The 142,899-nt window shown below is 43.6% G+C and overlaps 2 protein-coding genes across 3 annotated transcripts; one reads left to right on the plus strand and one right to left on the minus strand.

Annotated features, from left to right (window-relative positions):
- Nucleotides 1–46,838: 46,838 nt before the first annotated feature.
- Nucleotides 46,839–56,004, minus strand: CISH (cytokine inducible SH2 containing protein). The gene is made up of 4 exons (XM_013951949.2): nt 55,911–56,004; nt 55,336–55,655; nt 50,459–50,685; nt 46,839–49,966 (listed from the first exon to the last, which is right to left on the minus strand). The coding sequence occupies exons 2-4, from the start codon at nt 55,380–55,382 to the stop codon at nt 49,464–49,466; spliced, it is 777 nt and encodes a 258-aa protein (XP_013807403.1). The 5' UTR covers nt 55,383–55,655; nt 55,911–56,004; the 3' UTR covers nt 46,839–49,463.
- Nucleotides 56,005–63,878: 7,874 nt separating this feature from the next.
- On the plus strand, nt 63,879–113,009 carry MAPKAPK3 (MAPK activated protein kinase 3). Of its 2 annotated transcripts, none has more exons than XM_067303276.1 (11): nt 63,879–63,923; nt 64,886–65,230; nt 97,550–97,689; nt 98,539–98,603; nt 100,730–100,809; nt 102,498–102,624; nt 104,114–104,189; nt 104,418–104,542; nt 106,584–106,669; nt 109,402–109,482; nt 110,993–113,009. In XM_067303276.1, exons 2-11 carry the CDS (start codon nt 65,006–65,008, stop codon nt 111,149–111,151), a joined length of 1,164 nt encoding a protein of 387 aa, XP_067159377.1. In that variant the 5' UTR covers nt 63,879–63,923; nt 64,886–65,005; the 3' UTR covers nt 111,152–113,009. The 2 variants fall into 2 exon arrangements, with proteins under 2 accessions (XP_067159377.1, XP_013807401.1); XM_013951947.2 differs by lacking the exon at nt 63,879–63,923 and adding an exon at nt 64,428–64,573.
- Nucleotides 113,010–142,899: the final 29,890 nt, after the last annotated feature.

A 142,899-nucleotide genomic window follows, 5' to 3' on the forward strand; every position in this document is an offset into this window, starting at 1 on the left:
ATGTCTGCAGGGTGTGGATTAAACAGGGAAACAAGGAAAGCTAAGCACCCGAGGGATGCAGACTTGCATCCCTTCTCATAGAAATGGGAAAAACTTCTCATATCTTTTTTGGACCTTGATCAACCTTCATAATAGCAGACAGCAGAGATGCTCTGCTGTCTCAGGAAGCTGTGTCATGTACAAAAGCCCTTGTGGTGGCCATAAATATACAGCATTTAGCGATGCCACAGTACTAAAGAGGCTATCTGTACCTGTCAGTGAACAGCATGGCTGTTCCTGTAAGCAGGAGGCCACAGCTTCTGAGCAGGAGGAGTCAGTTCTGCTCGTGAAACTGCCAAGTACAGTTTTTTCTCTTAGGATTTGGTCAGACCCAGCAGAGCCTGAATTCAGGGTAATGGAAAGGGAAAGTTGGGAGGTCTGGTTCCAAAACCAGCATGACTCCTTCTGCACAGCACATCAGCAGCTTCTCACCTTTGGGGTGGCAACAGTTCTTGGCTCCTACTGAGTTCCTGCAAGGTCAGGAGCCGCTGCCTTACCCAAGAGCAAGTGTTTCACTTTTTCCTCTTTGAGGAAGAACCAAGAAGAGAATGTCCTGGCTTTCAGGATGGGGCAGTGGCCCTTGTCCATCTTATACAGCAAATTGCAAAACAAGTCCCCAGTCGGGGGGTTTATGAGCTCTACAAAATGCAGAAGCAGGCTGTGAACAAGAAGCTGTTGCAAACGGGCTCAGCTGCCATGCGGAAAAGAGCAGGAAGGGGGTTAAAAATATTTTTTTAGCTGACAGGGCAAGTAGATCAAGCCCTTTGCCTCTGATCTTCAAGGGACAACAGAAGAAGTTTGGTGGAGACATAGACTAAGCCTAGGAACCTGAGAAATGCTGGATCATTCAGCAGAGGAATCTGGGCACTCAGAAATGAGAGTGTGCGAGTGAGATCCAGGTGGGATGTATCTTTCTCTCACTGTTGACTCTTGAAGACGCTCCTGTTCTGAGAATTTCAGTTAGGTGTCTGCGTTTAGCTGTAATGAATATGGGCAGCAAAGGCTGCCAGGGAATTGCTGTTCTGCTTATTGGTCTTGTGCCAAATTAGTAAAAAAGTCCAGCTGTGTTGGTTAGTGAATCAGTCTTTCCTGAAAGAAGACATTCCCAAAGAGAGAGATTAGCTACTTTTTGCTTTCTTTAAACTGGTTTCAATGATGTAAATGAAGCCAAAGTTGTGCACAGGCCTGGGCAGAGTCCTCTGCCGGCTGTGAGTTTCACTCAAGGTAGCTCACTTCTGTGCTTTGAGAGCACGGTGTGATCTGTGTAGTGTGTTGCACCCCAGGGTAGCAGCGTACGGCCTGCAGTGCTGGGAGCAGAAAAATGACTCTAGTCCTTCTTTTATGCCTTTTCTGTTCTGATGGCCCCAACAGGCACAGTGGACCTTGAGGTGCTGACCTAATAAAACACGATGCTAAGGCTGAGCTCTGGCTGGTGGAGTTGCTGAGACTGCTGCTAACATGATGCATGGTGGGTATGCAGCTCCTACCCCACAGCCTGCCCTCTGAGTTAGGGCTTCTAGAAGGGGACTCCTAGGAGGACCCTAAAAATAAGGGAATGTTAAGTAGGGAAAGAGTTGGGGTTGCCCAAGGCTCTCCAATTCCCTTATGCTGGTACGCCAGAGGAGTGGACTTTGGCTTTTGTCTCCTGCTTTCTTCTTTGTCTGTGTTTATAATGGCTTTAGTAAACATGTTTCCCTCAGAGTTTTTTCCCGTTAATATGATGACCAAGTAAAGAGATGTGGATAAAATGCAGCCGTTCCTTCCACAGTTCCGTCTCTGTGCACAGAAGAACTCAAGACAAGAATCAAGCATGACAGACCCCACAAATACTGGTGCCACAGTACGATTTCAGTTGAACAGCAGATATTGGTTGATTTGACTGGCTGAGGGGCAAGGGATTAGCTACAAGTGGTAAAAACCAATCTGATCAAAAGCTAATTGTGTTCCAAAAAAGCTTTAAGAGTTAATTTGTATTGTAATATATGTGATTGGAGAGAAAACTCTTTAGTTTTTAACAAATTCTGTGTGTGTACAGGTGTGAAATGAAAATGTAATGCTCATTTGAGGATGGAGTTTATATATTTAAGCTGTAATTGTCAAGCAGTTCTAGGTAGCTGATAAACAGTGGTGTAAATCTCATGAGCAAAAGTTAAGAAACCGTAGCTCTCAAGACTGCAGAGCCACACCTGAGCAGGACAGATCAGTGTGCGACAAGCTGAGAAAATGGCTCTTTTAGCTTTAGCCTGGCTTTTCAGGATTGGTTAGTGAGTAGTCCTTAAAGAATCTTTTTCTTCTTGGAAGTTATATGTTTCAAGTTAAAATACTTATTTCAGTTAATATTAAGTCATTTTAAATGAATGAAGGACTGCAGCTGTCTGCTGAAAGCTGAAAGTGCAGCTAGAGCAGAAGTAAACAACCACATCTCCTAGCTAAAGGCTATGTACTGGAGGCTCAATAAGCTCCCACTAAACCCACCTTTTCTCATAAAGGGCATTTTCTTCCCTGACTTCTCCTTCCTGAAAGTGTGGATAAATAGGAGACCATGCAGCACATCTCAAAGCTCATCGGATTCTGTTACTCAGAGAAAGAGACTGTCTCCAAAAAAAAAGAAGGGCAAAAGCTCTTCAGTTTCCTCAAAGAGGTTTTCCATTATAACAGCATAGATTACACCACCTCTTCATTGACTACTTGCATACAGCAAAACCTGAATTCCCTCTGCACAGAAAGGAACATAACAGAGCATCACAGCTTATTTAGTCAAGCTTCAAAAACCCTTCAGAGATGATTTGATGGCTTCTTTCCATGGAGTTGAAGTTAGTTGCCTTTCTCCTGGATGAACGGTTCAGGAGCTGATCTAGGAAAAGTTATCCACAAGGACTGTTTTTAACTCTGGACGACAGCACAGAATCCCCTGATTTCTGTCAGCAGTGTTTCATTGCTGGGGACCTCTATGGCCTATAACTAAGTCTTGATGGATGAGGGGAAAGGGAAGATGCTTTGCGACTCCACGTTGACTCTGAGCAAGGATGAAACTAGCCCTTCAAGTCTTATGGAGTGACTGCGCTGCAAGTAAGGCCAAAATTGTTCACATTCATATCATGGGCAACATGTCAGTCAGCTAACCTGACCCAAGCAGTGGTTGCTTGCTAAACCAAAGCTGTTTCCAGAGCCTCAGAGGTGAGGGTTATTGTTTTTTGTTAAGCCTTTGGGACAGATTTGCTTGTTTTGTGTCAGACAAGAGAGATTAAGTGAGAACCAAATGACTGACCGTTTCTCACGGTGTTTTTGTTGTGTAGATGAATGTTTCTGGTAGATAGGATTAACTCTGAGTGGAGTACTATTGCTTTTGTTCATATGTAGCTAGAAGAGCATATAGGTTTCTTCAAGGATGCTGGTGTTGTCCCAGATACCCAGCCCCAACTCACCTTTCTGCAAAGTATTGTATATTGAGCCATATACTGAAATCAGTCTGAAACTAAAGCCAGCACAAAATAAGAGCTGGTTATTAAGCAGTGCGTCATGGAGAGAATGTGTGGCAACAGTTTCTCAGAACTCGTATTGGCTTAAGTGGTATCAAAGAGGAATTCAGCCTGTGGTTGTAACCTGTGCCAGGGGTTTCCAGACTTGTGTTGCTCTAATGCACAGGCAGCGGCAGTAGCAACTGGGGGTATAAGAAGATATCAGTACTGGAGGCGAGGGCATATTACTAGATAGTGACCACTAGAAATGTGCTGTTTCATGGCACATGAAAAGATGTGTCTCTAGTTTCCTCTTTGCACCCTCTGGTCATGTCCTTTCCTAATCCTTAAGCTAGATCCACCTATCACATCCATCCCCAGTGGGGAGTCAGACTTTTCGTTTATTGCTTTAGTAAAAAACTCTTGAAAACCAGATCTATCAGAATGCTAGCAGATTGGCTCAGTTTTAAACAGTTCTCCATTTGTATAATATAGAATGGAGCCGAAAAGGTTCGGAAAGAAATGTGATTGTGTAGGTGGTCAATCTGTGATAATACATTCCTTAGTGACTTCATGCTGTTTCTGTAACTCAAAGGGATCTATCATTGAAAAAGTTTTAATGATTAAAGTTTTTATTTTATTTGATATTGTATTATTGCATAGATTGCATATGAGTGTAGCCTACCATTTGTAAACCACTTAAGGAAGCTACAAGATCATCAGGGAGGCTGTTCTCACTGCTTGTAGGCTGCTGTCCACACCCAAGACTATACACTGGTTTGGCCTTAAAGAATTTTGGTTAAATAGTGTCCTGGTCTATAGCAATACTTTCATTTTACAGATGGGAAAAGCCCATTTTCAAATGCAGCTGTTTACTCTGATACTTGTTCTATTCATATGTGCTGCTTCTTTTGCAGCCTAACTAATTGCAGATCTAGTGTGTCAGAACTCATCTGGACAAGGCCCTGAACAACATAATCTGACTTGTAGGTTAGCCCTGCTTGGAGCTAACTTGACAGACTAAATGAACCACAGAGGTCCCTTCCAACCTAAATTATAGTATTAATCTAACTGACATACTGAATTGCTGGGGTGCTGGTTATAGCACCCACTTCTTAGAGGCTGGTCGTGTAGTGAGAAGGCTGAGAGCCTTCTTCGAGCAGCTGACAACTGTATACCTTTACCTTTGAGTCTGAATCCTCTCCATGGTAGCTGTCAGGGAACAGACATGTTCTCTGCTCTTTGCTGTGTTCTTCAGGGTCTGTCTTTGGGAATTCTTATGCATGAACAACAAAATAGGTGAGAGAATGCTGGGGAAAACAGAAGAGTCAAAGTCCCAGCACAAGGCAGGCCTTCAAAAGAACCTTTTCCTTCCTTTTCCTTATTTCTGCCTAATGGATTTTTTTTTTTTTTTTTTTTTTGGTTTTTACTTTCCTTTGAAGTCTTGGACACTGTCAGATGTGGATAAGGAATTGGCTGGATCAGAGCACAGATCCCATTAGGCAATTTTTTTTTTAAGTTAGCCCGATTTTCATGGTTAGTTCTCAACACACCAAGCACCTAGACTTCTTTAAGATCAAACCACTAATTTGTCCAGTGAGATTACAAAAATAGTCTCTCTCTACCTCTTTCCACCCTTCTCCAAGACCAGAAAATATGGTTCTTTGATCATAATCATTTCATGCTCTGTCCTAGGAAGAACAAGATTTCTGGGAATAGCTTGTGCCTCTGAAAAGAATTGGCCTCGGGCAAGAGGTGTAGGCCATATCAGTTTGGGTGGGAACCAGAAGTGTTCCCACACTGAGATTTTGCGAAGACCCTGGTTCCTGGGCAGAGGGGTTGAGGGGCCTGACTTCAGCTTGCTGGAGGAATCTCACACAGTCAGGGCTGAGAGGTATTTTGTCCACTTTGGCTTTGCACAGGACAGTTCAGTGGAGGTGCCAGGAGGGAGCAGTTTGACCAAATACATAATCAAATGCTGAAAGCAACATTTTCTTTTTGGGCAGCAAGAGACATCTGGTTTTAGGAGCTAAACAGCTTTTCATTAAATTCAGTTGTTCACCTGACCCTTCTCCATTCTTATTTTTCTCCTCTGGATTCCATCTTGGAGCATTCTGCCCAAAAAGGGAGACCTAGTGGATCTTTCTGCCTCTTTCCCTGATCATCTTTTCCCTCCCCCTTCCTTTTGCCTTGTCTTGGACTCTCTCAGGGGTGGCAGGGGCTCATCCTCAGGGGCCAGGCTGCATTGTGATCAGTGCCATGCTCCTAAGAGGAATAAGGAGAGAGGCAGAAAAAGGCTGGGAATGTCCCCAGTTCCTATGGCAGGGGCACGTGGAGAAGGAGGAGGTAGGAAAGGTGGAAGACAGAGGAAGAGTCATTGTCTGAGGAATAAGGGATTGTGTGGTTTCATCTAGCAGCCAGAAATGAGAGTACATACCTAGGCTGACATAATGTGTGGGTGCCAGATGACTAGAAGGTAGCCAAAAGCGCACGAAGATGGCTCACAGTTGCTGAGAGAATCCCAGAACTCCCTACAGCAGAAGAATAAAATGCATACAATTTTGTGTGTCACAGGAGTAAAACTTGTCCTGCCTTTTTATTGCTTCCTCAGGAGGGTGTCTGAGAATGGCTTAAGCCTTCCTGTAATGGTAGGAGTTCAGTACTTAATGCTCTTACTTTGCCCCTCTCTGTTATTTTCCAGGCATAAAATTTTTACTTCCCGAAATGGGTGGTAGAAGAAAGGGAGCACTTTTTTTAGGGTGTAACTCCAAGCCCAGCATCCAGTCAAAGCTGAGGGAGGATCCTCTGCAAGCCAATGACAGCAGAAATGTTCTTGCTGACCAGCAGGGAGTGGGAATAGTTATATGTTAATACCTGCCCCCAGCTTGGCTCAGAGCAGCTGTTGTGCAGCTGGAGTGGGGGAATTTGCATCTAGAGGGGATAACTGCATGGTGGTTATGTAGATCAGCAGGTGCAAACTCTCAGAGTGGAGCAATTTATGTGCTGGGTGGCTTTCAAGTCACTGAATGGTGTTTCTGTAGGTGACGGCCCCAACACACCTGGATGCAAAGGATTTCAGAACTGGATTGGAAGCTGGCGGTAGCTGCATGACCGTGACCTCTTTAAAGATAACATGAACAAAATGGAAGACTTTCCCAACTAGTAACATATAATTTACCCAAGTTAAAGGACATTCTGAGCTAAACTGAGGAGTGCTTTATAGAAAAAAAAAGTGTTAAAGTTAGACATTCTTTAAGAACAGTGTATTATATGGCAAAGAACTGTGATCCCACCCTTGGGAAGGAGGCTAGCTCATAAACGCTGATCGTTGCTCAGTGGTGAAGACAGCGTTAGGAGCAAAAAAAATAAAGGTGATGTGCAAGGGGAGGGAGAATGGGTAGCAGTTAATACAAATTAGAAATGAAGTGCAGAAAGCTGGAAATAACAAGGAAATGTAAAATTATCCTTGGTTGCTATCTTCAAGGATGATGAGGAGTTTCAACATTCTGTTTGAAACAAAAAAGCATTGTATAGGGCCTCTTTCAAATGAAAATGGTATAATTGTTAACGATGATGAAAATAAGTAGAAGCTTTTAATAAGTATTTCTGGTCTGTCTTTGAATCATAGCAGAATAATATACTTGAATCATAGGAGGATAATGAAATAATTTCTAAATTATTAGACCACAGGGGAAAAAAGTATTATAAAACACTGACTAGAAATAAGCATTTTAGAAAGTGCATATTCAGATAGCTTGTAGCCAGGAGCCCCAGTGGAGCTGCTAAGAGGATAGGTGGTCTGTGGATGGCAACTTTTAATGCAGGGGAAATCTAGGACACTGGATTTTTGGCTGGGGTTCCAATATGCCAAAAGGGGAAGTGGATCATTCAAACAAAACCATAATGGGGAGAGTTTAGAGTGAAAGACTTCCGCCCCCAGTTCCTTCTTTCTCTGTGGGCTTAGTGACTAACCCTGGGGTAGATGATGCCCTTGTGTACCTATGTGATTTAAGGCCTCTTGTAACTCTTACAGGACAGAAGGACCTTCCTGCTTCTTTAGGAACAGCTGGTTCAAGTCCCTGAATTAAAAAAAAAAAAAAAAAGGTCAAAGAAGGTCACTGCCAAGGTGCTGCTGGTTTGGGAGGGAAGTGAGCTGGCCAAGATTCAAAGCCATCATCCCCCAGAGCAAAACCAGCTTTGGATTAACCGTCAGTCGGAGGCGGTAGCTTACTGGTCATTCTTAGATCTTTCTGTCCTCCAGTGAGTTGAACTCCTGGTTACTTATGAATTAATTTCCTTTGCGAGCGTCCTGAATGCTGATGCTGACGAGGGCAGCCTCTTTCGACAGGCCGGGAAGGGAGCGTGGAGTCCGTGTAGCATCTACCCTCTCCACGAAATGAAAGGTGTGCTCACTGCCATGCTTGCTGTGGCACTGTCCAGCTGCAGGACTTGGATGTGCTGTAGACTGCACACCTATGAGCTAAGTGACTTTTCCCACCTTTGTACCCCCTACAAGAGAGGAAGGTTTATAAACTGAGCTATAGGAAAGTCTTTCTACATGCTGATGACGTATCCATTGGGGCACTCACAGGGCTCTTATTGCTGAGGGCTCAAGGCCTGGATGAGATGCAAGAGCCCAAACTGCTCCTACGTAACAAATTGGAGCATAGAAGTGTGAGCTGGTGCCTAAGGAAGCTCTTCAAAGATACTGTGAAGACATGACTGATTGAGTGCCTCTTACAAGCCAATGCTTTTGAGCCGCTAGCTGCAAAAGCATATAGCAATAAGGAAAAGTCTGTTTAAAGGAAACCGCATGCCTTTGGGCAGAAAAAGCAGGCAAGGCCAAGGGTGAGGCATTAGACTAGTTAGTGTGCTGATTCTACCTTGAATTGTATAATAAAGATACTTTTATATAATATAGGCCTGTGTAGTTCCCTGCGTTCCCACCAACTTTGTCTCACAGCTTCTCCCTTGCCCTCCATTACAGCACTACTGTCCTCAGCCTGAATGGGTTCACCACAACAGCAGAGCTGGCAATCCCGCTTCTCTCTAATATTGCCTTGATAGAAGGATAACTTGGCTTTTCTCGAAATACTGGGGCCCAGAGCATGGTTCATTGAATTGCATTTGACGTGCATTTTTCAAATGTACTTACATTTCCAGTGAGCGTTGTGCAATTTGAGAGTAAATGCTTTCTTTGGATTTTCCTTCTAGCAAATGCTAGTATTTGTGACTATCAGAGAGGTTTTTGTGCTGTTAGGTTAACCTGGAGGTTAGGTCAGTCAGTTTTTGTACTCTAGGACTTTGTGCAGTTTGTACCTGATATTATTAGATGCTGTACACGAGTAAGACTCTCAGCCTAATCTTTTATTCCTGCTGTCAAGCTGATCTCTTTAATGATGATGTGAAAGCAGTATTAATTATTAGGCTAATGGAAGAAATGGAATTAGGAATGGAATCAGAAATGGAATCATTAATATTAATGGCAGTTTAATTACTACCATAATGTTCTGGAGAACTTCATTGAAAAAGATCTGCACCGCACAAGAAACGCGTTTCCTGATGTAGTTTTACATAATTCCTAATAACTGGAGCAAAGAGTGAAAGATTTTTAGACTCCACTTTAGATTCCATCCTTGCTTTTCCACTGCACAGTGAGGGCAGGGAGGGAGCTGACTGGGCCCTTCATGCTCAGCCATCTTGGCGCAGGGTAAGTTAAAGTCACAGTGGCTGCTTTAAATTTATGCTACTGCTGTCCGGTTCCCATATCCCATTCCTTGCCTTTATTTCTTACCTTCCTCACCTTCTCCCTCCCATAACAGCAGAGGATGGGAATGCAGTTTATGGATCCAGTGCAGGAGAACTCGTCATCTTCTTGCCTTGTCTGTCCTGCTCCCGCAGAGATCCCACATTACGCAGGGACAATTTGCCAGGATGAGTCACTAGCTTCTATGTGCGGGAAGTAAACTCAGACCTAAGACTTTTTGGGCAAAAGCTGTTTAGACGACGTTTCTAGGTGCATACTCTGTGCCTGCCAGGCCATCCTGTCTGTTCACTATACAGTGTAAATATAAGAGATGGGGAGGTACACCCGAAGTCTTCAAGGGTATTGCCAAAGCTAGAAAATACAGCACCAAAGGGTATTAAGAAGACCTTCCTCTGACTTAGCGCTACATCGATGGTCTGTGTGTGTCCTAAGCAGCACTGGGAGGCTTGTGGTGCTGATCCTGTAGAAATACATAACTACAAAGCTCCCTTTCATTCACTGTCCCCTGCAAGCTTTGACAGTTTCTAAAGTATTTCAACACTTCTTAAGCGTCTGAGTATATTTCAGCTTACAGAATGATGTTTTCTTTGTGTTATTCTTGCTGCAGTTCTTGGACTAGAATGAGGAGGGGGGATTTTCTTAATAGCAATATGAAAACTGGTGACAGAGAAAATGTTTTTAAATTAATTCTTCTATTCAGTCCCCCCCCCCCAACAAAAAATAGATTAAGAAGAAAAGGCCAGAAAATAGTGTTCTATTTTATCTTGTAAGATTTATTACTAGGGACTTTGAACAAGAGCAGTGCCACATGCCTTGGATTCCTCCCTTCTTTCCTCCATTTGTTATTAAGGGCTGCAGCACTGTGATCCTTGCCTATTTTATGTATGTTGCAGTTTGTACAGTGAATTTATCTTTTAGTCAATCCTTTCCATATCTGTTGCTGTTCAGCCAAGTCACTGACAGTAACAGACTGCTGTTTTTGCAGAGGTACCCCAGACCTGTCATCTTCATCTGTTCAGGACTGAGGGCCAAGGACGTTCTTATTAAACCGTGAATTACAGACCTTAAGAGTTGTCTCTACTCAGTAAGTCCTTGGATGTGAGCTGCGCATTCTGAAGTGTTTCATGCAATCCCTGGCCTCGGTCACTGTGAAGCCACATTTAATTTAAACAACGGTACATTCAGCTGACCAGAGAGTGTGTTTGCAGTTTAAACTCATGGTGGTTTCCTTCTGCCTCCATGGAGCTGATTACTACATATTCCTTTCTTTTAATTTGAGCCCTTTGCAGTTCCAGGAAAAGGTCCTTGATTAAGTACTGAGAAACCAGTCTATTTGCAGGTCTAATTTTGCTGCTTCAGTTACGTTACTGTATGCTAAATATAGGAAGGCACCAGGCAAATCCCAGTTCCTGGGCTGAACAGGGTGTTCAAGAGCACTGTTCAAATTTAAATTATGTAGCTTTGGCCTATGTTTAATTAGAGCTAATGAATCAATTTCTTACATGGTGTAAATCAGCACATCTACATTGATTTATAGGCAAGCAGCTGGATCATCACAGTCCCTTTTACACGGCTAAAAAAAAAACAAAAAAAAAACCAAAAAAACCCCCTAGTGCCCAACTGTTCACTTCATGTTTTCTAATGAAGGTAGCAAAGAGAAATGATGTGTCATGCTGGTGAAGTTTAGAAATCTGTGGGGGACAGCAGAGTGCTTCAATCTCTTAGCTGATGTTTGAACCTTGAAATCAGCAAGTGGAAAAAACGTTATACAACTTGAAAACCAGTCTTGTAGTTTGCTGCTGGTTCTGCTTTGCTTTCTGTTATTCCCTCTGATTTTTTTAGCCTTGAAATCCATGAAAGATGACAAGAAAGTCATCTTGTCTTCTAAACATGCATGTGCGGCCTTGGCGTTGCAGGAACTTTGCAGCATCCGGTGTAACCATGCAGGTTAACGCTCTCTTTTTTTTTTTTTTCAGCAGCCAAAAAAACCCCAAAGCCCCCAGCATTTTAAGCACGTGGAACGCTTGTAATAGGTGAGAGACTGATTGCACTGGAAACAGAAGTCTTATCTGCTGAGCAGCTACTGGATATCGCAGGGAACAGCTTCCCTTGCAACGCCCGCGTGGCAGCACGCCATGGCCCTGTCCTGGGGTGACCAGTTGTTAGTCGGAGATGCCTTGTGACCCGTTCATTCACGGGCCTAGGGGCCAAACTGTACAACAAGGGCGCCGGCTTGCTGGGTGCTAAATTGAGGCCTACCGACTCTGTTTGTATAGACTTTTATTTTTCAGCAGAGCCAGACTCGAACCTCTGTAAAAGATGGTGGGAATTCTCATCCATCCGAGCTGCTGGCTGCAAACTTCACAACAGGATTTCTGCCTCCAGTTGCAACTCACTGCTGCAGCCTTGTATTCCAAGTCCAGCTTATGGGGAAACATAAAACAGAGATGAACTCCTCTTTTCCTTTTCTGTGTGCCCGAAGCCTATCCTCACATTCTTTGCAGCTGGTTACTGCGCTAGTTCCCTGAATCTCATTCAGAGTGCTGCACCTACAAGCCAGATACTTGTCATCTCTTTAAAAGATGTTTGTTTCCACAGAAAAATAGCAATGAGGTTACTGTCTGCTCCCTTCACAGGCAGGCAGGCTGGGAGAAGTTCAAATATCCAATCATCTCTTGGAATTTGTATTGCATAAAGATAAAGTAGCCAAAAATAGTTTCCATGAACTGGATGGTTCTGCAGCTTTCTGTGTTTATCTACAGGAAAATGTTAAGAAGTACAGTAGGTCATGCACTAAACTGAGCAAAACCGTGGGGCATGTAGAAGCTCACCGAGACGAGCTTATTTATTTATTTGATTAACTTAACCTCTCTCTGTGTGAGCACTGCCTGCAGTTTCCTTGCATTGCTCTTGTGTTTATTTGATAAACAGAAAAAGCAACGCCGCTTCACCCTGAGGAATTACAGAGATGCTTGAGAGAGGCTTTTGGGGAGGGGAGGAGGGAGGGAGGAGAGTTTGCACAGCGCTGCCAGAGCCTTATTTTTTCCTGCCTTCCAAGAACAGGGCTGTGTTCCATCCCCTGCCGCCCCCTCAGCTGGTGCTGGGAAGAGCAGCTGAGTTTAGCTCACTGTTCCTGGAAGTCACCAAGACACCGAGCATTGAGAAACCAGCATGCTCTGGAGCAGGATCTGCCTGAATGGAAAAGATGAGCTGATCTTCATCCCTCGCATTCTCTAGCCTGGATTAACCCTCACTGCACCAAAAGGGACTGGGTTGCTCTTTGCTGTGATCTTTTTAAAAGGGACAAAGGCTTTATTCATCCGAGTCAGGTGTTTGGGAGCCAATCTGAAAGGCAGTATCACATCATGGGCAAAATGTATCCCTTATGTAACTCAGCTTCAACAGCTCTATGCCGGGGTCACCTTTTATTTTTTAAATCTTGCCTGGCAAAACTGAAGCACAAGCAGCTGTTCAGCCAGCCAGACTGCTCTGGTGGCCAGCCCTTCCCCAGGCTCTGTGCTTCGGTAAGGAAAGTGCCTTCTGGAGCAGAAGAGCTGGAGCAAGGGACCAGGCCAGTAAGAACTTCTCAACCTCCCCCAAATTCCCAGCTTCCCCAAAATCATCCCAGTTCAGTTATACTTTGAGAGGGTAATTACAGCGTGGTGCTATGTGGTGATGCACAGAACATTCAATAATGCTACTCCCTGCTTTTAGAGCCATATGAAGACTATGTATGACAGAGAGCAAATTCCAGTCAGTTAAAGAGAATTGCTTATATGGGGGTCTGCATCTGTGCTATGGATAATGAGGAGGACTTTGTAGTTTGTGAATCTTGCCATTTGGATTCTGTTTCTTGCTGCGTGATTAGGGGCCAAGTGCTGCTTTCCGGTGTCTCAGTTTTCCCAGTCTGTAGTATAGGACGTAGTGGTACTCTGCTTCACTTAGGGACTGTGAGGGTTTATTAATGCCTTTGGGGTCCCCAGGCACAGAGATATGTGGAAATAGCAACTATTACTGGGCCACTGGAAGCATACTGGCTTGTTTGCTTCTTTCTTTGAGCTGCCCAAAGCTGTAATTCCACAGCTGTGACTGTCACAGCCACCCCCTCCCTGGTCCCAAATTTCTCCGAGTCTGGGGGCTATGATGAATCTGATGAGATGCAGAAAACAGCTTAAGTTACCAGAATATAATAGCTGTGGGTATTTTTAATACTATTTCCATGGCTGCAATTAAGCAAAACAAGAGTTTTCTCTTTCCATGTTTCTGGCTTTCCTTATTCAGAAGACAGTCCCTTTCCTTTCCCTTTGTGCCTAAAATTGGTTTAAACATCACACTTGATGCAGCTTGTTAGCTTGATTTGCGTCAGCCTGGAGGCTTTACTTTGTCTGTCCGGCTCTGAGGAGGGTTGGCACCTGGTTCCAGCTCCTCAGTGCTTTCATGCAGGAAAATAAATAAACCCAAAGGGAAGGACAGCACAGGCATCTGGCAAAGCGGGCACACACAGAAGAAAGCACCGAATGGGGTAACCCGGGATGTCAAATCCACTGTTTCCAAGTTGGCATTGGTAGTTGTGTGTAATGAGATGACTGCAGATTTCTGTGCCTGCGTGGAGCTCATGGAAGTGACCGATTCTCTTGGCACTGGGATTTATAAGTTTGTGCTTTGCCCCATCCTATTGCTTGAAGGAATCTCCTGCTGTTCAAGTTTAAGGTTGAATATTCAGCAACCTGTAGAGCTGCCCATGCGAGGCAGAGAAGAGGCTGTGCTGTGGGAATCCTGTCCGAGAGTGTGGCCTCTTGGGAGGGGACAGTCCGGACAACCCGATCTTCCACCTCCCCTCGACCACCGCTGTGGAAACACTGTGGTTTGGTTGATTGCCTGGGTAAACAGGGGTGGGATGGTTTTTCCTCCTCAAGCCTGTATTCTGGGGAAGTGTAAATGCATGGTGCCAGAGGCTGCCTGCCATCTTTGGAGTGCGGCCATGCAAAGGTGCTGAAGGTGCTACCTCTGGTGGGTCTCTGAACACGCCACTCAGCCCATCTGTTGTGTGGGGGCTCATTTTGGTCTGGGCAAATTCTTGCTATGGAGTGGGAAGTCGCCAGAGCAGTGATGTTCATGCTACTGATGAGCCTGTAAAAGTTTCTTTGGTAAAACTGCTCAATTCTTGGAAGTGGCCTAGGCCAGACAAGCATCTTGAAAAACAGTAACCAGAAAAATCAACAGCCTTCCACCTGATGCTTTCCTTATTAGCACAGCTTTAAAGGAAAAAACCAGGGCCAGTGCAAAAGTGTGCAGGCATCCTGTGTGGTGAGGAGGTGTCAGCAGCTGAGTCAGGCTCGCAAAACATCATTTAAACAAAAACCCATGAGTACTGGCTCTGCTGGACACAGCTGCATGCTGTGCCCATAAGATGGAGGAATGGTTGCGGGGGGGAATCATAATTAACACCTGCTAAAAACATGACACCAGTGGTTTCTGCCCCTGCACCATGACCTCGCAGATAACCACCCACAGGAACAAGGTAGAGTTGTCCCATATTGCTGAGTAACAGACTGTGACCACATCTTGCTCCTCTGTAAAACAGAGAAGTGCAGCGTACAGTCTCACTGAGCCCACGATAACAATCACAAAATTTGGCAAAGCTTTCCAGCAAATTGGTATTCCAGCAGCTTTGCGTTTTCATGGGTGAGAAATAAGAATTTCCCTTGATTAGGGGATTTTAGGGTTTTGTAATACAAATGTTCCTCTTTAGTTAGGAGAAGTTCTGGGGGCAGTTGCCTGCTCCCCAGCATGCAGTTCCCATACAGAGCTCTTCTTCCCAGGCTCAGGAGCCCTGGGGTGTTAGGTCATACGAGCTGTGACATTTGTCCTAGAAATACCAGGCACGAAACTTAGAGTACTCGTTATTATTTCCATTACTGAAGCATTCAGCGTTTTGCGGTCTGGGATGCAATTAATGCATATACTGTCCAGCAGCCCACACCCAGAAAGCTCGCATTCAACATCAGTGAGGCAAGCAGGGGAAAAGGAACGTGAAACACAAGTAGTACACCGCGTGGTTTGTCCAAGGCCAGCCAGCAAGTCAGGGCAGCAATGAGATAGACTCCAGGTCTTCTGAGTCTCAGACAGCATCTTTGCTGACCCTCGGTTGAGTGTAAAAGTCTCCAAAACTGATGATTTGGTCATTTCTGGCTCTTGCCTCAAACAGAAATAGGATAACAAATCTGCAGTCAAAAGGCTGCATGTTTCCTGCTCAGTGGTATATTGTGCACACTTAGGACTCCATAACAGTGCTTGAAATACATCTTAGACATCCTGCTTCAAACGCACAGGCCCTCTGTGGCTGCAGCTAAATACTAATACAAAAGTTGCATGTACCTGAGTGTTTAAAACTGTAAAGCTCTCTTGGAAAGAATGTAATAGTCTCTTCTGAAAATGATACTTATTAAGAGTGAATTTCCTCTATAACCAGGCCTGGATTTCCCTAACTCATCCTATGAGCTTGATTGTTTAGTAGGGTTTGACACTGGTGCATTTGAAAAGAAAGAGAAGGTGCCTTTTATATCTAAATGACCAGCTTTGTAAGAGTAGCACCAGTGTGCTCCAAGTTTGCATTCACACCAGGCATGCCACCCATTGGGGCAGTGAGTCCTTCTTCTTAGTTCTTCCTTAGTTCATCTTAAATATCCAAAGTTTGTTGGCAAAAGAAATTTTGTAGGCATGGGTTTGTCTCTGGGAGAAGAGGGTGGGAGTTTGGAAGTTCAGTGAGCATCAAGCTCCTGGAGGTGCCTGGGAGCATTATTTGCGCTGTAGATGTTTCGAGAAGCCCTGCTCATGACCTGAGACCCTTTTGCTGTGCAAACGCACACAAAGTGCTGAGAACCAGCTGGCTCCCTGATGGGAAATCTTGTGCTTGCTTGTACTGCTAGCGCTTGCATTCATGGTAAGGAAACAAGGGCAATTCTGTATGGCTGAGAAAGAGCAATATTGTGTCATGTTCCGTCATCCTGTTTTTGGGCTGCAGATGTTATTCAGGAATGGCCTTTACACAGCTGAATAGGGACCTAGAAACGCAAGCTCTGGCTCTGGCGTGTACCAAGCATACAAAAGGGATGGCTGCCTCTTTTCCTCAGCACAGCACTTCTCCTCTGTTGCTGCTTGGCTCTCTCAAGCCCACAGGCATTTTGTTTTCGCTGTACCTTCCTCATCACTCCCAAGCCACTCTCCCTCCTCTTCTGCCTCTTCTCTCTTCCCTCCTTGCTTCTCTGTCAGGCTTCTTATCTGGCCTACATTTCTGGCTTCTTTCACTGTACCTCATTTCCCTGTCTCTCATTTCCCTCTCTCACCGAATGCCTTCTCACCGGTCCTGACCCCACAGACTGTCTCTTCCCCTTCTGTTGTCATCACGTTTGTCCTTCTCCTCCATCTCAAATTCTCTCTCTTAGATCCTGCCCTTTGCGTTATAGTCGTTTCCTTTGTGGCTTTCAAGCACTTATGTCCCTACGCTCTTGCTTCATGGAAGAAGAGCAAATAGACTAAACAAGAGGTTTCTGCCAGGTCTTTGCTGAGCTCTCAATAAATTCAGTGCTTCTGTAGCTACTCGTTCTTCTGACAGCCTAGGCAGGGAGCCCAGCATCCCTCCTCCCACGCAATGAGCTCACCGGGAGCTGTCACCGTTTATTCTAAGAAATCAGCTAATGTACAGTACTCAGCAGAGGCACCCCTCCCCTGGGAGGATCAGCAGAATTAGGATGTGCAGCAAGCTATCTCGGGGATTACACCATCTTATCACCTCCTCCAGGGCGCCGGAGCGTGAGGCGAGCACCCGGGGCTCTGAGTCACGCTTCCCCCTCTGACGGGGTGCAGGTTCCCTGACTCACTTCCTCTCAGGACTCACGCTCCCCTCTGTCTCTGCGCCCCCATCACGAGCAAAAGAAAAAGGGTGACAGAGCTGGAGGGGTAAAGGCAGCGGTGGTGCTTCGAGCAGGCTGCCCTCCTTGCCTCCCTTTGGGGGGAAAGCCAGAGCTTGCCCGGCGGCAGTACGCAAAGGACTGACTCGCTGCTCAGTGCCGGGACGGCGATAACAATGTTATTTGGCTCGCTGAGACTATTCGGACCTTTCAGCTATGTTTGTGTTTTTTAGGTAGGAAACACCCCTTCGTGCCACTACAAATGAAAGTAATCAGGCTTTTGTGAGAGGAGGTCTGTTCCTCGAGCAAGCGTCCTGTGTTGTTTGAGCGCAGCGTGGAAGAGGGAGAAGGGCTGGGAGGCAGGAGAGGCCAGAGTTGGTGCGGCACCGGATCCCTGCCCTGGGAGCCAGGCTGCTTGCTGAAGGTTGGACAACAGCCATGGTCCTGAGAAGTGGTTTTGCCTTGCTTCAGGCTCTTTAAGAACCTGGTGCTGGCCTAAACCAGCCGCCCCAGTAGGAGGATGCTCTGGGAGTCATTACCTCTCCGGATATTTATTGTTTTTCTCGGAGCCTCTGGCTCTGGATTCATAATTCTTTCTCATAATGAGGTAAAAATCTGTGGTTTTCTTCCCTGTTCTAGCCTGACACCCTTACTACTGGTGTTTCAGTCTATCAATTCGCTGAGACCTGCTGCCCAAGTCCAGAACACTTGGGATAAGCCTTGTGCCGCTCACTCCCCTGCTTTGACGGAGTGGGAGGGGAGTGCTAAGTTACCGGAATAGCCGTCTCTCCAATACCTGGAAATACTCTCTCTCTGCACCGCAGCCTGGTTTTAGGGAGGACTATGTGACATGAGCTAAGTCCAAGTTACCAGTGTCTTTGTATTGGAGAAGGAACCTGTACGAGGCCTAAGAGGTCCTGTTTATCTCAGCAGTGACTTGACTAAATTGGCAGGGCATGGAGAAACGCCAGAGCCCTGTTTGGTACAGCGCTGCCACCGCAGCAGCTCTAGAGCAGACTGTAGCAGCCGGCAGGCTTCGTGGTGTCTGCCCCCGGCTACAACCCGCTTGCGCTGGTAATATAAACGCAGTTAGTTAGTTTGTGCCTCCCTGCTGTAAGAGAACTAGCAAAAAAACCCACGCCTTTCCATTCTGTTTAGAATGACTTCCTGAGAAACACTAGAAGGAGCTTAAAAGAGGATAAATGTGACACCCAGTTCCCCTGTTTATGTGTGTGCTTATAGTTCGGCTGAAAGACACGAGAGGGAAATATAACTGTATGACGGGCTCCGCTCAGCACTCCTTCCTCCTGCCCAGGAAGTATGCTCTTGAATGAAGGTTTACTCATGCTAGTTAGTTAACAACTTGTCCTAAGTAGCTGGGATATAGTGCAGTTCTTTGAGAAGGTCTGGTTTCTCTGCAGGTCAGTAGGATGACCAGGCTCTGTTTAGATGCATTCTGCCACTTGCATTCTGCCTCACAAATTGCGCTTACAAGGAATGAGACATCTTGGCCTGGGATGAGCGTATAGTCTCCTGACAGCAGAGGTGACAGGAAGGTCTGTATTTTGCTAGCAGAAGCATATGCGGTTCTTCTGGTTAGCTACTAAGAGCCTAGCAATGCTGCATCCCAGCAGTGATGGCCCCCTGCCTTAGCCGGGAGGTAATAGTCCTGTTTTTTCACCCAGTTACAGATTTACAGACTCAGCAACAGTACTCATCCAAAAATCATGAAGTACTAGTTTGAGCATCTAGCAAGAAGAAAAGCTACCAAAGGTTCCCCCGCTTTGAACATTCAGAAGGAGAAAAAGGAGAGCCTGCAGCATACCTCTGTTAGGAGAACAGCAGTAAGAGCCTTGCACTCCACTATGGAGGGGGGGAGACAGCTTTGGGAGGCTCAGCAGCAGGGGGATAGCAGGGCCTCCATAGTGGCATACCCCAGCAAGAGTCAGGTACACTGCTGTCAAAAGGAGGGATGCCGGATGTGGTCACCTCTTAACTGAGCGTGTGAGAAAGCCGGCATCTCCGCTCGGAAATACGTAAGGGCTGGTTTCTGTGCCAGTTTTTAGGAGTATACATGACTGTGTTATTCCATTTCTTCTTGACATCTCTTCATTTATCTGCAATTTTGGCCTTTAAAGACAAAAGGTATAGATTATAATAGAGGAAGTTTTGAATTTATATTAGGAGTGGAATAATCTTACTGTGACTGCTCTTAAAGGGCCTCTTCAGCAGAGAACCCTGAACTAACACAGCTAGTTCTACTGCAGGCCCCTCTTCCCCCATGCTCCCCCAGCACGGTTTTATTTTGGGACTGGCCATCGGGTGGATTTGAAGGACAAGGAATGGCTTGTATGGCCCAAGTCGTCGGGACTAGCAGAGGACGGTCTTCTGTCAACTTTGGAAAACAACCAATTTGTCTCTAGCTGTTTCAGGGTCAGAGAGGTGGAAGGATTTTGTAGTACCACCTAGGCTTACTCTTCCTCCCCCTCTCTGCTGTCCCTGAGTACTATCCTGGAACACCTGGAAGTTTATCCCTCAGGTAAAATGGTCTCTGTGAGCATTCTCTCCTAATATATCTGACAGTTACAGAGGTAATTTTACACTCTGTCACATGCATATGGAAAGAGAAAGAGCGCTTGCTTGGCAGATCTTGCAGTCTAAATAATGCAAGATAAAACCACAGCAGATAACACACAGGGCACGAGTTGAAGGCAAGATTAGCAAAAGCACAATTTCGACATAAAACAATTTAGACATCTTGAACTACGTTTTCTTTCCACTGGAAAGGTTGAAATTACTAATGAGGGGAGAGGACTTTCCTTGGAGGCTTGCAGTGAGTTTGCAGATCTGGTCAGAGCAGAGCAATTCGCCCCAGCTGCTTCCATACCTCAGTCTGCTCAACCTGCAGAAGGGGAAAGTCTGTGCAGCAAACAAAAGGCAGCTTTGACGTCAAGACCCGGGACCGTTGCCCTGACACCGGGAGGTGGAGCGCAGAAAGGAATCTGCAGCTAATAGGCTCTGGACTGGAGTGCACTTTGGCAAAGGGACAGCTACTACTCCTTCTTTCCAGGAATAATATTGTTTATTTCTATCTCACTCTCTCTGGCTAAAGTTACCCTCCTCGGGTTTCACTTCACCTGTCCCTACCATAAAGTCATCAGAGCCCAGGCAAAATCTAACCCACGGACTCCTTGTTCCCCAAACCCTCTTCATCTAAGAGCTACCCTGCTTTTTTTTTTTTTTTTTTTGCTTCATTTCTTTGCTTTGATGAATTTGTGACTGCAGCTTGCTCTCATTTAAGCTTTTCCTGGGACAATGCAATAAACAGATACACGTATAGTTTGTTGTTTGTATGTGCCTGTGTGCATATGTGTAGCTGTTCAAGAGTGTATATTACATAGGTATATATGTATCATTCCTGTCTAGTAAGGAGGAATGGTGTGTGCCATCACGTATATGTATGTATACAGAATTCCCTCTGCTAACAGCATATGGAGATTTCTGGTTTTCACAAAAGGCTCTGGCCTATAGACAAGAGTTTTGTTCTGGGCGGTTTCAAAATGTTGCAACGCAGTGCAGCAACAACCTGAAGTTCAGGGATTTGTTACATGATTTGGCTGGCGCTGGCTTTGTAAAAAGGCACTATTTTTATATCAGTTTCAGGTTGCCAGCCTTTCTTGGGCGAACTTTGCTAGCTGTTGAGTCAAGGACCAAACCTGCAGTAAACTGTTCCATGTTTTCGGTTTTATTCGTGTTCCTAGCTCTGCAGTTCAGGACAGGGAATATCTGTTTCCCAGGCAGTTACTCCGCATGGTATTTTTGAATGCTGTGCAGCCTTTGAAAACGTAGGAGCTGAATCCCAGCCTCGGAGCAGGTGGCAAAGGCAGCTCGTATGCAGCTGTGTTTGGTTGCATATGAACCAGGAGGAGATGAAGGGGAAGGCCCAAACTGATGCTCATTTGTTGCCTCTTTGATCTCCTTTGTTAGTCTATGGCACAGAGAGATGGAGCGAATATGCAGGCCCTCCTTGCAGACTGATATTAATCCCTTATTGTGCGTATGCTCAGGTGAGACAATTTGGCTCTTCTGGTGCAGGGATTTCTCACATTTTCAGTGTGGGCCATGAAAAATGTCTGCTTAAAAAAATGTCTTCTGTATAACAGAAGAAATAACGGCCACCTTTTAGGAGTCCATAAAATAGTCAGCAAACTAAAAATATACTATGTTTAGTTTATTTTGATAGTTTATGTGAAGAGTTGCATTGAAGACTGCTTGATCTGCATCAGGGACTTGGTCAGAAATGGTTTTGTGAGGGAGGTTTTGTACATTCTTTGGTAGATTTTCAAAGTCTCCAACAGACGGTGCCAAGCTAGCTATGCTCTGGGGATGTCACATCTTCCTGCCCTTCAGCCTTATCCCCAGAGTCCAGAGTGAAACTTTGTATTACACTGGATGAACATCTCTCTCTTTTTTAAGTACACATATAGACTAGATTGATAGGAGTGTTATATCTGGCAAAGTAAGGGGATCTGGGCTCTGCTATGTATATGTTTAAAAGTCTAATTCCATCAGTTATTAATTTGTCTCTCTCCCACATGTTTTTGGAAATGTGATGAATGTTTCTTACAGTTCCTTCCTGAAGTTTTCTTGCTGTAGGAAATAACTAGTTCTCTCTTGTTTGGTTATTACAGATTGCTATTCTAACTTCTGTACAATCAAAGACCCAAGACCAGCTTTGGAGAGTTTTCCTGAGTAAATCAAATGTAAGTTTGTCTCCAGTTCCTGTGAGTTGGCATTCTGGATCATTTGTTCTTTAGGTTGTCTACAGGGAGCTACCTGTAAATAAGCATTCTCAACACACACATTCCCAATACTGCTACTCAGATGGCTGTAGATAGGGGCTTTTTCACCAGCTCTTATTTAACCCTTCTGACATTTAAGATCACAAAAGTCATTTTATCAGCCCATACAACATGAGTGAGAAGTACTGAAAACAGTAATATTTAGTAATAATAGTAAATAGTACTAAAATAGTAATAAATAGTAATATTGTAATCGATTTAGTGGACTTTCAGCTACAGTGTTCCCCAAACCTGTGTGAGCTACAAGATATTAATGGTTTAAGAGGTGACCTTATAGCTCTTTTTGGTTTCCATATTTTTTGAGTTAGATTCACCCCTTAAAATCTTGAATTTGTTTTTTCCATTCATGGCCAGTTACTCCAGATTCCCCCGGGTGAGATCTGAGTTGCTTTGCCATGTTGGGTGGCATTTTCTTCCTCCTCCTGCCCCAGAAAGTCCAGTGTTAAACTCATGGAGTTTATGCATGTCAAAAAAAGTTTAAACTGGGAGTTCAGCAGCTCCTCAAAATGGTAGATTTAAGAGGGATTGGATTTTTCTCCCTGATTCCTAATACAAGCCTGTTGCTCTTCTGACATGCACTTGAGGATCCACATGTTTCCAAGACTGGTTCAGAGCTATCTCCCCTTCTCCCTGTACACCCCTAATCTGAATTCTTCACTGTCTGTGTGTTGTAAGAGCTACTCTGTGTGTCATGCTACACAGAAGCCAGATCTGCAGAAGCAATAAAAAGCCCCTTTTTTAAAAATGAGTTTCTTTTTACAATCTCCTGAGCCTGGCAGAATAGCGATTCTGCTCTTCTTCTCTCTGATTTCCTGGAAGAGCCTGGCTACTGCCTAAAGTGACCACAGGGAAGAGGAAAGGAGGGACTGTCATGCAAAAAAGCTGAAGGCAGATGGGTGCTAACTGAAGAGAATGAGTTCTTGTATTTAATTTAATTTCCCCAGCTTTCCTAAGAAAGGGAGGAGAATAAATGCAGCTCTCCAACACTGCGCTGTTCCAGCTGCCTTCTGCCTTTCCAGAGAGGCACTAGCTCAACATTTCCATGTTGTCTTACAGCATCCTCATAGAGCAACAAAGAAGATGCTCCACTCTGGACCTACAGTATCTTAACACAGTAGATTATACCTTGGTTTCTCACTCCTTTTTTTACTGCATTTTTTTTATGGGATATATTATATTGTTGCTTGGAGACTTTGTCACCCCCTCTAAACCACACTGTCAGGGCAGAAGGGACTGTCCAGATGTTTTGGCAGCAGAGGAAGGCAAGGTGGGGCACTTGGAGACACAAGACAGGGCTTGAAAGATGAACACATCTTTCTGTTGGGTGTTTCTGATAAACTGATTGACAGTGAAGTAATTAGCACTGGCACACTGTCCTCATTAAGTATTGATGCAATTCACTTGGCTCAGGCTTTCAAGGTTTTCTGCCCAAGCCTTTGTCCTAGAAAACCCACTGGTGAACTGTAGATGGTTGCAGTAGAGGGGAACTGGTATGAGAAATCCCGTTGCTGCCCAGCGTTAGTAGTTATAGTTGGGAGATGGAGACATGCAAATGGAGAATTTCGGAGTGTTGATCAAGGCAAACCCTTTGAGAAATGGCTTTGCATTTTATGCTAACTGAGCAGAAATACTTCCTGGTGATGTGTAGAATTAAGTCCTGAGAGGTGATCCTGTGACACAGTTGGTTTGCTGGAAAAATACAGCTGTGACCTTAGTGGTGGCTGAAAAAGTTAACTGAAAAAATGGCCTGCATCTGTTTGGGTAAACTTTTAGTTTGTTCCATGGTCAAACGTCAAACTCTGAAGAAGAAAACCCAGAAGAAATGCTAGAAGGAATGGAGAAAAGCAAAAAGGGGAAACATGCTTTTTGGTTGTTTTTTGGATTTTTTTAGCTGGGCAGAGATATGAAGTTAGGAAAATGACTGACTTCATTTGCAGTGGCTGTTCATTTTAATTTAGAATGTGTTTATGCATTTATTTTGGGGCCCAAAGAGAACGGGCAAGGAATTTGGGGAAATAAAGATGGGGGAAGTCCCCTGTGAAAAACAGATGAGGTGGGAAGGGAATGTGTGATAAAAGAATTGAGAAGCTGAGGAAATCTGTGTAGTCTAGAAATGAATGAAAAGCTACTTTCTTAAAAAAAAGGAAAAAAGTGTGAATATAGGAAGTGAAAGGAAGAAAACAGCAATTGTAAAAAAGAAGAGAATGAGTGGAGTAAATTAATAAACCAGGGAAAAAGAAAGCAACAAAAGTGTGAATTAGTATGGTTTTTACATTTCGTTACGTATTTTATTGTATTCCCATGACACCAGCTAATGTCAGACAGGTTACTACTTTCTGTTCTTTACGTTGTGTGTAAATGTGCAGGAGCTTTTTTGAAAACTGATGGGTGTGCAGTGCAATTAGAGTCACTTTGACCTCAAAGAATAATAAACAGCGTCTTGCCATCCTTGGCAGTTCTCTGGAGCGCTGGTCAGCATGTGAGCAACTCCATCCCCTGTGCCTGGAGGAATTCTTCACTAGCTTTTCAGGAATTCAGGGGGTAGCTCTTAAAGCTGCTTGCAGACCTGCTCTTCTCTCCCTAAATGCTTGCTCTCTTATACTTACAGCATGCTGGGTATGGTGTAAGAGGTAGGTGTCGTACCCTGTAGCAGTAGCAAATGAGTTTAATCACCATCTTGAGAGAGAATTAGGTCTTATTTATAGTTCATGCAAGTAGGCCTAGATGGCGGCAGAAACTGTACGTCCAGAGTGAAGAAGAAAGGAAGGAATGTCTTGTTCAGACTGTTCTCCAAGAAAATATGCAGGCTCTGAGTGGAAGCTCTGCAGTCCGGTCCTATGCAAGATGAAGGCACAGTGCAATCAGAATTATGGAGAAGGAATTAAGGACAACCATTCCCCAGACTGAGCACGACTGTGCGTGCAAATTGGCAGCAGTGATAGTACACTCTGTATTAAGAATTCAGTACAGGAAGGAAGGGTTACATTTTTAGTTTGTGCATTTTGCGTCACCTGCGGGGAAGGGAGCCACATCTGTTTTGTATTCCTTTTATTTTGCTGCCAGGACTCAAAACTTCACTTTTTTGGCTAGCCAAATTGGAGCAAAGAGTGAGGATGAAAAATAGCTGGTTTTCTAAACAGAAAGAAAGAATGGTTCCTGGAGGGCTTCCTGCATCCTTCCTCTCTCATGTCAGTAAAACCATCTAACCTACCTTGCCTAAGTGAGAGCTAATTTAGCTGTAGTGTCTGTAACTTGTCGTAGTTATGAAAGCTGGATGCAGACATCAGAGTTATGAAAGGAGACAGACTCAGGGCTATATCTCCCCTTTAAATGGTGGTGAACCCAAAGAGAGAGCTATCTACTAACCCAGAGGGGCAAAGATAACAGTAAATCTGAATTTCTACTATTTAGATAGTTGCTACATGCTCGTTATAAAAATTTTATATTTACATCTCATATGCCATACATTAGTATGCAATATGTAGGTTATTACTAGGCTTATCATAGTAGAGCTGAGGGTGCCCAGCTGCTGTCTTCTGCAAAAAATTATCCTTAAAGCTCTTGCCCAGCTCATTGATACTGCTCTCCTGCTACTCCAAAAGGGATTGTCTGCTTAGATAATTTTGATCCAGTCTGAGGAGGTTAAGAATATGTGTTAATCTTTTCACTTATCAGCACTCTGGGAGAGTTTAGGATCTGTTGTATTGTAGCCTTAGTTTTAGAGATGATTAGTCAAGGAAGCTATTTGGAATTTAAGAGGAGCAGCTAAATTAGGAGGGAGTGAATATAATTCAGTATGTAGCTGAGATGAGGAAGAGCATCACCCTTCAGCCCCTGCCCAAGGCATTCAAAGGCTCAGGGAAACTGTTTGCAACTCATCACCTAGGGCAGTAGTTGTCAACACTTTCAACTTGAGTAACTCAAAACTTCCCATCAGAAAGTCCTTTTGACAGTAGACTTCCTCTACTTAGTCATCTTTCATGGATCTTAGCAGTAGTCCATGGAAACCCCCAGCTTCTGAGGACTGCAGGTTGAAAATCACTCATGTAAGACAGCTTGATGATGTCACAGGTGACGTCAATGTGTATTTTGTCCTGTCTTTTACTTCTTCCCTTTCTGTGTCAGGAAGGGGCTTGGACCTGCAGGAAGTAGGACTCTGGGTTCCAGTGCGGTTACTGTAGTCATTGTGTTGTTGGGTCAAAGCCAGCACAGGTTTGTTCGGAGACAGTGTTGGTGGGACTTCAGCAACAGCTCGTTGCTGCCTAGTGGGCATGTTCTGACCTCCAGAGATGTCTCAGGACTGTGGATTTTTGCCAGTCAATCTCCACTGGGTGGGGTGGGAGGGTTTACTTTGCAGTTGTTCCCCCTGGAAAAGTGAGAACTAGATGTGGGCCAGTGTCAGGCTCCCAGTCCTCTTGATTTCTGACCGTTTCTGTGGCCGCTGCAAACAGAGAAAGGAGAGTCACCAAATGGCAACAGAGTTCTAGGATGCGGAGGGAAGGACTGACTGCCTTTTGGACAGTGTGCATGCTCATGGCCTGTTCTTACAAACCACTGCACAGAGAGTGTAAGTACATGAAGTTCCAGCATGTTGAGGTTTCCAGATAAACTAAGCTGATATAAACCATGCCAGCGGGGTTTTTTTGGCTCCTGTGGAAAAGACAGTGTTGCACATGACTTGCTTACTGCTGCTTCTGCCAACCTATTTAAAGTAGTAGAGTAGCATATTAGCCCCAGGTATGTGATCCATAATAGACATAGTAACGAGCGTGACTGTAAAGGGTGTAGAATTCTTCTGCACAGAGCAGGGTGGATAAATCCCCATATCTGCCTGACTTGTCTGCGATCTATGGCTCAGTAGGATCAGCAGTGTGTCCTGGGAACATTGTAATGCTCTAGATCTTGATGTTTCCTTGGTTTTCCTCCTGCTTTGAATAAATCAAAAAGAAATAGAGGCTGTTGAGAGGGAGGCAGAGTGAGACTGAAAGCTTTCTCTCCCTGAAAAGCCCCCTTTCAATGTATTTAAACAACAGTAAATATTTTTCACTGCAACTGTTACACTTCGTTTAAGACCACAAAGGTGAAAGTCCATAGCAATCTTTCCGTGCTACCCAAATATGCTTCTTTGACCCTATGAAAACCAAATAAACACAGTGTATTGTGACCTCAGGGAGAGGCCAGGAAAAATTCTGTAAATGGAACAAGACCATCACCTTCCATTGCAGGGCACATGATTGAAGGAGAAAAGTGTGCTGTCAAAGCAGGGAGACCTGTTCAGTTTATTTACTCTCTTTCAGCTGCTTATTTTTGTTCACTGCCTTCTGTGTTTTTCTGGCTGTTATTTTCCAATCAGGTGCTCTGAAGGCTAGCTTCTGAAAACCCTCAGCCAAATGCTGTGCTGGGGAAAAGCTGGATTTTGGGCCAAATTCTTTCTCCATCACCTTGGCACGGTTTTCTTGAAGCGAGATTGAATGTGATTAGCTAAGAAAAGAGTTTGGCCCCAGACGTGCCTGGCTCACACTGTAGACATCTATTCCCTAGATGTAAGTTTTATAGCTAGATGTGTGATGCGATGTACATGCAGCTTCTCAGAGTGGAGCTAGAAGCCAGGGTGGCTCCATTTGAAGGCTTGAGAAAGGTGTGATGTAGAAAGCTGTTTTATAAAATGAGCATCTGTCAGAAACGTGATGACACAACTGCGCGAGCATGCAGCCTAAAGATCTAGCCGCTGTACCTTCCACTACGGGCACCTGGCAATGCAGCCCATTCCCAGTGTGGATTACCTGTGTAAGGCTCAGCTTGGTTTAAACCCCACAGTTTTGTGGTAGATTTCCCCCTTGGTGAGATTTGTTACCACTGATGTCTCCTGGTGTAACGCATGCTGATGCTTGGAAATTCATTTCTGTTTGATGCCTAGGCATTGCTGCCACCTCTTGCAGAGTCATTTTCAAATTCGAGAGCTGCAGTTACAGAAAGCAAACTCCAAGGTATGCTAGGAGCTGGGAGGCAGAGCCAAGCCTGGAGAGATGGAGGGGAGGAGAAGAGGGAGCAGCTGATACCAGCTGACAGACCAGACAGGCTGCAGCTGGGCTCAAGCCCTGGGTTCATGCACTCGCCAACAGTTAAAAATAAGGTAGAAATAATGCTTCTGGGATTCACATAAAAGAGGAGAGGGGAATGTCTGGAGTGCTGAAGCGTATGTGCAATGTTGTCTCTTTCCTGTCATCCTTCCTCCTTTGCCCCTCCTCTGCTTCTCGTCTCCCGCTGGTTTCGCCAGCTCTGGGGTGAGCAAAGGCTTGGCTGTTCTAGGAAGAGCTCAAGCTGGGTCAGCAGCCGCCAGTTCTGAGAATCACGGCCCTGGGCCCCAGGAGAAACTTCGGGGAAGTCTCTCTGCCATTCCAAGGATGGCAAAAGAGCTCGTCCAGTGACCTGGGGCTCCCCAGCGGCAAGGGGTAAAAGTTTGGAGGAATGCCACGGTCCTGGGAAGATTACCAGAGACAGAAGGGCCTGAAGATTTATGCCACACTCAGGACTGTACTACAGTAAGTTGTTTGGCTTCTTAGGGGAGAGAGGTGGAATTTGCTACACAGGAGATAACAGTAGTGACCACAGGAAATTAATAAAGGGATATGGAGTTAAAAGGTCAAAACTTCCTGCCATCAGTCATAATCTCCTTGGGAGGAGTTGGAGAGAGTGCCGGAACCTCAGACAAAGAGTTTTCTAGACCCTGAAACCTCCCATAACCTCATGACCTCAAATAAAAGAAGTAAGAGGAAGCAAGCTGAGGTTCAGCATGGCATGTGCTGCTGTCCCACACTATCTGCTTCCTGGTTGGTCCTGTTAATTGTTTGTCTGTTCCAGGTTCAGATCTACTGCACGTTCCCTCCTTTCAGAGCAGGAAATGATAGGAAATTTTCTCCCAAGCCCTACAAAGCTACTAAGGAAAATGCTCAGCGTGACACTGACAAATTAATGTTATTTTTGCTGCCCATTTCCAAGATAAAATTATTTCACATGCTGTTGGCAGCGTGGGAGGAGTGAATTTCTCACAGTGCTGGACTGTTTTAATACATCTTCTACATGCAGTTACTGAGTTGCTGTGGGTTGGCTTCATACTAGCAGAGATTTGAGAGAAGGAAATCTTGAAATTTGATACTGGCTTCCAAGATACTTTTATAAGTTACTGTAGCAACGTTACAGGCTTCTTCAGATAGTGCCTGCTTTTTCTATTTTGTGTGTTACAAGCTTGGAAAGGCCAGTTTCCCAGAAGAGGTGTTACAACCCCACTGCAAGTTGTTCAAAGAGGAGATGGGGATTGCTGGGTCACACTTTCTGGCCTCATCCTATGCCAGCCTAAACTGCTCCCTTAGGTCTTGACAACATCAGAGCCATGAATTTTATTGGGATGTTACCATTCCGCACATTATTTCAAGTCTAGTCGCTCTTTGAAAAGATGAAAAGTTCTATGAGCTTTGTCCAAACTGTGACCCTGAGTTTTGCTGCTGTCTTTTGATTTGAGCTGTTATTTACAACCCTGGTGTGCTGTGCTCCAGCTCACGAGAGAGCTGTGTTGTGGCGTTGTTTCTTTAATGTTATTTTTCCCTGGACATAGTAGCAGAATGTTTTTTTGCTCTTACATTAGTGACCTTCTAGGTATCAGTCAACCCCCAAAACCTCTTTCCTCCTATACTTTTATTGTGATTCTGCTTCTAGTGTTTGATCAAACTTTCTGATACTGCTTTTGTACCTTCTCCCTCTTATAACTTGATGTACTCTGTGAAGAAATGGTGCAGACCCCTGCCATGCAGGGTTACTTGAGAGGTAGGCAGCATGGGGTTGTGTGCCTGGTAGCCAAACCAGAACGTGGGAATCTGCTGGTGCTGCATGCAAGAGTGGTTCTGCAGCTGCTCCAAAAGGATCCTTCCTGCCCATGGAGTGGAAGAGATCCTTCATGTTTCTACTCACTTGGAGGTATCAAAAATCCTGAATTTGAGCCTGCCAGTGTGCGCTTTCCTTCAGCCTGCCTCCCCACATGTGCTATTTCCTCCCTGTTGTGCTTATATACCACAAGGATGAATGCTCAATAGAGACTTCTTGCCGCAGCTTCTTTATGTTCTCCTGGATCTTTGCTGCTGCATAGTTGGTGCATGCACTGATGAAAATAAGAGCATCTCTGTGATGCACGCTCCTAATGGACGTCTTTCAAAGATTGTCTGTAGACTGTGCAGTTGTTGATGAGTTGTCGCCAGATAAAGTAGTTAAAGGAGGAAGGCATCAGGCTGTCTGCCATCATAGAGGATGAGCGAGAGATAGATAGGATATTCTCAGAGACCCTACAGCTTCAAGAGCCCCAACCCCCAAAGGCAGTGGAGACACAGGCAGAGTCTGTGTCTTGCAGGACTGTAAGTGAAGAAGTCCGAAGAAGGTGAAGGCTGGAAGCTGGTGACTTCTCATACCAGGAGGAAGGCTCCTGCTCCTCTTGAAGGCTTGCAGCTAATGAACAGGTTCTTTGCCCTCAAAGCTGAGGAGGAGCTGGGCATGCTTTCAAGTGACACATCTGGGTCAACGGGCCCTGGGTAGGTGAGGGGAGAGCAGGGAATGTTGTCTACCTTGACTTGAGTAAGGCTTTTGACAGTGTCTCCCTTAACATCCTCATAGGAAGCTGAGGAAGTGCAAGCTAGTTGAGCAGACAGTGAGGTGGATTGAGAACTGGCTGAATGGCAGAGCTCAGAAGGTTGTGATCAGTGGTGCAAAGTCTAGCTGGAGGTGTATAGCTGGCAGTGTCCCCCAGGGATCAATACTGGGTCCAGTTCTGTCCAACTTCTTCATCAATGACCTGGATGAAGGGACAGAGTGCACCCTCAGCAAGTTTGCTGATGATACAGAAGTGGGAGGAGTGGCTGATACACCAGAGGACTGTGTTGCCATTCAGAGGGACCTCGTCAGGCTGGAGAAATGGGCAGAGAGGAACCTCATGAAGTTCAACAAAGGGAAGTGCAGGGTCCTGCCCCTGGGAGGAATAACCCCATGCACCAGTACAGGCTGGGGGTTGACTTGCTAGAAAGCAGCTGTGCGGAAGAGGGCTTGGGAGTCCTGGTGGCAACAAGCTGACCATGAGCCAGCAATGTGCCCTTGTGGCCAAGAAGGCCAACAGTCTCCTGGGGTGCATTAGGAAGAGTGTTGCCAGCAGGTCGAGGGAGGTGATCCTTCTCCTCTACTCAGCCTTGGTGAGGCTGCATCTGGGATGCTGGGTCCAGTTCTGGGTACCCCAATACAAGAGAGACATGGAGCTATTGGAGTGAGTCCAGCAAAAGGCTCCTAAAATGATTAAGAGACTGGAGCATCTCTCATATGAGGAAAGGCTGAGAGAGCTGGGCCTGTTCAGCCTGGAGAAGAGAAGACAGAAGGGGGGAATGTCATCAGTGTGTATAAATATCTGAAGGGGGGTGTAAAGAGGACAGGGCCAGACTCTTTTCAGTGATGTCCAGTGATAGGACGAGAGGCAATGGGCACAAACACAGTATGGTCCGTCTGAACATGAGGAAAAACTTTACTGTGAGGGTAACAGAGCACTGGCACGGGTTGCTCAGAGAGGTTGTGGAGTCTCCATCCTTGGAGATATTCAAAAGGCATCTGGACAGGGTCCTGGGCAGTGTGCTCTAGGTGACCCTGCTTAAGCAGGGGGGTTGGACTAGATGATCTCCAGAGGTCCCCTCCAACCTCAACCATTCTGTGATTCTGTGTTCATCTAGGCTCTTCCTTTCTCCTAACAAGTTCAGTTCCTTTTTAGTTATCCTTCTGTGGTTAGCCTCAGCAGACTGGGGGAGCAGTGTATTAGGGTTGTATACAAGTTCCCTATTTTAAGGGAGTTGTTTCCTGACCCCTTATGGTGTCTTCACTGTGCCTGAATGTAGCTAGAACAGCATAAGTAGCTTTTCCATTCTTGCCTCCATTTTTCCCTCCTTTTCCGTATGTTCTCCTTCTGCATGCAGGCACATTTTTAAAATAACACAGGACTCCTTCTTTGTGTTGTGACCTGTTGTTTTTCCTGCGGCAAAGAGACAGGGTGCAGCTGAGGGAAGCCAAGAAATTCTATACTGATTAGAAGAAAAAAAATCTATTGTTTCTCTCTCTTTCCATTGTTGTCACTGGTATAAATAGATGCACGTGTCACTAATCTTTGTTATATGCAACGTTAGCAGCTATTGCTTACATGGGTGGAACCCACAGGCATTTCAGATGTTACTTACTGCCAAGATATAGGTTTTTTTTAAAAGAAATGCTTCTTGCTGCCATTGCAGATTAGCAGTAGAGTAGTGGAGAGATCACGACAAACAAGATCTGCTTGTTTTTCTTATGGGAAATGGATGTCCTAAATGGGAAGAATTCTACCTCTCCCAGCCCCCCCTCCCAAAACACATGCATGTATTGCTATAATACTTCCTTTGTCCTGTCAAAGAAAGCCCCTCTCTTGCAGACATTACGTGTACTTATTTCCTGCCTGAGCAAGTTTCTGCGCAAGCTATGAGCAATGCCTGGGATTGAGAAACTGAGCATGGCTGCATCCTCTGCGAGTTGGACTTCGGCTAACTAAATTATGCCACACACTGTTTTGGCTACTGGAGTAAAGCAGCTTTTGCCCTTCCTCCCACTGGGTGTTCTCTGTGCCACATTGGCATGCCAAGCGTTGCAGTGTAAAGTCTTTCCTGCTGTGCTTTATAGAACCTGCAAACTGATGGCAATGGTGAGCACAGCAGGGAACTGGGAGCAGCTGGAGAGACATGGAAATATCTGTAGCATAATGCTTGAAAATTGTCTCTGTGGTGACCTGAGAAAGGTTCATTTTCCTAGGATTCCCCGTTGGTTAAGTCATAGGAAACGTCTCTCCAATCTGAAAGCTGAAGCCCACACAGTGCAGCATGGTGCTGCTGCGTGGAGCCTTTGCACCTTGGGAGTCCGCTATGGTGAGAACATCTGCACCAGGCTGTGCTTCTCTCTTCCTTCATCTGCCTGGGAAGAGCAGCCACATCTGCTCCCAGCCACAACCTGGGAGTTGACCATTTGTGGTGTTTCCTGCTCAGAAATATTAGGAATTCAGTAACACTTTTTCTGACTGCAACTGCTAGTGGAATTTAAATAGAACTCATTAATCCAGGAGTTACACCAGCCTGTGTGGGAAGTTACTCCCATAAGTAGGAGATATCAAGGAGACACTGAAGAAGATCTCTCAACCCATTGCTCTTTTTAGTTAATGGTTTAGTTAATTGTTCTTAGTTAATGGTTGTCTTCCTTTCAAGTTGTCCTTCTCCTTGTGCAGGATTGGAGATTGTTTGCTCATATGGGAGAGAAATGTGCACTTATAGTGAAAGAGCCCAAGATATTTATTGTTTAAAATAAATAAATAAATAAAGTGAAGAAAAGTGCTTGCATCCTGCCCAGCTTACGCTGTTGGATAACCCCTTTCACTTCCCTAAATTCCCTGTGAATACTTCCTCACTTCCAGTCCTGAACTGTAGTTTAGAAGTGTTGCCTGGTAATGAATGCCTGCCTTTGTTTTGTATGGTAGAGAGGTATGAAGTAATTCCTATATATCCTTCAGGGACTTGTTCTTCAGTATGTGGAATAAGGGTAAATTCTAGCCATGGTAAAATTACACCAGCGCTGAATTTGGCACACCTTCATATAAAGTCTTCAGAAAACATCAGCTGAAAATTCTGTAGAAGGCCAGTTGCTATAAATAACTGTGATATGTCTCTGTATTTCTGTTTATATTGCCATTGGAGTGAGAGCTATGGTGTATATGAGCTTTCAAAGCTTGTTTCCCATCTCCTCCGTCTTTACACACCTGGGATCTACCTTTTCTCTTGTCAAAGTCCAGAAACATGTTCATGCACCACAGCAAGCCATGTTGCAGAGATACTCAGGCTAGAGCTGGTCTGCGCTTCTGGGGCATGGCCACAGCAAGATCGGCTTGGGTGCCCATAGCCATACAGCTCTCCATGGGACCCCGGGCTCCCAAACTGGTGAGGACTCAGCCAGGCCTGCTGCCTGCTCAGTACCTTGCTGTTCAGCCACGTGTGTGCTCCCTTCTTGACGTATCATCATGCTCCCACCTCCTTGCCCTTCTCAATGGGCTTGCACCTATTTGGTGTTCTTCTTGGTCTGTTTTCCCCTATAAAGTCAGAATATAAGGTTGGGGAGGAAGCCTCCCAAGCATGTGCTTTCTTGTCAGGCAAAGCACTGAGGGATGGGTTTTGCTGTGCTGTTTATGCCCTGTGGGAGTAGGAGCTAAGGTGATCTGAGTCACCCTTGCCTCCTCCGAGTCCCAGGAGCTGGCCCAGCTCCCACAACCCAGCTCTAGCCACAAGGGGCTGACTGAGCTACTGCAATCTCCCTGGACACATCCAGGTATCTCTGTGGGGCCATGCACTGCCTTGCCCCGCAGCCAAACTTGCGGTGGGATCCTTGAAAGGCATCCTGAGAGCAACGCTTCGCAGCACCATGAGGGAGCCTCCTGTCTGGCAAAGCCGGAGGCTGCAGCATGTCTGTAGTCTTCTCTGCCTTTTTGCTCTTTATAAAGACTATAGATGGGATTGAAGGGATCATCTGGTATATCCTGATGGCCTCCCCTTGTGCTTTTTAGGTAACCAGAGTATAACTCTGTACACTGCAGTGCTCTGTGTCCTCATAATGCTGTTGATTAATTCCAGAATTTCAGTGCAGCTGGAGGATAGGTTGCTTTACATAATCGTGGCTAATGGGCTTGCATAGTGAGCAGCAGTTCCTGTCACGTGGTGAATTCTTTGAGTCACACGGAAAAGTGTAAGTAAAATTCCCCTATTACCACTTTTCTAGGTGTTCATCCCCAACCTTAGACACCCCTGTGACAAGGTGTGAGGTACAGGCTGAGCATTGGTCTTGATATCCTTTCCAGACACCAGAGAAAGTCCATCATCAACTTTGTCTGGTTCTCTGAACAACGTTTCCAGCAGACCTTGTGGTTAGCATCTTGTCCTCTGGGTTTTCTGTTTCACAGAATTTGCCTGTAGAGCAAAGGGATTTTTTTTTCTCTCTCTCTCTTTTTTTTTTTTTTTGTTTTGCTTTAATAAAGCACGTTCAATTAGCTGCCTTGGAAAAACCTCCCTCGGCCTGCTGATTGGGTGTCTGGCAGAGAAGGGACTGCTGTCAGCATGTCTGAGTTCCTGGAAGAGCTGAAGTGCAACGAAAATGACCCCAGGGAGCAATGGGCTTTCTGCAGAAACCCGACAGTCTGGGAGAGGGCTGGCTGAGAGGAGGTGGTTTTAATCGCTCAGTTAGTTTTCTTTCTGACAGCGAAATGGAGGGAATGAGAGTGCCACAGAAGCGTGGGAGTGGGGCGCCCCACAGGTGCCATCAGCATCATTTCTGGGGACCCAAAAACTCTGCAGATGACGTCTGCTGCATGTCCTATCTTATCCACACTATAGATTCTTACTTCTAGATCTTATTCCTGTTTGTGTGATGCTTTCCTTTGCCTGTCACTGTTTGACTTGCACTGTACTTCACTGCCCTCTCTGCTCTTAAAGAAACAGATCTTGAAATGCAAATATCATAGTTCCAATTTGGTCTTTTCCTTGACTCGTACTTCTGGATTGTTCTGCTGACAGGGCCACTTACCATCTTTTTTGGATCCTTGTCATCCCACAGATGTTCTGAATTTTACAGAGTTGCTTCAGGTGTGTTTCTTCCTTTATCTGAACCTTTTGCCTTTTGCCTAGTGTGTGAGGGCATTCACGGAAGAAGGGAAAAACATTGCTTCAGTCCTCTCAGTAGGGTCCGAAGGGAATTAACGTTAAATGAAAAATCTGCATATGGTCCAATCCGGAAATTTAACAGCACTGCCACGGAAAGATCTGGAAGCTGCTCTCCACCCCGGCTGGCTCGCCTCTCTATGGGTGCGAAGAGCAGCTTCCTCGGGGTGGGACAGTTGTGTGCAGCCGGCGATGCGAGTGAGCGGGGGGAGACACTCCTGCTTTGGCACTATCAAGCCGAAACCCCGGTCCTGGAAAACGCACGCACCTGCTTTGCGTGACTGAAATGAGAGAGCGTTGTCTAAGTCTATGGGCTCTGTTGGTGCTAAGATCTAAATTGTTTTCGTGCCTGCACAGGTGGGTCTTCCAAGTTTAAGGCAAAGAATGAGGTGTGCTGCTGTTGATGCTATGCTTGATCTGTGGATGGATTCTGCTGAGCCAGCAGCAAATAGCGCTCTGCTTCTTGGCTGGTGAAAAGTCAGAAACAGCCATGCTTTTGTTTCCTACCCTAGGATGCGTGGACAGCCCAGTAACATGAGTTTCCCTCACTGGCTCCTCCATTCCCACATCAAAGCCTTTTCTTGGGCTGTTTGCAGCATTGCTGCACGTACTGGGTGTGATTCCCCTTTCACACACACTTCCATAGCTTGAGTGACTAAACTGGGAGCTGCACCAATTTTACTTCAATATAAGAGACCAAATCTAGTCCAAAGTATTGTACATAGGTTACAAAATATGTGTGTGCCATAGGAAAGAGGGAAAAAATATTCTTCCGATCAGAGAAGGTCCACCACAGTTAAAAAATTCTCCTTCCAAGCCCTTTGGTCTGCTGCAACAAGCTTTGGAGACTCAAGAAATAAATGTATATGTAACAAAAGCACTTGACATTTAACAGCCCAGAGAAATCACACTAATCAATTATGTTGTATAAAAACAGCAGGAGGGAAGCATTCGTTTGTAGTTGGTTTCTTTCCAAGCAAATCATCTTAGTCATCTGCTGTTAAGCAAACACGTGGTGGACTAGGTGTTTGTCATAAGAAGGGTGCAGCTAGGCATAATTAATAACAGAATCCAACTTTCCATGAAAAGCTTATTAGCTGATGTGAGGAGTCAGACCTGCTCAGGTATTCTAATGTTGTCCTACTCCAGCTAAATCACTTCAGAATGAGTTTCCACACAGCAATTATGATTCATCGTATTCAGCGCTTAGCTACCTAGCAAACAGATGGGGAAAGATGGACTGTCTTTAACACTCAGGCAAGCAGAGTGCTTGTGTTTGTGAAGCAGCGATAAAAATACAGGGTGCAGGCAGTCACCTCCATATGCTCCATTTGAGAGGGAAAGGACCAGGGGAAGATCGCATGTAGTTAGGAGCCCAGGAGACAGCTTTATTTCCTGAGTTTAGAAAGCCAGGCTTGGAAATGTGGGGTTGTTTTTTCTCTGCATGGAGCTATGCAGTTGATTCCCTTAAGGAGAAAAGATTTAGTTAAGTCCCTTGTGCCTTCTTTTATTGTCCTCCCTTTCTAATGGGTTCATCTCATAGTTAAGTCCCTTGTGCCTTCTTTTATTGTCCTCCCTTTCTAATGGGTTCATCTCATCTCCAGCAGCGCTGGGCAGAAAGGTTGTGCCGCTTACAAATAGCTCTTGCTACGATTTGAGGCAGTGTGGCAGAAGGCGAGAAAGTCACCTTTGCACAGAAAAGTTTTGGGCCTGGCTTTCTTTCCTGTTAAGGTTGCTTATGTCGGTTTGATCTCAGTGGAGGCAATAAGGCAGAGACTCAGCCCCTTTGTGGACTGGTGGTAGTCATTTCTCCTGAATTGTTTTGGAGGTCGTTTTCAAATTGCCCTGTACGAGACACTTCAGGCTTCAGTAGAGCCACGCTAAATTTGGTGACGGGCTTTTTGCCCGTTGTTCATAAAGGGCATTGCTGTTGTGGTGGTTCCCAGCTGGATGCGTGGCCCAGAGCTGAACGTGAGGCTTTGTGCTGAGGCTCTGGATCAGAGCTTCTGCTGCAGGGTGTCCGGGGGACTTGAAGTCAGTTTTGCCTCTTGCGCTTCTCGCACTGGGGATCTTACCCTCGGGGTCTTACACGGTCTGTGTTTCATCCATCCACAGCCCACGTCCTATAAATGCATTGACCAGACATGAGGCGCTGATGTAGACCTGTGTCATCCATGGGGATAAAGGAATGTTTTAAACAGATGCTCTGTGCTTGGATTGTTCAAAGGGTTTTGAATAAAGTACAAAGGGTTTACTTTTATCTTAAGATGCCAATAAGAACTGCTGATAACTGGAATAACTGGTTTAAATGAGCACAGCTATGGTCTGTCTGTTTTGAATTTGATGAAGAAATGACCTACTTTCTGCAGGGAGAGCTGTCATTTTAAAGCAAATGTTAAATTGTTACTTAATAGCTGTGTAGGGTTTGAAGTACCTTTAGTATTCCTACTTTGTCCTCAGCTGCTGAATTTTGTAGCTGCTTTTATGTGGCTAAGGTCAAGCTGGTCACCACTGATAATTTTGTACTGCTGAGACATTTTCTGATTGTGTGGAAGCAGATCACCAGTATGGGGGGCAGAAAGGGGGGATGACGTGAGAACTGACCTCATCCAGGCACTTCTGTCAAGTGCCACGTAAGAGATGCACATTCAGTCCTTGTATCCTTGGCGCTTTAGTTCCTCTCTCCCCAGCAGATGCTTTAGAGGACTGTGGAGACAAGGCCCAAAGCCCCTCTATTTCTCTGCCTCAGAAGAACAAAAGAGGAAATTTTCCTTATCTAGTAGTTTTCCCAGTGTTCCCTGGATGTGCACACTGTTCAACTGGGAAAGATTACAGCTGCTTGGGAGCCTAAAAAAATAATGTACTTTTTTTTTTGGCTGGGTTTCATAGATGTAAATAATTTTTTTTCAATCTTTATCCAGAGGCTTTCCGTCCAGATTGCTAGCATCTTTGCCATTTTGCTATACTGACTCTATTGCTCTTTTTATAGGTTTTCTAGTACGCTTGTACCACCATCCCTTTCTTTGTTGCTGTTAGAAAGTAACAAGCCATGATTTTTTGGGGCTAGGTGGCAAGTTAAGAGGTCTGCGTCTCTTGAGTAAGACTTCTGAGCAACATGCTTGCTGTTGAGTTTTGTTGGGTTTTAACTGAGCCGGGTTAGATGAGATACCCCCCTTCATCTCAGCATAGGTACTGATCCCGGGATTCGGAAGCTGGGCCTGGAAGCTGTAGTCAAGCTAAGGAGAACCAATATGAACAATATTTCATCCCGCCCATGTGATTTCGGGAGTGTCTTCCACAGTCATGAGGTGGGCTCTTTCTTAGGCATTGGTTGACTTCCAACTGGCTTGAATGCCTTATTTACAGAGATGGAAAAGGCACTGTTGTTTTTTCATTTTCCTCTGGTTTGTACCATAATGTATAACTCTTGTTTGACTTCATCTCCCTTTACATCAAAAAAAAAATCTCTACAAGGGAAAAACTACATGAAAAGTCAGTGTTCCTGACATAATTTAAAATGCTTCCTTTCGTAGGTTTTAGTCACCAACTATATCTAAAGTGGCACTGCTGTACTGATTATATCGGACATAAGAAGGTTTGAGGACAAAAGTAAAGAAACAGTTTCCTTATCCTTTGGTTTCCTGAGATATCTTTGCTCTTTTGAAGTGCCCGTCTTAAAAAGCAAACATACCGGAACAGCAAGGCACAAGAAATATTTATATCTCTGTAGCTGGTCAAGGTAAACCCTACAGGGAGTGTTGACCTCAGTAGCTACGTCATCTGGTATTTGTTGGGCTGTTACGTGGGGTAGCTGGCTATCTAGAATCAACCAGCAGTATAAAAATACAACTCACCAGTGAAAAGAGCCTGTCTAGTTAACTCAGCATGTGTTCCTTCAGCATTTACACTTCTGCACTGCCTGAAAACCCTGTTGTCAGATGAGGAGTTACTCTTTAGTTTTGCGCTCACCAGGGTTTCATGACGTATGAATCTCTTAGCAGGGCATCAGTGGGCTGGGTGCCGACGGCCCACGCTGTGCTTATTGTCCTGTCCTTGTCTTTAAAGTGTAGTGTCTACGTAACTCACTTGTTCATAAAGCCTTGGGAACCCTCCCAGAGGGGCACTGACAAAAATCATGTAACGTGTTCCGTTTTCATTAACTAATTTATTTTGTCAATGATTTCAGAGACAGTTTGGAGAGCTTTCTGTTTCTGCTCCAATAAGAGTTAATGATGCTGGGAAAGGGCTAACTGTAGGATATATGCAGCATTTAGTGTGAGCCTTTAGGGCTCTCATTCCACCTAAGTAATAGGCTGAAGAAGGATGCTGGCTGCTGCCCATGTGCGAAGGACTCAGTCCTGCTGGATCTGTATGCTAGGGTATATTTCTGAAGGAGCACTAACAGGATGCAGGTATGACTCCCCAAGGGTTGATTTTTTGTTTCCAGGAGCAGAAGGGGGGAAGAGATGCAGGATAATTAAGAAACAGCCTCTTTGGCAGGTATCCCTTTCCCTTACCCTAACCGTAAGAGAATATTTCTTTTGGCTCACAGGAAGAGGAGTGTCCTTGGTTAAAGAAGTTCTTTGACAGGAGTATTGACCTTCAGTCAGCTAATTCCTCTAAGGACATCTGAGACAGAGATGGTGATGATTGTTTGGGTGATAATAGGCCAAAAAGAAAGTACAAACAAACCTCACAGTACACGCACAAATGCCTGCTTGTCGCCTCCTGCAAATAGCCTGTGCGATGCTGCCAGGCAGGAGAGAGCTGAGAGACGTAAAAAATGATAGCCTTCAGTTGCCTTCTTCAGGTGGCACGTCCAAACAGCAGGGATGTCCATGCTCCCGAGTGTGGAATGCAGACTGGCACTGCATGGGGAAATTCCCTTCTGACACCAGAGCCAAGCTGGCAGGTGATACGCAGCCTGGGGGCGCGCAAGGAAGGCAGACTGCAAGCTGTGTTAATGAACCAAGATGGGCAGCTGGAGGAATGGCCCGCGAGGTCTGGTTTATGTCATCTGAACGGTCTATGCCAAAAGTGAAAAGTGCAGCTATTCACTTTGTGACAGAATCAACAGCTTCTGCAACAAAGTGTTTCCCCGCTAATTTAATGACCAAATTCTTCCTCCCAGCTAGTTTTCGATATCCTGAGGCACTGCGGTTATTACGACATTTGCACGTTCCAGCTTGGAACCGCTGTTTGTGAATACCCCTGAGTCAGCAGCCTGACAGGTCATGCTAACCCTGCTCTTCACTCGTACGGATTTGATCAGCCAGCAAAGTTTATTGCATGCAGCTGAAAGCCTTCAATCTCTTCTATTCGTGGAAGGAAAAGAGTAATGTGCCATCCCCATATTGGCACCATATGGGGTCTGCTCAGCCCCCAGCTGCTTCAGCTCTTTCCAGCAGCCCTGCAGCGCTATATTGTATGTGTTCTCTGCAGAGCGTTGCCTGACCCTGCTCAGCCTTCACAGCACAGGCCTGGAGGGAAAGAAATTAGAGGGGTGAATTGCAGCAAATCTAAGAAGAATATAAGGAGTATTCCAAAACCAAAGGTACTCCCCATTCACTATATGACAGAGAAGCCAGGGAGATAGTTTCAAAAAGACTTGCACAGATTTTATGAAAAATTTCCTGTGAATAACGTGATTAGGTTATGCTTTAGGCTTTTCAGACTTATGTTTTAATCATAAAAAAACTTTTATTGCCATTTAACCATTTCAGACATGTGCCAACACACAGCATGTGCACTAACAAACGTGCTGCTTTAACTTATTTATAGGCTTGGAGGTAATGTTTTGAACTCTGCCTCTGCAAGGTTTGGCAATGAAGGCTATGACACTTGCATGATGGGAAGAATTGTTGCCAAGTTGGGTAACTTCTGACAAGTATAAACACAGCTCTGCTTTCTGTAAACTAGATTTCAAATCATATTGCTGTTCCTGATGAAGAGACAGTCCTGACATTTAAATATTCTGTCTTTCTGATTAGCTATTAAGCCTTCTCTGTGCTGGTTTGCGTTGAGTGAGCCTGTAAAGATCATAGAGCAAGGGAGCAGCAAACGCCATGGGATGGGATGGGATGGGATGGGATGGGATGGGTGCCCCAGGAGCTTTACCTGGGTCTGGCTGTCTCTCTGTCACAAATATAGCCCAGATTTGTTGTTTCTAAGAGTTGTCACCGCTGAAAGGTCTGTGTTAGCCAACGTGAAATGGGTTTGCTGAGATCAGCCCAGGTTTGCCTGCCCAGTTCTCCATGGACTCATGTTTACACCCCGAACTGGCATTGCAGATGTCCCAACTGGTGTATTTGTAGGCAAGTTCAGGAGAAGCCAGAACTTTGCTGTACAGTGCACAATGACCTTTCCTTTCTCTCGTAATGAAGACATGTCCAGGCTGGTATTTGTGTGTGCTGGTGGGGTAGTAAGCGAAGGAAAATTCTTCTTGTAATAAGCTGCACTTGAGTGTTACAGTTTCCTGTATAACACCTTTCTGTAATGCCATTCAAATCAAAATTATGCCAGGAATAAAATCATTGCCTGTAAAACCTGGAATATTAAATTGACCAAATTCAGTCCTGACGTAAGTGAATTCCCATTGCGCTCAATGGGAAATAAACCTGGATTTAGCCCATTTTGTTTTGCAGGTTTCACGGGCAGGGCTGATTTGGTAATAGCGGCACTTCTCCAACAGCTGTGACTGGAAAAGTTGCAGTGTATCTTCCAGATCAAGGCAATCACGTGATTCGGTTATGCAGACTACCAGGCTGGGCTCCAAGAAACCCAAGTCCTGGCTGAGCTCTGCCAGTGATTTTTGGTTGATCAGCTCATCCTTTGTCCTTCCATCTGACATATTTATATCATAAGTTTTGGGGAGATATCAAGTCTGTGATTATATGTTTGGAGAGTATCCAATGTCTCAGTAGCCAGTATTGTTTCAGTTTTTTCTTGTCACTGTAATTGAGTATGATACGGTAGATGTATTTCCTGCGTAGGTAGAATGCTCTGAAAATACCTGTGCTTATAAAAACTGATGTCACTTTTTGCACCATGAATTTGAGCTGTTGTGAAGCGCAGTTATACTGCAGTTAGGAAGTAGTGGGACTTCAGGAAAAAAAACTTGCCAGTAAGCACGGGGAAAGAGAAGCGAGGAGGTGGGAGTAGTTTCGGTTGCCAAAAGGAAAACCCTCTTCTGCAAATCTAGGTATGCCAAGGACTAGGAGCAGTTCTGCCTTAATGCCTTCCTCTGCTGGGGTAGGACTGCTCTCTCTGGTGTTGGTCTTGTCTCTATTTAAATTACCCAGATGAGAATGATTTTGTAGGAGTGCAAAAGCAGCCCTGCGTGGAGCTGACCTTTGGGTCCTCCAGCCCAGCTCCCGGCCATCCTGTTCCCAGCGGTGGCCACTACCAAATGATTTGAAGGAAAGTGCAAAGACTAAACCATCAATGATTTGCAATATAACTTCCTTTTGGTCAAGTCTCATCCTCCCCTTTAACAAATATTAGCAAAAGCTCTGAAGCGTTGTTATTTTCCCTCACCTTTCCCCACCCAAAACCCTTCTAAACAATTATGTTGGGATTAACTATGATGTTATTATGTAGAACCCAAATTGTATCTTCCTTAAAGGAATCTTTGTCATAGTTTCCTTTTGAAGAGTGTTGCCCAGGCTAATGGATGCAGCTATTAGAATGATTTTTCTTCTGTCTGGGCTACATTTTCCTTACCAGTAGCCTTTTCATCTGAATAATACAGCCTTTTTTCAATTTAAAATGAATTTAGCTTTGGCTAAAATTTTGCAATAGTGTGCTCGTATACACCCATCTACCTACGCGCTGCCGCTACTGAAATCTCTAATCTAATGTTATTCCTAGGCCCTGTTTGCCAATTTTCTTTCAACCTGTTTTTTGTTGTTGTTAGTTTTGATTTAAAGCAGAGGTGATGATGGGCATTTGATTTTTGCAGCATTGCGCCTGGTCCCAGAGGTGACCTTCTCCGCTTGCGCGGCATGTAGCCCAAGCCACGGGATTGCTGCGTTTCGCAGGATGCCTAAGAGGAAGATCAAAATGGGGTTCACCTGAGGCAGCATTAGCCTCCAGATAAGAGCATGCCTTCACGCATTCCTCTTCCCTGATGCTTTGGCACACGTGATTATTAAAAAAAGAAATGGGCAGGGCTGGGTGTGGGCAGAAAAGAGACATGTCTCAGAAGAAGTGAGTCTGAGTCTCAACGTGTTATCAAGGCACTTAGCGACGGCGGAGCCCTCTTTTTGGTATCCTGCCATTAGGCAAGACTGGTAGGACTGAGTGCCCTTGTACTCCCTATTATACAAGAAATGCTAGGTTGCTGCTAACAGGAACAGCCGAAAGGATGAACGTTTCTGCCCAAGGACAGGGCAGATCTTTTTAAATAATATCTCATTCCTACCTTTGGCTAATTTGTTTCATCAGGAGCTGCCTAGTCCAGTGGGATTTTTTGTTCCAGTTTCCCCTGTGAAGGATAGGTGGGGTTCACTGAAAATGAGATATAAATGTTGTTAAATTAGTGCTAGGCAGTGAGTGAGCTGAAAGATGTTATTTGGCATCCAGAGTTGCTTTGGCCCGTCTTTACAGGATATTCCTTTACCCCATGCTCCAGGCTGCCGATGAGCCAAGGAGAAGGTATTTCTGCAGTCCTTAGGGAGAGACAGGAGAAGACTGTGATAAATGGGCTTTGGACAGATTTGAACATGAGAACATGATTGGGCAGAGCAGAAGAGCCCTATGTACAGTGTCCAGTTAATTTTGATTTTTAATCTTAACTTCTTAGATAACGGGTGAGATTAACAATGGAATTTGGACTAGAAGTGCCATGTAACAGACTGATTGCTTGAAATATCTAGCCGTGTCTGTCGTAAGAGAATTAAATAAGCTGATCTGCTTCATTTCTTGCTGATTCATCTGGCCTGGGTAAGGGAAAGTTGTGCTCTCGAGAGGACCTGGGGCATGGGATTATGTGTTCTTTGGTTAATATTGCAGAAACTCTGAGAAAGGGATGAGATTTCAGTAAATGTGAGAGCAGACAGTGCACGCAAACAGGTTTTTCCCTTGCACATGTTGCTATTTCAGAGGGCTGATTCATGACGACGGAAAGGGAGACCATAGGATGCAGCACAGAGCACCCTGGGTCTGATGAACGGCAGGGCATTTCTGCTGTGGCAGTGAGCCACGTTCGCCTGGGTGCAGTCATGGACTGGCATTTCTATTCCTGATTCGATGGGTCTTCTTTTCAAGCTCGCAGTGCGGGCTCCGTGTGCCCATGTCTATCTGTAGGCAGAAACTGTGAAAAACGAGAGAATCTGATCAAACAGTCCTGCATGGGCTCGGCAAACCATACCGGTGTCGCAGGGCAAGGGCTTGCAGCTGCCCATCAGTGATTAGAAAGTTCTGCCTGCGTTTCCATGAACGCTCCTGCTGCTGGAGATGTGGAACTCAATGGGAAAAATCAGTTTGCTCTGCATGGCAGTTTGGCACAGGACTTCTGAGAACACCAACCTGTTGCCTTTAACAAAATGTGCGGAAGATGCAGGAGTGGGAGTCATTAAGGTAACAGCTGATGCTGTAAAGCCACATGTGACTGCTCTTACATATTGGCTTGACTCATGCCCATCGTTTCTACCTTTGGTCTGTGGAAAGGGATTGGGGGGAGGTTCAAGTAAAGTCAGTAAGCCCAGCTTATTGAAGAAATTACTTAACATTGTGTCAGAAATGCTACATCTTTCTCTTCTGTAATTCCCAGGGTTTTCAAAGCTCCCTTTTAAATGTGGGTGCAACTTCTCCTTCCTTTTTATTTTTCTGCTTCCTCTGATTATTATTTTTTCCTCCCCCTCTACCTCACTCTCGATATTTCCAGTAAAACCAGGAGGGACATGATTGTTTTTGTTTAACAACTTCAACTTGAGCAGAATATTCCATTGCCAGCGTTTCCTGGTCTGTGTGCAATGGAAATCTATCCATGGGCTCCTATTAATGAGGTTCTGCATGCCAACCCCAAGACCAGCATAGGACAGCACATGTTTTAGGAACACATTAAAGCAATATTTTGAACTTTGAAGCCAGCGGTTTCAAAAAGGGGGAATGATGGAGAGGAACTAATTGAGATCCGGATTCTGGGGAGGGGTTGGTTTTTTTCCCCGACCTCATTTTATTCTTCCCAGTAGTTGAGAGTGCGCCATGGCTTGCTCCGCTCAGGACCAGAGGGAGTGCGGCATGAACATCCCTCCTGGGAAATGACTGTGAAGGTGTCGCAGTGGAGTCACGTGCCAGTAGTAGGGTTCCTGCCGTGCGAAGCCCTGCTAGTTGATGCATTTCAGAGATGCAGGACAGATGGGGTGGTCCCTGTCTCCCTCTGACACCATGGAGCAGATACAGCTACCTGGTGGTTTGCCAGCCTGCTGTATCCACCACGTGAGGTCACGAGAAGGGGAAAGGGTGCTGGGCTAGACCATGAGCATGGGGAGAGAAAGGCCCAGCTGCAGCACAACTTGGGGAAAAAGCTGATGCTGTGAGTGTCGCATCCCAAGCATGGTCTGCGTTTTTTAGAACTTCTCTTTCAACATTACCATGAGCGGAGTTTTTCTTTGGGGCCAGCTTCGAGCCTGCTGTAAACAAGTTGCCAAACTTTCAGTTACGTTCCATCTCCTTTCCCCTAGATTCAAATGGTTTTCTATGGCCCACAGAAACAGTATAAAAATCATTCCTGTGTTTTTCTACATTGTTAAAAAACGTTCTTTAAGCTCTTGGTAACTTGGGACTTGGGGTCCACCACTGCTCTTCTGTGTGCAGTAAGAAACAGGCTCACGCTGATGATTTTGGTGTAAACTCTCCCAGTATCTGAAGGGCTTTTCTTTTTTTGAAATAATTTTGTGTCTTGTTTGGAAAGGTTGATTAAGAGTGTGCCCAGACTTCTTGGGGAGGATTTCTGTGAATAGCAAATGAATTAATCCATTTGGATTTCACCAAAGATTTTTACAGATGGCTTTAAAATATATTTAAAATGTTTATTTAAAATCCAAGTCAAATGATTTTAACAAACTGTCTCAAGATAGAAGAAACTGACTTTTTGGAGTAACTGTATTATTTATTCTTTGTATTGCAGTAGCACCTAGAGAACCCTATTGTGCTAGATGCGGTACAAACATACAACAGAGATGGTCCCTGCCCATGTGAGCTTACAGTCTTCAGCCTAGGCTCTGCATCATCCTGCTGCTGGATTACCCATGCGTTCATTCTCCTTACACACATCTGCCATCCTAGCCAAGCTCTCCTGGGGCAAGGAGTTCAAACCTGCAGGTTTGATTTCCTCATTACCCCCAACAGAGAAAAGATCACGTAGGAGGGAAGTTTCAGAAAGCTGAACAACTTGCCCTTTCCTGATGCACATTTCTCGAACTGACTGAGTCTTCACATGCTGTAGATACCAAGCCTGTGGCCAAGCCATGTGGGCTTCCTGAGATCACTGTTGCTCCTCAAAGAGCTGTGGTTTCCTTGTTCCCAGTGTCCTCAGGCAGACAGAGGTGTTTGGATAAAAGGAAGCCTTTTCAGTGGTTTTATTTTATATTCTTTTTTTAAAACAAAGTTTTGTTTTTGTTTAGCCTTTTAATTTTTCATTCTCATTCAATACCTTCCCACAGTTGCTGCCATATAGAGCAAGGGGAAAGGATATGGTAAAAAGCAAACATCACACATGCACGCCGTCAATCATCAAAGTATCAAAAACAAAGCTTGCAAGACCACAAACTTGTATAAATGTGAAAAAAAAAAAAAGGACACTGACTAAACACATCAGGTCATATTGTCCCTTTGGGTAGCTTTAACTTAGGGTGGAAGAAACTCCACCGCTTTTTGAGCTTGTCTCCTGCAGTCACTGTCCCATCCTTTTCCTCCTCCTCTCTCAGCTCTCAGGTACAGCTGAGATTTGTTTCCTCTAATTCACAGAGCCTTAAAGAGACAGTTCCAGGGAGGGATGAACTTAAGTTGGTTCATGCATGCTAAAGTTATGAGGTCTTAGGGGCAAGAGAAGAAGCCAAAGGATAATTTCCTTAGAGCTGTCTTGTTTCCATCTCTTAATGGCACGGACTGGCTCCTACAGGCTGGGGAGGTGATGGGATCACGTGAATGAAGAGGAAGGGGCAACCTCCCTGTCTACGCTTGCTTTTTTTTGGCAGATCCCATTTGCTCTGTCTTTTCTGTCCTCAAAAGAGCAAGGGAGCTCTGCTGTACTTGTTTGCAGTGGTGTGGAAGTAATGGGGTGTGAGAAACAAACCCACAGCAAAAATCTAATTGAAAATAACAAACATGTAAGCCTGAGAAAAGGAGAAGAGAGGTCTGGACCTTGGCAAAGAGAAAAAAGCTAAATTGTGATTCCCAGTGTGTGCTAGAACCTAGTTTTGGTTGAAGCCATATGGCTTGTGAATAGTACTGGTAGAAGCAGAGCAACTGGCAATTTGAAACTGTGTTAGCAGAGAGGAAGGACAGCTCTTTCTACTGAGGTGCTTATAATTTCTTATCCCCCCAGAAATAAATAAATAAATATCCTGAAGCTGTGTGTCACTGGTGCAGCTCAGCAGAGCTGTCTCTGAACCCCAGTCAAGGAGACACACCGTGCCTACCCTGCATCTCGCAAGGCAAGGGCAATGTCAGAGAACAGCACTTTGAAAACACAAGCCAAATACAAAGTACTCTCAGACCAAATCCCTCTGCCCACAAGTACAGTTGGTTTTCTGATTACTCGGTTGTAAAGGTTTTATTACAAAGTTCCTTCTGAGATGAGGAGGATGGAAAAAAATGGGATGAGTGCTCCGTGGCTCAAGCTCAATATTCAGAATCTCTGATTAGAGCTATCAAGGAAGAAGGGCTCCTTCCAAAAAGTCTCCTATCCACCACCTATGGCACAGCGTGCATCTCTGGGAGATATACAAGCTGCTACCAACGCACTTTGAGGTTACGATGCCCAGCCCCCGTATAGCTAAGGAAAAAAGAAAATATCCTATACACTATAGAGGTGGGCCCACATGCTGTCATCTGAGTCCCAACTACCCCAGAAGTCTGGGGGAGCTTGGATGTGGACTCTTGTGTGACTTGTTACAGGGACAGGTTCAAGCAAGTACTATCTGAATGAGGAACCAAATCCAAATTCCCACAGATTTTTGGCTGCCATTTGGCTGGGAGCCTTTATTCTATCTCTAATTCCACAAAAGAAAAAGAAACAAAAAACAGTAAAAGGTGCTTTTAAAATACCATGAGGAGAGAAACTGCCATGAAAATAAATAGCGAAAATAACAATGTTAACATTTCTGGTGTCACAGCAACTCTGAAATTCAAGTAGTGTGCACATGCCTATAGCACTTTCTCACAGCCACTATTGGCGCGGCCTGAGGTTCAGAGCTCAGATTGTGACCCACTGTTCACCAAAACAACCAGCTCCTCCCTGGTGCTGGAATGGATTTAGAGAGAAGGGGAGAGGAAAGATGGATGCAATCTCTGCTGATAATCAGGTCTTTACTGTGCCCACCTGATGCCATGCTTTAGCAGGACAAAAACACATCAAAGTTCTCTTATTTCTGTCCCTCTGACTGTCGTGACTGAGACATAATGGCCATGCCTCAGAGTTGGAAAGGGTATTGCTTCAGATAGTCACCCATCCGCCTGGGCAGAGGGAGCTGGTCCACTTCGGCTGTTGACTTGTTAATCTGTAGCCGGCACAGGTGTTGTAGACTGGGGATGTTGTCTTTGCGGCTGAGCGGCCGGATGAGTTTCAAGTGTACTGCAGCTGCTGCCATCTCTTTTTGCATGGGAGGTAGAGGAGATGGAGGTGGGTAAGGAGCCTCATTCTTGCTTTCCATTGTGCAGGACATGACATAATGCTGGATAAGACTGACCACATCTGGGAAGGCCAGGATGCGAGGTTTGGACAAGTAGTTTGAGTCTAGCCGGAACTTGCTGTCAGTGTATTCAATGCGCACATTGGTGGGACCTCGATTTGTCTTGACAGAGAGTGTGAACAGGTAGCTAGGGTGGGTGCTGTCCCGTACCAGAAAGGTGCCCTCAGGCATCTTTTGGAGATGCTGCTTGGCCTCGCTGGCAGTGATAGATCCCCAGTACCAACCTGGAAAAGCATCCCAGAAAGAACTTTTTAGGGAAAGAATGTATCAAGGAATTGGCAGCATATTTAGGGAAGTCTTGAAGCCCACTGAGTACAGGACCCGGGCTTTGTAAGACCTTCAAAAAAGAAGGCAATGTCAAGTTCTAAGGGTTTTCTACTTATGTTCATCATTGCTCTGCTGGACTTGGGATGGGAAAGCCTACTTTTGTAGCTATTGAAGTTTACAGAGAAAGAGGAGCCTTTTCTCATTTCTTTCTAATTCAGCTATAAAAGACAAAGCATTTGCATATGCTAGTATTAAGTTACTTCATAATGCAAGTGCTGAGTTTGTGGAGACTGAAATCCACATTGCATCGACAGCAATCAGCTGTGACTGTGCTAGAACTGGGTTCCTATCTGAAGTGGGATTTGGAGATTCTTGTTGGATCTGGATTGCAGAGTTGGCTCCCTGCAGCCTCCTGACCCACGACTTTGTGCTCAGGGGTAGAGCCTTACCAGATTCGCGCAGATAGGAGAAGGTTTTTGCAATGCAGAGAAGGTCTTCTTCGGGGTCTCGCATCTGAGGTGGGTTGCTGTCTGGAACAGGCACTGCAAAGGCAGGTGCAGACTCTTCCTGGAAGGCTGTTACTGGGAGAGGCTGCATGATCTGCTCGGACAAATCCACCGCAATGCCCCTGAGTGACAGCCTCCTGATCTTCTCGTCCGCCAGCAAAGGATGAGGTCTGAAACAAAGGGCATACTGTGCTATTTTTCCTTGCCCTGAAAGAGGTTGCAACATCTGTTCAGTGCATGCTACATCATGCTACAATGTTATGTTCTATAAGCAGACCCTTGATATAATTATATCTCAAATAGAGAGACAGGCAAGGGGGAAAAAATTACACAGCTAAAGATGAGTCTTCAGAAACAGGGAAAGACAAGTGGCCTTTTTCACCTTGGAAAAGATGGGCTATCTTGCAATTTAGCTCAATTGTAAGCCTGACCTCTTTAGATGTTGCCTTTCAACACGTAGTTTCAGAGGCAGTAAGGTTCATAATGACATTCCAGCTTTGCTTATGTCATTATGAAGTTGGAGTATTTCTTTTTCTGTCAGTGGGTTAGTCATTTACAGCAATATAATCAGGAGCAGAATCAGGAATAGCTTGGGTTTTGTCCTACCTGCGTTCTACTAAAGGTTGACTTGATCTTAAATATGCCTATTAGGGCTAAGGGTGAGCTGATCTTGTAGTAGAATAATGTGAATTCTTGTTTTAGCCAGCCCTCTGAAACCCTAGCATTCAAGGGCACAAAGGACATCTCAGAGCAACTGTAATCTAGTACTCGTAGTGGTAAGAAGCTCTGCCCATATAGGGCTGCTGTGAACATTATTCCCTCTGTGACCTAAAGAGAGCATTATTGTAGCCATTCAGCATCTAAATGCAAAGTTTCAGGTAGCCTGGGGCTCTTGGGGGCTGTGGGCACCCCTTCTCCATGGTACGGAGCTTCCTAAAGCAAGGCAGGGCTCCTATGGGAGGACGGATGTTGGGGGCAAGGAAAGTCTTCATTCCCAGGCAAGCTCCTGAGCAAAGACATAAGTCTCTGTTGTTTCTTCTAGGCTCTTTGCTTTCATATGCCCTGTACGTGGCATATGTGGCTGTGTCCTGTGTTATCTCCCCCACATCCACTTGCTTGCTTGAGATGTTCTTTCAGGCACTCAAAATAAGAGAATGAGTTTCCAGGGAAATACAACACAGTGCTCAACATGGGACTGTCTGATGGTCAAAGGACCAATTGGAGCTGATGGTGATTACAGGGGCAGCAGCCACCTCCTCCCACATCACTGAAGAGAAAAGCAAAAGGAGACTAAAGTCACAGGCATTTCCCTTCCAACCTGCCTCCTTCTCTGTGTTTTATATAAGCAGTGACACTTTATGGGCATATGTAAACGCGTTGCAAAGTGATCTTTGTCTTATCATAGCTGCACTCTATTCCCCTCAAACAGCTGAGTCACAGATATGGGATGGTGTGCCAGAAGAAGGGATTTTGGAGAAGAGTAGACTAGAGAGAACTTGAAAATGACTTCAGAATGATTTAAGAGCAAGAGACACAATCAGTTCCATGAATCTGCATTTCTAATAAAGCCATGCAGGTTTGGAGTAAGGTTTCTGTAAAGCCATTGGTAACTTTGAATCTACAAAAAGACACTTCTTGCCCATGTAATACAAGGCAAAACCCCACCATTCCACAGGTATTTAGAAAAGAACATTTTTTCTTTTTCTATACGTCAAATTGTTTATCAGAAGGAAGATATCTCTTTGGCAAGCATGGCATTTGATCCTCATTTATTAATTTCTATTTATGGCTGGAAAGCCAAACCTACTAAATCTGATTACTGGCCCTTATCTTCACCAGGCACCCGTGATTACTGGCTTTCACAGAGGAGTGGATCTGAATACACTCTTTTACATGGAGACTGCTGTTGGGAAGCTTTGAATTCTCTTTTAAGCCTCACCTGAGCTAAATTTGTAGGTGCTGAGGACTGTGTTTTTAAAGACATTTAGATGTCTACCTCCTCACATGACTGTCCGCACAAATCTCTAGCTGTCTGCCATGTTGGGGAAAGGAGATTCCCGATTCTCCATTTCTCTCCATTTTGAGCAAGCAGGACTATAAACCAGATCCTCCATTGTACCAAACCTAGTATAACAGTTTGTGCCATCCAAAAGGGGTGTTACACAAGACCGTTGACTGCTGAGGTGCAAATGACTGTGCCAGGTGTTAAATCCTTAAAATCAGTCCTGCACCATCTACTGCCCATTCTCTCCCCCTACAATTAATACTGTAGTCCAAATTCCAAATCTCTCTGAACTTTTTTTCTCCTGGAAAAAATTTATGGTCTACCCCTTGGGGAAAAATCTTGAACATAAAGAAATCTTTTTGTTCCTAGCATGGATTTTTTTTTTTAACCTGCTTTTGAGAGAAAATTTAAGAATTGTCTGGGACTGGAAAGGGATGGCAGAGAGACCAAAGCTACATGCTCCCATTTTAGGCAGAATGTTGTTAACTTCAAAGTCTGAATCACTTCACAATTCGTTCCTCCAAAAGACACATCAACTATTTGAATTTTTAAATATGTTTCTTATCTGGAGCCCCTGTGGGTCTCTGTGAAGCAGAACCTATGTGCTTGAGGAGCCGAGGTTTCCCACCATGCTCACTCACTCCCTGCTGCCCTGCGCTCTCTGCCACCTGGAGCCAAGGGGAGCCCAAACCCCATGCAGTTCTAGTGGAGGTTCTTCTACAGCACCCAGGGGAGACCATCCTTATACTCAAGTTATTTTCCTTCTTTACACCTGCCTCTGGGCCCCTCTCCCCACCCCCGCAAAAAGTCCTAGTGTAGCTGCAGTCCTTAAGGAACGTGGCGAAACAGGAGGGGGATTAACAATTCCTGTAGGCCAGGAGGTGACGGTGTCCTAAACAGCTTCATAAGCAGGTTGAAGAAAAAAGAGCAGCCGCTGTGACCAGAGAGCAGCTCCAAGCACAGGAAGGGGAGAAGGCAGGGGCTGACTACAACTTTTATGGAGATGAGGATGGTCAAAATGAAAGAACATAAGCAAGAGGGATACGAGGAGTTTGCTGGGCTAAGGGTGTGTTGAAAAGGGAGGTTGACATGCAAAAGTCAGCGCTTTAATAGGGGTGAAGTAAGTATTTGAAAATAATTAGAGGTCCTAAGAAAGTGGAGGAGACCTGTGGAGGGTCAGAACCGAACGGAATAATTTGTTAGTAGAACTGCTCTGATGAGGAAGAGAACAAACACAGAAAGTTGGGCATGTCTAGCTGGGAGGCTGCGTGGAGTCTTGAGAGAAACAGCAGCAGAATTTCCCAGTGCGCTGGCAATGAGTGTTTCAAAAAGCCTTGGAAAGCCAAGAAAGTTCAAGAGAGTAGATGTGTTTGGTATCATTTACACTAAATGATACTAGTTACACACTGATACACAGTTACTAAATGATATCCAGTTACTTTGCTGATAAGCCAAGCTCTGTAACACAGTCCAAGTAGTGCAATAAAAAGCATTCAGAGCTGCTCTCCCTCCCATCAGCCAAAACTCCCGTGGGAATTTGGCCTGACTGGGGGGGACAGTGTGGAGTGCAGGAGATATAAAATCCTGGGGGATAATGAAAACTGAGCAGTAAATGGTCATAAAGAAGATATTAGAGACAAATGTCTGCACATCTGGCTGCCTAACAGGTCTTAGTGGGTGCAGGGAGGCGGTAGCTCTGGTGCCTTAGTGCTGGAGGAAAACGGCAGATACGAGTCTCCCACAGCCTAAGTTGAAAACTGAATTTCCTTTGCTGTGGCTATAGGAACTGCCAGCACTAGACTGAAAACAAGAGCAAAAACGAACAAAGGAAAACCCACTTGAGTAGCTGGAAAGTATAGGTAAGCGCGAGCTCTGCTCATCTCTGGAACAGATTGGTGGGGGAAATGGTAAAAATCCCCGTGCTTTAGTCATTTAAAGCGGACAAGGCAAATGCAGCGCTTCTAAGGAAAATCCGCTGAGGGCGGGAGGGGTTGTTAATACTCGCATCATGGCTCAGACTGAAACTAATGGGAGATTACACTGCTACTTCCCAAACACGCAGCATGTGTAAAAACGCTGGATGTATTCCTGCAGTCCAGGTCTTTACACATGTTGATGACCCAGATGTGCTGAACTGACCATGCAGGCACTGAGTGCTCACACCACTACCAGAGAAGGGACTTGGATGTCTCTTTTACCGAAGAGATATTTCTGGGATGTAACTTCCGTAATAATAATAAATTTCTGTATCTGCACCCTATAGCTTGCTATTCTATAATATGCTGTGTATGGGTCTGTCTGTATATATGTGCATACATTTCATCTTACACATAAAAGCAACAGAGAAACAAGAACATGCATATAACCTAAATATTTACTTAAAAATAGCCAAAAACATTTGAACTCCGGGAAAGTTTTTTCCCTGCAAGTAGTTTGTTCCCACTGGGTCATCAGAGCACCCCTCCTGTCTCGGATTTGTATCCCTCCGTGGGGCACATACACGCCGCTGAACAACATGCCCCAAGTTTTGCCTTAGCTAATTTGCACTCCCCGAAGGACCTTGAGTACTGTGTAATTTCTCAGCTAGAGCAGGCATGGAAATCAGGAACATCTTACGCAGGATTTTGGCCGCAAAAATCCCCAAAGCAGCCATACAGGACTCGCAGGCAGAACTCAGCAATCCGCCAGCGCAAACAGCCCCGTTTCGTTACGCTTCGACGCGGCAACGCATGCTAAGCTGAGAAACGACCGCAGCGAAGCTCTGAATTGCAATTACCCAGCCAGGCTTTAAAAGAAGGCAGCATAGGAATCTTACCCCTGAACACACAGGATCATGTCACTCCTGGACCAAGGGAAAAGCATTAAGTCTTCCAGAAGGTGGGGAAATGGTTTCTCCTCTTTTCCTTTCTTTCTTGTCTCCTTTTTCCAGTCTCTACTTCCAGGCTCTGGTCAGGGGTTCACAGTAGGAGCAGGCCAGGGGGTCGCGGGCAGCTCCTGGCCCGCGGCACGCTGCCGTCGGACACGGAGGGAGCGCGGCAGACAGCCGGTCCGAGTGGGACCGCACCGGCTGGCTCGCAGCGTGGGCCAGGACAGCGGGCGCGCTCTCAGGGCTCGCAAATAGAATATGCTCTTGTTCTGCTTTCCAGAAAACAAAAAAAGTTAAAAAAAAATAGCCAGAGAAAAGGGAAACTACTTATACGTAAAAGAGGAACTAATCTTCCAGCAGAGCAATCTCTTAGAAAAAAATATTCAGAGCAGCCTGAAGTGATAATAAATAGCAATAAATAATATCCCCCCGAGTGCACGGGAGAGGAGAGCCGGGAGAGCAGCACCGTGCGCTTCCCCTGCCTCCAGAAGTAATGAAGCTCTGAGGGGGAAAAAAAAAACCACCTACTAAGTAATCTTTTGTTTGCCCCTTTTAATCTGTTCCAGGAAGTGAGGGATTCCTGGAATCGTATTGTAGTCACATCACTCTTCCGATATCAGCCACACACACCCACCCACTCCCCCCCCCCCCCAAAAAAAAAAAAAGACAAAAAAAAGGAAGTATAAATAGACGCGGCCCTAATGGCCGCCCCGCCGCCAGCCCGGCGCTCCGGGGGCCCCCCGCCCCCCAGGGCCGCCCGGGGGCCGCGGGGAGGCGCCGCCGCCGCCGCCGCAGCGCGCGCGCGGAACCGCCTCTGATCCATTTCCAAGAACTTTCCAGGAACGCGGCGCCGCCGCCGCCAATGGGCGCCGCCGCCGCATGCGCGCAGCGCCCCGCAGCGGCCCGGGCGGAGGTGCGGGCGGCGGCGGCGGCGCGGGGGGCGGTGGCCCGGCCCGCGCCCCGCCCACGGCCCCGCCCACGGCCCCGCCCACGGCCCGGCACCGGCCCGGCACCGGCTCCGGCACCGGCCCCGGCTCCGGCACCGCGGACTCTCCCCGCTGGAGCTTCCTTTTGCGCGAGGGGAGCTCTGTACACCTCCCGTGCCGTTGTTTGTTTTCGTTTATATTTAATTCTGTCTCTTTTTATTTATCGATTCTTATCTATATTTCATTCTGTTTTCATTCAATTTTTGCTTTCGTTTATTTTTACTTTCACTTTTTACTTTATTTATATTTACACTTTATTTATAGTTTCCCTTTATAGTTTTACTTCTGTTTATTTTAAAATTGATTTATGCTTTATTCATTTGTATTCTTTTTTTATTTCGTGGTTTGTAATGTCCCGCCCTTGTGGCGTCATGCTGTTCTCACCCAGCCCTCAGCGTCCTGCGGGCTCATCCTGGGCGCCGTGCATATCAGACTAAAGAGAGAATGTGAGAAGGGGATGTCTGTCACCTTGGTCTCCAGTAGGTTGGGTATTAAAAGATATTAGTGACCATTGCGGTGTTCAGGACCAAGTCGGATGGGGCCTGGGGAGGAAAGGAAGGAAGCTCATTACAGAGAAGGTTAGAGGATGGTCTTGTGAGTAGGACACCAGGCTGAGAGCATGTTCAGCTCCTGCCTCAGCCTTAACTGCCTGCTGGTTCCTTTAGCAGCTGGTTGGCCTTCTGCGTGCGTCCATTCCTTGTCTCTACTACATTGGGGACAGTGCAGGAACGAACACTGCTAGCAATGCTGAGTTCTTGAAGGAGCGAGGTGGTGAGGGCCGTCTAAGTACCTACAGGGATGGGGGTGCATGCATGCCCCCCTTGACCAGTTTGCTTCTGATCTTAATGCAGCCTTCAGCTCATGTGTCACCTGGATACCTGTAACTTCACAGGTGAGGCAAGGGGGTAGCAGGGGAAAGAGGAGTTTCAGTGCTCACCCTCTCCATGCCCATCAAGCACGACACGACCTTTCAAGGGCTTACCTTAGCAGTTCTGGTGCAGGGTTGCAGGGGCTCCGTGTGCCTGCATGTGCTCCTCCACATCTAAATTTAGCATTGGTTAAACCCTTATATTGGCAGTGTAGCAGCACAATGAACAGAGCTGGACTAGAGAATAGCAAGTGGCTGCTGTCTTCTTCAAATTGTAATTAACCTGTATATTCTTAAGGCATTTCATCTTTAACCTTGGGGGGGTGGACATCAAGATTATGGATGTCATGTGCCATAAGGCAGGAGTGCTGCAGCCAGGTGAGGACACCGAGAAGCTATTTTTATGTATTTTTCAGATTTAGAATTGGGCTCCATCTAGTGATCTTCTCTGGAAGAGTCTTTACAAACAGCTTCTGTGCTGTTAGTCAAGTAGCCATTTGTAGCCATGGAGTACAAAAGCAATGATAAGAACTATACAGCGGAACGTAATGTGTAAATGTGACTCATTTGGCAGCTCCGTATCTGCTCTGTGGAAGCATCATAGGTGTTAACCCCAGTACAGATACTCTGTATTACTCAGTACGTTACTCCCCTGACTATTGCACTCTGATGCAGTGATTTTCAACTTGCAATTATTAGATCTGTGCAGCTCTGTTGATTAGTCCAAAGGATCCATGGAAGATGACAAGTAAATCAAAGTAGTTAATGTGTATGTGAATCAATTAAAAGAGCTTTCACCGTCAATGGAAACTTCTTAGGGGCCTACATCGAAACATGTCCTAGCTAATGCCTGGGCTGTTTTATAGACAAAATATATTAGTGGTCAGTTTTAAATTGTGACTATTCAGCACTACTCCCTCACTCTCACTGAAAATTTTGCCTCTCATTAGCATTGCTAATGCTCATGGTAATGCCCAAAGTAGGGAACAGAACAGGGCACCTGATTTGCCAATGCCCCGGATCTCGTGTCCTTACCTGTCCACGGTCACTATAAATTGCTGCCATTCCAACAAATCAGGTGTTCACACAAAGTTTATACTGATATGACTCCCCAGGGTTAAACATTGCAGAATTAGGAGTTTGCAAAGGCAGTTACAAGCAATATTATTATATAAATGCTATAAATAATGTTATATAGATGGGATGAAATTGGTGAGCGATAGGATGTAGTTAACAAAGTCGTCAGAGAAAGCACACGATAAAGGCAGGGAGGTAAAAAATCCCGAAAGGGTGAACCGCAGGTAGTCCCTTAGGAAAGCTCACCAACACAACAGCACCATCTACTGATGCATGTGTGGCTGAGAAGGCGAGTGGCCTGGTTCCCCTTTTCACTGAGGTTAAGCCATGCTGCTTCAGCTGTATGGTTGGACATGTCCGTAATGCTGTAGAGTTGATGGAAATGAGAATGACATCCAAAATCATAGTTCTCGAGAGAGGTCTGTGTGACTGGGGACCAGATTTACCTTACGCTGTAAAGAAAGTTACACCTCAGGCTTCCGTGCATTCGTAACTTGTCATATTCATTGTCCCTAGGATAGCAGGCATGTGATGACCTAGATGATAACAGTGTGGCATCTGTTAGGAACTTCTCTGCTTGTATCAAATGGTGTGTTTCTTCAAAAACTGCATTCCCGAGTGACCTGGAAGGCCATCCTGGGACTGTCAGACAGTGTTGCCCTACCCATTGCTGCAGGATCTCTTCCAGTTAGAGACTATTGGGAAATTAACTTCTTGTGCTCCATTGCTGCATAAAATGAAGCATCATGTTGTGTAGGTGGATTGGCAGAGTTATGACGCTGTTGATTTATGATACTTTCAGGAAGAACTCCCTGTCTTTTTTTTTTTTTTTTTCCCTACTGAAATGGAAATGTCCAATGTATCTCCCTGACAGCCTCTGTAAATAAGCTGTGTCCTAGTGCTCTCACTGCACCAGAGAGCCCGGAACTCAGAGGACAGCAACCATTAGTGGAGGAGCAGGGATGGAGCCTCCCGAAAGCTTCTGAATGAGCAAGATGAGGTATCTCTAATAAGGTGTCTGAGTCCAGATTTATAAAAGCAACTGTCCTGCACTCTTTTGTATTTCCCTATGGAGGGACACACGTGCTCATGGGGAGGAAGCAATTTTGAGGAAGCAGCCCGGGGTAATTAGGACTCACACTCCAGACTGTATGAGACTGGTGATCTTGAGACTTCCCCTTCCTTCACTAGAAACTGGTTTATAGCTAGCATATGTAATTCTTCCTAGAAACCATGTTATAATCCCAGTGTAAGGCAGAGAATATTAAGAATAAAAGAGAAGTTGCTCTAGCTTGGTAAGCAGAAAGCCTCAGCTTAACGCCATTGCCTGCGAAAGAGCTAATATAAACCTGGCCTTTCCTCAGCAATGCAGAGAAAGGAGCCAGGCTGTTTTTTTCTTCCTTTTTTTCTTCTTTCTGATAAGTATGAGGCAGATACCGCCAGAGGAGAACTGGAAGACAGGGGAAAAACATGTATATAGTCTCTGTTTCAGCCTACTGTGTATGTGATAGACTAAACTAAAGCACCTAAAAGAAGCCTCTTTTCTCCTCCTGCTTCTCACGTTGTTCTGTAGAGCTGCCCTTTCCTTCTTTTAATATCACAGACACAGCAGTTCCTGGACAACTTCCTGAGAGATTTAATAACCACCCAATCAGACAAAGATGTGTCCTCACTTCAACTTTACAGTACAGAGTAATTTCTGTTTGGTGAAGTCTACATAATGCATCCCAGAATGTGGATTTCTCACAGGACCAAAAAAACAGTCACAGGAGGCAATGTTTCAGAAAAACACTTCACTGTATTTTCAGCTGATAGTGGTATTTTCTTCATTGTAATTGCTATTTATCTCCACAAGGTGTTGTTATCAAAGGACTAACTTCTGTACAAATCACTTTTGTGGATAACTAAATTCAGGTGACTGTAGATTTGGGTAAGTATTATTCCTCCAAAATATGCCCTCCCAAAAAGAAGACGATTCAATGACATCAGATTTCCTAGCTTTCCAGATGAGAGCAAACTGAGATGTTTCTTTTATTTTTGTTAAGAAATGAGATATTTGAAAGTCTGAAATGGCTTTGATCCCAGTTATTACTGTGACTGAATTGCCCTAGCAGAGCAAAAAGGCATGAAAAATCCCCAGTCTGAAGCCAAAATCAACCTCTTCTATTTAAACAGTAGTGCTGTCTCTTTGTAAACCAGATATCTGTGATATCCAAGACATGATGAAATCAGTGTAGGAACAGCATGTCCAAATTGCATGCTGGCTAAAATACTAAGCTTCACAGGGTTAATACATTAGTTTAGAGAAAGGGGACTGCTGCCCCAAAGCTTATTGCAAGATTGAGGCCTTACTGTTTTTTCCCCCTCTAAACTACTTTTCTGATGTGGGGCAAGGCAGGAATAGTTGAGCTGATAAATTCTATCTTAAAGGAAGCTGGTCTGTGTCGTTGCTGTTGGGCTTTTGGGGGTAAAACCAGGATTTAATATTTAATGTACAATTTAGAGATTTTTGTGAGGATGAAAGAACTTTTGCCATTGTGGGCTCATAGCCTGTAGTAGGACTGGTTTCTCAAAACTTCGTAAAGCAAACGGCAATAAATAAATAAAGCCGCCTTTTGGAATGAAAAGTGTCTCTCGGCACAAGAAGCTGCCGTGGGCCTGCCAACATTTCCTCCATCCATATCTCAAAAGGTGTCTAACGCAGCTCAACCTGCCAGAAGCGCAAAGAGGAGCTGCAGGATCCACAGTGTCGGTTTTTGATCATATGAAATGTAATTCCCAGGGATCTCTAAAACTGGCGTGTGAAAGCAGGCACAACAGCCGTCGTGGGAAATGCTTCCGCAGCCGGACGGAGGGACGATTGCAGACAAGGTGACAGCCCTGCGCCCGTGTGCCTTGTTGTCCTCAGCGGGGGTTAAATTGGTAACCCAGCTGGTAACTCCAAGATGTGACCGACCCAGCACGCATGTCCCTCCCTCAACGCTTGTCAGAGAAATGATTAAGCTTTAAGCAGCTTAAGAGAAGGCTATTGCACAAATTAATATTCTTGGCTCTGGACAAACTGGGTTTGGACTGGAAAGGCCGGGCTTTACGAATGCAGGAGCTTCAGAACAGGCGCCCCCACGCAGAGGTTTGCAGGTATCGTTGCTTCAGACACCCCACCGGCTGAGCCTAGCAGAGTCCTTTGGATACTGGAGCACCTAAAGGCTATTTCGGGACCTGCCGAGCGTGGTTAGAATAACATTGAATAAGCACTAACTGAGCAAAACTGGAACAAATGTCTGGGGGAAGTGATTAAAAGTTTAATACAAGAGCGTGGGGTACTTTAAGCTGTTACTTAATAGTATCAGATTGCCACATTGCTACTTCTGAAAACAGTCTGTGAAGGAGACAACTTGAGAAGACTTTCAGATATTGAGAAATACTGTCTTTGTCACTGGTTTTAAAGGTTTTCAGCACATGATGTTTGTGTTTTGCCTGGGGTAGAGATATGCTTTATACTCAGAAAACCTATCTAAGAAGAAAAATCAACACACAGAGCAAGAGAATAATTTGTTTTTTTGTGCTTTGGACTAAATCTGGCTGTGGTCACGCCAGTGTACAGTGAGGCTGTCTGATATGTGGGCTGGTGCGGGAAAGGCTTTTTAAAGTTTATGGTGGGTGAAATTAACAGCAGGGTGGTATAAGGCCTTATTAATCACGACTCACACCGAACTTTTAAGCTCTCTGCCCTGCTCAAATTTGTTTCTGGTCATTGGCAGCACAGTGAACTGAGCTAAGAACATATCCAGGCAATATCCAGTAGTGAACCAAGAAGTTTGGAATTTTCTGCAGCCTTTACTGTTTCCAAGAATAGAAATAAGGCATAAACTGCCTTCTTCTAGCTTTAATGTGCTAGCTGCTGTACCGACCGGCTGCTTTGGTCAGGTGTAGGCTTTCGGGTAAGAGTTACGCGGAAAGAGCAGAAGTCGGGCTGGGAATGGAAGCAAGAAATGGTGCGATAGATTCGATTTCTCAAATTATAAAATACAGAAAAGAGCTGAGGGGAGAATTTAGAGAGAAGCTTTCTAAAGGCTCTGGTCCCCTGAGACTGTGAGCTGGGAATAGGATGGTAGTTATGTGTTGCAAAGAGAAGGAAATTACCATCCAGGACAAATAAAACAGCAAATACATGCAGAAGCCTTGGGAAGGAAAATAAGAGCAAGCTGCTGACTACAGAAGAGTGTTATTGAAAATTTCCAGCCTGGGAGCTTACAGTAATATATAGGTTTCCCTGAGACTGCCACCGTGGGAGGCAGTATAAAGCCTAAAAAGGCTGGAAGCCAAACCTGAGGAAAAAAAAAAAGAAAAAAAGGGCTGGAATTAGCTGTGTTCCTCTGGGATCCGATAAGCCCAGAATGAGTGAAGTGAGTCAGAGGACCGGGCCCTTCGGTAGCTGATCTCTGTGAAAGCCCGGAAGGGAAACCTGGGGCAGAATAGCCGTGGGGCCACTTCGCACGGTGACATGCGGCAGACCTGCGCCTCCGGAGCTGAACTACTTTCCATCCCTTGGAGAGAGGCCTCATTAGCCCTTTTAATTATTTTCCCGACTGCTAGAACTGCAGATGCCATAATGTTACGTAAAATGACAAATGTATTTTTAACTCGTAAGGCAAGTGAACTTTCAGTTCTTTCCAGTGATACAAACGCAGCTACATTTCAGTGCGTGACTCATCTTCACATGTACGAAAAGCTCAGCATTTCACATCCGTATAACTGCGCTCTGGGCACCGGTGATGAGTGACAGTTGCTGTGGGAACCATCACTTTTAATACCCTGACTGAGCATTCAGCTGTGCAAGGAAATAGCGACTGCATATTTGGCAGAAAAAAAAGGGTTGCGTTTAATATCAGCGCCGAATATTTTGGTAACCAGGGCGCTAAAGAGCTGCGGCCCGCGCGGTACTGCTTCTGCGTGCTTTGCTTTGGGCTCTGAGTGCTTAAAGGCGGTTGATGGGAGCGGCTGTGTGAAGCCTTGCTCGGCCTTAACTCCGCGCGCGCGGGGAGGCGCCGGTGCGCGGGAGCTGCCGGTGCGCGGGAGCGCGGCGCCGCCGCGGGCTGGGCGCTAGGTGGCCCCCGGCGCCACGGCGGCTGCTTTGTGTCGGGAAGCTGCGCTGCCCCGCACCCGGGGGAGGGCTGCTGCCGGCGGGCTCGCAGCTGCGCCGCGTGGTCGGGGCGCCGCGGCTCGCCGCCGCCCGCCCGCCCCTCCCGCTCTGGCCGGCCCGTTTTCCCGGTGAAGGGGAAAAATACGACAGGTGCTTAAAAATTACCCCCCTCGGCGCTGAGCGCCTGCCCCGCCGCGTCCGGCCAAAGGCTGGTGCCCGCGCAGGCTGGGGGCGGCAGCGGCGCCAACCGCCGCGGCCCCCGGAGCCGGGCCGAGCCGGGGGGGGGGGGGGGGGGCGAGCGGCGGCGGCGGCGGCGGCGGCGGCCTCCCCTCGGCGGCCCCGCGGCGCGGGGAGGCGGCGCGCACCTGCCCAGGGCGCCGGGGCGGGCCCGAGCCGCGCCCCGCCCTCCGGGACGCCGCACCGGGAAGCCTCGGCTCGCGCCGCGCCGCGCCGCCACGGGCAGGTAACCGTCCCCCGGCGGGGCCGGCGGCCGGGCCCCCCGCCCCGCTCCGCTCCGCCCCGCCCCGCCCGGGCCCCCCGCCGCGGCCCCCGCGCGCCGCGAGCGCGCGCCTCGCCTCGCGCCGCCTCGGGGCTGTGCCGCGCGCCTCGCCTCGCCTCGCCTCGCCTCAGGGCTTCGCGGGGGCCGCGGGAGCCCCCCGCCCCCCCCCCCGAGCAACCCCCCCTCCCGGGGCTGCCGCCGTGGGGGCAGCGGCGGCGAGCGGGGCTGGCGCAGCCCGCCCGCGGCTCCCCGGGCGCGAGGGCGGCGCCGCCGCCTCGTGGCGGCGGGGAAGGCGCCGAGGGCGCTGAGGCCCTGGTTGTGGCCGGGGGCCGCCGCGGGGGCTGCTGCGGTGCCCCCGGCGGCCCTGCGCCCGCCCGCCTTAGCTGGCCCCCGTCAGCCCGCTGCCCGCTCCTGCTCGCTCCGCGGACGGCGGCCGTTCGGCAGCGGCGCCCCAGCGTGAGGCCCGGCTCCGCTTCGCCTGCCCGGCCGGCGCCCTCGCGAGCGACGCGCGGACGTTCACGGGCCTCTGGAGGACTTGGAGCCTCGGGACGGCGCGGGGGAGGACAGTTACGCGGATTTCTACGCAAAACAAGTTGTCGGCACGGATTTGTAAGGTCAAAGCAGAGACCACCACTTTATTTTGTTGTGCAGCGCTTAGCTGAGTAGGACTCTGGTCAAAGATTTGGCCTGTGCACTTACTACAGTAAAAATAATAATGTTTTATAACTGTTAACTGATAGATGTGTATATTGGAACCAGGGTAACTTTTATAAAGCTAAGTGATGTATACATTCCTGAGGTGAGCCTCCATTTTTAGTCTCTTTTAAGCCCGGCCATCTCCTTAAGAAAGGAAGGGAGAAAAGTGGTTAGGGGAGAGCACAGTTAATTCACGTAAACTGCTAATACTCACGTACATTTTTATTCAGGACTAAATGCCGAGCAAATGGACTTTTTGAAGTGCTTGGTTTGATCATCTAAGAGAAGGAGATCTTGCTGAGGATAACCCCCAGGTTGGATACCTCTCTAAGGCCGAACTCTTCCCTGATATGGAACAGAGTGGAGGTGACCAGGAATCCCAGCCAGAGAGTCACGCGGAGAGCAAGAGCAACCTAAAATCCTTGCCGGGGGGAGCTGCTCATGTCAAACTAGAGATAAAGAAACACGCGGTTACAGATGACTACAAACTCTCCAAACGGGTGCTAGGATTAGGAATTAACGGCAAAGTATTGGAGTGTTTCAGCAAGGAGACAGGGCAGAAATGTGCTTTAAAGGTATGTAGGCTTTTCTTCTTTCTATCCTTATTTATGTTTGGGAGACCAGAGTTCGCTTCTTAAATACCCTTAAAAACTGCTTGCTCTGTTGCTTAAATTTAACAAAGAGGGTTGCACGAAGGAGAACTTGAATCTGTGGTGACATTTGCTCTTGCTTGCAGTATTGTAGTGCAAACTTGAGTCTTTTCCAGAACGTTCTGTGTGAGTTTCAAGAAGAATCTATCAGTTGTGAAATTCTTGTGTTCATATTAAAAAACAAAAGCAAAAAAAAACAGAGAGGAGAGGCAGGGAGATGAGTGTCTAGGTCTGTTCTCTGAACAATTTTGCTAGGTTTTGAATGAAAATACTACGCAATACTTGGGAAGGAAACTATTTTAGATCTTGTGCAATGAAACAGGCCTAAACTGGGAAGTACTTAAATGTTTGTTAGTCATCTGACTTTCCCCTCTTTGAAGATTTATTGAAGGGCGTTATTGATTGCAGATGCAAACTTGACAGATGCAATTTATCATAAATATCTAACTTTGGAGGGAGGGTTTCTTTTGGCATTTTAACGGGCATTTTGAGTTGTTTACTGTCTTATTCTCTATTTTTGTGATCTGTTTCCAGGAGAGTACTGACATTATCTGTGTTTTCCCAGATAATATTGACAAATAAGATCAGTTGTTAACTAAAAACCAGTAGATATTTATGTTGATAAACATCACTTAAATAAACAGCGTGAAAAACATTCATTAGTGGATGTTAAGCTTACCTGCCTTTTGCTCTGCAATATTTGAACTTAAAAATTTCCCTGATGATTTTAGACCATATCAGTAGGGGAAAAAAGCAGCTCAAATGAGAACCAGGAGGGTTCTGTATTGTAAGTCTGAAAACAAGCTGAAGTAATAGTCAGGTGAGTTACTTAGGAATATTACCAAGCCCTTGCTGTAGTTATCTGATTAGCTTTCAGGTACTCTTCTGCTGCTTAAACCTTAAACTCTGCATATTTTTGGCAGATCTTCCGGTTGACCAATGACAGATTTGTTTTTCTGTCAAGGTCTGGACATGGTCTTACCTGTATCAAGCTAGAACTGCTCTCTCCAGCAAGGTTCTTGTACTTTGATACAGCAGACTGAAATACCTGGTATTTTGCAAAAGTTTGTCATGGGGAAACTGGAAGTTTGGGGAAGCAGATTGGGAGTACTGGGATTTTGTGCCTGCATAGGGGTGTGCCAGGCCATTTACAACTCTGAGCTGAGTCTATTAGTTGTATCCTTCTGTGAAAACAATGAGGAACAAGTGAGTTAATTCGAAGTGCTGTCAACACTGATTTCCATACTTGGCATACTGTGATGAAGGAAATCGTTAATACTGAAGCTCTTCCACTGTTTCTGAAGACTTCAGCAGGTTCAGTGTTGATTTATGTACCGTTCATATTGTAAAGGTTTTATCTGCAGTCATAAGGGCTGGAAGCTTTTTAAAATGTAAGTTACCACTCTAGAGCACAGTCCAATGGCAATGGATGTGCTTTAGAGAAAATTCTGTAGCTCTGGAATCAAATAGAAAATACATTCCTATGGATACTAGCACCTGTAAAATACAGTTTTAACTCAGTGCTGAGTTAAGGAGTTGGGGAGGAGGGATAAGAGAGCTAAAGTTGCTGTATCCTGACAAAACGTCCTGCCTCTGATGAAGAGGAGGAACCTATAGTAGATCCTCTAATATCAGCTTTAAAACTTCTGTTTAGCACGAATTGAGTTAACTGACTTTTTCAGAACTTTTAAAATGTATTAGGGGTGGAAAAAAACCCTTCCCAAACTGTAGTTTTGTCAGTGATAGGTAGTATATCACTGAAAGTGCATTAAATGTGTTTTCCCCTCTCTGCCTTCCCTCCCTCACTGCAGAATATGCACACCTGAGGAAACTACTGTTTTCTTCTGAAATGGCCAGAAATATTAAGATGTTTATGAGTTTTCTAGGGAGTTTAAATGGCAGATAATAGTTTTTCTTGCGTGTATGTATTTTTTGCCATTATGAGTTTAAGTGCAGAATAAAAAGTTAAATATGCAATTAAGTAAAACTGCCAGCAGCCCAGAGAGAATCTGCTATTCTCTCCAAAGATGGACTAATGAGAAGATTACCCAACAAGGAAGGATAAAAATTGTGTTAGGTTAATTGTAAAGAATAGAAAGATCATTTCCTAGCCCTTAAGATATTTGCAAGGATGAAAATGTTCCGAGGAAGTATTTCCATTGTTTCTTGAGAAACCTGAACCGTGCCATGCAAGTCTCTAACCATCTCCAGATGGGATTTAAGAGCAAACCATCCAAATAAAACAGTTATGGAAAAAACACGGGAAACTTGGAAAAATTGACTCAGAAACAGCTTCAGTTCACAGTTCTCTGTGTAGGGACAGTAGGCCCTGGCATTTCTGCCTTGCCATTGCTCACGCTTCCTAGGTGTGATGGGCTGGGGTTATCGTGCACATACAGGAATAGAAAGAGGAGGCTGATGAAACTGTTGCAGAAAGACCCTTGGTCTGACAGGTAAAGAGAAGAGAAATGTAAAGATCGAACTGTAAGTAGAAGGGGAAAAAAGGATTGCTGGGTGGATTTTTCTATAGGTTGCTTGTGCAATATACATTGATATCTCCATATATGTGTGGACAAGTACTTCAACTGTGAGCAGTATGCTCACTGTAATCTGCTCCTGGAAAAAGAAAAACACCGGTCCTGTTGTTGAAGGTAAAATGTAATAGTCTGTTCCCCTTTACACCAAATTTACTCATTAAAGCAGCTTCTGACTTGGCAGATGGCACTGCTTTCTGCCTGCCGGTTTTCTTTTATATGGGAACAAAGCCAACACAGCCAGGATCTGGATAGAAATTACTCAATGGAAGGAATTTTAACTGAGGTACTCATGAGGAAAGGGCTTGAACAGGCAGAAACATTCATCCTTAGAGCCATGTGTCAGTCAAGCACTGCATACTGTAACTGGGAGGTCCCCGCTGTCTCCTTTAGTTTATGCCCATAGTTGGAACTAGTTAGAATTTCACTAATCATTTTAGAGTGGGAAAACACAAGGCATCCTCTCAAAGATGCTGCAAGGGCTCTAGCAGTAGCTTTGGTTATTTTTCCAGAAGTGTTATGTGGCTTAGTTCACTCTGCTTGGCATTGTGATTTGCTACACATTTTAAAACGTGCTGTCAGCTTTGTTTCCGTTAGATTGAAATGCCACACGCACTGCTTTCCTAGTCCTGAAAATCTAATCTGGTTACTCACTTAGAAGCATAATGACATTTTGGCTGAACAGCCCTGTTTCCAGATAGTGAGAATGCATGGATTTAGAAGGGTGGAAGCGGAAACAAAATTGGTCTGTAGGACTGTGGCCTTCCATAAGGCAACTGTGTTTTGGTCTCTCTCTCCCTTTCAAATAGAAAACCTCAGCTCTCTTTCTGTGGTTGATCCAGAACTAGGTGTCAAGTGAAGTTGTAATTACTTTAGGCTGCCCCCTTCTGTTCGCTTTACCTTTTGGGGCTAAAATTTAACCTCCACTCTTTCAATGTTGTCAGCAGCCTGAATGTTATCTGCCGTTTTTCACACTCCACCCTCTTTTTAGGGAGAGAAGGAGACTGAAACAGCTGACTACCTGTGAGGATAAATGTGGACTCCTGCAACTTGCCTTCTTGTAAAAAGCCTACGGTTCCTTGCTTTCTTTACATTTTTCTTCCTTCATTACTCTTTCTTTCTTTTTTTGGTACAAATTCCTGTTAAATGACATCAAAATAATGTTTCAATGTATTTGATGGCCCACATTATTTTTGTGAAAGGTGGTAGAGAGGGTAGAGCCAGAGCTGGAATCAGGTAAGAAAAGAACAGAGAGCTTTCTGTTACTGGGGTATTGGGACTTTTCTGCATCTGCAGTTCCAAGATTTGGGTGGATGTTTCAGGCAGAGGATGTGAAAACAGTGTTATGTGTCCTTGACATACTTCTTGCCTTACATAAACAGATGTTGCTCTTTTCCAGGAGTAGAGAAGGGAAGGACAATTCAGACATAGCAGCAAAGCAAAGATTCTTGGAACTTCAGAAAAACAGAGTACATAGGTTTGTGAGTGTTTTGGTACTTTTGTTAAGAAAACTTTCCTGAATAACAGTCTAGCAGTCATAAAAGCGTGTCTTCCTAAGCACCTCTGCATACACACCGTATACTGTGGCTGCTTTCTGGTCATCAGAGGCTGAGGAAGTGTGAATGGACCTGCTAGTTCATGGTCCTGTACACTAGAATAAATTGTGAGTTAAGCTGTGACCTGCCTCGTGGAAAATGTCTTGTGCTGCTAAGTGCCAGCAATACAGCGTACATAGCTTGCTGATTTGAAGGCACTTCTTAAATACCCTGCTTTTTGCCTGAAATATGAAGATGATCAAGGAAAGGAATTCAGCAGATGAGGAAGCAATGCATACAGTGAAAGTGAAAGTTATTTTAGGCTGATGATTGATTGCAGAAGAGGAAACGTTAACAAGTTTTTTGGATGCTATAGATTGCATTTTTAGAAGAGAAAAAAATTATGCCAAATCAGGAATGAAACATTTCAACATTTTTAGAATAAGGAAGAATGTTGTACTAAGCTAGAAGTGTGGTGGGAATTGAGGGAAACCAAGTGTAATTGCCAGTTAGCTTTTGTGCAGGTTGAAGGAGTTCTCACTTTTACTTGAGTGATTATGTGTTTCAGGAGGAATTTAGCACTTTCAAGTGAAATATTCTGTAGTTCCCTTTTACCTACCATGTTTTGCAACCCTGCAACCTATTTATACTGGTTTATCTCATGCTACAGTAAATTCAGTGTCAGTAACACAGCTGAGTATGAGTAATAAGCTCCAGGAGCTCTGTGTTGGTAGATCAAAACCAGATACAGTGTAGAATGAATATGAGTTCAAAAAAGTTCCAGTTAAATGGTAGCCCCCAGTGTATGGAAGAGTACCTGGAGTATGGATAGCATGAGACTGGTTGTTCAGTCAGTCCTTTAGTGCCAATCTCAGTGAAGATTATGTAAAAATGCATAAAATAACATTCAGTCAGTTAAAAAGTGGGTCGTTTCTACTGCTACAAGCATTGTTTTTAAACCAATAAGTAAATCAAAAGACCTGAGTCCTTTAGTAATTTGTATCTATCTGGGCCAGAATGGCACCTTCCAGGGTGTCATTTGGACTGGTTAATTTAATCAAGGTGGATTTTATCTATTTACTTTCAAGATCTGATGCTCTTGACAGGTCTTCTCCTTATTTGAAATACATACGGCAAGTAAAAAAAAAAAAAAAAAAGATAGGTTTGGTTCAGAAGAATAAAACTGTGCATAGTAAATTCCTACTAGGTTCAATGGCAGTTCATTAGGCCTATAAAATGAAAACAGAAGGGCAAATGCCATAAAACCAGTGAGTCATCTCCAAAAACAAGCTACGCTGCTGCTACTTTGCACCTTCAGTGTTCTCTTCCAGTCTGCTAGCAAGCTGGCACAAGTTATAGCCTGATCTCTGTAGCAGCAAAGCTCAGGAAGATCAAGGTGTGTTCCCCTGCCTTCCCACAGATTCAAAGATTCAAGAGATTCAAAGAGTATTATAGGTATGTGTCTTATTTCAGCCCAGAGGAAGGTGCTTAAAGGGAGAGCATGTGTGCATGTAAGTCAGACATGACTAACCAGATGACACGCTCTTTGGAACAGAAGACCCTTCTCTTAATTTCTCCTTCCTCCCTTTGGAGTCTGAATCCTCCTGTTCCATTCAGCTGAAGTAAAACCTCACTAATTCATGCTCACTGGGAGTCTCAGTGCAGATAACTGGATTTTGCAAATCAGCTTTAGTGCAAGGGTACCATAAGCAAGAATTTTAAAGTTCATTTACTAGTCAAGTGTACTTCAGCTTCGTTTACTGACAGTAATACCATTTAGAGAGATGCCCAGACTGGAAAAACCTGATATCATCTTTTATGATTTGGGAAGAATCAAGGCCACACCTTAATGTCAAGGCTCACGTGCATCTTTCCCCCCCGCCCCGTAGTATATTATTCTCAATGTGTGATAGCAACCTGGTCTCATAAAAAGTGACTTCTCTGACAGCCTGCTGCCTGTCAAAACAGGAAAAAAAAAAGATTTTCTTCACGCTGTGTTAAATTGACGGGAAGAATAGAGAAGAAAGGTGTCACTAATACTGGAAACAAGAGCTAAGATGGGCCTGAGAAAACTTAATATATTGGTTTTTACATATAAAGATGATTTCATGTTAATCTCTTCACTGAATACAGTGATTTGGAAAAGATATATAATCATTGATTTATTCACATAATCACATGCAACACCTTGCATCCCCAAATGCTTTTGCAGTTACTATTTGCTTGACCGTGAAAAAGTTCCCATCTCTCATATGAGCATGTGTTTCCTCATTATGGAATTTTTCCACCTTAAATATCTCTCCAGAAGGTTAGCCTTTAGGATCAGGTATAATATTTGACTAGCAATAGTGTAGCTGCCTGCGTAGCTATCCTATTTCTTTTGGTACAGTAGAGTTTGTGGACGTGGCAATGTTCTCAAAAAGGAAAGTGGTAGAGATGTGGCCAGCGATGGAAGCAGAGAGTAGGTGACCTGTTTATTTAATTGGAAAACCGTGAGAACAACTTTCTGTTGCAACTGATGAAAGCTGGTGGTGCAGTCTTTTTGGATTAGAGCGTATAAATTGCCAGGATTGTAATACTTTACACAGACTTCCTAAGTATTTAAGATGATTCAAAGCTCCCTAAATGAGATTAAGCTATAACACTCCACCATTTTAATACCTCAAAAGTGAAGAGGGAGAGAATTCTTGCTCAGCATGCAGATCAGGCTTGGCCTCCTAGTTCCTGAATCTTTGCAATATGGCATTTTGCACTGAAGCTTTCATGACCTGTTTTAAGAGAAGAAGCAAATACCAAATTTGTAAAACTAATATTTTTGCCCCAAAAGTTTGTTTACTGACCTTTCTGAAAATAAACAAAACAAACCATCCTGAATGTGCCATCTTGAAGAGTAATTTCAGATGTTCTGGCTAAGGAACCAATCTTATTAAAGTTGCACTGTTCACAGATCTTAAGTCTTGCCAGTTCCAACTCTGGCTCTTCTCCATGGGCTTTTTCCCAGGATTATTTTTTCTTGAATCCTCTCTCTTACATATGCTTGTGTTCCAAGTAACAGGCCCTAAGGCAGCTCTTGGGATCTGAGTCAGCTAGGGTTGAGGACAGATTTATTATGCCCATTATAAGGGCAGAGCTTAGAAAACTTTTTTGTTTGTTTTTGGACAGTATTTCTAAATATATAAATACATATATATATATATAAACTGTTTGGAAGCAGCAGAGTGTGGAATGACTCATGCTCGGCATCCACTGAACTTTCTTGTGTGGTGAAATTTTGGCTGGTGCAAGTAGTTTGCCTGGGTGTGAATCAGCCGGGAGCCCTCAGGAAAGCACTTGGGTGGTGATTTGTCACCACAATTGGTTTCTATTACGCTGTGGGGTGGATTTGTTTTTTTTGTCTTCAAAGGAGAGCAGTTAAAAACTGGGTAGTAAGTGGCTGCCTCGCATACCTGTGTACTGAACTTCTGTACTGAACTCCTGAAGGTCTGTGTACTCTTGAGTATCTAACCTACCTCATATTTCAGGGCTGCGGAGTCCTTAAAATCCCATTTCCAGTGCCACAAGGCCTGGTGCCTGGTACTACCACAGCTGCCACGATGGTCTCCTCCCTTGCAGCTCTGAGGATGAGAAATATCACCCTTTGTTGGACTGTAAGCAAAAACAAGAATTCATTTTTTTTTCCCTTGTTGAGGATTCATTTCTCTCGGGGCTTTAGAAAGATTCCATTTTCCCCCATGTTGCTTTTAGTCAATGTGGCTTTGTCAGAAGCGGCCTGGTTTCCCCAGCAACGGAGTTGTTAACACCAAAGATGTCGTTGCTCCAAGGTAGGGAGGGGAGGGGAATGGGTCTCTGGCTCGGCCGCGGTAGCGGCCCTTGCTGCACCACGCTACAGTACAACATCTCCATTGTCGCCGTGAAGAGCGAAAACCTTTCAGTGTGCGTGTTCAACTCTTCCCTTTCCAATCAATTTACAGTCAAAATTTGACACTCGGGAGGGTGATGGAGCTTGATGTTTGCTTGATGCTTGGAAGCTTCCTGTTCTTTTAGGGCCCTTCTTCTCAAGGATACTGCTCTTGTCTTCTGCTTTTTAAAGAGTCTTTCTGGGAACAAAAAGAGTACTTGCACACACACAAAACCTGTAGCAATAAGCTTGTGGCTAAAGTGAGTAGCGCTTCTTTTTCGCTGGTGCTCAATGTCTGCTTAGGAATGATAACATGAAAAATGATCCATCTTTTTACCTTGCCCAGTAACACGAAGCCAGAAAAAAAGGTGCTCCAGTTAAGGGGCACTGGATTTTCTGAGGCACCCGTTTCTTAGGATGGGGGCTAAACATCTTTCTTGCTGCCCTTGGAAAACGCTGGTGTTAAAAATATTTTCCAATATACAGATAACCTGTGAAATTCCTTGCTTCAAGAAGGTAGTGACAGCGATGCTATGAAGGTTTTGAGTGAAAACAGCACTTTTCTGAGTATTGTGAAGGTGAAGAAAAAAATCGTAGTTTCAATACACTGTGTAAATTTGAAAGTGCTGCTCTAGACCCTGCTGTCACAGCTTGTGGTTACAAAAGTGTCAGGTAATCAGAACTTGAGCTTCAGAAGGCATCTTGTGCCTTGCCTGGTGCTGAGCACATTGGTGCTGCAGGTGTACAGGATTCAGCTGTGCAAGGAGAGAGCTGGGGCTCCGCCGTCTGCTTTGCAACCGGCTGTTACTCTGGGTTATCTAACTTACTTGCGTAATAGTTTCACTTAAGGGTGTGTCTCCCTGGAGAAGTTGTTCTTGTCTAAACTAGGGTGTAGATGTCAAGTGCAACAGACTTTTCACAATAGCTATTCACGTTCAAATCTTTTTTTTTTTAATTTTTTTTCCTGCGTGTGGTCAGGACAGGAGAGCGTTTCTATCAGGCTTGGCGCATGGAAGCGCACACAGTATAATGCTATTGAAAAAAAATTTTTTTTTCAGGCGCTTTCTGCTACTTATTTTCACCTTTAATAGAAATCACAGTAAAAAGCAACTGCTGAAGGCTGTTAATTCCTTTTAACCAGAAACTGAAACTTCAGAGAAATGGGAAGTTAATGTTCTAAACTGGCTCAAATATACGATGATATCACGTATTCATGTGCTGATATGGTTTAAATTCAATTTTTTGGATGCTTATTAATAACTTTTAAAGACTCAGCTTTATGGCTGCAACTTAGAATTGCAACCCACTTTCGGCAGCTGGTTGTATTATTACTGTTCATTTCTGTCATTTTCTGACAAGCCTCTTGCTCTGTATTGGAGTTTGTGGTGCACAAGGCAGTGTTACAAAGAGCCAAAGCCCTAGATACTGTGTCTTGTCTACTGGAATTAGTTGTTTTATCAGGTTTACCTGGTAAACCTGTTGAAGGATTAGTTGAGTTGGTTTTCTTGGATTCGGTAGACTGACCGAGTGACACTTCCCAGGCTTTCCAGCACCAGAGAACAGCAAAACGGTTGGACAAAGTGAGCATAGTGGATGAGGAAAGGTCAGTTAATTTAGAAAAAGTCTCGGGTTTGGTGGGTTGTTGTCAGGTGGAATTTTCCTGTAGTCTCTCAGCTCCGTACTAACTTTTCCCCGTTGCTGAGAAGCTATGATTAAAGGCCCTGCAAAGGCAGAGGAGTGTGAGAGCGATTTTCAGCCTGAGTCACGCTTCCGAAGCCCTGATGGCCGGGCATGTCTCTGTGCTGGCAGGTGAATGCGACTGTGTGTTTTACAGGACGACGGCTGTGGGGAGGGAGAAGGGTTCGAGCCTGGAGCCCGTGTAGAGCTGTTTCCTGCTTTGCAGGGGATTACTGGTAGATAACTGCATGACATTATTCCCTGCTTTAGATGCCCCAAAACATTAAATGCTTATTCTCTTTGGTTGAGATTAGCACTGTTAATGTATTATTAATATGAATTAAGGTTCTGGTTTATGGTTGCTTGTTATCACCCAAAGGTTCCTCACCTTCTCTGACAGACAGTATCTTTCAAAGCTCTCTAGTACCTCAGTTTTGTAAAAGGGATCAACATAGTAGAGCTCCCTCAGATTTAACTATCTAACTTGAAACAATTCAAAGGAGGCATGTTGCTTGTTTTTTTTAGTGTGGTGACCCTGCTGAAAGATCAGCCTGCATTTAATTGTCTTAAGATGTCTGTTCAAACCTGCAAATAACAGTTAACTTTAATCAAAAATAACAGTTAACTTTAATCAAGATCACTTATGTTTTTTACACCACACTTAATCTGAATCTGCAAGTTACTCATCTAATTTACTTGTACCTTTGCACTGTAGTAAATCTTTAGATTACTGTGCGCATTTTGTTGCATGATCATGCGGGAATCTGTGCTGGTGTTTCATATTTCAGCATGCAGCCATGTGAAATGACTGGTGTCCCTGCAACAAAATGGGGCATTTATTTTCCTTTTTGTTTCCTTTTTAAGAAGAGTTTTATTCATTTACGAGAAAGCTTTATACATTTAATTAAAGAATCCATTGCAGTTTCTGAGCAGTGGATTGGTCACTGGTTACTCCCGCTGAGACATTAGGAGCAGTGATCTCTTTTCCACTTCAGTGTGATGGATTACCGGTAGTTGCTTGTAGCTGACTGCTTTTTTTGCAGTGTGTATTTCTAGGGAGCCTGAAATCAGTGTAGGTATTGCCCGGACCTTGATATCCTCCTCCATGCTTGGGAGAACTTCATCAACAAATACTCATGATTTTGTTCTTTCGTTCAGTTTATTCCATGCTTTTTAACTTTGTTCTTCTGTGTAATCAGGGCAGAACTTGATTCCCTTCTCTTCCACCCCCACCCTTTCCCGTTGTTCATTCTCTGGAAGGATTGCGTTTTAACTGCTAAATGTCAGCAAATGTCAATTTTTCCTTCCACCCCAAAACTTCCATTACATTATTAAAAATTATATGAGGGAAAGTAAACTGTCAGACATCCCTCTTTGCAATTTCTCCTTTTTTTCTTCTCTCGTATAGTATTCAATAAATACAAACTGTCTTGTGAAGTATGATTAAATTTATCTGTGGTGAATCTTTTTTTCAAAGCATCAAATTTTGAATTTTCAGTATCTACTTTTTTATTTAATAATCGGGCATACTTTGAAGGAAAAAAGAAAGAAAGTAAAATTGCTTTAAAAAGAAGACATGTATTTGCAGTTGAACTTTTCCAGAGGCCAGGTAGAAGTGCCTTATCTCTCTGCTCTGCTTTTTCTTTACAATTTATATTCTTTCCAACCAGTTAGTTTTTAAAGATTGCTAAATTTTTCTTTTGCTATTTATGTAGGTATGTAAACTTTGGTGTGTGATTTGTGCATCTCCTGTTTTCTAAAATCATGGAGCTTGTTAGCTCAAAACAAAATACATCATTCTATCCTTTTTGCATGTTTGTATATATCTTTATTTGTGTGAGAGTACAAGAGAGCTAAAATATATACTATTTAGAAAAAAAGAGTACAAATAAACAATTACTGGGAACAGTAGCCCACTAGAAGCTAGCTAGTAACCACAAATATACAACTAATTCAAGCTTGTAGGATGAATAACTGAAACAAAAATGTTATATTCCTTTCTGCCTTTTTCCTGAAAAGTCTGTTGGAGTTTGGCTTGGGTTAGCATTTCAATTTTGGCCTTATATTTGTTTTCTCACTGGCTGTGAGTGATGGAAAAATAGAAGTCAGTAAGCAATGTCGTTTCCAGGAAATACTCAGACTTGTATGCATAACATATTATCAAGGATGTAGAAAAAATAGCCCTAAAATAGACAGCGTGCTATTTCTGCAGTTCAACATAACTGTTCACTATCTGGGTTTCTGATGACCTTACAGGAACCCAAGTTTCTGTGATTTAACATCAGCCCCATGAGGTGTATGCCCCAATTGAAACACTTGCTTTTTCTTGTATGTGCACACAGGATTTTAATTTATGTCTTAAAATTTGCCTAATGTGTGAGAGGGGGAAATTTTGGATGTATAAGGATTTTACTTAGCAGTATACCTACGTAAAGTTCAGTGTATTTTGTTTGTTTTAAGTCCTCCTCCTGGAGATTTGGAAGAGCTATGAGGAAGATTTACCCAGGATTTCTACTGTTTGGTTCACATGCTTTTTGCCTGCAGTTTTAAAGGCTTGGAGAGGGTTGGGAGAAGAGTCTTGAGTGCACGCTTCCTCCTGTATTACAGGCACACATATTGCATTGCTCTACGTGGCTGCCCACCTGCAAAGCTGCGCCGGGACAGCTAGCACAATCTCTACCCCGGAGTGATCCCTTGGAGGAACAGGCTTTGGAAACAAGGAAATAAACTGGGATGCGTGTATCGGTTCTTTAAGTGTACGTGCTCTCCTTTAATTTGAGTTTCCCTTTAGTCAGGTAAGTCTTTTGGGATGACACCTCTGTTGCCTCCCAAACATCTTCTCTGGTGAGGTGACCCAGATATATGGGGGGAGCAGGTAAGTTCAAGCCTCTCCCCGCGGGTGATAAGGCTGGAACGGGAGCCTTTTGACTTAAGGGCTCTAACCTGAAGTTGAGTACAGCTATCAAAAACTGCAGTCTCCTATAAACTGATGTTACAGCATCTTGTTCTCTGCTAGCAGTAATAATTTATACAATATCTGTAGCTAGCTGTCTGAAAACATGATCCAGGTGTTAGCACTGACTTGCAGGAAGCTTGGCTGCTCCAAGAGCAGCTTCCAAAGCTGCTTCTGCACAGGGTTGTACCTCAACCTGCTCTCCCCTTTTTTTGTTGTTGAATTGGGGTCTCCTTGCTGTAGCAAGACACCGAAGTATTAAAAAACTTAACTTGGAATTCACCAAATCCTCTAAGACTTCTTGAGCTTGGCTTTGTTTATTGAAAGTGTAATTTGTTAATTGCCCCCAAACAAAGGAAGCATGAAACAAACACCATTTAACTTAACCCATTTTGGTGTTAGCTTGAAATTGGAGAGTAGGAAGCAGCAAATTATTTATCCGTACGACAAATAAATAAGGCATGTAAATGGTCTAGCATTGCCCAGTGGATCTGAGGAAAATAAAAACAGCTAGTAAGTGTACCAGGATTGAAAGAAAACAGAGATAATGACCATTGCTGAAAGAGGAGAGCTGTCAGATAAATGAGTCTAATTACTGGTTTGATGATTTTCATTAATCTCAACCAAAATTAGTGCAGTAGAAAATGATTTTTTTTAAAAAATCAGTATAGGAGCACAATTTTGTATAAGATAGTGGTGAAATAAAGATAATTTCTAGTTTTGGTTATTGAAGTCAGTGGGCATTTAAAAGGTTCGAAATTGTTTTAGTCAAGCTTTTGGGTCTTTACTGTGCCCAGTCTTTCTAGAAGAATGAGGCTGAATTTGAACAGAGCAGATGCTAAAGTTACAGTAAAGCTGCTGAGGTTTGTGCTATGTCCTTGGTTCCTCTGTTTTTGTAAAGGACTTACAGGCAGAAGTAAAAGGTACAGAATAATATCAGAGCAAAGTAATATATATGATGTTCTGAAATCAGGAGAAAGACAACATGCATCTCTCCAGAAAGCAGGAGAGCTAGGCAGAAGTCAAATACTGAGAATGAAGCGGGCTGATACTTGTGTCCAGGATTATTTCTTTGGGGGGTTAATTAAAGCACAGCAGCACATCGGAAGCTAAAGAATTTTCTGTGCAGCTGCACTTGGAGACCCTCGGTTATATTTGGTGCATCAGGGTTCAGCTGATTCACTAGGATAGTGGTGGTGCTGGAACTACTTAAATGTGTGGATGTAAGTGCCATCTGCACCCTGCAAATTTCAGCGGCAAGCAGCAGAGATACCACGTATCAAGCAAGTCGGAGAAACATCAGCTGTCTGAATTGTTCCAAGAGTAGATCATTCTGGATAATGGGTGTTTGCAAGGCTGAGCAATGATGAAAGCTAAATATATATGGTGTGAGGCATCATCAGGAAAAAGTTTATCAGATAAAATACTGATTGCTTTCTGATGTCATCGGCTTCTTGGGCACTATTGGAGTTAATTGCAGAATGAAACAAAACTAAAAAAGCAGAGGCAAAGTCATTGTCCTTGTTCAGGCAAAATATGTATGAAGAGAGGAGTTTACCTCAGTAAAGACTTCAGGACTGTGACTAATGTGATAAGTCTTGTGCAAAAGGAAAAAAAATAGATGTCAGGAAGAATGATGGTATTGCGAGGTCAGTGCTGTGCATGGGCACCAGGGCACTCTGTGCCGCTAGAAAGATTCAGAACTGGGCTGGACAAAGCACTTGCAAGCTGTAGGCAGGGCTCGTAGCTCAGCTTGCTGGTAAGGTTGCCTTGATCTGCCTGGCCTCTCCTATTTTAAGACTCTGCCAGACTTGAGTGGTGATATTTCCTGTGCTGAGTATCTGCCTTGGGTAGAATATCTTTGCAAGAACTGTTTTGGTAGAAATCGTGCAGCCATTTCCAATAATAAGGCTAGAAGACAGATTTGTCTTGTCCACATATAATACAAATTAGACAAATTTCAAGTGGTTTGCCTATGATTTGGATTTGAATTTTATCAAGTGGTGAATTTTGCTTTAGGACTGTGTCTTGCGCTGTCACTGTCAAAATCATTCCAAATTCTGAAACTTTAACAGTCAGCAAAGATGGTCAGTTTTAACAGTTGGCTTTCCCCGAAATGCTGCCTGCCCTGAGCATGCCCCAGCGTACAACAGAGCGTGCCTTTTCCAGGGATTGAACCTTTGTGCTGCTGAAATCCATGCTGGCTCTGGGCACTCGTACCAAGAAGACAGGAACAATCTCCAGTCCGGCCTTTGATTCTCCCACTGAGCCCCAGCAGCACTGAGAACAGAGATCTGATGGGTGCCAGCACAGGAGAGACTGGATCTCGGGAGAAGCGAGAGGACAAGGGTAGGTGGTAGAGAAGGAGATTTGCTGAGGAGGCATTGCTGCAGGAACAGCCAGGACGGGCTGGAGGCAGAGGCTGGAGCAACAAGATGAAGGCTGAGGGGGAGTCAGGGCTGTGTTTGGATGAGGTGTCTGAACGGAGGGGCAGGATCAAGGAGCCTTGAGTGGGGGAATGTGGAGGGTGTGGAAAGAAGTAGCCGGATGCTGGCAATGGGGAGCAGAGAAACGTCGCAGGAACCAAGGAAGAACAGACTGAGTAAGGACTCTGGCACTAGTTTCAAGGGGTGGGACGAGAGCTCGTTGGGCAATGAGGTTCAGTAGGAGGGGAAAATGGGATTAAGAGAAGGAACCAGAGGTGGAGATGGGACCAGCAGGAGGGTTTGTTCTTGCAGGTGGTAAATGGGAAGCTGCCTAAGCATAGTGCTCACCCCTCCAGGCACAACTGGATCCCAGAACCTCCTAGTTGCCTGGTTTCTCTCCAGTCATCCTGTTTATCCATGGCTATTATATTCGGTGGTACTGTTAGCAGCTACTTTGCTAGCTAACTGCAGAGGTCTGCACAGTAGATGTGCAGGCTGCAGCCCTGCAGATAAATCATGGGGGAATCAATATGAGGATGCATAAAGGCATTTGATATTTTCAGGGTTGGTTTGCTGTTGCTAAAAAAAAAAAGCCCAAACCTAGACAATCTCTCTCACATACACACAAAACTCCTTGCTAAAATAGCAGTTTGGGGTTGTGAAACTGAGCACTCAGATGTGGTAAATGTGAGGATCCATGCTCCATATGTACTCTGGCCACCTTGCACTCTATATGTTCTCAGGACTTCACCTTTTTTAATGCACAGACAGAATAATTCGGTTATTAAATGATTGGTTTCAATAGCTAATTTCATCTTCGTTGTTAAGCAGGTGACCTAGGCTGCTTCACTTCAGATTATTCAAGACCTACTCTGAAAACAGATTTCTTCATTTTGTCCTGATTTTTATTGATGTTTTCATTATAATACCTAGATTACAGTAGTTTTCACAACATTACATTAAGAAGGTTTTATTGTCCCTATTTCACATGCAAGAAGCAGAGGCATAACCTTCTAAAAGTATCCACTGATTTTATCAAGCACCACTCAAAATATCTGGGATGAGGGTTTTTTTGTTGTTGTTGTGGGTTTTTGGGGTTTGTTTTTTGGTTTTCTTTCCTCCTCAGAATACTTAGTAGCAGACTACACTTTAACTCAAGGGGAGCTTTCCATCACCAAGCTCTTTTACAGTTGGGAGTGGCCAATGCTTTTGCAAGTGTGACTGCAGTTCAGGCTTGGCAAGAAATTACCTCTACCACCTTGCAAGGTGTAGATAATTAGTGACTTCTTTGATTCAGTTGACTTTCTGAGCTTTGCGTTAGACATCAGAAAGGGACAAAAGCAGAATCCAAATCTTGAGAGTAGTATTTGGTTGTGGTAACTGCAAGACCCTCCTTTTTCTTTTTACAATCTCTTGCCTCTCTTTCATTATGCTTTCCAGTTTCTATGTCAAATGAAGCGGAGGTGGGGGAGCCTGCCGAGAGCGGCTTCCTTCACTTAGCAGTCCTGACTTGTATTCAGGTCAGGTTCAGGTTGTACTCTGGATGTTGTAAGGATGGAGTTGAGGAGGGAGGAATAGAGTATAATAATGCTGTGTTTAATGCATGCGTACAAAGGGAGTGATATTCAGGTTACTCGGGCAGCCTTAATTCTGGAATCCCCTAGCTCTAGAATGTCTAAAATGACAATTTTAATCATATTTTGAAACTTATGTTTTGTTAAGTATCATAGAGGTGTCTTCTGTTGCTAGCAAGAACGAGATAGACTAGTGGTTCTTTTTCACTTTCAACATTTATTATATTTTTGTTGAGGGGATATTAAATAGTTCATAGAGAAAACAGTTTAGAGAAAAAAAGTGTGATGAAATTGTCAAGTTATTCTGTATATGGAAATCTTGTATTATCGACTACAGCCTCTGTCATCTCCTTACTGGAGTTCCTCAAACAACTTGTGCCGAAAGCACCCCGCACTGCAGTAAAACATGAGGAAAGTGGGATCCAGCGACCAGATTTGTCCGAAAGGAAAAAGGAGGTCTGACACAACTAGAAAAAGATTCCAGATCCCCTGACTACAGTCTCTTCATGGTGAGAGCATAACCTCTTGCCCGTGCCATAGCACGTCATGTAAGCAACGTTTGTGAATTCTTCTGTTGGAAAAATCCATGCAGTCACTTCCCAGGACCATAAGCAGCCTGTGACTTACAACCTGAGCAACATGTAAAGACTATACTGCACTCAATAAGCACTTCTCAGAGATTCAGCTGCCGGTAGGATTATTTTTACTTCTACCAGTAATCACTTCCAATAATGCGTCACTATTCTTCCTCTCTTTCAGTGAAGCCTTTTCAGTAAAGACTGCAAGCTGGGCCATGCCTTCCTTACTGCTAATTTTTTTGCCTTAGGAATATGCAGAGGAGGGGAGTCAGCTTTCCTTCCTTTTTCTTCACTTTGTTTTGCAAAAGATGCCTCATCTGCCCAGACTGGATCAGAACCTCAGGTTTTTGCATTTACAAGCAGCTTCTTTTGCAGATGTGCCTAGGTGTGTGTAATTGTTACAACAAACACTGCAAATGGTCCTGGTGAAAAATAAGCTGTATAGGCTGTGTTTTCCCTTTTAATTTTTAGTTTTGTGGCTTTGACAGCTGAGCTATGTCAAAGAATATTAATTTATCTGAAAAATCCAAACATATTGGAGTTTGAACAAAGTGAAAATTTATATTAGGGTATTGTGGAGGGATGGTTCTGACTGCGGTGTCAGATTTGACACCAAGACAGAGGAAGGGAAGACATGGGACTGTACGTGTGATCTCTGCTTTCTTCCATGGGTTAAATTGGTAGGACTACCATAGTGAGCTTCCATGCTAACTTTAACCAAATAGTAATAATTTACAAGAGGTCTGAGCTAAAGGTGCAATGAATAATAAATATGGATTGGATGCAATAGACTTTCGATAAGAAGCTAGTAGGAAATCCATGGCAGCAGTATTTATAGGTTAACAGTAGCATGGAGAACAGCAAAAGATGGGAAGAAGACTACAGCTATCAACTGGGTGTTCTGAATTTTGGGACAAGCAGCAGCAGACAAATATTTTCCAGAAGGTTTGCATAGTCACAGGAGATGATGCTGTCAAATGTGGCCTAGAAATCTGGACCAAGAAGTACTGCAAGAATCTACAACATCCTGTGGAGTATTTATAAATCTGTGATCTATAAATATTATAGTATCTGTACAGAATGGAACCTTAGCTCACATTTGAAGTGCCAGATCTTGGGATTTAAATATCTTTCTCCCTTCAATTTCTACCAGTCTTTTGTTGCTTTTGATTCTTCCTATTTCTGCATCCTCTGTTTCAGAATGTATCTGCCTGCATTTCTTTATGGCATCTATAGGCATGCATGTCTTGCATTAGCTTGGCCAAGGAGAAAAAATGACAAAACAAACTTTATAAAAATATCTAGAGAGAAATAAAAGATTTAGAAGGATTCCTCTCAAGGGGGAATCTAGTCTGCAGCATTACATTTTTCTAGCAAGGTATCTAAGACAACCGGGTGGGAATCTGCTAGAGAACTAAGCTGTTACATGTATTACAGAACAGCAGAGAACTGGTGGCCAAGGCCTGCAGGGCTGTCGGGAGGAACAGAGCTCAAAGCAGGTAGCCCTGACCAGCTTCCTACGAGATACAGCCTGTACCTGCTGCAGAAGTTGCAGTCAGCCCTTTTTTGGGCAGGCACAGAGGTGGGGTTAGAGATTGTGGCTAGATGTCCAAATTATTTTGTTTCTCTGCTTGTCTCTACATGGTGGGCAGAGCTTTGTTGCCCATTTCATTTGATGACAGTCTGGAATTGGTTTTGGTTGGTTTAGTTTTCCTAACTGATGGCCTAATTGCAATCTGAACCTATCTGCTTCAGGCTTGTAACTTGTGGGTGAGCCCTCATCTCTGTTTAGCTATACTGAACCTATTAATTAGGAAGCTTGCTTGCTTTTTATTTTTTGATGCTGTTGTGGTGTGGCCAGAATTGAGGTCATGAAAAAATATACACTTAGTTATATGAGTAAGAACCTAGACTTGGGTTATGTTTCTGCAGCCAAGGCTATTTCCAGTCTGTCTTTAAAAAATTACCAATTATAAAAGCCTCCTCTCTTCACATTTAGGAAAAACCCAGGATCTTTTGAAACTGCTCATGAAAAACAAGTGAGTAGCCATACCCATCTCAGTCTTTCCTGCACTGAGCATTCCTGCAACTGCTGCATTCCCGCATCTGAAAAATGCAGAGCTCTGTCCCTGTTTTGCTGATTTTTTTATTTTTTTTCTTCAGTTATGAAAACTGAAAGAGGCATGGCATGCTGCAGACTAGCCAAGAGTTCTCTCTGTAGGAGCTGTAAGGGTTCAGGTGGTCAAGTGGAAGACTCTGGTCTAATTCAGGCAGAGCAAGGATTTGAAAGTGGATTTCTGCATCCGGACTTCACAGGCAAATCACCTGCCTGTTATCTGCTATGCAAATGTGGGGTCTCTTGCTGGTTTTGAACAGTAATTCTATCCAGAACCCAAGAAACCTTTTCACTGAGCTGTTGTATATCTTCATGTGGAAACTTTTAGCTTTGACTGAAATGGTTTTAATTTTAATTTTGCAGCCAGAGATACAGCTACTGATGGAGGAGAATTGTGAATGCTGGCAGCAACCACATGCCCCTTCCCCCCACCCCCCCTCAAAATATCACAGCTTCTTAGGCCCTGGGAGCTTTAAGATTTAGTGCATTAAGGTTTGAAAAATGCCACCACACTCTGGAATACTTGATATCATCATTTGGTATTAAGAAGTGTTTTATAGTGATTGCATTTGCCCTAGTTGAGCTTGTACCATGTAGTTGTGTGACCCATCTGTATCACAGAATCACATATCGCTGTCTTGTTCTCTCACCAGATCTTCAGGGCTTCTCCTCCCCCAAAACAGAGCAATGGGAGCTAAGAAAGTGGCAGTGATAGGGATGCTGGGGTGCTCTTTGGAGCTGGTCTGTTGGTGGTTATAAGCAGCCCTTGTAATTTCCATTAGCAGCTGGGGTGGGGGGGGAGGGTGTCACAAGTGTGCCTGCGAATTTGAAAAAGTTATCCCACCCCTTCATCTTATGACACATGATTATCAAATGGTGACGACAAACCAAGAGATGTTTTCTAACAGTTTTCAAAGTGGCAGCTGTTTGGAAAAGTATTTTGTGGCCATATGTGAATAAATACACAGGCGTTTACACATGGAGGTTGACTGTTGAGTTGAACTTTTATGTGTGATTAACACATGTAAGTTGAAATTGCCCCTACCCAACAGGTCTTGGACAAGATCCTGCATTAGGTCTTACGGAGTGCTGTACAACGGCCAAAATCTCCAAGTCCCTTGCCTTTCCGGTCTCCGCTGGGCGATGTGTCTGCCTGACTGATAGGAAGAGCATCACGGCTGACTGCCTTCTCCCCTTGCCACTGCCTGCTGTGAAGTGTTGAATCAGATCTGCTGAGAGACTAGCAGCTGCACCACTCAGGCAATCTGTTTCTCTGTTAACATGGCTTTAGTGCGGGTATGTTTTCTTGATTCCCTGATGCGTCACGTCCAGGAGAACGATACTGGATGGCACGTTGCTTCTGTGAAATCGTCACTTCAAAAGTCATTAACACATTCATAGAGCAGCTGCGTCCCCACTACTAATGTTAGAATTGGACAGGTGACTTTTGGCCAGAAAGATCTTCTGAGTTTGTTTTCTCCCTCCCTCCTCCCCCTTGCCTCAAGCCCAGACTTCTCTCTTTCAGGCACACTGACTTGTGGAAATGAGCCAGCATTGCAGTGTGCCACAGGCAGATACGGCTGCAGGGAGAGGAGGGAAAGCACTGTGCCCTAAGAGAGGGAAATGGATATGTTTCCTAGCTCAGCTTGGAAGGACTGAAAGGGTTGAAATGCCTGGAATGATTTTTGCTCAGCAGTGCTTCTGCTATATCTCATTTTTCTGACTGCTGTGCAGTCCCCAGCATGATTTCACTTGAGTTGAGGCATCAAAACCTTAGGTTTTTCAAATGTTCTTGAAATCCTCCTCCTCCTCTTCCTTTTGCGTGCGTAGTCATGAAGCTGCCAACACAACACAGACGTGGAAAGGAAATCTATTTAAGAATGTGAAGGAAACGCTCTTGATTCTGGCAAAAAACCTCCATTTAAACTGCTCTGTCCTACCTTTGTAGTGGTGTCTGGCTGCTTTTCTATCATCTGGTTGCAGGGGATGTGAAACAGTTATGCTCTAACATCTGAGCAACTGGATCATGGATTTTGGGGAAGGAGACCTCTGCTCCTGTCTCTCAGTCCACCACATATCTTGATCTAGAGTAAATGCTCAGAGGTGGCTAGGTGGCTAAAAGCTGAAATAAAGTGAGCAGCAAAATCCAAAGATGTTCCCTGCCAGCCCTGTCTGAGACCTGATGTGGAGGGAGCATCCAAGGGTTCGGTGCTTGCCCAGGTATTGTGGGAGCCCTTGGCCAGCTGAGACCTGGGAAGGGGGAGCCCAACTCTGCAGAGGAATCCGCTGCTTCTCTCGGAGAGGTGCTTTCTAGGGAGCATTTTGGGGGCCTTCAGTCTTCCTGGGAGGGGTGATGTCCTGGATGAGCTGGGTCAATAGCTGAATGGATCTGGATGAAGAAGGGAAATCTTATGAATGAGCTGTGGCTCAGGAGGATTTTAGACTAGGAGGATGGGGCATTTATGTGGTATGGAGATCTTCCTCAAAGGCAGCATGCATGGTGTTCCTTGAAGGTTTCTGAAGGAAACTGGGAAGGACTGTTAGGCTGTGTATCAACTGGCAGCCCCTAATTGCATCCTAGGAAGTGCGTGTATGTTCCAAAGTCCCGGATATTAAAGAGCACTTTGTCAAGTAGTGAGCCCTGTAAGGCCTTAGTCGCTCCAGGAATGTGCGGTAAGGCTCAGGAGAAAATACAGTGGTTTAGTTTGCTAGATTCTGGTGCCGTTCTGGCAAAGCAGATCAGTAACCTTGGGTGGCTAAGTCAGTGCACTAAACAAAATGAATCAATGAGTTGCAACATAAATAACAGTTTCACTGCACTGGCACTTGCTTATGTTGTCTCCATCTGCCGAATCCCCCTCTCCCCCAGTTTATTTCCTTCCTTTGCTATGTATTAGTTCACTTGTCTTTAGAATATATATTTAGACAAAATGAGCACAAGGAGTCTTTGGAGAGGGGTTTACTCTCCTCTTTCTCTGAATGGCTTCCCTCTGCAATTCCAGCTGCTGCTGAATGCCGCCAGGTAGCGTTCCTTTCACAGTCGCACCACTCTCCATCATCTCTCCACTGTACAAAATAAGCAGTTCAGTGATCTTCTCACCTGATGTACACTAAACCATCAACCATTGAACTATTAACTGACTTAGAAGTAGATACAGACCTTTGCTTGAATATACTGGCAGCCTAGCTTGCACAACATGTACAGCAGAGATTTGAAGCAGTAGTCTTGCAGATGTCCTTGCTCAGGGTTTTAGAGTTTTGTTTTGTTTTTGAAGGCAAGTTCACACAGGTGACACCTTTCAGGAGCAAGTGTTCTGACACTGATCTGGATTAAGTCATTCTGGTTAAATTCCAGAGAATTGTGTGAAATCTCAGTCTCTTCTGTGCGGGACATGAGATATGGTTATTGCCTGTGCTGCTGATGTCTGGGGTTAGCAAGTCTCACCTTAATGGAAGCCTAAAAGAAGTAGGTGAAAACTGGAATGGGAGAAAAGTATTTTGAATTCTTTGTTTTTTTTCTGGGGTTTTGTGTTTGCGTGATTTAAGAGTGCTCAAAAAAAAAAAAAAGTGCAAAAGAGAAAGATGCTGCCTGACCTGGTAGGGGATGTGACAGCACAGTGCAGGTGCAGAGGGAGGTGGTGCAGCAGCACTCGAAGAGGGTGAGCAGCAGTATGTGGGAAAGACCTGGCCTGGGAAGGAGCATCGTCGAGTTTTCCATGCACGGATGACAATCCTAAATACATGTGGAAGGAGAGGGGAAGCCAGGCAAAAGGGAGTTTAAGTGTGCAGGTGGTGGTCTGAGGGGGTGGTATCTTCATTCAGAATTCTGCTGCCGAATAGCAGAGGCCACAGAGGAGAATATTGCTACAGTGGAGGGGAAAAGATTATTAAGATATTAACAGTCGAAAGGGACTGGGGTGTACAGAGCAGAGCAAAAAGACGGATGTGAGGAACGTGCCCACAGTGTGAATCCAAATGCACCCTGAAGAGCCTCTGTGTGTCGGGGAAGCATGTCAGATCCTTCCTGGGAGTTTTTGAGTGATTTAATCTTCGTGACTGTAGTCACACATGCAGGAAACAAAGCAATGCTGGGGGCAGCATGGCTTCCTTTTGGAGCTACTGTTATCCATAGTTAATGAGATTAGACATGTTGCTAACTTTTCCTTCCACCTCCACTTGTTCAGTATTTTCATATCACTTCTATGTTAATTTTGATACCATTGATTAGGAGGAAGAATAAGAGGAGGCATTAGATCTGGAGCTTCTTTTCTTTCTGGCTCATGGTTTCTCCCTCGTCCTGCTCCATCAAAGGTGTGCCGTGGTGGCTAATCGTGGCGCCGTTGTCCACTCGTCCATGCGTCTGTACAGAGAGGCTCTTCCTGGCTCTTAGCACCCAAGTGTTTGTTGTGAGCGTTAAGCCCTATGAATAACAGTTTTGGTTTTGTTCTTTCCCCCTTTTCCTGAGGAAAAACATGTGCGCAGTGCAATGGCTATTGCAATCAAAATAATTAGATACCTTTTTTTAAGTGTAAAACTGCATATATAATAAGAACATCATATTATTGATTTGTGTGTGTTTAGGAGTGGCTAAAATCAAACTTAGTTGAGGGTAGCTGTGAATACTGGGAAGTATGTCGGGGGAGTGACATCCTGGCAAACCCGTGTTCCATCCCATTTCACGATCATGAAACTGCCAGTATGTTTTTGGAGGTCTGGATTCATCAGATGCATCACAGTCACTGCTCAGGAGAAAGGCAAAGTCAAGGAAATGCAACTTTCACTTAAAAAGGAAGTAGTGATCTTTCATGTGCTTTGAAGTCTTAGACACCTGGAAGATCAAGATTACAGTCTTGAATTCGATTTAGTGCTCTATGAGGAGCTAAAATCAAAATAGAGGGAAAGTTTGATGGGTTCATGATCACTTGCCCTCCTGAAGAGATGCATTTTGTACAGATGGAGTTTTCTTAAACAGTAAAAGCTTCATGCAAAGCAGACTCTTATTACCCTTGACCAGCCAAGGGTTGAGCTATATGAATAACTGAGGCCTCTTGACCAGCCAGGGGTTGAGCTATATGAAATGACTGAGGCCAAGTCACCTGGATCCTTGTTATCAGAATTTATGAAGTGATAGCTGGCGGGAGTGAAGTTTTTTCATGAGTGTTTTTTTTTTTTTTTTCCTCTTCCAGGGCAAACCTTCTTTCACATACTAGAGTGAAACAGTAAAGTGAAAAGTGTTGTAATTTTAAGGTGGGATTTTAAACTTCCTTTTTCCCAACTTCCTTAATTTAGGAAGAGTAAAATGGTGGTAGGAACTATGGGTGATCTCACATTAATCACAGTCCCAAAATACTGGAAGTGTTTATGCAGTAGAAAGCTTTAGAAAATTTGGCAATATGCTGGTAACCTGAGTACGTAGTAGGCAGAAGAATGACGTTTGTCCGGCTGAACATGCTGTGCTTTAGGTGGCACAGTGTCAGGTGCCCTACGCTGTGTACATGCAGACGCTGAAGTTGGTCCTAGGAAGATGCTAATGAGTTTGGTGGTTCAGGATCTCGCCACGGAGCAAAGCTAGACGGAGTTTTCCCGAAGCCAAAGATCAGGCCCCCAATGTGACAGCATGAGCAAAAATTGTGCCGTTTCCCACAGGTGGAAGTTGTCATAAGGAGAAGGTTGAGAAGGGAGCTGATCCCTTGGCCTTCCTGTATTAACAGGCATTTCAGGGTGTTTTTATTTGGTAGTAGCATGTTAGTAGCCTATGGTGATTTATTTTTCTTCAATACAGGTACAATATTTAGAATAACATAGAAGCTGCCTGGTAGATTCTATATTTGAATTCTGTGTTTGTTCTCTGTATTTGAATAATACTGATGCTGGTTTATAGCCTGTCACAACTGAGTATAACTGGTATTTTAAGATGCCGATAAGAATTATTTTTCTAGCCACATTGCAGAGCAAGCACAGTGTTAAAACGCAAACTAATCTTATAGCTGTAGAAAAATGCACAGAATGCTTTTTATTTAAATCAATATATGCAGCACAGTATTGGAAGGTACAGTCATAATTTTGACACTGCAGTTCAAATAGATTAATATTATCAAAGTACTTATCAGGACAGTGGCTTTTTTTCATGTGCATTTTTTGCTCATTTTCATAATGAAACAGCATTTTCAGTGCGAAACTGATGCATTTCTTTTATGCGCCCCTTCTATGCTTGCTTCACATGTGCCAAAGGATAGCTTTGAAATACATACTGTCCTGCTGCTTTGCCGTTTCAGTTGTATTTGTCACCTCTCCCCTAACGTTTATGAACAAAGACAGGTGACCTTTGCAGAATGAGTGGCTGGATGCATGTGTAATTAGAGAATTAATAGTGGTATGTCTCATTTACCTCAATTTGTAGAGTCATATTATTGAGTGCCTCTTTGAACACCGTTACAATAAATAAAATTCAGAACTGCATCAAGGTCGTTTTTTTTGAGAGGCCTAGTTGGCTCACTGCAAGAGAGATGCTTGGAGCAAAATAATATTTATGCAGTGTGCACTCTCTGGGGACTGGGAACCAGCAGTGCTTGGAGAGCTCAGTTCTTCAACCTATTGGCTGCATGTCCAATGAGCAAACTCTCACATATGTCTCTGTTAACCTGTTCTTTTTTAATCCTTGTGCAGTTTATTCTTCTGTTTTCCCCTTAAAACGTGCATTTAAAAAATATTCGAAGCCTTGTGTGTCAGCAGGAGATCAGATTCGGGATGTGACGCCAACACCACGTGCAAGCAACTCTCTTCAAGTCTTCTTCTTTCTCACTCGTACTGGCAAGAAAGCCAAGATCTGTTGTAGCTTTTGCCATTTCGAAGGATGGGCTGAGTGGAGCCTGGAAGACTGGAGAGAAGAGGAGAGCAGAGAAGGGTCCCTCAGTGTGGAAAGCAAACCCCTGATACTCGGTTGGTCAAGTGAGAAGATTAGGATACTGCAGGCAGGAGCAGTGCAAATGGTGCTAATTGACTGTGCTCTGCGATTAATCTGGAGAACATCACCTTCAGGACTGGCCCTCTACCTGACCGCTGATGAAGATACCAGTTAGTACCAACTGTAGTAGCAGCTTGGGCAGTTCTGCAGGAACCAGGATGGCAGCTTGTTTCCATGAAGCCTCCAAGTGGATTTAATTTCTAATAACCTATGCTGGATTTGAGATAAAAGCAGAGAAGTGAGGTCTTCAGTGATGACCCACTGCCCATGCCTCCCCTGGTTTTACCCCTTGTCCACAGGCTGATGCTTAAGCACTAAACAATAGTAGCAGAAATGTTTTCTTATTTCTTTATTTAAAAAAAAATCCAATGCTTTCTTTGAGATTTGCATGTGTGGGCTTTGCTGCTGGCTGGGCTGCCATTGCAGGCAGACGCATGCTTCTTGCTGCAGCTTGACTGACTGGTAGCGCTGATGGCGTGAAGAAGAAAATCTTGACAATCTCAATTCCGTTTGAATTACAGCACAAAGGATGCCTTTATTCCTTACGAGTGAATAAAGGGAATCTGGAGTATGGGGACATCTGGAAACATATGAGACTCCTGGCATTTTAATTTTCAGAGAGGGTAAGAACAGCTGCTGTGAAGAATATGAGGAAATAATGCACTTTTTCTGCTTTTCCCACCTTTTAGGAGAAAGTTTGGTGCTTGTTAAAGTACATTTACTGATAAAGTCTTCTGTTTCCAGGAAAAAAGCAAATCAGATATTTTCTTCCTTCTCCATCTTTTGCTCCCTTGTTCTCTCTCCCCCTCCCCCCCAACCGCCCTTCGTTGGAGCTGTAAGTCAGTGAGCAAAACCAAATCTCGCTGATACGTGAGCATCCCAGGAGAGCTGTCTGTTGTCAAGGTCAAGGGGGTCCTCTTCGGGTGCTTGCAGGGTGATGGCACTATTTCTGTGCCTAAGAATATGCTTGCATCTCTTCTACGCTGTTCGGTTGCTAGTTTTCACAGTCTTTGCAACTACTTCTGCAAGGTTTTCTGCGCTAGCAAACCTTAGCGGCTGGTGGCTTAGACCTGTTACAACTTTGAAACTGGCCTTCACTGAAACCTGCATGTAGTTACCCTGTTCCAAGTCCTGGCACACTGAATCTGCTCCATTTTCCTTTTCTGATTGCGTGAGCGGTCCCACTTGCATGTTCACATTCGTTACGCATTAGGGCAGCGCGGTGTGGGTTAATAAAGGTAGTGGAAATAATCAGGATGTAATAAAAGACAAAATGTCCAAAGCCACAGTGATAGCTTTTTTTTTTTCATGTAGGGGAGGTAGAAGATGACAGAAAGGAACATTATACAAACCTCCTTTTGCCATCAACCCTCTTGAATAAAGAATGGCTGAAAGAGCTTTTCTGCAGCAAATGGTGTTTGTGTGCATCTGCTTGAATTGGGTTTCAAGGCTTATTTGGAGGATTCCGCATTTTTTATAACGGTTGCATACAAAGAGGAAAGAAAGTGAAAGAAGTTAGATGTTTACCCATCTCTGCCTGAGCAGAGACTTTCTTTACCCTACTAGAAAAATAAATAAAGCTGTTTTTAAATATATCGATATATCCATATTCCCCACCAGTGGGACTGAAAGTTTCTTCTGGTCCCATTTCTATTAATACTGGAGCTTTTCTGTGAAGAAAATGAACAATGTAGAGGTTATAAAACTGATCATCTATTGAAGAGGTGCCTAGATTCTGGATGCGAGTAGAAGATGCTTGCAAGGTCATGTACTACTTTTGCATGGCACATACAGCGGACGATAACGGAGCCTGCGACAGGTCTAATGCAAGGATCACAACTCGTTGGAATTATGAGAGATTGGGGAAAGTTAAAAATAAATAAAAAAGCAGATGTGAGGGCAAAGGCCTTGATCACCTGTGTAGTGGACGGATATCAGGTGCAATAGGAAAACCTCCTCTGTGGGATCTACTAGCGTGTATTAATGAGAAAGTTGCAAAGAACTCGGTGCTTCCTGTGCTCAGCCTATTTCATACTTGTGCCTGTGAATGTCTTCTCTCTCTGTTGTTGCAGTTTCAGAGAAGTCCAGAAAATCACTTGTTTCTCCCTGTAGTTCTGAGGAGGTTATTTCCTCTACAGATCAGACCACTAGGTGTGAGCATTCCTGCTGTTCTTCCTGCCTTCCACAATGCTAAATCAATGGAAAAGCAATTAGAAGAGATTGGGTAACTTTTTAGTCTCCATTTTTTTTACCCATCAGAAATCCGTCATGAGAAGAACCTTCACAGAACTATATATATTTTTTTGTAGGCTCTTGCTAACCTGAGACAGGCTATCACCCCAGAATTTAAGGAGTTAAGGCTCCCCTCCCTCTCCAGGTGCACAGGAGTAGTAGGGCATGCTGGGATGTCTGCCAGCATCTGCCCCACTGTTCCTCAGGACAAGGCTGAACACACTCTTTTCCTCTCCAGCTTTTTCAGATACTAAGAAAAGCCATGTGAACCAGTAGAGCTCTCATTTTCTTGCCTTCCATCAGCCTTTGGTTTTGGTGATCTTCCTGTGAATAACTGTTAGTACTTGCTTCATCTGCTTCTCTTCGGCAGTGGTTCAGAAATGCAGAGCTTCAGCAAAAATACTGTTTTCTGCTGCATGCCTCCTGCTCCAGCTGTGTTGCACATGCACGTCCCCTCCCTGTCGTGCTAAGGCTGCTGTGTGTTGGATCTATGCGATCCTGTAATAGGAGCCCAGTGTAGCCTCTCTTCGGGCTCAGGATGATGGCAGTAGGTCAGTTCATGTTTTTAGAAGTTTGTTATACTTAACCATAGCAGGTAGAATTTCGGTCTGTGTTTCTAAATCACAGCCTAAATTTTGTAGAAATTGGTGTCTTTAACCCCGCTTGGCTTTCGTTGCACAAGCGTCTGCATCTCTAAGTCCTCTTAAAAGCTACAGTTACGGCTTCCAATTTTAGGCTTAAATCAAAGATTCAATGTCTTTTTACGGCTCAGTGGGAGAAACTCAAAAGTTAAGAGTTGATTGATATATCAGATGTTGCTTGGTTTATATCACTTCTCTGTGTCTGATCTTTATTTTTGCATTTCCTTTTCTCTGCCTCTCCAGGTGTCATCTTGACATGAGTATAGTCAAGTTTGGCACTAGGGAGGATATGAAACTTGCTGGCAAGGAAGGAGAAAGAAGAGACTGCAGCATCCTTGTGTATCAAAATGCCATGTAAAAGCTGCGAGTGAGAGTTCAATTCTGTGAATGATTTTTATAAGCGCTCGGTACAGACATCAAAAATAACATCTCTGCACATTGTGCAAACACAAGATATACAGCTTCTAGTGCAGTTAACATTAGTAAGGATCATTGTTATGTCTGAGTAGTCGTGCAGGAAAGTTGCGAAGATTTTGAATGTCCTGCTCAAAAATGTCACTAATTCAGTAATATCCAAGCTGTAAACCCTGTAAAATTCTTCCAAATGGCCTGGTTAGTCCTGAGGGTGTTTGGGCTTTATTGTTGCACATGGAGTTTAATGAATAATGAGACCTTTAGGCAGCTGCCCAAACTCAGAAGGGCAGAGGGGAAAATGCTGCTAGACAGTCCTGCTGAGCTAGAACATAGTAGCAGTGAAGGAAAAAGAGCTGACTGCACTCATGGCTGAAAGAAGTAAATCAACTGAGCTTGGACTCCCTAATGGGCTTTTTGTCCAAACTGGAACCATCTCTTTTTTAGGAAATTATTTGTATTGAAAATCTGGCCATATGCAGGCTGGAGCAGGAAGGAAGAGGAGGATAGTTAGCTATCTAAAATGGGTGTGCTCGGGGTGCAGAACGACCGATGTGTGAGAATTAGATTGGTTGTGAGGGTACTAAGCTCCGCAGGAAAGATTGCTGTGTTCAGCGCCTTGCACCGCTGAAGATTTGGCATCATGCTGGAGCATCCTTGGAGTGGAGCTGAGGGAGCCTGAGGAGGCTCCTATCTTCTGTCCAGTGATGCCCTCGCTTTGCATAAAGTGGCTGTCATGTTATTGTGCCTGCTTTGCTGAAAGGGCAGCAAAAGAGTGTAAACTTTTTTTCCCAGTGATACAGGTTGTCTATATTGAAATCAATTAAAAAAAAAAATTGTGACTTCTTGTGACCTTTAAATCGTGTGTCTGCCTATATTCAAAGAGGGTTCTGCAACCAGCCCTCATGCACTGTTCCTTAGGAAGCTTGGCAATCGTGTGGAAAAGAAATCTCATTTTCCTGGGCTGATTCATAGGTCCCTAATGACAAGTTACATGTTAATACTTGTTTTCAGCAATTATCATGCAGTCGTGTTTTGACTAGGACCTGGTAGCAAACATGAGTGAGATGAGCTTCAGGCTAAGGCCTAATAGTGCAGCAGCGATGCTTGATGTTTTCCTGTTTGAAAACAGTTCCCTCACAGTTGTCGCTGTCGTTTTCTAAGGCTCTGGAAGAGATCGATGGTGATTGCTCTTTTCTTACTTTTCTTTTTTGCTGCATTTGATCATGCTTTATACAGTATCAGTTTTATTGCTTCTCCAGCATTACAATGATGATTACAATAGTGTATAAAGTATCAAACTTAGCTTCCAGCCTTATTGTGTGGGAACCATATACATGTGCAGTAAAGAGAGAGTCTCTGTCACAAAGTGTTAGTGGTGTCTAGATACATGAGACAGAAACTGGCAGGAGAAGAAAAAGCAGAATTTGGTGATGTGCCCATGTTGCACAAAAGTTAGTTGCAGTTCTTTAAATGGGGAGGGACATGTTTCTTGGCACAGAGTCCCAGGATCAGGAAAGTTAATCGCTAACCTGTGTTCTGAAGAGCTTAGCGCCTTAAAATAAACTGGCCTTGCATGTGATAGAGAAAGAAGTTCAAGCATCTAGATAGTGACCCTGATGGAGTCAGAAGTTTGCTTGATATTTGGAGTCAGTGTGAAAGTCCGTGTTGTTTTAAATCCCACTGAACTTTAAGGGTTTGCACTGCACCTTAACATCCCTACAGCAGTTGGGGTGGGGGGTTGTCCCTAGCAGAGGGAACTGAGTGAGAGCTTCCAGGCTAATAGATGCTTTTCTTAGGAAGTGGATTTCATGCAACCTCCTAGTGCTCTTAGCTGCTATCGCTTTAGCCCTTAGGTACACAAGTGTGCTTAGTTTTTGTGGTACATTGAATGCAGGTGACCTGACAGGGATCCTTAAGCAAAAGCTGGGAGGTAACTGAGGGCAACTGGTCATAAGAAAACACTGTTCTAGGAGGAAATCACCAGATAGAAATTAATTTTTACCCTGAAGACATGTTAAAATTCCCTAGCTTAGGGCAATTTTTCCTTGATCTGAGTGGTCGTGTCTTGAGACTGCAGCTCCTAACACATTTTTTCCGTCAAAAGGCAGATGGGATTTCTGCAGGGTGTTCAACTGCATGTTTGTGGCCCTTGCAGTCTATAAAGTGAAGGCAGAGGAGCAATGCTCTACCTTCCTTCTGAACTTTTCTTCCTCATTTGCAGTCATGCCATGATCACCTTTCCTACTTGCTGAATAAGCCCCTGCTCCATCTCTGCCTGGCAAGAGCCTGCACAGGTTCTGCATGAGGTTTCTAGTTTCCTTGCAAGAGTTCCCTTGACAGAGCACCTTCTGCTATTTTTTGTTGCAGTGCAAGTAGTGCAAACAAGTTAGGGAAAAACTGAAGAGTCCCTTTTGGGGTGAGTGAGATAGGTCTGTTGTAGCCTCGAAATGTCTCCTTGCTGCTGCTCAAGGTCCCTCCTACTCCAAGGGACCAGTTGCTGTTTCTGTATTCCTCAATCTAGGAAGCTGGGCAGTCTGGAGACTGTAAAAACCTTGTGATGGACTGGCATCCTTTAGCTGAAAAAAAGATCTAGAAGTAGCCCTTGCCACCATCTTTAAGCTCAAAGAGCAGTTGCACATAGGTACGGAATTAAAGCAGAATGATGCTGACCGATGGCATTGCTCTCTCCTGTTTCTTTACAGCTCCTGTATGACAACCCAAAAGCCCGTCAGGAAGTAGAATATCATTGGCGGGCATCAGGGTGTCCCCATATTGTGCATGTCCTGGACGTTTATGAGAACATACATCATGGGAAGAGATGCCTCCTCATTGTCATGGAATGGTATGGACCAGCAGCAGCCCCCTGCCAGGCATTGCTCTTTGAGGGAGTAGAGGGAGGAGGGGGATATGTTAGCTTAGATGTTAGATATGTGACCTCTCTCAGCAGCACAATTTTTGTTTGCACAGCAAACCTTTTGTTGTCTTTGCATAACTGGTAGGGAAATATGTAGATGCTCCAGCCAACTTGCATGATGGAGGAATGAGGAACCTTAACCATGAACAACTTTTCCTTGTACACCATGACAATTATGCTCCTGAAAGCTTCAACTGTAATTAATACAGTCTTGAGACATGTGTCTCTCAAATATGATGAACTTTTATTGTGGTTGGCTTCCAGCTTCAAATGCAAGTCCTACAATCGGACAGGATCTTTTTGCTACTATTTTGACTATAACTTTTCCTACTCTCTCTGTGATCCGTAATACCGCAGTTATGGTGTCTTATTCCTTGGAGACAAATTAATAATCCTTTTCAGGTTGTCTGTTTCCTTCTTTCTTTTTTCTTCATCTCCAACCCTTAGACAAAACAAGCTTACTGTCAGCCTCCCTGTGCCAGCATATTTGACCTCCCAGCTATGTGTGTCGTGTTCCTTGTGTCAGTGTATATAAAACCACAGGCATCAAAACTCCTTGATTTTGTTTGGTTTTGTATTTATTCCATATCAGAATGGCTTAGTGCATTGATTCAAATGGAGTATGGTGTTTAGGAAGCACTGGGATAGGAGGCAGGCTGTAATCTTTTCTAATCCATCCTTGCAATGGCTCTGTGCAATTAAACAGATGCACAGTCAAGTGTTAATTTGGTGTTTTCTGCTCATCTGGGTTTATTTTCTGTGTGTTCTTTGTTTCAGCATGGAGGGAGGAGAGCTGTTTAGCAGGATCCAGGAGAGAGGAGACCAAGCTTTCACAGAGAGAGGTGAAAAATCAAAGCCGCACATTAAAGTTTGTGAGACTGCTTCTTCCTTTCTCTGTTCCCTTGCTTAGTTCTCTTGCAGGATTTTTTCTTTGGTGGTGTTTTGCTTTGTAGTTTTGTTTTCTTTCGTTAATTTTCTATCTGACTCTCTATTAAACAATGACTTTTAAAGGTTCCCGAAGATGAGGAGTTACCAGAATTGGCGAAGTTCAAGCATAGTGTGGAAGGTTTAGAGGAAAGTTCCTCATACAAATCTGCTCAGTTGCTTCATTTCTGAACACAGCCTCTGCTGTTCTAGTCCCTGGTCTTCTGCCAGACCACCTCTAATGTTATGAGCACAGCCCTACTGTGATTTCTTTTCTGGCTGTCCCTCAAGCAGCATCACTGTGCAGAGCTATACTGTGAGGTGATGACTATAATAAGCAAATCACATCTGATGGCACATCTCTTATTCAAGGGTTTTGAAGCACTGCTTGAAAGGAAGTGTTATTAGCCACACTGTAAACAAGCCTGCTCATCTATAATAAGGAAGATGTGCGTTTTTAAGGGCCAGCTATAAGTCACTGACAGAGCATGCAATAGAGTAGCCTTGTCATTTTTATTGTCATTGCTATTTATTATTTTTAGAGTACTAAAGATGTGCTTGACTGTGGTTCCTCTTGCCCGTTCAGAACAGACAAGAGCTTATTTCTGTTTGGGGTAAAAATATTAATGTTCGTAATTGGCATCCTCACAAAATGATTAGAAGAGGAAAAATTTATACTTGAGCTTATAAATTACCATGACTGTTTTACAAGTGTGGTACAGAGGCCAAGTTTTTTTTGACTCTGTGTTTCCTGTCCTATGATGAACCCTTTAAGTGGCATGCGAGACTCTTGTGGGAAAATGGGCATTTTCAGCCACATTCTTTTGTTCCTCTCTTAAATACAAGACTCCAGACGGAAAATTGGTTCTGTGATAATTAGTGATCCTACTCTGATTAAAACATGGCTTTTCTGAATTAAATACCATTGTATAATATTCTAAATACTTATTCAGAAACCATTTGGGAGTTTAAAGACAAAAATACGCCTTCCTTTAGTTTCTGCGATAAATTAACCCTCTTCCCCTGGAATCCCTGGATTCGCTGACCATTTATACATTGTCCACGACTTCCCATTAGGAGCTAGAGTCCTTGGCCGGGGCCAGGAAGGAGGAGGTCATACAAGGCTTTAACTGAAGGAGATGAGTGTTTCTGCCTTCCTGTTGTCCCTGTGTGAGATTGCCTAACCTCAATCTCAAGCCTTGTGGAAAAAGGTTTCCAGGCTACAGTACAATAATTTCTGCTTTCTCTCTCACTACTGAGGTTTCTACCTGTGCAGAAAACAGAGAATCATGTTAAAGTTGCTAATTCTGTTTCCCTATCAATAAAGATGTAATATAATGTTCTCTTGGTGCTATGGAAGTGCCACTCCTTCCTGCTCTGAAACAGCTCCCCGTATAACTGCACTCTTCCAAACTTAAGAATACCACTCTTGCAAGGCAGCTCACCAACCACCAGAATTTGCTTCTGGGCTATATGTTAAATTTTAGAAACATGGTTACAAAGGCAGCAGTTTGGGCTTTGCAGAACAGAACGGTTCTTTTGATTTTGTTTCTCATTAGGAAAAATTTTAAAGGAAGTGAGGAACGAAGACGGGACCTATCCTAAAATTAAGATTTCATGATGTTGCTCTGTTTTTAGAAAATCTGCTAGACCCATTGCCTCTGAACTAGAAGCTGAAAATTAAACTTCTGTCCTGCACAACCAAGGACATGTCCACAGCCTTGCTTAGCTTGCTTAGCTACTCTGCTCTTGATGCTTTTTTGGTGAGCAAATTAAAGCACAAATTTACAAGCTCATAAAAATCAGGAGTCTGAACTGTTCTGTTACTGTGCCTCCTCAGGAGGAGGGCTGAGCAGCCGGGGAATTGGGGGGTATGGTTGCCTGCAAAACCAAAACACAGCTGTTAGGGCTAATTTTAGGTTTTCTAGCCTTGACGCTCGCCCTGTATTCAGCAAGCTGTTTGTAAGTCATGAGCATTCCCAAGCGTGTCCCTGAGTTACAGTGGGAATGTTAATGTGACCTTTCTCTAAAATTGTATTTATAGAGGCCTCTGAGATAATGAGAGACATCGGAACAGCCATCCAGTATCTTCATTCAATGAACATTGCCCATAGAGATGTCAAGGTGAGACCTGAAGGTGTGTGGGCAGGGAGGAAAGAGTCGAAGGTGGAAAAATGAATGGGTAACTGGTTTAAATAGAAATAGGAGTACAATCAGATGGTTAAAGTGTTCCTGTTCCTTTGCCAGTGTGAGAAGAGATCTGTTCACTCCCATCTAATCAAAGGTCAAAATATTCATGTGTGCGGTTGCATAGGGAATGTGGAAGAATCTAGGTGATAATCAGATGGTTAATTATGGAGATACTACCAATTTGAAATCCAGTTAATTAACACGCAAATAAGCTTGCCTGAAGTAAACTAATTCTAGGTGCTGTACCTCTATCTACAGACCTTGCCAGTTGTTAGTTTGCAGAATTATACTTGCCGAAAAAAAAGGAGGGAGGGGAGGGAAGACTTCAGAAATAGAAGAAACTCCATATATGGGAGGAATAACACCAATTCCATGCATCCAGTCCAAGTTAATAGTATTTGTAAATGTTTGGAAGAATAGGAAGATCTCAATTATTGCCACGTGGAACAGAGTGCTAGTATTAGCTAATGCTTGTCCCCAGATCTTTTGGGGGAGGTTTGACAGACTGTCGTATTAAATTTTATCTGTGGTCTGTAAAGCGCACAGCATGAACGAAGACAAGATAGCTGCTCCAAGTCATTTATAGCTTAGAGATACGGTGGTATGAGACAGAATATAACAAAGAGCAAGTCCCATAATGATAGACTGAAGCGCCTGATCGATTCCACAGCTTTGAGTTTGTGAAGTTTCTATGTATCCCTCTGTGTGTTCAGCTGCAGGGAGAACTGACACTGCTAGGTCTCACTGTGGGGTATGTTTTGGGGGCCTTTATGTAGGAGCTATGGCTTAACAGTTCAGAGACAAATCTGTTTACTTTTGCGGAGCTATGTTTGTACCACTGCCCAGCACCAGCATAGAAACTGAAATGCTTAGCCCCAAACGCCCACTCTGCACACTCAGTGAACTAACACAGAAATGATGCAAACTGCTTAGTAGAGCTTCAAGCCTGTTCTTTTTCCAGTCCTTCCTTCTTCATGTCCCTGAACACTAGCATGAAATAGGGCATGGCTTCCTTGTCCCTGAGAAACTGGAAAACAAGTCCAAACGATTGCAGATTTTGGGGGTGTCCAGTCATCCCTGTACTCTCTCCGTGCCACTTCTGGTTTTGGAGAGCCTTTACGAAGGAGTGTGGAGCAAGTGTGGAATTAGCTCAGGTTTCAGGAGACGGAGGAGGGGGGATGAGGTGGGACTGTTGGCTGTATTAGTTAATTTTTATGGAGTGGTGTCAGTTGCTCATAGAGGACTTGATTGATGACTCCTCTTGTCCTTCAGCTCAGTTACTTGAATGCCATACAGAGTGCTGTCAGATCAAGTGGTGTAGATCAGACAGAATAATCCTAGTAAGTACAGGGAACTAGAGGAAGGCTCCAGGAGGCTGGATTTGATACCCATTTGTCCCAACAGGAGTCTTGTGATTTACTCCCATAAATACCGTGTTGAAAAGGATCTTGATCCTTGCTCTGCTGAGAGGGAACTTTCTGCATGGTATGACAGGGATGTGAGGGAAAGAAGAAGACCCAGACGCAGGTGGTGGTCCACACAAGCAGGAATGATTTGGCCTTACAGCTCAATAGAAAGACCTCTCTTCATTGCCTTGTTTATGCTTTCTCTTGGTCTTTCAGCCTGAAAACTTGCTTTACACATCTAAAGAGAAGGATACCGTACTCAAACTCACAGACTTCGGCTTTGCCAAAGAAACCACAGTACAAAATGCACTTCAGACCCCCTGTTACACTCCTTATTATGTGGGTAAGTTATCCAAGGCACGTTTCTTCTGTGTCTGAGTCTGTTATCCCTGCCTTGTAGTGGGTCTGTGGGAATGGATTGCAAATCTCCTGTGCAGGTAACACAAGAAGGGACCCTGCAGAATTTTAAATGGAATTCAACCCAACCCAAACCTAGTCCGGTTCCAGTACAGTTGAGTCCTCCTGCTTTCTTCATTGGTTGCAGAGGAAATTGCCTTAACAGTGGACAAGAATTAGAAGCAAGGAAAGAGGACGTGTTGCTTCTGATTACACTGAAGTGATCCTGATGTTTCCTCTGTGGATGATGCAGTAAAAGCCCTAATTTGAACTCAGCTTCATAACATTTGGGTGTTTTCTTGCAAAACTTCCCTTAGCTTAACTAATGCAATAAAAGAGAGCAGGGAGAGTATTCCCCCAGCTGTAAAGCTTGTTAAAGCTGGCAAATGGAGGAATTGGCAATAAAAGACCGAAGTGACTTAAACACAGCTGAAATTTTGCCGCATTTTGTCCAAAGACAGAGAACTATGTAATGAGTGCCACATTACACTGTCCTTTGTGCACTCTAAGAATATATACCTTTTGGTCTTTGAGGTAATAGTCATTCACCATATGGTGTGACCGATGCTGTCAGCACTTGGAATTTATTTGGAAGAAAAAGGGCTTAATGTTTTATAAGAGCGAGTTGCCTTCTACTGCGTAGGTGATCTATTGCTTTTTGTAATGAAAGATACTTGGTAACAAACAGTTATATGTGTGATAGCAGTGTTGTTTCCCTGATGCTTCTTTCTCTGTGTTTTTTTTTTTTTTATGATAGAAATAGTGATGAAATTTTAAGGAATTTATGCATATATATTTTTATGCCTTTATATTCCTATATAAACAGGCTGACATTTCCCTTCTCAACACCTTTTTGTAAACCAGCATGATTGCTCATGTGCTTGGAGAATCATCTTCCTTACAAAGTCAACTCACTGCCAGTTCACCTGCCTCAGGAAAAAAAAAAAATCCCTTCTAAATGCATCTCTCTATAATTTTTTTACTTAGTGAAGAATACAGTGCTCCAGAGGGGCTGACTGTAGTTGCTGGAGCCAAACATACTCCACCTAGGTACTGTTCAAAATTTTTTCCCCAGCTCTAGTAGGTCCTTTCTGTTCTGATTTCTGGAACATATGCTCCTGTCACGTTTAGTGCTATGTCTCCCTGTACACATTTAGCTATAGCTCCTTCTGCTTTTCTGCAGTCTTAGTCCTCTCTTGAGCAGAGGGATACTAAGGTGAAGACTTGGGCATTTTGCCAGCTCCATTCCTCCTCTTTAAAGCTACATAGTTGTACTTAGGAACTTGTCATAGAAAATACTACCCAGTTCCAGCAATCAGCTGCATTTTGTAATGCCTTCGTTATCTGTTGTTTTAGTATGCTGCTGCTTCCAATGTGATGGAGATGAAAGGAAATATCTGGTACGCTGTTAACTTCTGTTTTTAACTCTTCCTCAGCTCCAGAAGTCCTTGGTCCTGAGAAGTATGATAAATCATGTGACATGTGGTCTTTGGGGGTCATCACGTATATTCTGTAAGTATTTGAAAAGAGGCCAGATGAACAGAAAAAGGAAAAATTCTCTATGCCTCCTTTCATGGCTGGAATAGTAACTCTTTTATTAAATTTACACTTATAATGAATTAGTCACTAGGATCGTGCAATGTGCAGAAAAGTATAAGCTTGTATGGGACTTCCTAAGAGATGAAAAGACTTTTCTACTTATAACATCTTTTTTTTTTTTTTTGTACACTTCTCTTATAGCCTGTGTGGGTTCCCTCCATTCTACTCAAACACTGGACAAGCCATTTCTCCAGGAATGAAGAGAAGAATTCGGATGGGGCAGTATGGATTTCCCAATCCAGAATGGGCTGAAGTATCAGAAGAAGGTACTGAAGGCTCAGTGTCTCTGATGAGTTTTTACATGGTGTGCTGCCATGGAGAAGGCTTACATAAGACTGTTTTTAAAAACCTGTCTTATTCTTTGTTTCCCTTTTTGAAATTTAAATTAATTTTTTGTAAGGTGATACAGAGATAGGCTGGGAATTCAAATATTAGCCAGCAACCTAAGTGCTACAGAAGGTAAATGGCTACTGAAAACTTTCTTTCAAATTGCAGCTAGTGCTAGTGAAAGACCCAAATTAAATCCTCTGCAAACAAGTCTTTAATCCCCTGAAAGGAGACTGCCAGGGCAGCTACAATGCAAGCTGAGTCGGAAGAAAGGCAAACTCTGTCTTCAGAACTTACTCAGTTTTTGCCTTTGTTGGTGATACAGCTAGCAAGGGGGTGGTAACTGTCAATGCTATGTTTTTGTGATGTGGAAACTTGCCAGCCAGCACTTAAATCAAGGTCAACAATTTATCCGTTTATTTTGTGCAAGTCATTGACAAAAAGTGCTGCTGTTCAGCTGTGACCTGAATGTATTCAAACCAGTGTCCTGAAAGTGGATGCTTCTGTTTCCCTGTTATTCTGATTGTATTATAAACTGGAGGTCTCACCTGACAATTATTTTATAAAGGTCAGCAATCCCAAGCATATCTTTTTTTCTAACAAGCCTAGATATTGCTAGAAGTGCGTTAACACCTCGTTATTGTCTGTTGTTGAGCAACAACAAATTATCATTGGATGATGCTGTGCTTTGTGGCATTGTAGCCCCTCATCGGATCTCATGGCTGGGTGTACAGCATAGACTACTGCACGTTAAGAAGAAAAATGCTCTATTAAGGGGTTTCTGACTTAATCTGTCTGCTTTGGGTCTCGTTCATATTACAGCAGTTACTAAAATGATAGAGGAGCGTTCACTTGCAAAATTTTTCGGGTTCCTTTATGTTTGCCTGAGTGAAGCTAGGTGCCCTCTACCTTTGAACCTGTTTAGGTTAGCTAGCTGTGTACACTGTTCTAGGCTGATCAGACAGCTTCTGTAGTCAGGCTTTTTTTGTCCTCCCTTGTTCTGTTCCATCCTGGTTTTCTTTTTCCCTCCCTAATCATTTCTTCATTGACTCATCTGTGGAGACTTCCACTAAATTCCCCAGCAACTTCCTGTAATCATCTTAAAGGGTTCTGTCCTTGGTTTCCTTTTGTTTCCTCCTACATTTTAGATTCTGGGTAATCTCTACTGTAAACCTCCTTTACAACCTATCTCATCAAACTAAAGTCTCAACCTGTACCTCTGACAGCTCCTTACAAGCCTGTAGTCATCTCACATTCAGTGTTGCTAAAACAAAACTCTTATTCAGAAGTTTTTCTAGGTCCCCCCAAGCAAGTTATGCTTAAGTCTTTCTGAATAACATCCCGTAGATGTAGTGTTTCCTGTCCGTCCACATAGCTGAAACTCTTGTCCAGACTCTCATCATCTCTTATCTCAGTTACTTAGTACTCATTTCTTTGGCTTTGGCAAATACGTGTTCACAGAAAGCTGCTGCAAAGCCTGTTTATGCAATCCGTTTCTTTGACTTTGTCATCCTTTTAGTGGCCTCTCTGTTGTCAAAGAGAAGTTTCTTGTCCTTGTTTTCAAGGCTTGTGCCAGTTTTTGTCTTCTGTCATTTCTCAAAACATCAGCTCGTGCATTCATTCTTGCCCATAATGTCAGGCTTGTTGCTGTCATTTGGACAGGCAGCTTTCTGTTGCTGTGTTTCTCTTAAGTTTTTGCTCTCAGAACAGTGGTCTTGTGATACAGGCAGTGTAGATAGAATCCCTAATCCTTTGTCTTTCCTTCCTACCTCTTTCCTTTTGGATGTTTTCATGTTCTGCCTCTTTAAACAATAATAACCTCCCACACTGTACATGGCTTCTTAACATGGGAACAGCAATAGGTAGGTGTTTTGAGTTCTGCAGAATTGTCTTTCTTCATTCATCAGGTCTTTGTGTTCTCAAGGTTATTTGGGAACACAGTAGTAGACTACAACATGCCATGTTGGTCCTGTTTTTCAGCCAAGCAGCTGATTCGCCATTTACTGAAGACTGACCCAACAGAGAGGATGACAGTCTCTCAGTTTATGAATCACCCTTGGATTAACGTGAGTTTCATATAGTTTTTTACAAGGGAGCAATATATTAATTCTTACATGCAGAACTTAGTGTGGCTGCACATAGCACAGCAGATTTCTGTTAATTTCTGATTTCTGTTTATAACATAATTAACTTATTATGCCCTCCACAAAGGGACACGTCTGCAAAACCAAAATTCTTCCTGGTGTTACCAGAGGGCACACAAAGAGAGACGCCCACAGTATCATCCTTGCAAGCAAAAGCCAAATATAACTGTACCTTCTCTGAGCAGGCAATCACTGTTGACTGCAGCACACACACGTGTTACTCCCTTTAGAAAAGTAAAAATAAACCACGCTTACTTCATCAATGTAGGATTTAAACAGAGCTATTATTAGTGGTCTCAGGCACCACTGTGCATAGCTGTGCTGTGTGAATACAGAGTCTCATGCTTAGTGGGTATTCTCAACTTTGGCAGAGTTCAGAAGCGCCTATGGAAGCAGCAAGGGTTTCGGCTTAGTGCCCTATGAGACATTGCCAGATAAGGTTGTCCAGAGTGTACGGTCCCAGTTCAAGTTTCATTCTGTGATTTGGTTTAGTTTTCTTTTCCTTACAAACTATTTTTGGAAAAAAAAAAACCCTATTTCATAATAGAACATTTATTATATCTAACAAGAGACAAGAATCCCAGGTATTATCGGGGTCAGTTGAGTGCAGGGAGTTTCGGGGTATCATCTCTGCTCTGCAGATGTCACTCAGAATAATAGCTTATATGTCTCACATACTTCTCACATTTGTGCCTAAAAGGAGGCCAGTCTTGTTTCTCGCTGCCCAAATAAACATCAGCCAGGAACGAAATCACTTGTACTGTAGAATGCCCTTTTCTCCTGTAGTGCTTCCTTTGTGCTGATCCTCAGAGGAAGGAGCAAAAACAGGGACATAACTAATAGTCAGCCTTTCTATAATATCTGTTGCTTGAGCACCTCAGAACCCTCAGAAACGCACTGAAATGTAGCTGTATAACATGCTGGTGAAACAGAGAGATATCTCCATTTAGAATCGTGGAAGCTGAAAATCTAAGTTTACAAAGAATCTCTAAAATTGGAACAGAACCCAGACAATTTCTCCAAGTGTTTTAAAACAAATAAAAATGTAATCGCTGATCAGAATGCATACCTACAGCGTAACTGTTTGAAGACCAAGAAGGAGGTGTTTCAAGAGTGAACAGGCGATGAATTTTACAGAACAAGTGCCTAATAGCTAAGGGAACTACCACCTACAGCCATACCTGTTACTTGAAATACACATATAACCAGTTAATAAGGAGATCAGAGACAGTCTATAGACTATGCTGCACTGAAGAGCCAAGCTAGCATACTGTAACTGGAAGAATGCTCTAGGAGCGGCAGATTTTTTTCTTTTGAACCTACTATTCCCATGAGGCATAGGGAGGGCAAGGGAAAGACCAATATGGTAATGTTTGTGTTCTTCCTTTTCTTTTCCCAAAGTAAGTGAGAAGGTGAATGGGGAGATGCCTCTCACAAGCAGCAGAGGAGGGTCTTTGAGTTTCTCCTCCTTTTCTTTCCTTTTTCTTTTTTTAATTGAGTGGATGGCAAAAGTATTGTGGCATATGCAAAATTTTTCATTTGAGGTGGAGCACATAATCCTTTAGTCAGCTTGGAAGTAAGATTCATTCAACAAGAAGTAGCTGACAGCAAGCAGGAGGGCAGCCTCAATGCTTGCTCAGGGGCACTACAAAAGCCAGTCCATGCTGCTGTTTTCCGTTTTCCTCTTCCCACCTGTACTTTTCCAGAGGATACAGGAGCCATGGTTTCTGCTTCTCCTTCTGTAACCACTGCAGAACTTGATACAGTGGTACTGTGAGCTCAGTGGAGGATAAGCACTGCTTCACATACAGTGCTTAATTTACAGTGGCGTATACAGGTATCTCCTTAGACTTTGTTCACTTGCAGCTGCCTCTGGTATGGAATGCCACCGCACGAGACAGCAAATTTGGATAGAAAGCATAAGGAAGATAGAATATCCAAATGAAATTATGGTTTCGGTTATGGACTGGGAAAAAAAAAATATTATTCTTGCTGAATTCAGCTAAGGAGCTGTGCTTTGGCCTTTAGAAATCATACCTTATTCTAATTAAAAATCTCTACAGGTCTTTCGTGATAGGTGAGCATAGATCTCAATTTTATGTCTAAGGTAGAAAAGCACCTCGAGCAATGAGTTGTCTTCTGAACTGTGCCAGGATACTGAATTCTTACTCTAAATAATAGTGTAATTTCCCCTTTTTGGCACATTTATGATCTCATGAAATGGTAATGTCAGATAATGTGTGTGTAGAAGAATATTTCTCCTAGTACAAATGCTAGAAGAAAAAGGTCAAATTAACAATTTTAAAATGGTGATTAACGAGTAATGAAATCGTTAAAAATACAAAATGGACGTAAAAATATATACAACATGGAGTTATTGGTTGGACTGGAAGGGAACAGAGTAAAGGAACTCAGCACTCCCTCCTTTTGTTCTTTACAGATGCTTTTGTTGTGTAGGGCCTATAGTCCTTTTCTACCTCATACAGGATAGCTCTATGTATTAGCTTGTGGGGTGCTTGAAAGCATGAATAATGGGGGCCAGTGAAGGACTTGAGATAAGTTTTATGCCCACCATGCACCTGGAAGAGCAAGCAGTCACTTCCTAAGGGTGTTTTCGCAGAACACTTCTTTTCGTGTTTTATCCTTTTCCTCAGAGATCCATGGCAGTGCCACCAACTCCTCTTCATACTGCCCGGGTACTGCAAGAGGATAAAGACCACTGGGATGAAGTTAAGGTGAGTCAGTCACAGTTCAAGTTTCTTGAAGTCAAGTCCAATGAGACAGCAGAGGGGCTGACTCTCTTTGGATGCTTATTCCCTTGGAGATTATGGCTATTTTAAGTGCAAGCATGTTAAACAAAGGAAGCTTCAGTCCTGGTTGGGACAGTAGTGTGTATGATAACCGTATATAAAGAATGCTGTCTGAGCCTCTTTCGACAGCCTTACAGCTATGCAGAATATCAACAAATAAAATGGTTATGATTAAAGGTATTAATGATGCTACCTGATGAACCACTGTATAATAACCATGTAAGAGAAGGGGCAGTGTGAGGGAGTTTGAAGACTATCGTGCTAAAGTGAAGGATCTGATGAAAGTGTAGGGGGACAGAGTGGGAGGGCTAGGCTGCATCCGGCTTTTCTAATCTGTTCTTGTAAAAGAACATTAAACAACCTTAGCTTTGTCTTGCTGTGACAGTTGCGGGAGGAAAAAAAAAGGGGAAAAAATGTATCTGTCTTTCCCTTAATCTAGCCAGATGCCTCACCTACTGTTCGTACTGATGACAGTTGAATGCTTCCTGCGAAGTGAAATTATAGGGCAGACTAAAAGTCATTTGCAAGCCTTAACTCTTTCCTGCTGGCCTTTATCAGGTTGGCATGTTTTTCATAATTAATTCTGAATTTTCTGCACTTATAATGCTTGGCATGTTCATAATTGCAACTTTCCTGTAATGTATTCTACTGATTACTGATTTCATTTAAATTACTGATGTGTAGTGTCAGCTGTTAAACAGTGTTATGGCAAAAAAAAAAAAAAAAAGGGACCTGGACAACATTTGCCTCTCAAGTCAAAGGGATCATAAAGATATTTTAACTTCGCCTTCTTCATTTCAATGTTTCTGAGCACTTTTTGTGTTTGTGCTTTGTATAGGTTCCAAAGATACTCCCTTGGGCCATTGGCATTCCAATAATATTTAATCTTTATTTCCTTTCCTGGACTAATCTTTTAGAGTATCTACATTCTTAGACATTCAGTTAAGCAGATTTTTGCTCCTAACCTTACTGAAAGTTTAAGATTTGCCTGCATTTGATCGTTAATTCAAAGTAAGGAGGAGTGTGAATTTGAAGCGCATACTTTTAAATAACTTTGTGGGGACTCTTTATTCTAGTTCCTGCTAACCTACTTTGGTAACCGAGCAAGGGAAGCAGCACCGACTGCTCTAAGAAGCCCAGATTCAGTAGCAGCCCGGAAGAAATGCCAGGCACAGGGACACGGTGGAATTTAGGCCAGCCGAGTGTGGTCCTGAGCGCTCACATGTGACATGCTGTGTGAATAGCCCTTCCTGAATGAGTCTGTGAGTAGAACGAAGCCTTTAGTCATAGTCCAGTGCAGCAGAAAAGGCTCAGCTATTTCTGGTTGTAGCGTAACAGAGGGTTGCATTCTGTACGTTCATCTCTTGGCAGTAATATGGAGCGGCTGTGTTGTCTGTGCCTCGGGGTTTTCAATAAGTTGCTTTCTTGGTTTCAGGAGGAGATGACCAGTGCTTTGGCTACCATGAGGGTGGACTATGATCAGGTGAAAATTAAAGACTTGAAAACATCCAACAACCGCCTCCTGAACAAACGCCGGAAGAAGCAAAAGCAGGCAGGCACCTCTTCTGCAGCCCCAGGGTGCAATAACCAATGAGAAGAGAAGCCAAGGACCTGTGGGTGGAGGGTAAAAGTTAAAAGGAGCAATTTAAAATGAGTACGATCAATTCAGTCCATACAACAAAGGCCGTGGCACTGAGACAGTGAAGAAGCTATCCTGCAAAAAGGGGACAGTGTGAAAGATTACGTTTTTATGACTTGAATCAGGGCTTTGCTTTTAAAGGCTAATTTATATGACATGATTCTGTTGCATATCGCTAGGGAAGATACAGCAATACCAGAAATGTTTATGTTTTGGCTTTAACTGTATTGGAGGAATGGAAAGAACAGGAGGCAGTCTCGGCTTATTAATGCACTGAGGCTTTAACAGCCATCTACAAGAGTGACTTCTGTGACCATTTTAAGCTTGGGAGTGGAAAAAATGCCTAGTGTTCTGCTAGGACGGTCTTAGGAGTTCAGACGTGAGCACCGAGTAAGGAGGAAGGATATGTGATTGCTCTTTACAAAAATAGCACAGGTACAGCTCTACTTTGGATGCATCTGGTTAGCATTTCATGCTAGAATTGGTAAGAATAGTCAATAGTTCCAAACTTATCTCCTGTAGTTACAGAATATCACCTAAACAGTGAACAACTGTTATTGCTGCTGTAGGGAAAAAAATCCGTGCATTTGCATTTTCATAAAGTCTTCATGTAGTCTTATGTGAAGAACTGGTTGGTCATAGTTTCTCATTTAATAACTTGTTCATTTTCTAAACTGTAACCATGATGTTATATCTATGCCACTGTCAGATCCCTCCCTTGTAACATTTTTAATTTAAACAGTACTTCATGTGAAGAGTTTTAATTAGGATTTAATTAGTCAGAAGTACCCTGCGGAGAATATTGCTGTTCCTCTTGGATCCACAACCTTTAGGGCATGCAACTGGACATGCAATTGTATACTAGAGCCTGCTCTTGAAGAGAGACCTCTGAAGTTCAGGAAGAAATGGCAAGTGCATGTCCTGTGAATGGGCCCCGCTGTCTGGCAGCATCCCTTCTGGTAATTACCTCCAGATCCTATGCCTGAAGTGTGCTGCTCGTAGCAAATTTTGGCGGGTGGGGTGTTTGTTTCTTGAGGGGCGGCAGGTGGGGGTTACTATTTTATTTGCAGTGTTTTGACAGTGTTTCTGGATCCAAAGAATTCTGCCATCTAATGGGAGATTGCCTGCAAGGATATCCATTTTTTGCTCTTATAATTCAAACATCTGTTTTACAGTATCCTGGCCACGGTTTGCTAACTTGTTTTACTCCGTGATCAAAATATTTCCTCTTGCTGTGTGGTTTTGTTTTGTTTTGTTTTTTTTTAACTGAGGTGAAGCAAATATTTGCTTCACCTGTTGTGAGAGTTTGGGATGAAAATTAAGTGCTTCCAGTGATGCAGATAAAAACTTCTTTGTGGTAGGCACAGGGAGAGCTGATGGATTAATAGGCTCAGAAGAATGTTTAAAAGGAAAACAAGGCTGCGGAAAGGATCCAAATCTTCTAATCTGACTGGAGACTCTGAAAGCCACATTGAGCTTGTTACTTCCACCAGAGATCTACTTGAGGCTTTGGACCTTGTCTGGTCCCATCTTCAAAGCACTGGAGAAGACCTCCATTCTTCTTTATAAACTAGTCCTAGGATTTTATAAACCGATTTTAATAAATCATGTTCCAGCATTCCTTCCTCCTGTCATCCCTGTTGAGGTTGAGATGTTGCAGAGTTGTATTGCTTTGCAAGGTACATATGTGTTTAAGGTGATGGGGAAGAGGAGAAGGAAAGTTTTTAATGATGTTTACGCTCAAAGGCTACCCAATTTTGACTTTTAAGTTCTCAAGGGTTTGTTTATAAATCTCAATCTCTGCAAAGATAAATTTTAAAATTATTTCATGTTTATCTATCTAGATATATCTGTTATTATAGTATCGGTATATAGTGATTTTTTTTATCGTGTTATTCCTCTGAGCTATGCAAATATTGCTCACCAGCTGTAAATAATACAACAAACAGAGAGCAGTGCCTTGTCCAGGCTGCAGTGATAGGGATTAGAACTAGATCCAAGTCCCAGTCCCTTTATCCAAATTTTAGAGGGCGATACATAAATCATTCCTGCATTCCCATCTCTGTGCCTCATCGGGGTGATATATGCAGCTGTTGTAACCCCAGTTTTCTTTCCTGTCTTCAGTTGGCCTCCCATCAGCCAGAGTTTGAGCAGGAGCTGTGTTTCCCATGACCCCAAAGCTGGTGCCTTCTCGCTTGTCAAAGCGGGGGGCTTTGAGGCCTGGATTGTTTTTCTTGGAGAACTGCAAAGCCCGCCTGGGCCTCATTCGTTGCTGGGGGGTCCAGCTTTTACTGCGCTGCAGCTGGAAGCTGGAGTGATGGAGCCATGCATGTAGGCACCACACCTGCGGGTCTCGGCCCCCGTATGGGAGAACACTCCCGTCGCATTAAATCCGGACTAACGTTTTTGCGTTCTGCCCCACAGCGACTGCATCGACGGATACTGCAAAGTGCCGGGGGAACCCGAGGAGGGCGGCGAAATGCAGGGCCTGGAAGAGCGGGCAAGCGTCATTCGCCGGAAGGGTTTGTGCTGCGTTGGCAGAAGGAAGGCGGCAGCTCCTGGGGAGCTGGGGGGTGGCGCGGAGCCCTCCGTCTCCGCTCTCCTGTTGCCGCCTGTCTGGGGCGCAAACCGCCTGCGACACGGCCGTCTTCCCTAACGTGACGGGAGCAGGGTGCGAGGGCCCTGATCCACTTGCCTCAGCCCCAGTTACAAGAAGCCTATGTATATATATAGATAATTTATATATATAAATATATTTTTATATATATTTATATTTTTAATATGTATTTTTTAATATATATTTTTAATATACATCTATATCCATGTATATCGCTGTACACCCGCAGCCGCGCCCAGGGGCGTGTGCGCGCCCGCGCCGCCTCTCCGCGGGTGCGGCGCCACCTGCCGGCCGCGGCGCCGCGTTGCGCCCGCCGGCGGCTGCGGGGCGCCGGGGCCCGGCCGGCCGCGGCCTCCGGAGCTTTCCCGGCTGCAGCAGGGTCGGGGGGGGAGGGAAGCGCGGGGTTTTCCCCAGAGCTTGGGAAACGTCGGTGGGGGGCATCGCATCAAACTGACGCCTCTGGGCTCTTGAGGCTCGTGGCGCTTCGGTCTTCGTGCGGACCCTGCAGGGAGCGGCGCCGATGGCGAGCGGCGCCCCGCGGGTGCTCGCGGTGACTCTGCGGGCAGTTCGGTGAAAGATGCGTCTTTGTGGCTGCCAGCTCCGTCTCGCGAAGTGCCCGCCGTCTAGCCGCGTTCACACGAGCTATAAAGAGCCCTGGTGTGTTAATGGCGGTATTTGGGTCTTGCCTCTTCTCCCAGCCGTTGCAGATCTCCCCTGTAGTATAATAGTTTCTTTAGAACCTGCTGCTCAGAGTCCAAATTTATGGCCTGCTCTTAAAAAGGAGAGGCTATTATAAAACTGATTATTCGTTTGCATATTCATCAGCCATATAGAGGAGGTAAAGAGCTGGGAAGAGAGAGGCAAAATGAATGGTCAATAGAGAAGGCTTCAAGGAAAACGTGGATTAAAAGGTCTATTTATTTTTATAGCAGGAGCTGCAAAAGGGCTGTGCGCAATTCCCCGCCCCCCTTCCTTTTCGTAACGATTGCTTATGGGCTGCTGCCTTCCCTTGCGTTTCTCTCCGCTGTGCTCCTTTCGCACGCGTGCTTTCTCATGCCCAAGCGAGCGTGTGCACCAGCACAGCTGAAATTCCTCCCTCGCTTTTCCATTTCACGTGCTGCGCGTTGACTTCCCTCTAGGACTGCGTGCACCGTACGACGAACCTTTTGTGCTGTGGTGCGATTCAAAGCTAACGTTAATGGTACGCTGTTGGTCTCCTTTTGCGTTTTCTGTTGGTCAAAACCCAGTGCGCAGGCTTGGGATTGCTTTTCTCTCTTGCCATTTCACTTCCTAGGGTCTGGAGGCCCAGTTAAATAACAGCTTGTGACTTGTCTGACACGAGGGATAACAAGAATGCTGCAGACTCGGTTTGATCTAATTTCTTGCCCTCTTTTCCGTTCAGCCTTTGTTTGGTCCCTGTTTAGGCAAAGGCACTTTTGAGAAAAGGAAGATGTAGTGAGGAGGAGTGAACAGAAGCCTTTAAATATTTGCATGTAATCATAAGTATAGGTAACGCTCTAAACCTGCGTTAATGCTAGGGAGGAGGTGTTAATCTGTGCTCAAGTGCTTTGATACGTTTGCGTCCTCAGTCTGGGGGTGCAGCTGACCATGGGAAGTTCACACCTGCGTGCTCCAGCTGGTTCACCAGTGCCCTCGCGCTCAGCCAGCAAACCACAGGCAGAAGTGAAACGGAATGAAGTTACGTGCTGAAGAAATACCAGGATCATCTTTCGCCTGGGTGCCAGTATTGCCCCATATTGCCCCTCTTCACCTGGCCGTTCTCAATAGTGCAGCTGGCATAGCTGAGAACGAACAGAGTTCATTCCCTTGCAGATAATCAAAGTAGGAAAAAGAAGGAGCAAACTTATAAGACAGTGGGTGCATGCTGTAAAAGACAAAAATATTGTTTAAAAATTCTTGCGAGCTGACAAGCAATATGAGATGCATTTTACTTGAGGTATTTACTTAAACGCATCTCACCTCTGGAAAACTGTGGTTAGAGCAGTCCTAGGTTTAAAAAAAAAAAACTGCTGAAGAAACATTTCCCTGAAAGCTTTATACCATCTAAGAAAACTCTTTGAGTACTAACTGCAGTTTGAAAATAGGAACTTTCTTTAGTCTGAGAGGTTAGAAGAAATTAATGGGGCAAAGGGAGTAGAAAATGGAAATGGTATGTCATACTGAAAAATAAGATAGGAAATGTCTACTGTTGTATTACACTCCAATTGATTTTTTTACTGCAGGTGCTACCTCTGTACTGACCTAGCAGGACAGAGTCAGCTTTTTATTAGAGCCTTATTTACCATGGGAAGAGGAAGATGTTCCTGCACCCTAGGGAAATGTGGAAGCTCAGCAAAGATCAACCCTGTGACTCTAGGTGAATACCTATGTTGATAAATCCGTGAGTGATGCCTAGTATTAACTTCTTTTTCAAAATTGCCAACCTGGTGCATCTAGCAGGTGCCAGGATCTCAGAGGTCTGCTCGAAGTGCGTGAAGGCACAGAGGCCTTGTTGTCAGTGGGTTTCCCCAGAGTACTTGGGAGTGCAAAGAGAGGCAATTGCTGAAGCGTCCTGAATCATTTTTACCTTCCAGGAGCAGAAAGAGACAGAGTGCAGCTTTCAGAACAGCTGAAGGTGACATGAAGGACCAAACTATTTTGTCTGAGGACAGGTGGTACTTTAAAGTAGTGTAAAGGTATCTTGACCTTGCTTCAGTTCAGCTGCTAAATCTGATAATAGCCCTACTTTAGCTGCATGGGGCTACAGGGTCCAAATTACCTGTAAAGTCTCTGCTGCTTGGACAGCACACAGTTTTCCACTCTTAGCCTCTAGAATGTACTTACTCGGTTCATGGTTGCAGACCCTTTAGGATTCTTGATCCTGGGGCTGCAGTGAAGCGAAATAATTCAAAAAAGGAGGAGTTGCACCATTTTCTCCATGTTAAGCTTCTAAAATTATTTTTGTTGAATTTTACTGCATTCAAGTTAATTACAGGTATTGCCAGTGTTGCAACTGCTTCTTATCACACCCTCTTTTTTCATTAACAAGGAGCATAAGTGCTTTTTCTTTTTTGAGAGGGGGGGTGGGAGGAGGGTTTTTTTTTGTCTTAGGAGTTTTATTCAGATTTTTGAAATTAAAGAGCATGGTTATTTTGCCTAATATTATTCTTCTGAAACTTCCAGGCTAATCCATTTGGGAAACTTGGAAGAATGTTCTCAAGAGACATTTCTTATTGCTTAGCTACTGAAACACCTGCTAAAGCCGAGCTCTTTAAAAAACTGAAAATTATTTAAATGTGAAAAAGAGTGGGCTGATCTGGAAAAGAAACTTCTCAAAAGACTAAAATTAGAATGGAATGTGTTAGCAGAGAAATACTGGTGGGGGAGGAGGATTCAGGTTGTTAAAATAAAAATGCTACTGCTTGGGTAATGATCAAGGAAGTTCTGGTTAGGATATTAGCTGCTGTTCCAACCCAGAGCAATTTTCTGAATTCAGAAATAATTAAGTTTCCCTAAAGATGGATATACAACACATACTCCTCTTTTTTTTTTTTTTTCCCTGAGGTAATCTAAAGTAAGGCTGGGTTTGATGTTTATAAATGAGACTTTTGAATAAATGCTGTTAGTATACTAAATAAATGGCTCTCTGGTAAGAGCAGCTAATAACTGAACAAATATATTTTGCTGATTAAGTTCTGCTCTCTCATAGTCGTCTGAATGATCTCCCTTTTTGCTTGCGAAAGGGAGGTACTTGAAAAGATGAGGCTAACTTTTTTGCTTTCAGAGATTTTGCATTTCTGTCTTGCAGTTCATCACTGTGCATGACTTTTGTCTTGCATAAAAACCTAAGTAGTTGTCTCAAGGCTATCATGTTCCATGATGCAAACTCCTCTTCTGTTTTGGCTCAGTTGCAGTTGCACCACCTCTTTTCTCTCTTCTGAACCTCTTGTAGTAGTTTAAAGTATTGGAAGATCTTCAAGGAATCCCACTACCTGGCAGGAAACAAGAATCCACATTGTATGTAATATGGTAAGGAGGAAAGACATAAGCAGTGGGGAATAGTAGGAAAAATGTCCCTGTGCCATGAAAAACTGTAATCCTGCTACACCATGACTCTCGCACCGTTTGAAGCAATACAAAACCCTCACAAAGAAATTAACCTAGTTAGAACGCATTGTTTTCTGCCCATTTGAGAACGGGTTGTGGGTATACTTCAACGTTTATAGGTGCCTCCTTTGGAGGTAACCCAACAATTTGCTGGTCTTCCTTCAGAGCCACAGAAGTCCCCTTCATGATGGTGTGGCACGCAGCTCTGCTGTGCTCCCATGCCATGGAGAATTCCTCCAGAGGTTGAAGCGCTTCCTCCATCGTGGTGCTGTGGCAAATGCGTGGGTGAAAGTAGTGCCATCAGCCCTTCCAGCTCCTACATGGGCTATTTTAAACTGGGGGGGGGGGGGGGGTCAGCTTTATTCAGAATAAACATGTTTCAATTTCTTAGGAAAATCTCATATTTTAAAATCCCATTTCCCATGGGATTGTAACTTTTTTCAGTCAGCTCTGTCGATTACCATTCTAGTGTCCTGGGTCATAAAATTGTTATTCCAAAATCTCTTGATGTTGCTCGTACATTCTCCCATTGATGAGTAGCTGCTTACAGCAGAAATACTTTATTTCCTCCTCCTGGCTTTTACGTCTGTGTGCGGAATGCTTCATTTTACGACAAAGAGTAAAATGAGATGGACTAGTGGTCTGCCTTTTAGCTCCTATGGTTCCCTTTTCCTTCTTAATTTCCTTAGTCTGTTGTATTTTACGCTGCTTGGGAATTCATGGGTACTTTTTGTGGAATTACTTCACTGCGGTATTTCACTTTTTTTCTCTAAACATTAAAAAAAAAAGTCCTATAGAAGCTTTTTGCTATAGCATATTTAGAATCTGAGGAGTAGGAAGGAATTGAATTTCCTGATTTAAAGTGACTCAGCTAGGTCTACCTCCTTATTACATAACAGATTGTCTGCATCCAGCTGTAACCCGGGCTGGCACTCGATAGAGCCATCAAATGTGTTTTAGATGAATTTGTCATTCTTGCACAAAGTCATTTTCTAAGCTGTTTCTCGAGGAACAATAGTTAACAATCATTAACTCTAGAAGCACATAACCGTCATAAGGCATCTGGTACTATCACTTCAGACCTCCTTCATGTCAGGTTATCACAATTATATGCTTGGCTGACAGGAATCCTGTGATAATAAGAGATTCCTTTAGTTTGTTAATGTTGTTTGCTTTCATAGCATATGTACAGTCATCCTCCCCCAGCCTTCTTTCCATAATTTCAATTTAACATAAAGTGTTGCTTATTTTCTATATGAAATCTAAGTAGTGGTGGTGGTGGTGTTCTCTACTAAGCAAACTAATTTAAAAGCATTTTTTTAAGCTTGGAACTTTTCTGTGTAGTATTCCTGAAATCATGTATTCCCTTTGAGGTAGATTTTGTTCCCGACATCAGAAAAGTATTTCCACTGAAGACTTAAAAAGGAAGTTGATGTTTGTGTACCATGTATGATTAAATATGTTGAACTAATAATGTGGAAGAATCTAATTAGTCTTACCCAGGCAGCTGGAAATCTTGAGCTTGCTTGATTAGAATTAACTACTCCATACATGAAAGGAGAAATTTAATTTAAATTTCTATTAATCAAAAATATCATTCTGCCAATGTGTTTTGTTTTTTTTTTTAACAGCACACTAGTCTTCTTTGTTTGCATGTCAAAGATTTCTGTGCTGAGACTGATTTTGTGTGCTTACATCTTTAAGGCTATGTGTCCTAAAATTAAGTATACATGAAAGTATTTCAAGGGTTGTGGCCCAAATACTTTCGATTTAGAAATACAAATTGAATGTGTGTACGCATATATAGAGATATATTCTATACTGAAACCTCACTGCCTTTAAATGTTGCGCTGTTTCATGTCTTTCTGTTATTTCTTTCCCCTCAGCCACTGGACATTGTTCAGCCCAAAGAAGGGCAGGAGAGGAGCAGTGGGGAAGAGATTTCGCTAAAACTGCCTTATTCTACACATGCGAGTGAGGCAGGGCAAGTCAGCTAAAAGGACGTAGAGACAGTTGTCCTTACGTATTGCTCAGTACCTGTACTTCAGCTCTATAGAAGATTAAAGCTTTGCGGGAAGCTGCCTGGCAGATCGTGCCCCATCATCCTCTCCCTGAGAGCTGCCCCAGTCCTAGCAGGCGTAAGTTGGAGGAGAGAAGGTGTTAGCACAGAATGAAAAGCCCCCCTGTGATATTAATGGTGAGTAGGAGTGAGCAGTATGTCTGCTGTGAGGCTGGACCTGTCATACTTACGGCATCTGGATGCAAGAACGTGCTCCTGCAGCCTGGCTTCCTGAGACAACCCTCCCCACGTACAGCCTGTGGAGCCTGAGACAGATGAGGGGGGAAAAGACCATCTTTGATGGAATGATGCTTAGCACTCAGCTGACTGCTTATAACTGGGATTCTGGAGCAAACTGCGGGGTTTGCATTTTTCCTGAAGAACAGAGAGTTGTACAGAGAGAGCCTTACAGAGAGGTAGGGAAAGGCTGTTTGATTTGCTGAGCCCTAGCTTTGTGCTGATTTGTGTGGCGCAAGCTATCGAGGAGTCTTGCAGAATATTAACTCTTGATCTGAAATGCTGCCAGCCACAGAGATGCCCACTTGTTCGTTGTCAGGGCTTTGAACAGGCTTGGAGACTGTCCTCCTGTCTCCGTAAGTTCTGAAAAGTCCAGGTGACACGGACCTGTGTGTTGTGACAGTGTCTTAGAGCAGTGATGTCCAGTCTTTCTGCCAGCCTAGACAGCATGGGCGATATGGCCTCATACTGAAGGTCACAGGGATGTATACAGCAGTTTCTACAACAGATGTTTGGACGTATTCTAGGTGGGCATCTCCATTGGTGTAATGACTGGCAAGGACAAAATTCCTTATGTGACCAGTTGTCCCATAAGTGGATATGCACCACTTACATGATGGAGACATGTACAGGCTGCTGTCCCATTATATGGTGGGAGCACACTGAGAAGAACGAAGGGAAGAAATCAGGGAATGGCCAAATGTTGCTTTAAATGTTCTGTTGGACTGTAGTTTGGTAAGCTCAGGGGCTGAACATCAGCCATCTTCAGTAAAGAAATCCATAGATTCTTTTTGAAAGTGGATCGGAGAGGAAAGTGTTCAAGTATGTGCTAAAGTGCAGAAATATAATTGTTAGATTAAGTTCAAAAATTTCAGCATGTATAGCAACAAAGGAGAAAGTATATGAGGAGCACAAGCATACTTGCCATCACACGTTGTTTTAAAAATTATTCATAGTATACTGAATGTTACTTAGAGGGCTTTCTCTGTGCGTTACATGGTGGTTTTATGAAGAAACCGTGCAATATTCTTTCCTGTGAGTTGACAGGGAATTATTAAACACCTTAGGGTGTTTCACATAAGAGTCCTGAGGTTTAACTCTGTAGAATGCTTTCAGAAGAGGCAAGAAAAGATTGAGGTATCCCCTGTGAGTCAGAAAAGAATTGGGTTGAAGCATGGGCTGCACAGAGCATTGGTTCATCTGTATCTGTTTCTGCACCAGTGTCAGACTTAGCAGCTGTAGGGCTGCAAGAGTGAGTGGAACCCAGGTTTCCATAATGGCAAAAATTAGACTTTGAATTCCTTTAATTCCTCCATTGGAGGGCAAACGCAGGCTACAGCAATCTGTTCCTCATTTAGTCCTTCCTCCTCTGTTTTGATTTTTGTCACTACATATAGGACCACTCTGCCAGCTGTAGAATTTATAAAGGGAGACTAGGACATTTCAGACCGTATTTGTGATAAATGAGCAGCCCAATCTGTGCAGACACAGTGAACTCCAAAACTTGAGCGGGTGCTGAGTTCCAGCACCGTGCGTGTAATGGAGTTTTGACCTTGCGCGGCTGGAGCCGGACCCTGTGTCCGGCATCAGAACTCCGTTTGGGATTTCTCCTATTCATTGTTTGTTTGTTTATTTTTAATAGGAAAGGTGCAGTCCTGTAAAAGACTCCTGTGCTCTCCTTTTCGACTTGCTCCCGCTGTTTTCCTGGACTGTCATCTTTGCAGGGTGGCTGGGCGGGAGCATCGAGAGACCATCCTCTGACGCTGGAGTGTATTCACAGGCAGAGCCAGGCAGCAGCTATTGACAAAGGGAGATAATGTCCCTTTGAATGTCCCCAATTAGGATAATTCTGGTTTTTTAGCTGTTCATTCATTAGCAGAGAAGTAAATAGTGCAGACAGAAGGTTGTGAAGCAGCGTGTTTATTCACTTGTTTTCTAGCCTTCTCTCTGGATTAATGAAATGACTCACAGGCAGTAATAACATGTTGCGGGGTGGTGGGGGGGAGATCAAACCAAAACTGTAGGTGGGATGTGTGAGGCTAAATCTTTTTGTCAGGACACCCACATCTCCCCTACCTACATCTGTGACTTGATTCTTTTTATTAAATGTAAAGGATGGATCTTATGTGAAGACAGCCAAAACCCCCAGGGCAAAAGGATCAAATGACATCTAGTAAGTGCAAGTTGCTTGAGATCCATGTGAAAGAAAAGGAAAGCTGATGAGAGTGTAGGACTATGCAGTTGCTCCTGAATGACTCTGTGCAAAATTACTTAGAAGTATTTTCGTACTTTCTCTCTTACCTTGACAAAGAGGAGGAACGGAGTGCCTCAGGTAGGTGAGTACTGCCTGTTGTGTCTCTGCCTCTGTACACCTCCAAACACGCTCTCTGTGAATTCTCTAAAATGCCCGTTCCATACCACTGCTCAGACCCTTGCCAGTCCTACAAAATGCTCAAGGTCGAATAGCGAGACTATTGTTATTTCAAAGATGTTCAAGTGTTTATTGACCTTTGAGAATCTGGAGCTGAAAGACTTGGAAAGGTTGCATGAGGAATTTCAGGCAGAGAGGGAAACTGAATCCAAAACTACAATATCACAGTTGCACTTTCAATGCTGGACCGTTGTTGCTCTCTACAATCACACCTCTCAATGAACACTCAGGGCCATCTTTTTGAAGATTGTATATCTGCTTTTGAATCGCATACTAATACAAAGGTACTACATTTTCATAATAAAATCTATGTGAGTGATGGAGCACATCACTCCCATTTAGCTGAACGGCAGGATTTTTCAGCAGGGTTCAACAAACGGAAAGCAGGACAAGAGAGGAGTAATTAGGAAATCCTGATAGGAGTTAATTATAACATATACTACCACGGGAGTCTGATGTCAAAAAAAACCTGAGAAGTACCTATGTGATGTGTTCAGGTACAGAAAATACTACTGAGCATTTGCATGAAATTGTGAAACAAAAATTACTTCTAACTGCATTATCTAAAGGGAAATAATATGTATAATGCAGTTGTGCAGATCTCTCTGAATATGACTGTTTCTCCATGAGAGTACATATCACACTAAAACCTAAAACCAAGAGCCAGCTCCTCCTCTTACAACTGCTTAATTCATAAATTCTTTAAAAATTGGTATTTATCCAAGATGTTCTGATATTTATTGTTACTTTATTAAAGATTGTTGTTATTGGTGGTTTCTGGATTATGTTTCATTTTGAGAGAAGCCAGTGCATCTGTGATGGAGCTTTAAGCTGTACAAGGCAAAAAATTGGGATGAAGCTGGAGAAGGAAGAGAAGCTTGTCAAAACCTATAGAGAAGAAGTGAGGATGATTAATCAGACAAATGGAGATAGAGAGCAGGTGTGCAGAGGGAATAGTCTGATGGCGCAAAAAGGCAGTGGAATGAAAATGGATGTCAGAAGAGGTGAGTCTGAGTTTTGCTTTGTTTCTTAAATGATAAACTGCAGCAAGAAAAGTTTTCTCTCTCAGCCTGGTCTTTGATTAAAAAAAAAATAGCCTTATAAACATGAATCAAAGCAGGAAGATTTTAATTTTTTTTTAATAGTAGTGTGTTTGTTTAATATAAATAAATTGATTCAATGTTGACCCTGTAAACAGTGGAAAATGAAGCCCCCTCACAAGCCTATAGATTCCGGTAAATGATTACAATATTTAACATGAAATAACTTCTAAAATAAGAGTAAAAAAGGAAATATTTTAGAGATGCTAAACAGGAAAGGGAAAGGGAAATGTAGGGCAAGGGCAAAACCAATGTTCCCTGATGTGTTTGTAAACAAAGCATTGCAGTATTTAGGTCAGTACAGGAAGGCAAAATGTACGGTATATAAACCAAAGTCACACTGAGTAGTTAAGCTTCATATCCAAGCAGACAGTCAGATCAAGATCAATCCTCTCCTTTCTCTGTGCAGTGCAGGAGTGTCACCTACTTCTCCAGGGAGCAAGAACATTGCTGGCAACCCTGGAGACCATCAGAAATGGAAGTTCATTCAGTGCTTGTGCAGCTGATATCACTTACTGTTGACAGAGAGGGAAAATGCTCTTTGATTCCCTAATTGGTTACTTATAGTTCCTATGCAGAGCTGCTAAGGAGCCTGTTGCTGTACTAAGGCTTTTCAGGTCCTGTCTATACTTTTTCTCTTCTCCAAACAGTACTGAAGTATTTTCCTCCCTGTGCTGCTTTGTTGCTCCCTGGAGGCCAGAAGACTGGGAAGGGATGAGAACCTGCAGAAGGTTTGCAGAGCAGATCAAAGACGTTGGCTTTCTTAGATGATCGAAAGGAAAAGTTTGGAGAGGTAATTTGGAATGAATAAAAGGAAACACGGAGGAGGGGAACTTGAGGAATCCAAAGGCCGCATTCCTAGAGCTTTGCAATGGGCTCATCTCAGATGATAACACACCTAAGCTGATCGTTGCGGTTAGGCTAACAAGACTAACATGATTGCCTGCTTCTTTTCTTGTGACTGGTCCTTCTTCTGGCCAAACTGAGTGGGAAATGCTCACTGTAGTGATGCAACATCAGTACAGCTGAAGAAATCAGTTCCTGCCAAAGGAATATAGTTCTTTAGAAGTAACTGTCTGAAGTATCATCTCAGTCTACTTAGCGCAAGTAGAAACACAGAGATGCAAGGACTGTGCCCTCTTGAGACTGCAGGGTACAGATAGGTGAATTCAGATTACTGATTCAGATCATTTCTCCCTTTCATTTGATTGAAGTCATGCCTTCACCATAAACCTTTAGCTGACCCTAAATAAAGAACAGTGTCTATTTTGAGCCAAGTGAATGTCAGTGTCTAGTAACTGATATTTAGTAGTGTGATTTATCATTGCCACAGGGATATTAGCAGGGGTTTAAGATGGTCTGTAGGTGTCCCCATCCTTGGATATAATACAAATATTTTGTTTATCTGTAAAAGATACTTGACTTACCAGTTCATCAGAATTTTCCACTAATTAGAAGCCAGCCTTTTGTCTGAGAAATCCCATGCTACGTCCTAGGTATCTGCTATGTAGAAAAGAAAGTTAACAGAACTCTTCTATTTCAGCTGCAGAGGAAGCAAACTACCAAAATGGTTGCAGCAGTGCTCCATCATTTCTCCAGAAATATTTTTTAACCATTTCTTCCTTTTGTTTTGAAGTTAGTTATAGAAAATGCTAGCAGCTGAACAAATTAATATGTATGCAAACATAGCGAGGCAGACTGTCTTTACTATCTCCCCTCTGTCCCTGTGGATCTCAGCCATGATGCATGTTGAGGACCAGGTTCACCAACAAAAAGGAATCAGGTGCGACGGGATCACACACAGGATATTTGCAGCAGTTTGCCTTCCCTCGAAGTTCAGTGAGAGTTCTGCATAGAGACAGCAAAAGGTAAAATCATTGCTTCTTGGGGTTAAAGTAGGCTGCCAAAACAGTTTTTTTCAAGGCCATCGCTGTTCTTGAACTCTGTGCTGCTTCTCCTCTGCAAATAGTGGAATTTTGTACTCTTTATTAGCTAGGAACCAGCTATACAATAAATGTCTAATCATGATCTTAAAACTGTACTAATGAACGTTCAAAAGACCCTAAAAACTAATCTCAGACTGGTGTTTATTCCTGGGGTTCTTTGGCAGCTTTTTTAATAATTGGCCTATGCATGCTGTGCCGCCAGATGCATTTCCATCCAAAGGGTTTCATCATTCCCCTGTAATGTGAAAGTCCAGGAACATTTTTCTATATTTAAAAAAAAAAAAAAAGAAAAAAATCCTTGTGAATTTAGTACTTGTGAAAGAAGCAGATTTGAAGGCTTTAGAGAGAAGTCCTTGGCTTAGCTATGAAACAGACCTGTTGTAAACAGCTTCTCTCAGCCTACATCAGCCCTACAAGAGATTTTCATAATTCCCTTAGAAATTCCTTGTAGATGTAAGAAGGCGGTGTGAACTCCGCACCCGACCTCGGTGTCTGTAGTGACGTTACAGCAAGGTGCTAACTGTGGTGGTGGCATTAGTGATACAAGACCTGCATCTTGCAGTGGGATCACAGCTATAGGAGTTCGGGTCACCTCGTCTTGCACCGCAGGTGGCTGCTGAGGTGCTCGTATTCTGAATAACTTTTTTCCCTTATTCATAGATAAACCTATGTACAGAGTTTGCAGTCCAGTTTCATAAAAAAGTTAGTTTTAGCTTTTAGATTAGCTCTTTTATGTTCGCTTTTATTATCAGTACCTGGAGACCTGTTACATTGTATGGAGATTTGTCTGGATAATTATTCATGGTTTACCCGTAGGAGATGCCCAAAAACCAAACCAAAACAAAACATAAAATGCATAAAGTCTCCATGTAGATGCTGGTGGGTCTTGTTTCTTCTTCATTCCCCAGGGAAAGATGTAAATTCCTTGTTACTGATCCAGTAAGTTAATAGTGCAAATGTTTAAAGCAGTCATGAATCATTAATATGCATTAACAGGAACTCACAGAACAATCAGAATAATAAATTCATGAGAAAAATGACTTCCACAGAGAAATCTGTTGTCTGTCTCTCTTCATACAATGTATTTACCCTAATCCAAGGTGAATTTCTTTTCATCCTTTAGTGATATAAAAATTCAGAGTCATCTTTCATCTGCTTACTAGTGGAAAAAAGTATTTCCAGAATACTACAGGGCTGATGTGCTCCGTGGGGGCCCCGTTGTGCATGGTGCAATGTACTCATAGCCCACCATGGGTGCTCTTACATGGCTTCATTTATTTTATGAAGCCTTTTTATTTTTAGCGTAAGTTTATGCTCTGCTGCAGGGTCCCAAAGTTTCATAGAAATGCAAATGGAAGGAAATTGCTACCATAAATCAATCTTAAAAGAAAGAGATTGCAGAAGTAGGACAAGGTACTGTCTTCAGATGTTAGGAGGGGAAAAAAAGGAGCGGGAGAAGGGGGTTGTTTGAGTTAATCCTTGCTTCTGATTCCTGTGCAAGGTGTTGATATTTTAGAGTACAGTTATATTCAAGCTTGAGGATTGCTTTTTTATGATTTTATTTATTGTGTTTTTCATTTCATTTTGTTTTCTCTGTTTCATTTGTATTAAAGCGAAGTTTACTGATGAAAGAAATACTTTAAAGTTAGTTCTTATATCAGCCCTAAAAAAATACCTGAGTCTTTCCTGGATCCATTGTTGTGGCTGATTAAAATGGCTTTTCTTCTTTGGCCTGCGAAGAGACGGGAGTTCTGTTTTACAGACGATGCAGTGATGACAAGCTGAGTATAAAACATCCCAGGATGTGCAGAGGGGAAAAAAAGGTAACTTTTAGGGCCTTCATGAATTTGAAAATTAGTTGTAAAACACAGCAAAAACTTAATTTGGGGACCCCCTTCCTGAGAATTAAGTAAGCCTCATTCTTTTAGCTTAATCCTCTCTCAAAAGAGATTAAATCCTCCTGGAATAAGTGTGTGTAGGAATAGTTGTTCTGTTTAAAATTCATACGGTATTTTAATCTGATTTAACTTGCCAGATAGACAACCAATAATCTCCCCCCTTATCTCAAATAATTCTATATGTGGATAACACTGTAGGATAAAGTAAATAAGGTTAGTTTCTGATGTGCCTGGTTTTATTTGAGGATCAGAACAATTCCTTTGAAAATACAGGGCTCTAGCACCTTTCTGTGCTAGCTTTCTACTTCTCCCCCACCAGCAGTGTTAAAAGGAGATGATCTGTGGTTCCTCTTCTACCCCTCTTTCAGTGATTATTTAGAGCTAGCGGAGATGATAATCTGGGAGATTCAGCCTGATAGTGATCCCTTCTTGAATCTGTGGCTCTTGAAAATGAATTGGGATTATGAAAATAAACCTTTCTCATGAGTAAAGAAGGCCAAATGGGAGGTTTGCAGGCTGCCTACTCGCTACCTTTTGGTCACTTTTTGTAGGTAGTTTTGGCTGAAAGGATTTTGCTGTTGCATTTTTCTGAATATATTTTATTTGGCTTTTCTGTTATTGCTGCACCATCACTCCAATTGTCTGAAGGTCTTTTCCATGTTATTCTAATTACTCTCCTGAGTTTCTCTTCTCTTGCTCTTCTTCTCTCCTCCGTTGGTGTATCGTGGTCTCACCTTTATTGATAAGCACTTTGTGGCTTCAGAGTACTTTGAGGAACAGCAAGTTGTTCATAGAGTTCCTACGAGGCAAGTCATAAACCAATGGGGAAAATTAAATTAGAGGAATGAAGTGGCGTGCCTCAGGGGAGAGTTGGTGTGCAGACCAGGGTGGGAAATCTATTCCTGACCTCCCGTTTTGTGATTTGGGCGGCACTTGCATCTTTTCTTTCCTGCCTTCTCATCCTTAGGGTTCTGACCTGTGTTCTTGTCTTTCTTCCTCCCATTTAAATGCCTTTTTATTCACCAAGCAGCCCCCCTGACCAGGACCTTTGCCTTGGAGCTTGGTCTCGGTGGCAACGTTCCATTAAAATCAGTGGAAAATATGCTAGAGCTGGAAAAGCATAAAACACAGCAATCACACAGCTGCTGTTCTTAACAGGCTGACGATTCTTCCCTGAAGCTTTGCGTAATGACGACGTTGCCCTTAGAAAGAGGACTTCTTCTGCAGAACTGCCAGTTTTCCTGTCCATGCCATGGAGGACTCTCAGAAACAGGCTCCTAAGGACTAAAAACCTGATTAGACTGCAGTTTAAGTTCAGTCACGTGTCCAGTGGCAAATCTTCAGCACTTATTCTGCACCATGTAGAGGTTTTACAGTCAGTTTTTGGTTTTTATTTTTTTCCAAACTTCCATAGGTAACATTTTTACTTAAAAGTTAGTGATTCTGTTACCTGTTGAAATCAGTTGGTGTAGGTATCTGCTCATCCTTTCTTTCCCACAAGAAATTAGGATAATGGATAAAGAGGTCCCCTCTGGTGTAATTTTCTCTTGAAACCAAAAGAGTTTTTTGAATCCTGTGAGGGAAAGTAAGGTTTTCAGAATTCATTTATTCATGTTGGTTTTAATATAATTTCACAAATCTAAAAATATAGGCGCCTCATGAAATGTAGCTTCTCTGAAGTAATTTCTGGAAAATAGTATAAGCTATCTAAAATAGCTTAATAAAAAGAGAAAAAAATTCAAGTATGGCTGAACTTGGTTTATCTGTGTTTCTTCTACGTATTGGCACTGAATTCTGTCCCCATCAGTCTGCGAGGGGAGAGAAACCTTCCTAATGCATTTCATGGTCCAAATTCCGTGTTATTAGCTGAAGTCCATATGGCAGGGAGAAGCTATTAAGTACCACGTATTCCATCTCCCTTCTCTAAGGCAAAAAACCCCCCCCCAAAAATGGTGCATCCGTATAGCGCTAGGCAGCTAGCAGCAATGAGTCTCAGCTCGTGCTCCGCTGAGAGCGGACAGAGGGACTGTTGCAGGAAGGACGTGCGATGGAGACGTGACGCCTGGGAAGCGGAAGGCCTGGGAGCAGCTAACTCAAGCAAGCGCTCGAGCCGAATCCGGCTGTTTTAAAGTGCAGCCTTCAGCAAAAATACCGAGAGGTAGCTGCGTACGAGCAGCCATCAGAAACACGGCCGAGTGGAGTAAGAGCCCGGCTTGCCCATGTTTAGTGCGTTTGCAGAATGTCTTCCTGGCAGTTTTTAAGTAAGAAAATTCTTTATTTGAAAATAAGTGTATATAAGTTATTGGCACCAGCCTTCCTTTCAGAACATGCTGTGAAAGATGGACGTATTGGCCAGTTAAGCCAAGTTTTTATGTGCGTCCTTGTTTGTTTCTGTTTCAGTAACAATGGAAAAAGGCAATTTTGTTGTTTCAATGCTCAGGAAGCTCTGAACTTAGGACGACTCAACTATGCCTGGCAGGAAATGACGTTTATTTTCAATGAAGTAATTCTTTTCTTTTCACAATTTCTCTTTGAAACGCTGCTTTTCAAGCTCAAAAATGTTTTTTTATCTTTATAATGATATTGGTAATCATCTGACTTCTTTATCTCCCCTGGAAATTGTTTTATTATCTGAATGAATGCGAGTATAGAGGAATATAGAGGAACTAGAAAAGTTTCTAGACCTCAGATATAGTAAGTGGCTTTGGGTTTTTGTTTGCTTGTTTTTAATGTAGTCTGCTGAGGGTTTTGCAGCAAAATGGTTTATTCTGTGCAGTTTCTCCGCATACAAACTCCTGTGACAGCTAGAGGAGTTTAGCAAGTGTAATTTTCCCTTTCATAAATTTCTTTATTTCAGAAGACATACGTGCGGGGTTTTTTTATACAGTTATTGTGAAAAGTCAACCTTACATCAAACTATTGAGGAGGTGTAACCTTGCAAGTCCCTTGATACTGAAATGCAGAAAGGTGATTTGGTATACAGGGAAAATGCAGCTGTCACATACCTTGCTTTTTGCACGCCATCTCAAGATAGATTAATGATACAACATATCATGTTTGATAGAGCTTTTATCTGAAGAACTCCAGAGGGTTTGCCAAGTGAAATACTCATTCCTAGTTCAAATGCAAACACCTAAAAGGTCAATTCATGTTTATTGGCTCAGTGTTTTTATAACAGAAGGACAACATAACCAATACTGTATTTGTATAAAACTGTAAGTGAATTTAATGACATATAATGTAACCTGGCTAGACTATTACTTAAGGGAGCACTAAAATGCCAGAAAATCTTACTGGGCTTACCAACTAATGGGTATTAAAATGATCATAGGATAAAATTTATAAGATTCTGAGTAGTCGGTTATTTTGAAATACATCACTTTACCTTCTGACAAACCTCTCAGGTCCTTTTCAAAAATTGTAGTCTGACTTTGCAAAGGAGATTAAGAGCCATCTAAAATCCCAATCTATAATGAAGTTTGTGGCCCTGCACCATCAGATTTGAAGTAGCACATGGTCTCCTGCCTGATAACGTGCACTGATGCAGTGCTAGCCCTGAGGAAATCCGCTCCCTGTTGACTCTCCAAGGACATAAAGAGAAGAGTGGACCTCCTGGGTAAGAGTCCAGGCCCTTTCTATCATGAGCAATCATATTGGTATAAATCTCCTTCTTTGGCAAATGGATTAGGCTTAGTCTCAGAAACTAAGGTTGTCCCTGTAACTCCTATTGGAAGGCTGCGGCAAAACCTTATTCCAGCTTTTATTTTGCCGCAGCCAGTTTCTGTCCATTGATTCTTGATGCAGATGTTTAGCCTGGATCCTTGTTTTCTCCTCCCCTCTTCACCTGTCCAAGTATTCGATCTCCTAAAGTACTTAAAAATAATAATAACTGTTCTCTTTGTTTAGACAGGCTAAACAAGTCAAGCTTTCTGTTCCCCTTATGAAAGACAGGCTTTCAACGCCTCCTGTTTTTCTAGTAGCCCCTCAAACTGGAATTGGTGCAGGAAATTATTCATCAGGAAAACTCATGACCAGAGCTGTAAATGAGGGAACTTGTACGACGGTATTGATGCGTCTCCATCTCTGCTTGACAAGTCCTAGCACTGTGCTGCCTTGTTTGTGACCATGTTACACAAGGGACTTCAGGTCATCTTCAGACCTACTAATAAAGAGAAGTCTCTCATCTCTGTCACTTGCAGCATGTAAGCCTAAGACTTATAGTAATTTTTTTTTTAACTAGTTGCTTAGTATTATTAAGTCTTCATCTGTTTTGCTTATTCTCTTAAATGAGATCACCCAGGAATAAAACTCCTGTGTAAAACTTGAACTAAGTGCATGTGCTGACAGTGCCTCTCTCATATCATCAGGAAATCCCCTGAGCACTATCCTACTTTTTGTACCAACATTATTAATTAAAATACTAAATAAGAATGGTCCTAAGTGCAAAGCTGAGGAACACCAGTAGTGATCATCTTCATGCATAGTATTTGCCCGTTCAGTACAGCCTACTGTCAGGTTATAGCCATTTTTTAAACCAGCTTCTTATATTGGTCTCTCTTGCGTTTTCATCATCCCATTATTTCTCTTATGGTTCTATATTGACTGTTTTACAAAGATGCAGATTATTGTAATGTGTTTCTCTTCTACTCAAATCATCACTTTCCTTAGATGTAAATAAGCTTTAAATTGGAAGCAAAGCCTTAGACCTTTCTCATCTGAAGTTACTTGTGCCAAGGTGTTCATAACATGTCATAAAATCTAGCAAAGTTAATCTGTTTTTCATGCTTTAATAGATTTTATTGAAAACAGAATAAGGAAAAATTAAGTTACTCAAAGATAAAAAATGTAGTAACCAAACCGATTCAGTCAAGACTGAAACAATAAAACAGTTCAAGTGACTGTATCTACAAATTAATACAAAGGTAATGAAGACAAAGTATAAAGTTAATGCTAGATTTTTCTAGTCTTATTAAATAAGATTTACAGTGTTTTATCTGGAGAGAATGTAAGGAGCCAGACACCTTTTAGCCAAGTAGCCCAGCCACTGCTCTAGCCGATGAAGTCTAATGATTTAGCAATCGATAGACATAAAATACGAGTCCCTCAATTTATGTATTTTTTTTCTGGTATTAAACCCTGCCTAAGAGAAGCTGTTAACCCTGATGGTAAAGGCTGATTTTGATTGCCTTACGGCAACTTGGGGTTTGAATTTTTGCAGTTAAGGGTATGATCTCTTGTCAGGTTTAGACTAGTCAACCTGGTCATAGCAGTGACTCAAGTCTTTCACCTTTTTTCTTCTGGATGATCTATAAAGAGAAGAAAGGGATATGTGTAGCTTCGGATATTGTCGGGACATTCTCAGTGCATTTTGCCTCCCTATGCCCTTTGCTGCTTATAGGTGTCATTTTGTGTTGCTCTGCTTCAGGAACTGCGCTGATGGCTTCAAGGTCTGCAAGAGAAGCCACGGTGTTACGGATTGTCAGAGCGAGCAAAATCATCGAGGTGAATCAGAGTAGCTGTTATTTCAGAAATGCAAAGAGCAGGATATGTGAGTGGTTTCTTGCCAGTAGTGTTACAGTACCAGCCCTCTGACCAAAGGAAGGGGTAGACTACCTGCAATCAGTAACTGTAATTTCTTAGAAATACTAATAATCTAATCAGCATATTCTTTCCATGCACATGTTCTTTCCATGGCAGGTATTTCGGTGTGCTCTCACTTGCTCTCTTTTAAGCAATTCTCCGAGACCTCTTTGTAAATAAAAATCAGGAACAAACATAATAAAACACAAACTGGTTTTACATTTTATTAGAAGACTTTGCAAATGTGATTAAAGGTTTCAGAGGGCCAACTTAAATCAAGCCTTCTGCTTCTCATCTGCCGAATGCCTTTTTCCATTGCTTGGTCAAGTCCTGATCTTTGAATTTCTTCCTACATACTACTGATTGGCCTGACATTGCTTTCTTGGTTATAATCACTCATCCTTTCTGGGACTATCCTGATAGAGATTTAAGATTTAGTCTAGCTTTTGAAAGATAGATTAATGATCTAAAGTGCAATAATAAATTGATCACTATCATTAAAGAATTTAAGTGAAAAGGAGCAGTGACTTCAAAGAATCAGACAACCGTAATAAGTCTGAAACTCTCATACTTCAAGAACTTGCTCTAGCTTTAAGCCTGGACCCGCTGCATGAACTTCTTTTACCTTGGCTTTTACCTGGGAGAAAAACAAGTCCGTACACCTCTCGCTGTGAGTGCAGTTCCTGGAGCATTAATTGGAGTGCTGAGCACAATTCATAAAGAAGATGGACCCCGAAACAATGTTTTTGGGCAATGGTGGCAGCACCAGCAGCGTAGCAGATCCTACGATTGTGTGTTTGTAATTGTGCTGATATGGAACAAGCCCTGGAGCCAGCAAAAAGCCTTGGAGAGTTCCCACCTCCCAAGCAGCTTTCTGGACTAATTCAGCTGCGCGGGGAGGTACTGCTGGCTAGCTATATGCTGTTTGCAGAATAAAGCATGTGCAGCACCAGGCAAGAGGCTGCAATGGTGAAATTCCCCCTTGTTTCACAGCGGTATTTTTAAGCCTTCTGCTGTGTATCCAAGGTTGTTATAGGGGTGTGATATGCCATCGCAGCTCCTTTTAAGCAGTGATGAAACACTGGGTTCTAGCTGCACGCCAGATCTGTCCTTAAATTCTGACTCCAGGAGTTTAAAACACAAATACCTGGAGGCATTTTTAATGGTAGTTCTTTCCTCCTTGCAAGTGCACGTGAGAACCATGCTCACCTGGGAAAACTGTTTTAATTTATTAACCAAGCGACTTGCCTTGAACGTTCTGTCTTCCTAAAAGATGTCGCTTGAACTCCACCTCCTCGCCCCGGTTTAACCTAGCTCTGCCGCTGGGAGGGGGACGCGGTGCTTCTCCGCAGTCGTGGGCTTTCTCCAACTCACTGACGCTGGCTCTGCGCAGGTAAGGTCCCTGCTCAGGTTGTCCCAGTGATGTCCCACCTGCCCCTTCAGGGCCATGGGTGGTCAGGGCTTCTCCTTCGATGAGGCTCCAGAAGAATTTGTGCTTTCTGCTCTCTTCCCCTGCTTGAGCTTGTTTAGATTTAAATTTTGGTGTTGGGGAGGCACAATAATCATAAAAAGAAAGGCTAAAGAATACCTGCAGGATGGTTTTATTTGATTTTGCTTAAGAGAAAACAGAAAAGCTTCCCCCACCCCTGTGCAGTGTGCAATCCATTTATTCTATCCAAAAGAAATGAAAACATTTCTTGGAGAAAAGTATAATAAAAAGGTAATTTCTATGCACACAAATTATAGTATCATGGGAATGACTTGAGTGACCAGTCTGACTTCTGTTTATGCAAATGTTTTATGCATCAAAAATTACTACAACTCAAGTTTAGGGAGCTGTTTTGACTATGAGACCTTTACTTTTGCTCTGTAGCCTCCATATTCTCCTAAAACCAATAGGAGAGCGATGTTAGCTTTTTCCTTTGGAGGAAATTTATTTTTAAAATGAGCAAAATAATGTATTTTTCCTTATTCCAGCTGTGTAAACCTTACCCTGTAGGAGACATTGAACGTGAAAATTTTCAGGCCAAATGGATAAAGTCTGGCAAAATTTTAAGTCACTGAAAACTGAGTCACATCATGCCAAGTATCAAGACAGCTTTAGTGAATACTATTAGTTCTGCTTTTGCCCACACAATCCTCAGTGAATCCTAGGAGAAGGAGTTTAGAGCAGGTCTGATGTCTGTGAGAGTGAAAACCAAAGCTTCTTCTTGTACGCTTTAAATGTCTCCGTGCGTTAGTGTTGCACTACACAGCATAGAGGTCTAAATGGATTTCCTCAGTGACAAAGTAAAATAGTATATAATATATGTATATTATTTTTTATGTATTATATAATAGTGCTCCCACAGCACCAGTCCATAGCCAGGTCTGCTGCTATCAGAATGACGATAACTTACAGGAATAACTATATCTCAGTCAAATCTGAATTAAAAATTGTTCAAAATATGTTGTTTTTCAGGAGATGAAAATATACCAGCAATATTGAGCTTAGTGCCATCTGATGTTCTTGCTGAGCTGGAATGTGACAGGACCAGACAGCTACGAACGCCGACGAGCTGGCTGCCTATCGGGTGATTCAGCAGCCTTTTGGAGGAAGGGTGCTGCTCTGTGCCCCTCGTAGCAGCTCCCCTGCCTTTTTCCAGCTAGAAGGAGGTGCAAAAAGGAGAGGCTCCAGGGCTGCTGCCGGGTCGCTTTGGACAAGAGAAGTTTGGGGGTTGTTTGTTTGGAATAACAAACTATTCCTTGAGGCCAGGGCATAAAAGAAGTTTGACAGTGAAAGAACGTGCTAGCTTAGAGTGGGTAATTCTTGTTGAAGAATGTAATTCTTTTGAATGGTGTACATCTCTCCTCTCTCTCTTTTTCCCTCTGTCTCCCTTGTCTCTTTCTCCCTCTCCCCCTGAAACTTCTGCTTTCTCTTCTTTTCTGTAAGAATGAAATTTTTGTTCTCTGCCCTTCTCGTATGCCAAGAATGAAAATTCAGCCATGTCAGCCATGTTGACTGTGTCACAAAGTGCTGTCACCTTGAGAGTAGTTATATATAAAGATTCTTTTCTAGTAGGGAAAATACGTACATACATATATATGTACGTATGTATGTATTCTATAAGCAATTAATTACTAAAAACTGAATATAGTTGAACTAAACAAACATCTCTCTAAACAGTACTCTCAAGACCTCACTCACCAGCTTTGGGCAGAATTTCCCAAGCAAAGTTAATCCCCCGTTTGAGCTAAACGCAAACCTAAAACTTGCTCTGAATACAGAAACTGCAGCTGAAGATGATTAAGCGCACTCCAGTTTATTGTCGTTTATAAAGCAGCAGCAGAATACATATATCCTGCATATCCATATGGCGATATGCAAGTGTCTCTATTCGGTAGTATGTGTTTGAAAAAAGTCCGTCTGTGCTAGTGCTTTAAGCAGTTTCAGAAGAAGCCTTGGACTAGTGTCATAACGATCGTACGTTCTTTTCTGCTAAAGATTTCTGAAAGTGGCTGCCTAGGTGGAGCTGTGTCTGTGCACCATGTTCTCGAACATCATCTTTTCTAGGGTCAAGGCCCAGGTGTCTTGGGTTCGTTACACAGAACTGTCAGTATTTCTTGCAGTTGTTTGCAGTGGATTCTCAGTTATTTATTTCAGCAGCCAAAATGGCTTTATTTGCCTCTCTTGATTATGAATCCAGGTCATGGCAGCTTTCTGAAAAATGGGATGATGGGTTGTTGCAGTCTTGAACCTGCCTGTCCTGCCATTTCCTATGAAGTTGGCAGCTAGGGCAACATCGAATATGAAAAGGCAGTTCAGTCCTGAAAGAAAGGCGTAAATGCTGATGTTTTCTCTGTAATCCTTGTGCCACGTTTGGGTGAGTTTTAAAGCTATTGGAGCTCCTTTAGCAATGGCAGAAATTTATCTTCGTGTACCTGCTGGGTTCCTGTGATACTGTAAACTGCTGTCTTGGCGTTTCCTTGGTTATCATTTCCAGGTTTCTCTGAATTTTGCATGCAAGACTTTTCTGCTGGAGAGGATTCGAAACCTTGAGAGTTTTTTTTTTTCCCCCCTCTATTACTAGGGTAGGATTGTGTGTAATATCTTTCACAGTTCTGGCTACCAAGCTGTCGTCATCTACGTCCGTGGTGTTTGTGTCTGAAGACGTGCTGCTGGCACCATTTTGTTTCATGTGTGCTAGGAGCCTGCCTCTTCTCCTTCTGTTCTTGTGATCGAAGTCCCAGATTTTTCCTTCACAGGCAAGTTGCGCGTTATGGTTCTGTCACTGCAAATTCTCATTTTAGTTCCGTAATCCTGTTTTTAACTTTCTCATCCCTCGCTGCGAGGTACCACGACCAGACTTGGGTGTGAATACGGTTGCAGCGGGCTCCGCGTTTTCTCTCCCGAGACCACGCGCAGCCCTGTAAGCCCGTGGGCTGCCTGCTACCGCAGTCGAAGCAGGCCTCGTGGGCAAACGTGAGGAGGCAGCTGGGTTTGGGGTCAGGAGTGCTGGGGAGGTGGTGGTGGTTGTATTTTAGTTTGATTTTTTCTTTTTTAGAGTAAACAGAAGCTGGACAAATCATTGGGAATGATGGTAAACACGGCATACAGGAAGATTTTAGTACAGGTAGGTGGCTGTGCTTAGCGGAGGATAGTGCCAGCTATAAGATTTTTATCTGTATCTAAATTGCATTAATGAACAGGCACATTTGTACTCTAAACTGTTCTCACCTTGCACAAAAATGGAAGGAGAAGGAATATTACTTTGAGGAAAAATTCAGAAATCTGCTGAAAGACAAAATTTTCGTCTGTTCAGTATGGATCGATTATTTTCCATGTGTGGTTTCCAGAAGTGTTTTTCCAACGGGGACTATGTTGAGTCAATCAATTTATGTAGTTTTCTAGCAATTCTAAAATTCTAAGCTTCCATTTCTGTTCTTAGTTTTAATCCTTTCCATTTTGCAATGAAACAGAACATTATCCCACATATGCCACATGAAGTCTCCGGTGAGTCATTACAATTTTATATGGTGACTGAAATTTGGATGTTTTTGTCTTCTTTTTATGGTGGGATGGGATACTTTGATAAAAGTTATCTTAGAACTAAATAAGCTTAATTTAACTTCAGACTCAATGTAACAAGACTCTTATCTTCTGCTGTAGAATATGCAGATAGATTACAGCTTTAAAGAGCCTGTAGTTTGATAGAAGACAGTTTATCTACTGAATGTGTTCGGCCAAATCCTCTGCTGCTAGTTATTTGGGTGGAGCTAAACTAATTTACGCCAAGAATGGGAGTATTGTTGCTGTCTGAAGGAAGCAGCGATGGGCAGGAACTGTACTGACCATCAGACCTTGGTAGACTAGAAATTGGATATGCTATGAATGGTATTTTTTTAACTTTTCAAAATCATAATATAGGAGGGATCTCGCTGCACAATAAAATCAACATACGTGTATGACAGTCGATTAGAGGAAAACGTCCCACAAGAATGGCCCCTGGCATGCCATGTACAGAGTCCCTTCAGGAAAAATTTAGATTAATGGCAAAGAAGCATTTTTTTCAAAAGGAGGAGGATCTAGGGCTTTCTTCTATTTCCTTCCTGTCTGAAAGTTTTCTTATGTCACTGCAAATCTGCATGGAGTGGAACTTTTTAAAAAAACATTCCCCAAGATATTTGTGCACCAGTCAAGTGCATGCCAATTTTGAAATGTGTCTGTCCTTTTTCAAAAGAAAAGTGGGGGAAGGAAAGAATAAAAAGAAGCAACATGCTTATGCCTTTGAGACTGTCCAACGTTGATGACCCTTGGTACTCAATTGCATATCCCAGCTGTTTTCAAACCTAGAGTTTTGTGAAACTTCTTAGTTCAAAATCCTTGTTGCCCCTGCATCCAATGCAGTTCTGCGCTGTGTTTTGCCTCTCAGAAACGATGGGCTGTTCCAAAGCTCGGGTAGCCCCTGTTTTTAAACTAGAGCAACTAATAGCTAACGCTATTTAGGCCCATCTCCAAAGACTGACTTTGGGCTGTATCGTAGCTTTGAGTCTCTCTGATTTTGTGCACCAAGAGATGCTCAGACCTCGTTGTTCTGCTGCTTCTCGTGGTGTAGCCCCCACCCCAGGGCCTGCCACGAATCCCTTCAGAAATGGTTCCCTTAGCTACATTGCCGTTCCTGTGCTGCAGTCCCCGATACTTGCCCATACAGGAGCTCAGGCAAGCGAGGAGAACCCATCTCTTATCACTTATGCTGACTCATATAGGCAACAGTTATTTTAGTGCCAGTAGCTGAAGTGATTATCACTTTAGAGGATGTTCTAAATGTAGAGAAAAAGCTAGCAGTAATTTTTAGTAAGAGTTAACAGATAAACCTGATCTATGCAAAGTGTGGTTACCTGCAAAAATTTAAGGAGTTTTAATCCTCAGCCTGGCAATCAAAGCATTAGCGCATCACCAACGGAAGATGACAGACCTTTTGTTTCCAAATGCTGTACGTAGCTCGGGCTTTCTGGCAATGTCCCTGGGATTACATTCATTTCTTCTGAAGCTGCAAATTGATTAAACTAGATCAGTGAAAGGCAACTAATGACATGTTTTGCTTCTCTTTTTATTGCAGCAGCACGTTAATCTCACATTTGGAGTTCGACCCACACAGTAGCTGGCTGTTCAAAGGAGCAATTGGTCAGGGTCCAGACATGCACAATACAGGGAAGCTTCTGACCACAGCCATTGAATGAGAAGACAAAGAAGGGAAGCAAAGGCCTACAGTCCTGCCTCGTGCTCCTGTTTCTAGTGATGGAATAACACTGCTTTGTTTCAGTCATTTTTCCTAAATAGTTGTGTGAAATTTCAATGATATCCTCCAGTTTGTAGTGCTGAAACATCTCTTCCAAAAAAAACCATTATTCTATTTACTCCTCTAAAATTTGAAAAACGCTGTATGTTGCTGGACTCTGGGTTTATGCAAGTTGAAACATTAATACCAGTTGATGAAGCCATAGGTTTTTCCCTACATGCAAATACACATGCACACAGGAGATTGACTGGGCCAGTATGGGGTCTCCTGTCACAAGTTTTCAGTGGAGTCTCATCTGGTTTTATTCCTTCAAGTCTCTGCAGCTCAAGTGTACATAACTGCCTTTATACTCCCTTCTCACCCGCTCTGTTTCCTGAGCTGCTGCGAGGCTTTTTGACACCTTGGAGCAACTCTTCGTACCTTGCACCTCGTCCTTCCCTGGTGACCCTCTGGCATCACACTGCTGCTACGTACGGCTCTGGGCCGGTATCCTTTTCTCCTGGGTGGAAATAGCAACTATTGTGGCTTGAATGACTTACTCCATGCAGTGCCCCTCATCCACTGCTGTCAGTGTCCCCAGTCCCTCTCACTCTTCTCTCTATTCAGCCAACCCTCACTTAAATGAAAGCTTAAAATACCATGGAACTGATGTGATACTTTCTACCCCTACGTTTTGTTTTACATATCACAGTGCTATCTCTAGCTTATGTCTGAATATTTTTTAGATTGCAACTGTCTTGGGGTAGGAACTGTTGCTGTGCATGTGTGTGTGTGCATGGCACCTGTAACAGCAGCGACTCATTTCTTTGTTGTTGTTGAGAGCCCAAGGAAGCTGCAGTAGATACCATATACCTAGTGTATATCTGAAATATTTCAGATAGTCACATTCATGCTTATTCAGTAGACAGATTAATGACAAAATATTTAAACATCTACGTGGTCGCACAGTTTCCTTGACTCTAAATGAAGTTTGGCATTACGTAAAGTTGCACCTTAAAAATTCTTTTTAATCTCTAAAACATTTTAAAACTGGCCTAACTCAGTATTGTATCCAAATTAGTGTTATTTACATTTTTTTCTCCCCGTCTCCATATAAACCATAATGGCTTAGGTTCCCATTTAGGTTCCCCCTCAAAATGTGGTTCATGTCTCATTTATATGCCACCATTGCCATTAACTTAAATTCTTACAACAGCCTCAATAGGTAACAGAACAGATATGCCTAAATTTTGAAAAGTATTCACTAACTTTGAGTTTTGCATAGTCAAGGTGTAGGTTTTCTGAAGAGCTTGTTTGCTGTAAGCACTTTTTTCTGAAAGTGTAATGGATATTCAGCAGAGTAGCTAAGCGTTTGGGAAAATTTGGCCTCAGTTACCGGTGTTGAGCCCTGCAGTCTGTCTCTGAAGGTTATAAGGTTTTATTTTCTGAAGTTCTCTCAAAGCTGGGGGAGGAAGAATCCCTTTCCAATATATAACTGGGCTCTAGATAGCTCAGAAATGGAGTGAATATTTCTGAAAATTTCAGATCTGTGCCAACACGGATCAAAAGCCAATAGAACTGGAATAATAAGGGAATAAAAAAAAATGCCTTTGAAACAAATTCTAAAGTTATAAAAATCTGACTTCTTTAAAGCTGTTGAAGTTAAATATCAGGTCATTTTGCTAGTGATCGAAATACTCCTGTATCTATTTTGAAATGCAATTCTACAGCAAGTTCAGTATCTGATTTTTTTTTTCCTACATCAGCTTTCACAGCAGCAGTAAATTTGAGAGAGCAGAACCACAACCTCTGCAAATTACCTTTTCAGAGGAATTTCTTTCTAAAGCTTCTCCTGTTCTTAGCTGAGTCTGGAAACACAAACAATCATCCTTAAATAAATTGCACTTCTTTTTTTAACCATGTGAATGATTCTCCATGTAGTAGGAAAGGTGAGATTGTTCCCTTGATGGATTCTTTTGTATCTGTATACAAAACCCTATAAGATTTTTGAAGGCCATTTTTCATATAAACCAGCTTTACTCTGTAAAGCAGCAGAGTCGCAGGAAACCAGGGCTCCTGTGTAGGGTCCTCCCACTCTGTATTGCCTGGCAAGCCAATAAGCTTGGTATTTTTATCTCTAACCTGATTTGGAACTAAATGTAAGTTTGTATATTACCAATCTGTTTTCTGTGATAAATGTCCTACTTGATTATTGTTAGATCACCTGAATCTCCATTTATCTGCACCCTACTCTGGCTTTTGTGTTTCCTAAGAAGTATAGAGACGCAACCTCTCTTGTAACACTTTGCTGTTTCTAGATCTTGGGCCAGCAAGTTGGGGAATGGGTTCTCTCTTCCATCCAGCGGAGGCTTTTCTAGCACGCTCTTTGCTATGGTATGCAAGTACCTTTCTATGTTAAGGTTCGTGTCAGTTTTTTAATATCCATCAAGTAGCCTTCAAAGCAAGGCCTGATTTTATAAATTTGAAAGTTTTGCTTCAATTCTAGTGTTCTGGGGTTTTTTGGGGGGGAGAGGGAGGGGGGTTGGTTGGTTGGTTTTTTAAGCTTTGGGTCAACCATGAGGAAACATTTATTTTAAAACTTGAGCTGCAGATGTAATTTTGAAGCAAATCTCTCATTCATTCCTATTTACTGTACTTCGGCTCACATCACCGAGTGGTGTCATAGCACACAAACTGGATTCCTTTTGGTTAAAACTTAACTGGAAAATGCACTCTAGGAGCGGACTTCATGTTCTCCAAGTGCTGACGGGCACTCAGTTCCTGGGAGCACCCCAGAGCTTACCCAAAGTGTTGTATATCGTAGATGTTGAGCTCTCAGCCCCAAGTGCATTGCTCTGCAGATGTTCTCCTATTTTGCTGCGCAGTGCAGAAATGTTGAGAATGAAGATAGGCATGTGCACCTTGAACAGAAAGTGGTGCTCTGGTCTGAGAGGGCTCTTGCTGCCCCAG

Source organism: Apteryx mantelli, chromosome 12, assembly GCF_036417845.1.
Source record: "Apteryx mantelli isolate bAptMan1 chromosome 12, bAptMan1.hap1, whole genome shotgun sequence".
Taxonomy (NCBI): domain Eukaryota; kingdom Metazoa; phylum Chordata; class Aves; order Apterygiformes; family Apterygidae; genus Apteryx; species Apteryx mantelli.

What these genes read in the sequence shown, in the direction of transcription:
- CISH (XM_013951949.2), bottom strand. Translation starts at nt 55,382, where the DNA reads ATGCTTTTCCCTTGGTCCAGGAGTGACATGATCCTGTGTGTTCAGGG. An exon ending in ATGATCCTGTGTGTTCAGGG is followed by an intron (nt 50,686 to 55,335) that starts GTAAGATTCCTA and finishes CCTTTGTTTCAG; the next exon opens with ACCTCATCCTTTGCTGGCGG. An exon ending in CTCCTATCTGCGCGAATCTG is followed by an intron (nt 49,967 to 50,458) that starts GTAAGGCTCTAC and finishes ATGCTTTTCCAG; the next exon opens with GTTGGTACTGGGGATCTATC.
- MAPKAPK3 (XM_067303276.1), top strand. Translation starts at nt 65,006, where the DNA reads ATGGAACAGAGTGGAGGTGACCAGGAATCCCAGCCAGAGAGTCACGCG. An exon ending in CTCCTCATTGTCATGGAATG is followed by an intron (nt 97,690 to 98,538) that starts GTATGGACCAGC and finishes TCTTTGTTTCAG; the next exon opens with CATGGAGGGAGGAGAGCTGT. An exon ending in TGAATCACCCTTGGATTAAC is followed by an intron (nt 106,670 to 109,401) that starts GTGAGTTTCATA and finishes CCTTTTCCTCAG; the next exon opens with AGATCCATGGCAGTGCCACC.